Source organism: Nomascus leucogenys, chromosome 2 (assembly GCF_006542625.1).
Source record: "Nomascus leucogenys isolate Asia chromosome 2, Asia_NLE_v1, whole genome shotgun sequence".
NCBI lineage: Eukaryota > Metazoa > Chordata > Mammalia > Primates > Hylobatidae > Nomascus > Nomascus leucogenys.
Genome location: NC_044382.1, coordinates 69,589,400 through 69,731,694, shown reverse-complemented (window position 1 = coordinate 69,731,694; position 142,295 = coordinate 69,589,400). Strand labels below are relative to the sequence as shown.

Genomic DNA, 142,295 nt, shown 5'->3' with positions numbered 1-142,295 from the left:
GTGACCAAAATAGACACCCCTTTATCAACTAACGCAGACCCAAAGTTAAGGAAACAAAGTTACCTATAGGTCGAGGGTTCAGAGCTCTCCTGCCTGGCAAATTTCTAAATTCCTACAGTGAAACGCTCCAACAAGAGGAGCTGTCAGCTCTGATTTGAAGAGGATCAGCCTTCCAAACATTCTCTTCTGATAAGCGATTATAGTCTATGGCCATCCCGCCCTGAACATGCCCAATCTTGTCTGATAAACTACTATGTACCATAGGCCAGTTTCCACAGCCTACAGAGGCTGTGCAGAAACTGACCTTGTGTCCTACAGCTTCCCCTTTGATGTAAAGAGCCAATTCCACCTCATTTTAATGCTAAAACCCTTCCCCAAGGTGAAAATGGGATGTACGTCACATACATGTTTATCCATGATACACAAGCTTGGCTCCCCTCATAAATATGCATAACTTTCCCCCCAAATCTGCTGAATATGTATGACCCTGGCCCTGGGAGGCATAAAACTCAACCCATCCTTCCTTCCTCTCTTGGAAGAGAAAGCATCTTCAGTCCATGATGGAGACTCTCTCTTCCCAGTGTGTCAGCCAGTATCACCAATAAAGCGCTCTTTCTACTTTTTAGCCGTCCTGTCAGAGGTGTTTGAACCAGCCCAACTCTGCCTTGAATAAGGGCTGAGTAAAATAAAGCTGAGACCTACTGGGCTGCTTTCCCAGGAGGTTGTCATTCTCAGTCACAGGATGAGATAGGAGTTCAGCACAAGATCCAGGTCATAAAGACCTTGCTGATAAAACAGGTTGCAATAGAGAAGCCGGCTAAAACCCACCGAAACCAAGATGGCGACAAGAGTGACCTCTAGTCGTCCTCACTGCTACACTCCTACCAGTGCTATGACAATTTACAAATGCCGTGGCAACATCAGGAAGCTATCCTATATGGTCTAAAAGGGGAGTCATTAATAATCCAGCCCTTGTTTAGCATATACTCAAGAAATAACCATAAAAATGGGCCACCAGCAGCCCTTGGGGCTGCTCTGTCTATGAAGTAACCATTCTTTATTCCTTTATTTACTTTCTTAATGAATTTGCTTTCACTTGGCTCTATGGACTCGCCCTGAATTCTTTCTTGTGCGAGATCCAAGAACACTCTCTTGGGGTCTGGATCTGGACACCTTTCCAGTAACAATCCTGGTGGTCTTTTGGATGACATCACTCGGAATGCCAGCCAGCTGTCCCCACAGGGCCGTTTCGCTGTCCCCTCAGCGGGTGTGCCGTTGGGTTTGTCTCCACCTCACTTCGACTTTCTCCTAACTTCTGCCCACTCTCTCCTGGCTCCTTATGTCCCTCTCCCCTTCATGGCCTCTCAACTTCTGCTCCTTCTCCTCACAGACTTTCCCCTCATGTTTCCTGGTCCAGAAGAGGAGCTGAGGGTGTAGGAGGTTTACCGCCCTGTGGAAGGGCAGGATGAAGGCAGCTCCAGGCAGAGGGAGACTGAGTTGTGCCGTAGTCTCAATGAGGAGTCCTGAAGCTGGGAGAGCCCTTTGTAGCTGTCCTGGGTAGGGACGAGGGGTTGGGCCTTTATGACCCTGTGCTTCCCAGTTATGAGATGCGGCTGCCCCAGGAAGGAGGCGTGATGTGGGGCGAGGTGACTTGCTTCATAAAAGCAATTCCAAAGGGGGCTGGCAGCTGGGGGCCATCTGCCAGCTGCATTTCCAGGAGCTGAAGGGCCTTCAGTTCTTCAGTTCTGAAGGAGAACCCCCGTGCCTCCTTCTGTGCCCCAGGACTTTCCCCTCATTCTTGCTTCCCTGGGATTGTGTCTACCAGGAAAGCATCAGCAGGTGAGCTTTGACTCAGGCTCTGCTTTCTAGGGTGATAGGGTTCGGATGTTTGTCCCCTCCAAATCTCATGTTGAAATGTGACCTCTGGCTGGGCATGGTGGCTCATGCCTGTAATTCCAGCACTTTGGGAAGCCAAGGATCACCTTAGGTCAGGAGTTTGACACCAGCCTGGGCAACATGGGGGAAACCCCTTCTCTACTAAAAATATAATATTTAGCCAGGTGTAGTGGTGCATGCCTGTAATCCCACCTACTCAGGAGGCTGAGGCAGGAGAATTGCTTGAGCCCCAGAGGCAGAGGTTGCAGTGAGCCGAGATCACGCCATTGCGCTCCAGCCAGGGTGACAGAGCAAGACTCTGTCTCAAAAAACAAACAAACAAACAAACAAACAAACAAACAGACAAAAACAAACCCAGAAATGTGATCTCTAATGTTGGAGGTGGGTCTGGGAGGTGTGTGGGTCATGGGGGTGGATCCCTCATGAATGTCTTGGTGCTGTCCTTGTGGTAATGAATGAGTTCTCACTCTACCAGTTCCCGTGAGAGCTGCTTGTTTAAAAAGTGCCTGGAGGCCGGGCGCGGTGGCTCACGCTTGTAATCCCAGCACTTTGGGAGGCTGAGGCGGGCGGATCATGAGGTCAGGAGATTGAGACCACGGTGAAACCCCGTCTCTAATAAAAAATACAAAAAATTAGCCGGGCGTGGTGGCGGGCGCCTGTAGTCCCAGCTACTCGGAGAGGCTGAGGCAGGAGAATGGCGTGAACCCCGGGAGGCGGAGCTTGCAGTGAGCCGAGATTGCGCTACTGCACTCCAGCCTGGGCAACAGAGCGAGACTCCGTCTCAAAAAAAAAAAAAGTGCCTGGAACCTCTTCCTCTCTCACCATATAACATGCCTGCTTCCCCTTGACCTTCTGCCATGATTGTAAGCTTCCTGAGGCTCTCGTTAGAAACAGATGTGGGTGCCATGCTTATACAGCCTGCAGAACTGTGAGCCAAATAAACCTATTTTATTTTTCTTTTTTGTATTTTTTTTTTTTAAGTAGAGATGGGGTTTCATCATGTTTTCCAGGCTGGTCTTGAATCCTGACCTCAAGTGATTCACCCGCCTCAGCCTCCCAAAGTACGGGGATTACAGATGTGAGCCACCTCACCTGTCCTATTTTCTTTATACATAACTCAGCCTTAGGTATTCCTTTCTAGCAATGCAAAGCCGACTGATATGGAATCTGGGTTAAGACACCCACTAAACCACCCATCCTGGTTGGGAAGGAGATCTTTGTATCAAGATATACCATCGGATCTTGGCTAGCCTGTGACATAACTTCTCTTAGGTCAGGTGACTGACTCTCAACCAGTCACCTCTGGACAGATATCAGGCACCTGGGCTGGTCTCTTCTTTTTTCAGCAGGAGACTGTGAGCATGACAAGCCCCAGGACTGGCCTGTCCAGTAGAATGGGTGCCTACTATTTGATGGGCCTTGACTGGGCATGGGGAACAGGGAGGGCAGGATGACTTAGACATGGTTTCTGTTTAGGGAGCCCCAGTCCAGTGGAGTCAACCGTCTTTTCTTCTCATAGCCCATGCAGGGGAATCCTAATTAGAGTCAAACACCCCTGACTGTTCCCACTCATCCCTGCAGTCTCAGGGGGGTGAAGTCTGAGTGCTCGAAACCCATTATGATGGTCAATGATTGGTTTGGGTCTGGACATGAGATTCAGCTTGGTCAATGGCTCCAAGGGGAAGTCTCCAAGCTAAGACCTGGGAAAGGAATTCCTCACCAATGAAACAGCACATGAGAGGAAATGCCTCATTTTGCTGAACTGTGTGGGACTGTCTGCAAAGACTGCAAGTGCAGTATGACTAGTGGTGGGGGGACCTGGTGGACATGGTGAGGACAGCATCTTTGATGATGTCACCTGAACCACAGAACAAACCCACCCCACAACATCTCTGTCTCTGGGCTTGCCGTTATGTGATATGACTAACATTCCTATTGTGCGACAGCTATGAAGGAGGTCTCTGAAGCCTGATTGCCTGCTGTGTGACCTTGGGCAGATGCTTAACCTCTCTTGCCTTGGTTTCTTCATCTGGAAAGTGGACATGAAATAAGACCCATCTCATAAGGCTGCTAGGAGGTGTAAACATGTTTATATATGTGAAGGGCTTATAACAGTGTCTGGCACACAGGAAATGGTGTACAAGTGTTGGCTGTTATTGAGTTCCCCTTTAAAAATAGATCTTAGGTAGACAGAATTGGATTAATCATGAGCCTTGATTCATGACATGCCACTGGTATATTTATTAACATAACGAACACCCATGAGCCCATCACTCAACTCAAGAACTAGAATATTGCCAATAGTGATTACTCCTCCATATGTGCACCTTTCGAACTGGCCCCATGACCACCTCCCTACATTTGCCCCTCAGATAAGCACAGTCCTGAATTCTGTGTTTCTCATTCCCTTGTGTGCGTTTGTATAGTTTTATCACATATAGATGTATATCCAGACAACGTATTGCTTTGTTTTGCTTGCTTTTGAGCCTCACAAAAAGGGTACACGCTACACAGTCTTCTGGGAGCTTTCTGCAAAGATGCTTTTACTTGGGTTTTCTGCTTCTCATGGCTGAAGGCACTCCAATCACATAGCATCTTCTAGAAGGGAGGAAGAAAAGCCTACTTTAAACAGACAGAAACGCAAGTTAGATCTTTTCTTCTTTCCTGTTTCTTGCACTTCATTTGGCTGTGGATCTGTTCTGGGTCTCCCAAGGGTCACTGCAGAAATGCCTTCCTTCTGAATTAGTGTGTGAGGGGGTTCATGTGCTCCTGGCTTGGCTGCCCTGCTGGCACAGGGTCCAGGTATGAGAGACCCTGCTCAGAGCCACAAGCCACACGGAGAGGCCTCGGCCCCTGAGGAATTTTTCTGATGCTTTTGAATCTCCCACTGGGAATCATTTTCCCCTTTCCATCCCAAATATGGGCTGAGGCTCTGGAAGGCGTGGGAGAACTAATTTGACGTGAGTGTAAACACTTCCATGCCAGTGGAAACCTGGCCAGCAGGAATTCCAAGCCATCCAAGAATTCTGCCAACCTAGAGTTGGACTTTGGCTGGGACCCTCTGGTGTAGCTACTTTTAGCTGGGAACATTTTTTTTCCCAGACTCTGGAAGGCCACACTTGAAGGATTACAATTTCCTCAACAAAGACCCCACGGTGACAAGGGGCATTTCTGCATTGAGTTAACCATTTACATGCCTGCCTCCCAAATTTCCCTGTTTTGGGGGGTGGCACCTACCTAATTGCTAAGATCCAAGGCTCAGGAGGCAAAGAAACCTGGCTCTACCTCTGGGTCTACCTCTTATTGAGAGGATAATAATGCCTGCCTCTAGAGATGCGAGGATCAAATGAAATAATAATATGTATAAAAATACTTGCTTATGGTAGTGCTTGTACCAGTCCAAGCAAGGCTGTGCTGCAGTAACAAGCATCCCTGCAAGCTCAGTGGCTAATCACTACATAAGTTTATTTTTCACTCCCATGAAGCTTGCTGTAGGTCCAAGACCACCCTCCAGGGCAGACTTCTTCCAGATGTGATACATAATCCAGAAGATTAAATTCCAGCTCCATCACTTCAACTCAAAGCCTCCATGTTCACTGTGGCAGAGGAAGAAATTAACTAAATAATTGGTCAGAACATTTCTGCTCTCAGTTAACTAGCCAAGACTAGCCACATGGTTCCACCTCACAGCAAGGGTACTGGGATATATAGTTTTCTGTATGTCCAGGAAGGAAAACTGAGACTGATGTTGTGGAGCATTGTAAGGTCAACCACAGTGTTCAATAAACATTAGTTTCCTGCCTTTATTTTCCACCCTCAAAGAGTTTAGAATGTATTTAAGGTGACAAGCATGTATAGATGAAAAGATCAACATATTTTCCTTAATTCCTTAGAAGCATGCCATCGTTTGCACCATACAGAAGGCTTTTTCAGCCTCATTTCCACAGTCCCCTTGGCAGCATTTTCCTTCTGGGAGCCTAGGGAAGGGAAGACAGGGAATACAGTGATGGAGGCCTACTGAATAACTTGACAGGCAAGTGTCAGAACTGGCTGGCTTTTCAGAGAATAGCCAACTGCCCCAAGCCTCCAAGGAGAGTAGAACATGAGGCGGGTACCTCCGGGGCTCCTTGTGGACAGAAAAAACAATGACAACCTCTCCTGTCAATTGAATGTTTACTGTGTGCCAGACATCACGCTAAATGCTTCATGTGTCATCACTGAGGTGGTTATTATTAGCACCCCAATTTAACCAATGAGAAAATTGAGGCTCAGAGAGGAAAACTACCCTGCCAAAGTCATGCAGTGACAACCCAAGGAGGGAGGGTGGAAGGGCGGGGCAGAAGGATTGGGACAGTCACAGTCTCTGGCTTAAGGAGGGGGTCAGGGATGCCTGGGTCCTCTCTCATCCTTTCTGCTCATGCTGTAGCTGAACAGGCAAAGCAGAGGGAGTTGTGTGCAAAGCACCAAATGTGATAATATTCGAGAGGCCCTGCAAAACTCCAGGGTATTCACAGATAAAAAAGCAGGATTTAACTTTTCAGGGTGGAAGCAACTATTTGCACCATTTATTTATTTATTTATTTTGGTTTTGTTTTTTTGAGACTAGGTCTTGCTCTGTTGCCCAAGCTGGAGTGCAGTGGTGCAATCATGCATGGCTTATTGCAACCTCTACCTCCCAGGCTCGAGTGATTTTCCCACTTCAGCCTTCCTAGTAACTGGGACTACTTGTGCACACCACCAAGCCTGGCTAATTTTTTTTTTTTTTGAGACAGACTCTCACTCTGTGGCCCAAGCTGGAGTGCAGTGGCACAATCTCGGCTCACTGCAACCTCTGCCTCCCAGGCGCAAACAATTATCGTGCCTCAGCCTCCCCAGTAGCTGGGACTACAGACGCGCACCACCATGCCCAGCTAATTTTTTGTATTTTAGTAGAGACGGGGTTTCACTCTTGTTGCCCAGGGTGGTCTCGAACTCTTGAGCTCAGGCAATCCTCCCACCTCAGCCTCCCAAAGTTCTGGGATTACAGGTGTGAGTCACCGCGCCCAGCCCTAATTTTTAAACCTTTTTTGTAGGGGGTATGGGGTCTTGCTATGTTACCCAGGCTGGTTTCAAACTCCTGTGCTCAAATGATCCTCCCACCTTAGCTTCCCAAAGTGCTGGGATTACAGGTGTGAGCCACCATGCCCGGCCTCATTTGCACATTTTGGAGAGAAGAGAGTTGAGGAGGAAGGAAAGGATTCTGCAGGTGGAGAGAAGGGTCTCTTCTTCCACGTAGGCTGGCCAAGATCAGGAGCAAAGTCCCTTTTCCTTCTAAGTTGGGAAGTTGAGACCCAGGGCAGGGCGGGTTTTGTCCAGAGCTACACAGCCAGAAAGCGGCAGAAGCAGATGAGGACCTGGGTCTCCTGATGCCTTGTTTCCCCCAACACCGGTCCCCTCCACTGCTGCCTCTGGGACTGAAAGAGAAAGGGAGGTCTATGGGCACAAAGTCAGTAAGCAGCTGCCATGAGCCATGTGTGCAGGCAGCGCTGGCCCAGTGCTGGGGAGTTGCTGCCCCCTCTCCTCCAGGCCAGCCTGGTCTGTCTTTGTAAGCCTGGAGCAGCAGGAAGTGAGTAGGAGTAGTGACACCCCCACTGCACTTGGGTCTCTAAAAGTGTCCCATTTTCCCTAAAGGTGATAGGTAATATATGTTCATGGTGTCTATTAGGATTCTGATAAGATGGCAGAAAAATCAAGATCAAGAGAAGGTGAACAAATTGGAGATAGGTTTTGCTTTGCGTTTACTACCCCACCCTTGCCAAGCAATGCAGCTGGCCTGCCCAGTAGCTCCCAGTCTCACCATCCTGACATTCAAATAGCACCTGCTCCCTAGTATGGATGTGACTTGTTCCCCAATCCCAGAACTTGATTTTGCCAGGAACTGAGAGGTGGAATCTTCACACTTGGATAGGCTGCTTGCAGGTGGAAATGTGGGTGAGCTTTGCATCCCTGGATGTGCACAAGCTGGGGATGGTACAGATGTGGCATGCTGCAGGGGGGTGTCACACAATGCGTAGGATGCTGGCTGTTCTCTCTTTGTCCCTCCAGACCCTGCTCCATGCCTGAGGCAGCTCAGTCTCTTAACCTGCATCTTTCAGAAAATAGGACACTTTTGAAGACCAAAGTGCAGTGGAAGTATCACTACCCCTACTCCCTCCCTGCTGCTCCAGACTTGCAGAGACACACCAGGCTGACCTGGAGGAGAAGGGCCAGCAACTCCCCAGCACTGGGCCAGTGCTGTCTGCATACAGGGCTCATGGAAGCTGCTTGTTTGACTTTCATCTTCCTTGTCCTCTGGCTTTTGCTTGGGTTTGGCCAATAGGAGGCATCGCAGGGAGATGGGAAGGAGGTAGGAGAGAGCAGTGGAGCCATACATTTTCTAGTCCTCTCCCTGCCAGGCCACACTTTGGTGGGTGCAGTCTTTCTCCCCTGAAAAGCTACAGCTCTTATTAAGTGGCCCTCTCACCCATCACCCTCTCTGGGCTTTGATCACTGCTTGGTTCCCTTGTCTTTCAGGTCTAGTGGCTGTAAGGACTTCCCATGGTGCTAGTTCCCCGGATGACCCACCTCCCCTTCTGGTTCCCTTCCCCCGTAAATACCCCCATCATTAAACTCTCCTCAGTTACCCTTGGGAAGGTGCCATCTGTCCATCTGTTTCCTGCTGGGCCCGACTGATACAAACAGGAAGGATGGGACCTTGACCTCCTGGTCCTAGTCTTTCCTAGATGCCATGCTTCCCGGGTCCCCGTGGTCATCTCGCAGTCCCAGCATTTCCGACCACCAAGCCCCTTGGTGTACCAGGCCTGCGCCGAGCTCCCGCCAGCCTTATTTATTTATTGAACAACATGCAAGCGCAGTTTCCTTTTGTGTTTAATGTGTCAGCGTTTCAGTGCATTCGGACTTCAAGGCTTGGATTTTGTTGACAATAATGAGATCACCCAGACAATTATCGTTTGATTCTTCAGTTTGCCAGAGAGGGGAAGATTAAAGAAAAGTTAAGAAGCTTTGGCTGTTTCCTGTTATCCATTTGCTGGGAGGGGTGGGGGTGGGGTTGAGGGGCTGGAAGGAATAGAAAATCTAACTGCTTAAAAATGTCCACATCTGGAGACACCCAGACGGTGTGCATCCAAGCAGGCTTCACACGTGTACAAAGGTGCCCTCGTGGGGTGACCCTTGAGGCAGGTAGAATGTTCCTGTCCCCAGACATTTTCCACGTGAGGCCACAGGGTCTGAAAATCCATCAGTTCCAATATGCCGTCCTCCAATTTAAATCCTCGAGTGAGAGACAGAAGACTGGAATCCCACAATTGCTTATTATTATTATTTTGATAGAACTATTGTTTCAGCACAGCCATGAATTTGTTGACGTGGAATGGCTTCCCTCCTTGGCCCGGGTTTTCTCCTCTGCCGAGCGAGGGGTGATTGAATGAGATGGTTCAACCCTCCCTGAGCCCTGCCTTCTATCCCCCACTGCTCCCCCTCAGTTTGTGTGGCTGATTGAGACCCCAGGGAAAGGCCTGAGGTTGCCGAGGGAAAGGAGGGTGCCAGAGGGAACAGTAGGTGCCAGAGCCTTCTTGACTTCCATTGTATGCTCTGAATGAGTCCCCAGTCCTGGGAGAACAGGTATCTACTGGGGGCTTTCAGAGCACATCCTACAGGGCCCCAGGGAGGGGCAGGTGCCAGGGAGGACAAGGCCAGGCTACAGGGCTCTCCTGCCTTCCTCCATCCCTCCATCTGGGATTCCCTCCTGTGACTGACAGGATACAGTGTTTATGCTCAGAAAGACCCTCCAGAAATGCCTCCACCTCTGGCCATGCCCTCAGCACCCCTTCAACCAACTCATGCCTTTTCTAGAACACCAGGGAGATCTTCTCCCCACCAGGGGCAGCCTTTCCCTAGATCAACTTCTCCCTGTCTCCTTTCTGCCCACCTTTCTAGACATGCTTGCCTTGGTGGTGTTGACTCTGTCCCTTCTCCCCGTGCCTTCCAGCCTCATCCCCTGGCCACCTCTCCCAGGTTGTCACGCTGCCTGTCTATCTGGGTGTTGGCACTTTCAAACCACCTGCTGGGTATGGATGTTGGAAGGTGACCAGCTGGGCATGGTGGCTCATGCCTGTAATCCTAGCACTTTGGGAGGCTGAGGCAGGTGGATTGCCTGAGCTTGGAGTTCGAGACCAGCCTGGGCAACACGGTGAAACCCGATCTCTACTAAAATACAAAAAATTAGCTGGGTGTAGCGGTGTGGGCCTGTAGTCCCAGCTACTCTGGAGACTGAGGCAGGAGAATTGCTTGAATCTGGGAGGTGGAGGTTGCAGTGAGCTGAGATTGCACCACTGCATTCCAGCCTGGCGACAGAGCGAGACTCCTCAGTCTCAAAAAAAAATAAATAAATAAATAAAAAAGGGAAGGTGATCATCATTGGGACAAAGCTGTTTGTTACTGGGGGGGAAAAACAGGAATGATGAAGGGGGTGAAGGGAGAGTCGGAATCGGTTTCTTTGTTTGTTTGTTTGTTTGTTTTGAGACACAGTCTCCCTCTGTCACCTAGGCTGGAGTGCAGAGGCTTGATCTCGGCTCACTGCAACCTTCACCTCCTGGGTTCAAGTAATTCTCCTGCCTCAGCCTCCCGAGTAACTGAGATTACAAGCGTGTGCCAACATGGCTGGCTATTTTTTTTGTATTTTTAGTAGAGACAGGGTTTCACCATGTTGGTCAGGCTGGTCTTGAACTCCTAACCTCAAGTGATCCACCTGCCTTGGTCTCCCAATTGCTGGGCTTATAGCTGTGAACCACCGTGCCCAGCTGGAAGTCGTAATCTTTATGCAAGAAGAATGCTAGACAAATGAGGAAACCAAGGCCCAGTGAGAGGAGAAACCAGTGCCTTCCAGCCTGGCTCAGAGCTGCAGCCCTTCGTTGAGAGCTTGAATTCCCTACAGCAAGCAAGGGCTGCTTACTGAGTTTTTCACAGAGCTTTTTATTTGCATAGTTTTTCTTATTTTTGGTGTTCAAATGTCCGTTCTTTTCTGAAATCCCAGTGATAAGGAATAGTTGCTGATTTCCTTTATAAATGTCCTTTCTTGGCCTAAAGCCCATTTTAAAAATTGGCACTATCATATGAATTCACCAAATCTGACTTTGACTTTCTGTGGTGGTCAATATCTGGGAGCATCTATCTCCTTAGCACACTGAGATGTGCATGGACCAGCATTTGCTAAACTCCTCTCTTGATGGGAGCTCCCAATCTTCCCTGGAATGTGGTACAGGCTTATGGTAGCTCCTGGCCCAGGTCAGAGACTGCAGGTGGACCCAGTACCGCCAAAGCGGGTGGAAGTTTACGTCCAAGCCCAGCCACCCTGGCTCCCAAAGCCTCTTTCAGCCTCACATCACTGCGGGTCAGAAAAAGAAGGACAAGATACTTCCTGCTCAATCAGTGATTATGTGTGGTTTTTCATTTTCATTCATTTCTTGGGTATTGTCTGAATAGTCACAATGAGCAGAATAATTTTTATAACCACCTCCAATAAATCATTCCCACGTTTTAAAAGGTATAGGCCCATAAATCTTTACTCTCCAATTTCAAAAGTAGTAATGACTCCTGGTGCAAAATTGGAAAATGAAGAAAAGGACGAGAATGCCTTTCTCCCATAAGAAAATGACTGATAGCGTTTTGGGTCTTTCCTTTCCATTCTTAGAACCATTTAGAAATGAAGGGCACAGCTGGCTGTTCATAGAGCAGGCGTCAAACACCTTTGCTCTGAGAAAGCAATCGCCCTGGGGACAGGGATTAAGTACCGCTCCTCTCCGTATTCCCTCTCTCTTCAGAATGGCCTGCCCATCCCCCCAACCTCCCAGGACACCGATGTCAGCACAGTAGCAGCTTCCTTGATAAATATTTGTGGAGCTGAGTAAAAAAGCAGCACAGAAGAGCAAATCCCTTGAGAGATGTCGGCCAACTCCCAGGCCTCCAGAACTTAGCTTGACGGACTTTGACAGACAGGGATTTGTTTCATCGTGTTGTTTAGCTCAAACCAGAGCTAAACCTCCTCATCGTCTCAAATGACCTGAAATGGTTTCCCAAGCAACATGGGCAGACCCTGGGGAGTCCAGAAGGCATTCAGGGGCCCTGGACCTCTGGGGCTGAAGATCTGCCTGCCGCTGTCCTGGAGGTCACAGGTTCCAGAAGGGCAGCAGATGCCTGAAGCCGCAGGGCTGCAGGGAGTGAGTGTGCACATGTGTCGGGTGTAGGGGAGGGTTGAGCTAGGAGCAGGGTTCCAGCCTGGGCCTAGGGCATTGTCTGCAGGGGCAGGGAGCAGGAAGTGGCCTTAGGTAGCTGGGGACAGGATGAAGGGGAAGAATGGGGGCCACTCTTCCAAAAGCCGAATGCTTGATCTGGGGTAACTCCCAGGAGTGGGGTCTGGCCACTATTTGTCCAGGGCAAAGTGGCCTGGGGGTCACAGCCAAAGTTTGGCTGGGGGTTCCTCGTAAGAGCAGCCAGTCCCAGAGTGGAAGAGGAGCTGGGGCTGGGACACCATACAGTTCTGGGATCTGGGGCTTTGGGACCTGCAAGGCCTTCCAGTCATCAACAAGGTGGGGAAACTGAGGCCCAGACAGGAGCAAGGACTTTCCCATGCTTCCTTAATGAGTTAATGGCAGAGCTTAATCAGTTAATGGGAACTTAGTGAGGGTGACTGTGGAGACCTGGGTTTGAGTCCCAAGTCCACTTATTAGGGGTGTGTGTGAGCCATGGGGCTTCAGCTTCTCTATCTGAGAAATGGAGATTAAACACAGTCCTGCAAGGTGCTGGCATGGGAGCCAGGGCTAATGTGGGCTAGGGGACGTACCAGCAAGCTGTTTCTAACTGACTCCTCAACCAGAGTCCTGCACACTCTGCCTCACCAGGCTCCATGCTCTTGGTTTGGCCTCCAAGGCTCCCACGGACACCTCTGTTCTTTTCCCTGCTCCTCCATTTGGCTTCTTGGGTCCACTGGCTTTTCCCCTGTCCTTGGTCCTTTGTCTTCCCAGCCGAGGACCAGCCTGGCTCCACACTCTCACTTTGAGTCGTCCCAGTTTCCCTTTCAGAGGACGTGGCTGGGGAAAAGGTCTTTCTTCCAGGTCTGGGCATAGCTGACCTGCTAAGGAGAGAAGCACAGCTTCTTGGGGATCCAGATGACTTGTCACCTGGGTTAATGGCTTTGAATGTCAGGGGAGACTCAACAAGGAAACTGCCATCTCTGCACCCCAACCGGGTGCCCAGCACAGGATAGTCATTTAAGCCTCACAAAAACTTTGTTTTGTTTGACTTTAGAGTTGGACTTCACTCTGTTGCCCAGGCTGGAGTGCAATGGCACTCTCATAGTTTATTGCAGCCTGGACCTCCTGGGCTCAAGGGATCCTCCTGCTTCAGTCTCCTGAGTAGCTGGGATTACAGGTGCATACCACTACGCACAGCTAATTTTGAAATTTTTTGTAGAGACAGAGTCTCGCTATGTTGCCCAGGCTGGTCTTGAACTCCTGGCCTAAAGCAATCCTCTCTCCTCGGCCTCCTAACTGTTGGGAGTGGCATGAGCCACCATGCCATTCAATGTTTGTGTTCCTTATCCCCATTATACTGATGTGGAAACTGAGGCCCAAGTTGCCAGAATCTCTTTCCTTTGGATGTTCTGCATTTATCTAGCCTGAATCCACCAGGCCTGGAGCTAGGACGCTCTCCTGTCTTTCACTTTGATTGGTGGCCTCAGAGGCAGGGCCTGGGTGTCTTCTGGCATGAGGGCTGAGCAGGCATTTGCCTGCCACCAGCTCTAAGGGTCCCAGGAAGAAGGGGACCAAGAGGCTGGGCATTCCTTGCTACAAACTCCAGTGTTCTAAGCACAGGGAGGCCTGGGGCCCAGCAGGGTGAAGGTGCCGTTGCTGAAGGGTTTTACTGCTGTTCCTAAACAGCTCTGCCCTCAAAATGGACAGCCCTCAGTTTCCCTACAGAGCCTGGGTCTGGAGTTTACCCTTTGGGTGTTTCTTACCTCCCTGCCAGGTCTGCAAGGTCAGAGAAAACATAAACTCTTCTTGTCCCACCCTCAAGAAGGCAAGGTCTCTGAGAGCTCTGGGGCTGCCCTCACCTGTGAGCTCCCACGAAGTCTCACCCAGGATCACACGGTGGGTAGAGGCAGAGCAGGGCTCTTACTGGGGTCTTTAGACTGAAACCCGCCTTGTTCCCAGGACACTTTTATGTTCCAAAACATTTTAGGTAAGGAAGTCTCTGTTTGCCCAAGTGACATACTGTGTGTAACCCTGAGAAAACAGAGAAAAGGGCCATGACTGGAGGAACACGGTTGAAAATCTTGCCTCTCTGCTGCTCAGCTCCTCGAGGGCAGGGGCAGGGGTGGGGTCTTCCCATCTTTCCCTCTATCCTTCATATTGTCCAGTGCCAGCCAGGCCACCAGCTGGATTCCATTTGTAGTGCTGTGTTGTGTGGCCCACAGAGTGATTTTTATTTTACTTTTAATTTTTTAATAAGTTTTTTTTTGCATAATTTACATACTGTAAAATGCTCCCTTTTTGGTGTACAGTTGTATGAATTTTGACAGATCACCACCATAATCAATACATTAGATCATTTCCATCACTCCCCAAAATATAACCCCCACCATCTCCCTTTCCAGCAATCCCTGCCCCCATCTCCAACCCCTGTTAGCCACCATCTGTTTTCTGTCCCTATAGTTTTGCCTTTTCTAGAATGTCCTAGAAATGGAATCCTACACTATGGAGACTTTTGAGTCAGAGTGCCTTGACTTAGCAGAATGCATTTGAGATTAGGCATTTTATTTTATTGCATGTCTCTGTGGTTTATTCCTCTTTCTTGCTGATTAGCATTCTGTCATGGACATACCACAATTCATTTATCCATTCCCCAGGCGAAGGACATTCGGTTTGGTGTTTACAGATAAAGCCATTATAAACATTCATAGATAGATTTTTGTGTGAACATAAATTTTTATTTCTCTTGGGTAAATACCTAGGAGTGGAATTGCTGGGTCACATAGTAAGAGTATGTTTAACTTTATATGAAACTGCCAAATGGTTTCCAATGTAATGGTACCATTTTGCATTCCTGCCAGCAAGGTAAGAGAGTTCCAATTGCCCAGCATATTCATTCACCAGCACTTGGTATTGTGAGTTTTTTTAAAAAAAAATGTAGCCATCCTAACAAGTGCACAGCATTAACTTATTGTGGTTTTAATTTGCATTTTCCTAAAGATTAATGTTAGGCATCTATTCATGGGCTCTTGTCCATCTGTATGTCTCATTTGAAGAGTCCAACTGTTTTGCTTATTTTGTTTTTAATTGGGTTTTGAGAGTAATTTATATATTCTGGATACATTACAAAGTGTTTTTAAAAATAAGAATCTGTCACAGCCAAATAAATGGAGCAGTAAAAAAGAATCAGAATCTCTTTAAAATATTTAAAGGGACTCCTAGATATTTCATGTAGACATGGATTTCTGGTTTCATTTGTTTTTAAAAAGGAAGATATGACAAGGCTGAGCTCAGCATCCCACGTGGCCACAATGGCAATGGCTGGTGGTGCTTGCACCTTTGCAGGGCTGTGTTCTCCAGTCTCTTTACGTACCAGCCTGGCTCCTGTGGGCATTTGCGTTTGAGACCCCCCCGAATAACACATTCTTTGTTTGACCCGTGATGTGTGTTGTCTGCATATAGAGCGCCCCCTGGGGCTGAGTTCAAGTTTTGCACTGCTTTTCTTCCCATCTTCCCAATTGCCCCTTAATGGGGACTGAATCCCTCAAGCCCACTTATTCAAATAACCGTAAGATCACTCTTTCTGCTCCTTGGTTCCTTGATGTTCCCACCTGTCCACCATACTGTGCCATTTGCATGGTAGTTTATGTGGGTAGCATCCCTTAATGTTGTGCAGTGTGCAACCCTCACTGCCAAACATGCTGGTCCTCTTTGTTCTTCCCTAGCCCAGGGCTCTGGTGTTTGCTGTTTGCTCACCAGGTAGGAAGATGCTATGACACAGAGACCAGAACCTGATGTTGTCTCAAGACAAGCTCCCCTCTTGGCTTTTGGTTTTAAAAGTATAATTTCACTGCAAGGATTTTACTGGACCAGTGGTTCTCAAACTTGAGCATGCACCAGAATCCCTTGGAAGGTTTGCTGAAACACAGATTACTGAGTTCCACTCCCAGAGTATCTGGTTCAGTAGGTCTTAAGAGGGGGTAAAAATGAATGTGCATTTGAAACAAATTTCCAGGTGGTGCAGGAGCTGCTGGTCCAGGACCACACTTTGAGGATTACTATATTAGATTATCCTGGCAGGGAGAGGGAGGAGGAGAGAGACTGAGTGGAGGAGGTTGACTTTGGGAGAGGAGGCGATGAGAGGAAAATTAAAGTCCCTGAGGGTGTGAATTCTATAATCCTTAAAGTAGTAGGACAGTACCTGGGAAGAGGGGGGTGGTGATCCCTCCAAAGGAAACAGCTACACCTAGAGTGGCTGGACTGAGTTTCTAGGCCTTGGCAAAGATCCTATGCTCAGGTGTGGCTGGAGGCATCATAGCTGCAGCCTCTGAGGGACCCTGTAGTGTTGTCCAGCTCTGCTGTGGGGTGGGGACCCATCAACAGTGACCAGTTAGGCTGCTGGGAGGGTGCTTGGAGTCATATTTCTTTAGTCTTATTATTTACTATTTATTAAAAATATTTTCCAAGCTTTATTGAGGTATACTTGGCAAGTTAAAATTGTATATATTTGCAGTGTACAATGTGATATTTTTGAAATACATACACATTATGAAATATTACCAACATCAAGCTAATTAACATGACCATCACCTTACATAGTTGTGTGTGTGGGGGGGGAATATTTAAGATCTATTCTCTTAGTAAATTTGAAGTATACAGTATGACTTTAACTATAGTCACCATACTGTACCTTAGATATCCACAACTTATTCATTCTTCGTAGCTGAAACTTTGATCCCTTTGACCATTTCCCACAGCCCTAGCACTGACAACCACTATTCTGTTCAATCTTCTATGAGTTCAGCTTTTTAAGATTCCACATATAAGTGAGATCATACAGTATTTGTCTTTCTGTTTGACTTTTTCACTTAACATTATGTCCTCCAGGTTCACCCATGTTGTCACAAGTGACTGGATTTCCTTTTACTCTAAGACTGGATAGTATTCCACTGTATGTGTGCAACACACACACGTGCACACACACACACACACACAATTTTCTTTATCCATTCATCCATTGATGTACTCTTAGGTTGGTTCCCTATCTTGGCTATTGTGAATATTGCTGCAGTGAACTTGAGAGTCTATTTGAGATACTGATTTCACATCCTCCAGATATATACCTGGAAGTGGATTGCTGAATCATATGGTTGTTCTAGTTTTAACATTTTGAGGAACATCCATAATGTTTTCCATAATGGCTGTACCAATTTATATTCCCAACAACAGTGTATGAGGGTTCATTTTCCTCTACATTCTTTCAAATACTTACCTTTTGTCTTTTTGACTATGGCAATTCTAATAGGTGTGAGGTGATCTTATTGTGATTTTGATTTACATTTCCCACATTAGTGATATTGAGCATTCTTTAATATACCTGTTGGCCACTCGTGTGTCTTCTTTTGAGAAATGTCTACTTAGGTCATTTGTCCTTTTAAAAATTGGGTTGTTTTCTTGCTATTGAGTTGCTTGAGTTCCTTATATATTTTTGAAATTAATCCATTATCAGACATATTGTTTGCAAATATTTTCTCCTATCCCATAGATTGTCTCTTAACTCCTATTCCATAGGTTGTTTCCTTTGCTATGCAGAAGCTTTTTAGTTTGATGTAATTCCATTTGTCTATTTTTGCTTTTGTTGCCTGTGCTTTTGAGGCCATATCCAAAAAATCATTGCCTTGATCAATGTCAAGAAGCTTTTTCACTGTGTTTTCTTCTAGTAGTTTTATTGTTTCAAGCTTTGCGTTTAAGTCTTTACTCCATCTTGAGTTGATTTCTGTATATGATGTGAGATAAAGGTCCAATTCCATTGTTCTGCCTTTGAATATCTAATTTTCCCAACATCATTTATTGAAGAGATTGTCCTTCCCCCATTTGTGTTCTTGGCACCTTAGTCAAAGATCAATTGACTGTAAATGTGTGGACTTATTCTGGGGCTCTCTATTCTACTCCACTGGTCTACGTGTCTGTTTATATGCCAGTATCAGGCTGTTTGATTACTATAGCTTTGTCCTATATTTTAAAATCAAGTAGTGTGATGCATCCAGCTTTGTTCTTCTTGCTCAAGATTGTTTTGTCTGTTTAGGATGTATTGTGGTTCCATATGAATTTTAGAATTATTTTTTCTATTACTGTAAAAAATACCATTGGGAATTTTGAAGGCATTGCATTGAATCTACAGTTTAATTTGGGTAGGGCTATAGTTTGAATGTGTTCCCCCAGAAACATATGTTGTAAACTTAATCCCCAATGTGACACTGTTGGCAGATGGGGCCTAATTGGAGGTGTTTAGGTCATGAGGTCTCAACCCTCCTGAATGAATTAATACCTATTGTAAAAAGATTTGAGGCTGTGAACTAGATCTTTTGTTCTTTTTTACCCTCTCTTTGACTTTACACCATGGATGACACAGCAAGAAGGACCTCACCAGATGACAGCCCCTCAATCTTGGATTTCCTAGACTCCAGAGCTGTGAGACATAAATTTCTTTTCTTTGTAAATAACCCAGTCTCTGGTATCCTGTTATTACATGCACAAAGCAGACTAACACAGGCAGTATGGATATTTTAATAATATTAATTTTTCAAATCCAGGAACATGAGATATCTTTCCATTTATTTGTGTCTTCTTCAATTTCTTTCATCAGTGTGTTACAGTTCTCAATGTACAGATCTTTCACTTCCTTGGTTAAATTTATTCCTGAATTTTTTTTGATGCTGTTGTACATGGGATTGTATTCTTAATTTATTTTTCAGATATTTTGTTGTTAGTGTAGAGAAATCCCACTGATTAAATTTTTTTAAGAGATGGGGTCTTGCTGTGTTTCCCAGGCTGGCCTCAAACTCCTAGGCTCAAGTTATCCCATTGCCTCAGCCTCTCAAATAGCTGGGACTACAAGTGAACACCATCATGCTTGGAATCCACTGATTTTTGTATGCTCATTTTGTATCCTGCAACTTCACTGAATTCTTTTATTAGTTTTAACAGTTTTGTAGTGGAGTCTTTGGGGTTTTCTGTATTTAAGATGTTGTCAGCTGGGTGTGATGGCTCACACCTGTAATTCCAGCACTTTGGGAAACTGAGGCAGGCAGTCAGATCGCTTGAGCTCAGGAGTTTACCAGCCTGGGCAACATGGCAAAACCCCATCTCTACAAAAAAATTAGCCAGGTGTGGTGATGTACCTCTGTAGTCACAGCTACTTGGGAGGCTGAGGTGGGAGGATGGCTTGAGCCTGGGAGGCAGATCATGCCATGGCACTCTGGCTTGGGTGACAGAGCCAGATCTTGTCTCCAAAAAAGAAAAGAAAAGAAAAAAAGATGTTGTCATCTGCAAACAGTGACATTTTCCTTCTTCCTTTCTGATTGGGATGGATTTCATTTCTTTTTATAGCCTAATTGTTCTGGTTAGAACTTCCCAGTGCTATATTAAATAGAAACAGTAATAGTGGGCATCCCTGTCTTGTTTCTGATATTAGAGGAAAAGCTTTCAACTTTTCATCATTGAGTACCATGTTACTTGTGGGCTTGTCATACATGGCCTTAATTATGTTGAGGTACATTCCTTCTATATGTATTTGTTGAGCATTTTTAATCATAAAAGGATGCTGAATTTTGTAAATTGTTTTTATGCCATCTATTGAGATGATCATGTAATTTTTATCATTCATTTTGTTAATGTGGTGTATCACATTTATTGATTTGCATGTTAAACTATTCTTACATTCCAGGGATACATCTCACTGGATTATGGTGTATAATCCTGTGCTCTTGGTGTATAATTCATGTGCTGTTGAATTCTGTTTGCTAGTATTTTGTTGAAAATTTTTTCTGTTCATTAGGGTTAATGACCTATAATTTTCTTTTCTGTATTGACCTTATTTGGCTTTGGTGTCAAGGTGATGCTGGCCTTGCAAAATTAGTTTGGAAGTGTTCCTTCCCCTTCAGTATTTTGGAAGAGTTTCAGAAGGATTAGCATTAAATCTTTAAAAAATATTTAGTGAAATTCACCAGTAAAGCCATCAGGTCTTAGGCTTTTTTTTTTTTTTTTTTTTTGTTGGGAATTTTTTGATTACTGATTCAATATCATTAGTCATTATCAATCTATTCAGGTTTTCTATTTCTTCATAATTCAGTCTTGGAAGTTTTTATGCTTCTAGGAATTTATCTATTTCTTCCAGGTTGCCTAGTTTGTTGGTGTATAATTTTTATAGCAGTCTCTTATAATCCTTTGCATATCAGTGGTATCAATCATAATGTCTCCTTTTTTGTTTATAATTTTATTTATTTTAAATTATCTTTATTTTCTTATTCTAGCTAAAGATTTGTCAATTTTTTTTCAAAAAAACTAAGCATTCATTTCATCATTCTTTTCTACTATTTATTTAGCTATTTCATCAATTTTTGCTCTGATTTTTATTATTTCCTTTTTTTCTGTTAGCTGCTTTTGCTGCATCTCTTAAGTTTTGGAATGCAATGTTTCTATTTTCATTTCTCTCTCTCTTTTTTTTTTTGACAGGATCTCACTCTGGTCACCCAGGCTGGAGTGCAGGGGCACAATCTCAGCTCACTGCAGTCTCAAACTCCTGGCTCAAGGGATCCTCCCACCTTAGTAGCTTGGATGACAGGCACACATCACCATGCCCAACTAATTTTTTTAATTTTTTTTAGAGACAGGGTCTCACTATGTAGCCCAGGTAGGTCTCAAGCTCCTGGACTCAAGTGAGCCTCTTGCCTTGGCCTCCCAAAGCACTGGGATTACAGGTGTGAGCCATATGCCTGGCCTCAAGATATATTTTATTTGCATTCTGATTTCTCTTTTTATCCATTGGTTGTTCAAAAGTGTGTTGTTTAATTTCCATGTACTTGTGAATTTTTCAATTTTCCTCTTGTTATTGATTTGTAGTTTCATAGCATTGTGGTTAGAGAATATATTGGACATAATTTTGATTTTGTTAGGTTTGTGAAGACTTGTTTTGTGGTCTAACATATGATCTATCCTGGAGAATGTTCCGTGTGTGCTAGAAAAGAATGTATATTTTGTGACTGTTGAATGGATTGTTCTGTATATGTTTGTTAGGTCCACTTAGTCTATAGTATTGTTCAATCTTGCTTATCCTTATTGATTTTCTCTCAGATAATCTATCCATTGTTAGAAGTGGGGTATTGAAGACCCCCGCTATTATTGTATTGCTCTCTATTTCTTCCTTCAGTTCTGTTAATATTTGCTTTATATATTTAGGTGCTCCAATGTTGAGTGCATATATAGTCATAATTGTTATATACTTTGGATGCATTGACCTTGTTATCATTATATAATGACCTTCTTTGTCTTTCATGACAGTTTTTGATTGAAAGTCCATTTTGTGTGAAATAAGAGTAGCCACCCCTACTCTCTTTTGGTTACCATTTGTTTGGAATATCTTTTTTCATCCTTTCACTTTCAGCCTATGTGTGAAGCCATAGCCAACTCACTTAAAATGAGTCTCTTGTAGGTAGTATATAGCTGAATATTATTTTTAAAATCCATTAAACCATTCTATGTTTTTTGATTGAACAATTTAATCCATTAACATTTCAAGTAATTATTGATAGGTAAAGGCTTATTATTGCCATTTTGTTAATTATTTTCTGTTTTGTAGTTTATTTGTTTCTTTCTTTTTTCTCTTTCATTTTTTGTGATTTAAGGATTTTAATAGTGGTGTGCTTAATTCCTTTCTGTTTCCTTTTTGTGTATCTACTATGAGTTTTCTTTTTGGTTATCACGAAACTTACATAAAACGTCTTACATTATAACATCCTAATTTAAGCCATTAACAATTTAACTTCTACAACATTCAAAAACCCTATACTTTAACTTCTCCTCCCCCCACATTTTATGTTACTAATGTCACAATTTACATCTTTTATATATTGTGTATGCATTAACAAATTATTGTAGTGGTAGTTATTTTTAATACTTTGTCATTTTATTTTTATATTAGAATTAAAAGTGATTTACACATTACTATTAAATAATTAGAGTATTCTGAATTTGATTATATTCTTATCTATATAGTGAGTTTTATATTTTCCACATATCTTCTTGTTGTTAGTTAGTGTCTTTTAATTTCAACTTGAAGAACTCCCATTAGTACTTCTTGTAAGCCAGGTCTAGCTGATGAACACCCATAGATTTTGCTTGTCCAGTAGTCTATTTCTCTCCTAATTTTTGGAGAACAGCTCTGCTGGGTATAGTATTTTTGGTTGCCAGTTTTTTTTTTTCTTTCAGCACTTTGAATATATTATCAAACTCTCTCATGGCCTATGAGGTTTCTGTTGAGAAATCTACTCATCATCTTATCAATGTTCCTTTGTATGTGATGAGTCATTTTTTTTTGCTTCTTTCAAAATTGTCTTTGACTTTTGAGAATTTGAATTTAACATGTCTTGGTGAAGATCTCTTAATATTTAATCTATTTGTAGTTCTTTGAGCTTCATGACTCTGAATATTCATTTCTCTCTTCAGATTTGGAAAATTTTCTGTAAGTATGTTTTTAAATAAGCTTTCTGTTTCTTTCTCTTTCTCTGCTCTCTCAGGGGTCCTGTAATGTGAATATTAGTTTGTTTGATTTCTCATTAGTCCCGTATACTTTCTTTACTGCTTTCCATTCTCTTTTCTTTCTATTCCTCTGACTAATCTCAAATGACTTGTCTTTGAGCTTGCTGATTTTTTTTCTTCTGTGTGGTTAAATTGGCTGTTTAAGCCTTCTATGAAATCTTTCGGTTCAGTCATGTGTTCTTCAGTTCCATAATTTCTGTTTGGTTCTTTATTATGGTTTATATCTCCTTTTTGAGCTTCTAATTTTGTTTACATATTATTTTCCTTATATCATTTAATGGTCTATCTGAGCTCTTTCGTAGCTCACTGTGCTTCTTTAAGAAAATTATTTTGAACTCTTTGCTAGGCAGTTCATAGATCTCCATTTCTTTAAGATCAGTGACTGGTGCCTTGTTGGATTCCTTTAGTGGTATCTTATTTTCTTAATTATTCATGTTCCTTATAGCCTTGCATTGGCATCTGCAGATTTGAAGAAGTAGGCCCCTCTTCTAGTCTTCTTGGATGGATTTGGCAAGAAAAGTCCTTCATCAGTCAGCCATTCAGAAACTCTGGGAAGCCTATCTGGTAATGTCCATGGGCAGGTTTGCTGCTAGAGTTTGAGGACTAGGCATGGTCCCTGGTCCCTGGGCTGGCAGGTGGGGCTGGTGCCTGGGTCTATGGGGCAGGCCTGGTGCCAAGGTCCACAGGAGCCAATCTGGCACTGGGGCAGACCTTGAGCTGGAGTCCACTGGCACCAGCTGTGGTGCTGGGATGGGCTAGGTCCTGTATCTACAGGGGCTGGCCTGGCACCAAGGTCCCCTGGAAAGGACTGTAGCACTTGGGTTCAGAGGGATGGGCCTGGATACTGGGTCTGTAGGGGTGAGCCCACAGGGGCAGGCCTGGAGGCTGGGTCCACAAGAGCTTGCCTGGTGCCTGGCCTATAGGGCCAGCTTGGTGCTGGGGCAGGCCTGGAGCCTGGTGTTAGGGCATGCCTGGAGCTTGGGGTCTGGCCTGGGGTCACAGGGGCTGACCTGGTGTCATGGTTCGCCAGGGCAGACCTGGTATTGGGGTCTATAGTGAAGTCAAGTCTGTGCTGTGCTGCCCAGACTTAGGGGAGGGGTGAAGCTGTCCTTTCTACCTTTCTTAAAGTGTTTTTTCTTATTTTAGCGCTCCATCCAGGTAGTGTAACGTTTCACCTGGATTTCTTAGCTTTTGTGAAGATATTTTTGTGCATGGATGGTTGTTCAAATGGATGTTTCTGGAAGGGAATGGGTGCTGAAATCCTAGTCTCCCTTCATGCTGACATCACTCTCCAACCTTAGTTTGACTTAGAAAAATACAATAATGACTTTAAAACACACACACACACCTAAGGTGATGGAGTAAAATTCATGCCTGCCATACATGATTTAATTTTAAGCATTTCTGTCTTCACAACTGCAGTTTAGCCAACAACAAAATAATTCTGTCTTTCTTGAGCATGGAGAAACTGATGATGGAAAGAAGTCAGTTAAGGATGAAATTGGTTTGTGGATTATCTGCAAAGCAGAATAATCAAGAGTTGGTTAAAATTACTGCTAGCTCTCCCCATCATTGAAATTTATAAACAACAACAACAGCAACAGCAACAACAACAACAACATTAACAATAGTGTTAAAAGCATTAGCCAGGTGCTGAGGATCTACTGTGTTAGATACGGAGTGCAAGGATCTCCAATTACTTTATTTAGTTGAATTGCCGGAAAGCCCGCTAAGGTAGGAACTTATTATTCCCACTTTATAAATAGGAGAAACTGAGGTTAAATAACTTTTTTTGAAAGCACAGACCAGATCTTACTCTGCTTACATGGGGGATTATACAACTGCAACAGCATAATCTCTCAAGTCAACCTGCACAGAAAAGACTGCATCATAGGCAAGATACAGGGTGATGTCAAATGGCCAGGGATAGAGGAGAAATGGACTTTGGGAGGGTCTGGATATAGAGAGCCAACTCTGGCCTTGGAGTCTGTTTCTGTCTGCACATCAGCTGCATCTTTCTTTCCTTTCAGACATAGCTCACTTGCCTGTGATCCATTTTGGATAGTCCCAGCACAGCTTTATAGGAATAGGCCCCAATCCGAACTTCCAAGGAGGAAGGATCTGATTGGCTCAGCTTGGGTAACATGTCTGCCCTTGGTCCAGGTGGCTGTTTCCAGGGAGGGTGGAGTAGGGAACTATAAATAAGGCTGTGGGGGAGGGGGACGGAGGTCAAGCCCCGAGTAGAAGGTGTATTCTCTGAGCAGACACCACCCTGTTGTGTAAGGCAACCTGAGGCTCTGAGAAATAATTTGTCTAAGATCACCCAGCTCACGATGGACCCAGAATGGAACCACTTGCTGAGGTTTTTGAGTCAGGCAGACCTGGGTCTCAACCTTGGCCATACTGTGTAACCTTGGGCAAGTCCTTGAGCCCCCAAAACCTTAGTTTTCTCTATTCTAAAATCTAGAAAATATAAACTGCCGCATAGGATTGTTGTGTAGTGTAGATAATGTCCACTCAGCTCCCCACACGTAATAGACTCTAGTGTTAGCATCAGGCATCTCTAGGTTATGGGATGGTAGCTTGTTGGGCTTTTCTTTCCCACAATAGCTATATTGACCATAATTTCAAAATAAGAGAGAACGAATAAGTGTTCATTCCTTTTGTCTTGTGCTTCTTGCATCTTGAGTCTATTATTAACCTCTGTGTGACCCCCCAGCAGCTATTTGAATGCCACAGGGCCTCAATTTTCCCATCTGTAAAATGGGCACTGTCATTCCCCACTCCCAATCATCTCCAGTGGCAGGGGAGAAGTTCTGGTGGGCCCAGGGATATAAAAGAAGACACCTCAAGGGAAACAATAGTTTATTGCAACAGTTAAGCAAGAAAAGAAAAAGCCTGCATAGGGTTGAAAACTGGTTGGCTCTTTCTCTCATAGAGGTCCAGTATTGCCAGACATTCTGATTTTTTTTTTTTTTGAGACAGAGTCTCGCTCTGTTGCCCAGGCTGGAGTGCAGTGGCATAATCTCGGCTCACTGCAAGCTCCATCACCTAGGTTCAAGCAATTCTCCTGCCTCAGCCTCCCGAGTAGCTGAGATTACAGGCATGCACCACTATCCCCAGCTAACTTTTGTATTTTTTTTAGTAGAGATGGGATTTCACCATGTTGGCCAGGCTGGTCTCAAACTCTTGACTTCAAGTGTCACCCGCCCCAGCCTCCCAAAGTGCTGGGATTACAGGTGTGAGCCATCATGCCTGGCTACATTCTGATTTTTGAAAAGAAATTAGAAAGTATTTTATTTCTTTAAGAAATATTCAAGTATCTGATTTTTTTTCCAATCTTTTAAAGTATTTGAATATTCAAATTGGTATTTAAATTAAAAATCATCATGGGGGCAAATAAGGCATTCCCTGGGGCTACCATTTGACAACTCTTCAAAGGAAGGCAGGGAAATTTGGGGTCCTGCTTTGAAAGCTGTTCCCCACTCAAGCTCTGGTCCAAGCCTCTGACCAGGCTACAGATGACCTCCACCGTCCCTCCCGGAAGCCTCCTCCCTGCCTGGTGCCAGGGATGACTTCAGCTGGAAGACAAAGGGGCCTTCATGTTCAAAGGCCGGCAAGACGGTTCATCCTCTATCCTCCACAAACAAACAGGGCGGCTTTGATCTGGGTGGGGGTGGAGGCAGCAGCTCCAATTAGGAGATCAGCCCGTGTCTGGGCTAAAGAATGTTTGTAATAAAATAAAAGATCTAAGTGGCTGTAATGAAGGGTAATAGAAAAATGGTGTCACTCGGGATTCTCTCTGAGTTGCTCCATTTGAAGTGGATTAACTGACTGGTACAGGAGAGGGGACTAGGGGCCAGTCCCCAGAGCCTCTCCAAGCCTTCATCCTCACCTCTGCTCTGGGGTTGAGTGGGCACTACTGGGCGCACTCAGGAAGGCAGCTAGGAGAGACAGCATGACCCTATTTTCTTTTCTTTCTCTTCTTTCTTTTCTTTCTTTCTTTCTTTCTTTCTTTCTTTCTTTCTTTTCTTTCATTCTTTCTCTTTCTTTCTTTCTTTTTCTTTCTTTCTTCCTTCCTTCCTTCCTTCCTTCTTTTTCTTTCTTTCTTTCTTCCTTCCTTCCTTCCTTCTTTCTTTTCTTTCTTTCTTCCTTCCTTCCTTCCTTCCTTCTTCTTCCTTCCTTTCTTTCTTTCTTTCTTTCTTTCTTTCTTTCTTCTTTCTTCTTTTTCTTTCTCTTTCTTTCTTTCTCTATCTTGCTGTCTCTGTTTCTCTTTCTTTCTCTTTCTCTCTTTCTTCTTTCTTCTTTCTTTCTCTTTCTCACTGTCTCTCTCTTTCTTCTTTCTTTCTTTCCTTTTGTTTCTTTCTTTTCCTTCCTTCCTTCCTTCCTTCCTTCCTTCCTTCCTTCCTTCCTTCCTTCTTTGCTTCCTTCCTTCGTTCCTTTCTTTTTTTCTGAGACAAGTTCTCTCTGTTTCACCCAGACTTGCATGTAGTAGTGTGATCATGGCTCACTGCCACCTCAACCTCCCGGGCTCAAGCGATCCTCCCACGTCAGCCGCTCAAGTAGCTGGGACCAGGCATGCGTCATCATGCCCAACCAATTTTTAATTTTTTTGTAGAGATGGGGTCCTGCTATTTCGCCTAGGCTGGTCTTGCATTCCTGGGCTCAAGCGATCCACCCACCTTGCCTCTGGAGGTGTTGGGATTACAGGCACGAGCCACCATGCCTGGCCAGATCCTCTTTTCTGAAGCATGAGCCTCCTCACCTTTGCAGACACAGCCACTTCCACCCTCCTTCACTTGACACATTTAAATCAAGGTGGTTCCCAGTGACTTTCCTTTGGGGAAAGATGTTCCTGCTGTTCCTGGCTTTTGTTCTCATCCTGCTGTGAGGTTGCTTCACTCTTGGAGCCTACCACGTGGAGTTTAGTCTTGCATTACAGCAGGGCTTGGGCGATTTCCTGCTATGACCTCTTTTTCTTTGAGGGCAGGAACCCTTGTGGATTGAGGATGGCACAGTTCTTCCTCAGCTTTTACATCCACTGGACTCAGTGTGGAGGAAGCTTGCAGGAAAGACTTTGAGTTAAAGTCAGTGGTTTGATATGCAAACTTACAAAAAAGGAAGCACAGAGGTGGTATCTCCAACATGCCAACTGCTTTATGTTCATCATCAGGACTGACACATATGGTTGCTCAGATTGTGCACTGCACAATTGCCAGGTATGCCTTCTACAGCCTAGGGAATGATTCCTTTCATCATTCCATTTATCTTCATGATAATGCTGCGAGGCAGTCATTTGGCTTTCAAATAAGGAAACTGAGGCTCTGAGGGGCTGAATGATATCCCCCCAAAAAGATGACTGAGCTAGGAATATGGAGCCTTCTGGACCCCCTGCAGCTCTCGTGTCACCACATCAGGCTGCAACGCTGAGTATGTATTTAGTGCTGAAATGCACAGTGCATGTGTACACTAACCCCTTATACATCCCGATGAGGTGGTGAAAGTCATTATTATCTCCGTGTTACAGATGAGGAAGCGGAGGCAGAGTGGACTGGAAGGAACTTGACCAAGGATGCTGAGTAAACAGAGCTGTGAATATTTGATTTCAAGCAGTTGGGCTCCTGAAGCTGGTGATGTTAACCCTAAGCTACCTTGTCATCATTATAATAGTAATACTTCATTTCTAGCTACTCAGTCTGATATGTTTTTCTTCCTTTTAAATTGGCAATTGCATTCACTGGAGAAAGCCTGGGGAGACAACATTTATTCTGTCCCAGACCATATTTGTCCCTTCCAAGTGGACAAATAATAAGTCCACTAATTATTGTCCTGCTGAGGGACAAAGAAGAAGCCCCTCTAGGACTTACTGGGGTGTAGGAACTTCCCCCTTCTTGGTACCCTGGTACCCCAATCATCCAGCACCCCTCTCCCCAGGAGCCACCTGCAGAAGAGTCCTTTCTGTTCTAGAGGCAGCAGGAGCCATCCCCACTCTCTCTCCCACCCTGTGAGAGGGTCATGCTTCCAGGGAAACTGCCTGAGCACACACACACTGTCTGGTTTTATCTACCATATATAGAATTGAGGGCAGGCCTTCCTTGACATGGAATTCTTTTATTTTTAATTTTTTGTTTCTAATTATTAGCTCCAGTTAATTTGGTATGACATAACATCCATTGCTTCTAAATTACCAGTGAGTAGATATAGTTGGGACATTAGCCTCATTCTTATCTAATCAGTGACATGAGAAGCAACATTTTAAAGACAATAAGGGACTAGTTATGATGGCTCACGCCTGTAATCCCAGCACTTTGGGAGGTTGAGGCGGGAGGATCACTTGAGCCCAGGAATTTGAGATCAACCTGGGCAACATGGGCAACATGGCAAAACCCTGTCTCTACAAAAAATTTAAAAATTAGCTGGGCATGGTGACACTCACCTGTGATCTGAGCTGTTCAGGAAGCTGAGGCAGGAGGATCACTTGAGCCCAGGAATTTGAGGCTGCAGTGAGCTATGATCATGCCACTGCACTCTAGCCTGGGCAACAGAGCCAGACCCTGTCTCAGGAAAAAAAAAAAAAAAAGACAATAGAGAGAATCCCGAGGAAGCAACCATCTTCCATCCTCCTAGTGGCTGGAAGAGGGAGACGATCCAAGGAATGGCAGTTCTGGATTTGTGACTCTGATTTAGCTCTTGAAACAGGAGGTCACCGAGCCTGGGAGGTTGAACCAGTTCTTGGCTGAGCAAGGACAATCAAATCAGGAGGTCTCCCTGGAGGCACCTTTGGAGACATACATGTGTTTTTCTGGCCACAGACTTTTAAAATCCATCTTGCTTTTGAATTAGGTTCATGAAGTCATACCTCTGCCTCACTGAAGCACCACACACATGGCCGTGTTCACATCTGAGTAGGACCCAAGGCACATCGATGAGGACCCTTGTCCTTTCCAGCTTTCTGGGGTGGTTGAGCTTCCTTTGTCAGGAAACGTCAGCTGGCATCCATCGGCCAGGGCTCTCTAGGTCTGTGAAGCACCTGTGTGCTCTCAGGAGCTCCTAGCCAATGACCGAGAGCAATACGGTGCTAGGGCTGCCTCCTATACTGTGGTGTAGGAGGCAGTGTGTGGGGGAATGAGAGGCCTCTTTTCTTAGTGTTGTTTTTCAGAGCTCGGGCTCCAGATCAGATAGACCTGGGTTGAAATCCTGTTTTCAGCCTCAACATACTGTGAGAATTTGGGCAATTCATGTGGCTTCTGTGGGCCCCAGTTTTCTCATCTATAAAACGGGGATAGTGGTGAGGACTGACCTGTGCAGGGTCAATGTCATGAGTCAACACGACAATGTATATAAAAAACTTAGCAGTCTGACACCCTGTAAACTCACAGTGAATGCCACCTATGAGCATTGATATTAGAAGTGTATTTATTTATTTATTTTTTTATTTATTTTTGGGACATAGTCTTGCTCTGTTGCCCAGGCTGGAGTGCAGTGGCACAATCTTGGCTCACTGCAAGCTCCACCTCCCAGGTTCACGCCATTCTCCTGCCTCAGCTTCCCAAGTAGCTGGGACTACAGGCGCCCGCCACCACGCCCAGCTAATTTTTTTGTATTTTTAGTAGAGACGGGGTTTCACCGTGTTAGCCAGGATGGTCTCGATCTCCTGACCTCGTGATCCGCCCACCTCGGCCTCCCAAAGTGCTGAGATTACAGGCATGAGCCACTGCTCCCGGCTGATATTAGAAGTATTATAGATGAGGCATGTTATATGCATTCAACTCAACTATACATGCCTGACCAAAGCAGAAAAAAGAAGCAAAAAAGACATTCACACACACACACGTGTGTGTGCACACACAATATGGCAGCCATGAAAGTGCACCCCTTAAATCTCCCTTTAGGAAAAACTTTGCCATTCCTCTACAAGAAGTGCAGTTGGCAGACAGCCTTCAACTTCAGCATCTTCAGGGTCTGCCTTGACTTTCAAGCTGAGGCCATGGACTTCTCAGGAACTCCTAGCCAATGGCTGAGAACGTGAGTGCTAGGGCCAAAAGTGATATTCTTCTTGCCAGTGTGGTGTTCCTCGGATGGGCAGTTGTTGATTTGGAGCTCCCTTTGAAGTTGGCCAAGTCTTTGTCAACTTTGGATGGCAGTCGGAGGCTCCTCCTGCCTGATCCTGCATCCTCCCTCTTGTATCTTTCTCAGGCATTACCCCCAAGAAACTGCACTCCTAACTCCATCTCAGCATCTGCTTTCCAGTCTGTCTCATACCACTGACAAAGAGGTGAGACAGAGATGGGAATGACAGAGAGGAGAAGGAGAGAGAGAGAACAATTTACTTATTATTATTATTATTTTTCAAGTTCCAGTTGTTTAATGGCATGGGCTTAAGAGAGATAACAATTTAAATGGGATGGGCAGAGACAAGTATGTACTCCAGAGGGAATGTGACGACAGAGAGGAGCCTCAGTCCTCATTCTCCTGTGAGGATGGCTCCTGTCTGAGTGTGGTTCTCATGCATAATGTCACATGGCCTCTGTATTAGTCAGAGTTCCCCAGTAGGATATGTACATAGAAAGAGATTTATTATTATAAGGAATTGCCTCATGCAGTTATAGAGGCTAAGTCCGTATATCTGCAGTTGGCAGGCTGGAGACCCAGGAGAGCTGAAGGTTTAGTTCTAGTCCAAGTCTGAAGACCTGAGAACCAGAAGAGTCAATGGCATAAGTTTCAGTCTGAACCCTGCAGGCTAGAGACACAGGAAGAATGGATGCTTCCGTCCAAGTCTGAGATGGGAGAAGACACATGTCCCAGCTCAAGCAGTCAGGCAAGAGGAATTCCCTCTTAGCCTTTTTTCTCTTCAGGTCTTCAATGGATTGGATGAGGACCATCCACACTGCGGAGGGTGATCTACTTGACTCAGTCTACTGATTCAAATCTTAATCTCCTCCAGAAACCCTCTCACAAACACACCCGGAATAGTGTTTAGTCAAATGTCTAAGCACTCCATGGGTCAGTCAAGTTGACACACAAAATTTGCCACCCCAGCTTCCCACAGAAGCCAACTCCCTCAAGAAGAGATGAAGATTCGGCTCTATGTTGGTGGTGTGGCATTGTGTACATAGAACGATGGTAGGCCACTCTCTGAGTCCCTGTGGGGATTTTCTAGAGTAAATCAGACCTTGATTCATGTTCACTGTCCTTGCTAATGAGTCCTTAGCATCCCCCAGACTGCAACCCCTACAGCCATTAGATGTTATGCTCACTTTCACCCCATCCCTCAGACTCAGACCTTCACATCCAATCCCAGGGTTTTGGTCATGTGTAGTTCCAGCAGTCTGCATCTCACAGTTGACACCCCCTCACCTCCTGCCTCCCCAAGGCCACTCTCTCCCCGTCGCACCCAGGCTGCCAAGGTGACTTTCAAAACACTCTTCTTTCATAGTAGACCCATAAGATGTTGGAACTGGCAGGGACTTTAGAGACAGTGCATCCTCTCTGATCTTCCTTGCAGGATTACAGCTGGGAAACTGAGTTCCAAAGGCAGGAAGAGACTTGCCTGGGGAGGCTGCTCTGGTCCTCAGGCCCTGGTCTTCATGTGGGTTCCCAGGGGTGGTGGAAATGGTGGGGTGGTGAGAGAGGGCTGGGATCATGATGGATGGAGAGGATGTGAGTAGAGTGATTGGGAGGAATGGGGATGGGAGGGGGACTTGTGGGTGTGTGGCAGGTGTGTGTGCAATGTGCACACGTCTGCATGTGAGCATGTGTGGCTCCTACCAAATGACCCCAGGTGATGGAATCTGGAATGGATGGGGACAGGGAGTGGGGCAGGAGCCCAGCAGTGTCAGCTAGTTAATAGATAAAACCCATTCTTCGGGATTCTCATTAGGGTGCTGAGGTCTCCATCCACTTCAGACTCAACTGTATCCATGCAGACCTCACTGAGGGCTTCCAGCAGGCTGTTCTGCTTCCAGCATTCCTGGGAGGAGTGGGCGTGGGTTTTAATTCTTGCCCAGAGCCCTGCTGACAGGTGGTGCTCTGTCTGGAGGCAAACCTGGGGCCCAGCTTGGTGGAACCATTTTCAGCAGTGTGCCCCAGTGAGTGCTTGGCCTTTCAGAGCATAATTTCTCTCATGTGCACAAGAAGGGGTGGGTCAGGATGGAGGCGGTTTCCAAACACCAGTCTTCCATGCCAACATCTGCCCCCTGGCCTTGGCAAAAACCAGAACAATAAGGACAATGCCGTAAGTTGTTCATGAAACTAAATGCATCCAGTCTAATGGATTATCCTTTATACTGAGATGACGTCCTTCCTTTTTTGATATTCAAATGCCCTTTGAAAATCAAATGATAGAAACTCTGTGTGTGTGTGTGCACGTGTGCGCATTTGTATGCTTGTGAATAAAGGCAGGCTAATGAAAGAAAGGCAGTGCTTATCATAGTGTGGTCTGAGAGTGCCTGGAGGTCCCCAAGACACTTTCAGGGGGTTTAGAAAGTCAAAACTGTTTTCATAATAGTACTAAGATGTTATTTGCCCTTTTTACCATGTTGACATTTGCACTGGTGGTGCAAGAGCAACCGCCAGTAACCTGCTAGTCTGGTAGCACGCATCAGGCTGGGATGTTCTTGCAGTAAAACAAAAAAGCAAAAAAGAGACAATGTTGCTTAAGAATGTCCTTGAAGCAGAAAAATTTATTAACTTCTTCATTTTTCAACCCTTGAGTACAAGACATTTTAATATTCTGTAAAACCAAGTGAAGGTGTGCATGAAACATTTACCCTGCATACTGAAGTATAATAGTTGTCTTAAGGAAAAGTACTTGTGCAATTGAGTTGTTAGCTGACCTAGCTGAACATCATTTTTACTTGAAAAAGGAAGACTAACAGAAGAATTATGGTTATTCAGACTCAAGTATTGGTAGACATTTTCTTGAAAATGAATAAAGTGTGCCTGTCACTTCAAGGAAAATAATGGACCATATTTGTCACCAATGATAAAATACAAGCTTTCAAGATAATGAAGATAAATGCCTGGAACAGAGTGGCTGTCCAATAGTCTGTCTTTCCCCTCTTTCTCCTACTCCTATTTCCTCCTCTTCTTTTTTTTTTTTTTTTTTTTTTGACAACGTCTGACTCTATCACCTAGGCTGGAGTGCACTGGCGCCACCTCAGCTCACTGAAACCTCCGCCTCCCAGGCTCAAGCCATCCTCCCACCTCAGCCTCCTGAATAGCTGGGACTACAGGCACACACCACCACACCAGTTTATTTTTGTATTTTTTTTTTTTGTACAGACGAAGTTTTGTCACATTTCCCAGGTTGGTCTTGACTTCCCTCTCTTCTTGGTAGAGGTTAGCTCCTTGGCCCTGGCTGGCAAAGTATCTGAAAATTGAGCATGAGATGGGGTAGGAGGTATTGGTTTGGGCACAGAGTAAGCTGCTGTTAAGAACAGTCCCCCAAATACGGCAAGTTCAACAAGATGGAAGATTATTGCTCTCATGGAAAACTCCAAGCAAGGAAGGGGTCTGGGAATGGAAGGCAGTTTGACTCCATGAAGAGGATCAGAAATTCAAGTGACTTCCGTCTTGTGCTCTGCCCTCTCCATGGTGGAAGCTGGATCTCTGTGCTGTGTCTATGTTTCAGTCTGCAAGAAGGCAGGGAGAAGATGGGAAGGGCTAGCTCACATCGCTTCTGCTCACATGCCATTCACATATGGTCACATGTAACTGCCTGGGAGGCTGGAAAGTAGTGTAATTTCTAGCAATGTGGCTATTCTATGACTAAAAAGAATAAAGGGAGAATGGATACTGGGGGATGGATGAGTTTCTGCCACAATATGAGTGGGGTAGGATCAGAAGAGAAAAATGTGGGAATAGCAGAAATGTGGCACCTATGAGCTCACAACTTCAAAGAGATGCTCAGGTGAAATCCCAGAGAGGCCCACCTAGACTCAGCACCCTGGTGCTGCTACCTCTTCTTACCTCATCAGTCTGTGCATGGTATGTCGGCCATGTGTCTTTGTGTTTCCTCCAAACATCTGAATGTGGTGGATCTAGAAGGCACTTTAGAGATCCCCTTTTATTCTATAAAAGGAGAGGCAGAGCCCCAGAGACAGAAGACTCATGACCAATGACACACAGCAAGTCAGAGTTGGGATTGGGACTAGACCCAACCTTTCCCACTCCCCAGGCCCATAGCTCTCTTGCCATAGCCCACAATATCTCTTTGATGATGCACCAGGCCCATTCCCTTCTGATACATCATATGGCTCCTTCCTTGAACTGACCACCTGATTCCTTATCCTCTGTTACCTTGAAAAGCATGAATATACGTTAAATAGGAAAGGAATGAAGCAAACATGTATCACACAGTTGAAAAGAAGAATAGGCATAGGCATGTAGTGCAAGAAAGGTTATTCAGGGAAGAGGCATTTCCATCCCTTTTTATTCATACACCACCCAAGAGTCTTTTGAATGCAGGTGCAAAAATCCCACTGAAAACTGCTTACAAAATTAAGGAGGATTTATTGGCTTATATAGTCTCCAATTCCATATTTTTAGAATGGGTCACTTTTAACACCCTACTCCTGATATCAATTTCTACATCACTTGAGATGTCTTGTTGACAAGCAGCAGCAATGGGCTCTGACTAAACTGAGACTTTTGGGCATTTATTGGAATAATCCTGGGGTGGTCTCTATGAAAGGACTGAAGAAAGGGCTGAAGAACGAGATCTGGAACTTATATCTCAGAGGATATCAGCAGCAGAAGAGTCTGCTACCTTCCAACCCTGAGTCTGTATGCAGAGGCCAAGTGTGGGCAAAGGAATTCTGGTTGCATGCCTACCCTATCTGATACCAGAAGAAAATGGGGTAAACATGGAGAGCTATGACAGATAAAAACAATCAACATTATACCTTTAATTTCCCCTATAAATGCATACTGTCATTATCCACAATTTGCTTATTAGATTTGTATTTTTTCTCAAGTTTTAACTTATAGAAATATGTATAATTCTTATTGATGGCATCTTTCTAATGGGAGGCAGTACATGTAATAGAACTTCTTGGCTCAATACTTACTAACTACATAACTTGGGCAAGTTACTCAACTTCTCTGAGACTTGATTTCTTCATTTTTAAGATGGGGATAAGAATTCCCCTACATCTTTGTAGGGTGTTTGAGATCATTAAGATAACTAATGCATGAAAGGATTTTAAAGTAGAGTGGTGACCATTTTTATCATTTAAATTTTCGTCTCTCTCTACTGTCTTTGGCTGGATTCCCAGAAGCAGACTCTTAGAGAAGGAAATGTATAAGGGATGAGAAAGTGGGGCAGGGAATGGAAGCAGATCAGGCAAGGATCCGATATCAAGCAAAGTCCCACAGAGGGTAATTTTGGCTCAATTCCACATGTGAGTTTTGGAGACATACGAGTCACAACTCAGATTTGCATGAGCAGGGAACAAGGGAGCTGGGGTATTGATACCCCCATGTTGCCAATCACTGGTTGCAGTGTCTGGCAAGCTGTAGAAAGCATTCTGACAATGAGATGCAAGTGTTGGTTGTTGGGAGTCAAAGCACACTGGGGATCAGGAAAAGGAGCAGAGGAGGTATGGATGAAGCATGCTACCTGTCCTCAGTGGCGCTCATTTACACAATAGACTTGAAGGAGGTTTTAACAAAGGGGCCAGGGTTAGAGAAAACATGAAGGTGAGACTCAGCAGCCTGTCCCATCTGGGTCAGAGGTCACTCACTCTGACTCCAGGACTTTTTTCTTGGAGCTGCCAATTTGCAAAATATTTCCAAATAGTAGGCTTAGCAAACTTGGAAAGGCAGGATGCTCAGCTCAAAAGCTGACAGCAATTGTTTAAAATATGGGGTTGAGCAATCAGGGATTGTCACCTGGAAGCCTTTTGCACCATGGCATTTTGCCAGCAGGCCCTGTGCTGGATCAGGCTGCACACACTGGCTCAGGCTCACAGCAGTGCAAAGAAATGAGTGGTTGTTTCCACGGCCCACATTTTGAGGGTTTAGAGGCAGGCTCAGATTTCACAGTTGGCAAGAGGTCCCTCTGCTCAGGTATTCTCCCCGTACTTCCTGATTACCTGTAAGACCTCAGGCATTGACCTCAGCACTGGGGAAAACCTCACGTCTCACAAGACCACAGATAACTCTAGCTCCTGCGCTGCATCAAGAAGGACAGGCAGATCAAGCATGTTGGAGGCATTGAGAAAAGAAATATCACTTTCCACCTGATCAGGAAAGGTCTCAGAGAAGGGGTGGCTTTTGAGTTGTCCTTGAAAAGAACAATCAAAGCATCTTATTTAGCCAATAGTCTAAAAGTTATATATTTAATATTTATTGTAAGAACATTCACATGGCATTTACTACATGCCAGGAAAAGTTGGAGAGCTCTACACATATCAACTCAGTTCCTATTTGTAGGGAATGTGAAGCTTACTGGGGATGTTTGTAGGGATCTTGGCTGCCCAGTGTGGGACCCCTGTCCCCTTTAAGTGTCTAACACATGTTCTCCTTCTCTTTGATGGCCATGGCATGGCTGGCCAATGGGATGCTTCCCTCTCCAAAGGAGCAGGGAGAGCTGGAGATACCCTCCTTGCAAACAGCAGCTTGAGGCTCCAGCGCCTGGTGCACAGGTAACAAGCGGTGGTCTCTTTCTCCACCTCAACTATGCCTGTGGCCTCTTCTGGCCCTGGCCACACCTGCCTGACTTTCCCTGCTTTCCGTTCATTTTTTTCTCAGTTTGATTTTACAGCCACCTTGGAGTCCCTTTTCTTTTAGGGTTCATGAGCATTGGATTCTGTTTTAGCACCCAGAACCTTGATTGGTTCAGAAGAGGAAGCTGGGAGATGAGGCCAGATGGAAACAAGACCAAGGAAGGTCTCAATTGCCAGATGAATCATTTGTGACTTTAGCCTTTGGTCTAGTGGTTCTTAAGCAGGGACATGCTTTAGGATCATCTGATACTTTGGATAGCTATTACCACAATAATGCTGCATAAAAAGTGACCTCCCACCCCAACCAGGGCATACAACAACAAAAATTTATTTTTCTCACTACAGGTTTGCAAATCACCTGGGGTGACTCTGATGAACTTGATTAGTATTGGCTGAACTTGGGCCAGGGTATGGGATGGGTTCAAGCCTGTTCTGTATGCCTGTAATTTGGGGATTTAGGTTGAAAGGGTAGTGTCCATCTGCAGCAAACTCATGGTGAAGAGCTGGAGTGCAAGAGATAGGAGTGGAAATGTGCAGTGCCTCTTCAGACCTTGGCTTGGAACTGGCACAGCATCACTTCTACCCATATTCAACTGAGCAGAATGCATCACACAGTCAAGTCCAACATCAGTGGTGTGGGGTAGTCCGGTCTGCTCACAGTGAATCATGATACAGGGAGACAAGGAAGAATTGTGGACTAATAATTTAATCTATTACACAGGTTGTGTTTTTTCACAACCTGATATCCTGATTCCAACCCTCTGAGTGGAATTTTTTTTCTTTTTTAATTTTTTAGAGACAGGGTCTTGCTTTGTCACCCAGGCTGGAGTACAGTAGTGTGATCACAGCTCACTGCAGCCTCAAACTCCTGGGCTCAAGTGATCCTCCTGCTTTAGCCTCCTGAATACATGAGACTACAGGCATGCGCCACCATGACCAGCTAATTTTTATTTTTATTTTGTGTATAGCTGTAGTCTTGCAATGTTGTCCAGGCTGGTCTTGAACTCCTGGTCTCAAGTGATCCGCCCGCCTTGGCCTCTCAGGCATGAGCCCCTGTTCCCAGCTGGAATATCTGTATTTTGAAGAAGCTGCCCTGGTGATTCTGATGTGCACTCTCACAGGGTAAGTACCAAGTACCGCTATGGACAATGAGAAGCCATTGAAGGCTTTTGAGCAGAAGAATGACATGAGCAGTTCTGGGCTTGGAAAATAACCTTGGGAAATAGGTGGCGGTGGAGGCTGGCAGATCTGTTAGTTAGCAAACTTGCAAATGACCCAGAAGTGATGATGAGGACTTGAACCCGGTGTTCCGGGCACCTATTGCTGTGTAAGAAACCAGCACAAGACTCCGTGGCTCAAAACAATACCTGTTTTTTTGGTTTGTTTTTTTCTTTTTTTGAGATGGAGTCTCACTCTGTTGCCCAGGCTGGAGTGCAGTGGCACGATTTCGTCTCACTGCAACCTCCACCTCCCAGGTTCAAGCAATTCTCTTGCCTCAGCCTCCTGAGTAGCTGGGATTACAGGCACGTGCCACCACACCTGGCTAATTTTTGTATTTTTAGTAGAGATAGGGTTTCACTACGTTGACCAGGCTGGTCTCGAACTCCTGACCTCATGATCCGCCCACCTCAGCCTCCCAAAGTGCTGGGATTACAGGCATGAGCCACCGTGCCCAGCCAAAACAGTACCTGTTTTATGAGCTCTTGTGACTCTGGGCTTGACTGGGCTCAGTAGGGTAGTTCTGCTCCATGGGACTGCAGTCAATGGGGACCCATTTGGGCCAGACATCCTGTATGGTGCACACCCATGGCTAGCAGCTGTGGCTGGCTGTCTGCTGGAAGCTCAACTGAGGCTGTTGACTGACACACATACATGACCTCTCCATGTGGCTTGAACTTCCAGCACAGAAGCTGGGTCCTGAGAGAGAATGTTCCAGAAGTGTGCATTCCAAGAGGGAGAAAACAAGAGTTGCTTGTCCTTTTAAAGCCCAGGGCCAGCACGAGCATGGCATTGCTCTACCACATTCTGCTAGTTCAGTGGCCACAGGGCCAGCCCAGAGGCAAGGGCTTCATGGGGAGAGTGATGAATAATGTATGCCCACCTTTAATCACACCTGGACAGTAGCAGTGCTGAGGGAGGGATGCAGACTCAAGAGAGGTTTAGGGAGAGTGGACAGGACTTGGCATCTCATTGTTCATGGAAGGAAGAACTGGGGATGCCAAGAAGGTGTTGCCCTGAGCATCTGTCAGGATGATCACTTCAATCCCTAGAGCCAGCCATGGGTTCTGACATGGGACAGCCTCTCTGCTAGGCATTGCATGTGTTCTCTGGAAGGGAAAGATGATTGGCACCTTTGCCCAGGACACTCACAACCCTACTAGCATCGCATCCTAGTCAGATGAGCCAGGCTTCTCATAGAGCACTAATGGAAGCAGGCTCAGGACAGGTAAGTTTTGATAGCAGACGAGATGGAAAAAGAAAAATACTGGATGCTCCTGGGAGTTAAGAGCTGCAGAAGCCAGGATGGGATGTGGTATGCACAGGTCAGGGAGATGGACAGAGACTGGCCTCTGATTACCCTGAAGCATTAAGTTCTTGCAGATGTTATCAGAGACTGAACTACTCCCCTGCCAGGGTGGCACAGGCCTCCCCCCAGTGGTGTCAGCTGATCCAGGTGGGAGTCGGGATGGCAGCATCATGTCATGATGTCACTCCATCCTTGGCCCAGGGCCATCTGGTGAAGGATATCCTATAGTTCCGCTCAATGGGAGGGAATCCAAAAATCACCTTACCGAACATCATTAAGGCCAAGCCTTTAAGGGCAATCCTCAGGCAGTGTATGATATATATTTTTATTTCTTTTTTCACGAAAGTATTTTTTTTTCCTCCAGCTCCCTGGCTAAGCTGGCTTTCCTTCAGATCTGGGGCTTCTGGTTTCGAGGTCACCTGTGTTTCCGGGCCAAAGATGGTTGTTAACTTGTTCCTCGGATTGTTCAGTTTCTCATTCCTGTGCTTTGACCAAGAGGCCAAGTCCATCCATTTAAAGTCATCTCCAAAGACTGGGCTTGGTTCCGGACATGGTGGGACTGGCTCAGGCAGGAGGCTGACTCAGCCGTGGGAAACATTAATGCCTGCCCATGGTCATTCTCTTCCTTCTGAATGCCAGGCTTCTGGGGATTAGATGTAAGGAAACTTATAGAGGCGTCCCAGGGCCACCACTTATAAATCATGTGACCTTGGGCAAGCTATTCCATAAAATATGAGACTTGCTACCTCCATCCATAATGTTAGACTAAGACCTCTCAGGCAGACCCTGAGTTCTATGCATTGGACAGACCCTGAATTCTGTTATGAGGACAATGCACCTTCCTCAAGTAAGATAATGTCCCACATCCCTCTTCCTTTGGGCGACTTGATTCTTCCCATCCAGACTGTGGTTGGGGTGTGGTCACCAATCAACTCCATCTGACCGCAGGATTGGGCAAAAGACTCAATCCTGTGGACTAATCAAACTCCCACAGTGATTGGTCCAGGAATAGACACATGACCCAAGTTCCACCAATCAGATTCCTTCCCTAGGACTTTTTTCACCTGAGCTGGGGAAGAATTATCTTTCCACTCTCAAAGCAAGGTTGTTAGGCTCTAAGACTGAAGCTGCTCTTGATCTCTTCTCCCAACACCTGGTTTACGTGAGCCCATAAGTTTCCCTTCTTCCTGGACTAGTTTCAGTTGGGTTCTGACAGTGTACCTTACAATCAAAAAGTCCTGAAGAAAGTGTTACTTTTTGATGCTATTGTAATAATGATAATGAGAGCCGCTTTATTATATGCCTCTGGTTTGCCAGGTTCTGTGCCAAGAGCTTCCATATATTATCTCATGGCTTACCTCAACCTGTAGTTATTTGTGTGCCTGGTGGCACTCCCCGACTGCACCTAATCTCCTGGAGGTTGATTTCATCTCAACATTGCCCAGGGCACCCCGCTTGGTGCCTGTCCTGCACCTGATGCATGGCAGCCTGACAGCCCCTTGGGGGTCACCTTGGAGGGCCACACAGAGACACGCAGTCTGTCACCACACGTGTTCCACAGGTCACATGGAGTTGGCCTTCTGGCCAGAGGTTGGCTGGGGACTGATCTTCATGGGGTGGCTACATAAAAGTGGGAGCCCCCCCCACTCCTGCCCCTCCTGCAGACCCCAGCCTCAGCCCCTTCTTTCCTAAGCAGGCTTTCCTATTATTATTTTAACAGCTAGCTCCAGATTTTTTTCTGGATACTGCGTAGAGGGTATGGGGAATAAGAAACTTGCTGCTCCTGCTAAGCCACCCGGGGTGAAGGTGAGACCTCCCTAGGGCTCCAGCTGGCTTGTGGAGGAAGAAGTAACATCTATGCTGGGACTGACAGGTGGGCAAGAGTCAGGAGTTGGGAGAGCAGAGAGGGGAACCGCACGGAGAGGACCCAGGCTCAGGAGGCTGCGTGGGCACCTGAGGAACTGGCCAGATGGTGGAGCTCAGGGAGGCCTGGGGTGCGAGATGAGGAGGAGCCTAGACGTCCCAGCACTGGCTTTCATTATTCTAGCACATCTCAGGATTTTCTAAGAACAGAAAACCTGGCATTTATATTGGCAAGGAAAAATGTTTGAAATCTAAATTATTTTCATCTGAAGCTAGAAATATCCAGAATGGGCCAGGTGCGATGGCTTATGCCTATAATCCCAGCACTTTGGGAGGCAGAGGTGGGTGGATCACCTGAGGTCAAGAGTTCGAGAGCAACCTGGCCAACATGGTGAAACCCCGTCTCTGCTAAAATACAAAAATTAGCCAGGCGTGGTGGCGGGTGCCTGTAATCCCAGCTACTTGGGAGGCTAAGACAAGAGAATCTCTTGAACCCAGGGGGCAGAGGTTGCAGTGAGCCGAGATCGTGCAACTGCACTCCAGCCTGGGTGACAGAGCCAGACTCTGTCTCAAAAAAAAAAAAAAAAAGGAAAAAGAAATATCCAGAATGTTACATGCGCACTCAAGCACTGAATTGAATGAAGTACTGGTTTTGATGGTAACTACAGCTTTCCATTGTTTAAAACCCTTTCAGGCTGGACGTGGTGGCTCATGCCCATAATCCCAATGCTTTGGGAGGCTGAGGTGAGAGGATCATCTGAGCCAGGAGTTCAAGACCAGCTGGGGCAATGTAGCAAGACCCCATGTCTACGAACTTACAAAAAAATTAGCTAAGTATGGTGGTGCATGCCTGTAGTCCCAGTTACTCCGGAGGCTAAGGCAAGAGGGTTGCTTCAGCCTGGGAGGCTGTAGTGAGCTATGATCGTGCCATTGCACTCCAGCCTGTGTGACAGAGTGAGGCCCTGTCTCAATAAATAAATAAATAAATAAATAAAACCTTTCAAAATATCTTATTGCCGTTTAGTTTCCATTTTCCAGGTTTTTAATGAGGCTAAGGAGCTTTTCAAAGGTTCACTCTTCCTCCCTAGCCATTTGGGCTGTGTAGTTCAAGAGGACCCATAGCATCCTTTTAAAAAGAAGAAGGTTAAGGCGCTGGGGGAGGAGCAGGGAGCACAGGAGGAAGGAGCTCCCAGGCCCCGTTTTCAGCCCCTCCTTCCTCTCCTGTTTTCTTTTTTGAGGCCTACTCCATTCTCTTAGGGCCTGACCCTGACCTGCCAACCCCAGATAAGGTGTTGTGACTAGGCTCTCCTTCCCCCAGGGTTCCCTCTGGGGAGACCCAAGGCAATGGATGGAGAAGCATTGGCCCCACCCCATCTCCTCACCCCACTCAAGGGAACAGTGTCTGAGGACAGGCGGCAGCAGGTAGCATGGCCCCACCTCACTTCACATTGCAGGGAGCTCTGTCACTTTGCTCCTGTGTTGCAAATGCCACTGGAAAGGCCAGTGCTGTGCTGCCCAGTGAGGTCTTCAAGGTGTTGGCCGGATGCTTGAAGAAAGTGGAAGCCATGGAAGGTTGTATGCAGGAGAGGGGCATGGCCCCTTCTGAGCACGTTTCCACTGGTGGGAGGCCATAGAGAGAATGATAAAGAAGGAGAATGAGGCCACGTGGATGACAGCTAACCCCTGCTGAGAGCCCATTCTAAGCCATGCACTGTATGCTATTTACAGGCAAAAGAAGTGAGCATGAGTAGGTGGTCAAGGTCGCCAGCTGCCAAGTGGCAAAGTCAGAGCCATCACATTTCACCTGAGATTCCTCCCCAGTTGTTTCAGGCATGTTTGATTTGTTTCCTAGCAGTAACTTTGCAAGGAGGGTCCTACTGTCCCCATTCACAGATGGGAAAACTGAGGGCAAATGGTAGAGCCAAGTAATGAATGTGTTCTGCTTGGTCTTTACTTCTCTTGGATACTCAAGGAAGACAGCAGGTCTGGGCAAAGAAGGAAGGTGTTTCTTCACCAGAAGCAAAATTTGTGTTGGAAAAGGGATCTTAGAAAAGCCCCAGCCTTGACATTCCTGGGCTCAGCCTCAGGGCTTTATACATACTTTGATGAACACTTAATAAGTTGCAATTTTTCTGTTCTACCACAGGGTCAGCGCCTACAGTTGTACAGGTTATGCACTGCACAACTCACGGAGTTCCATGGCCTAAACCTGAGGGACCCATCTTGCAGTCCCTGAGATGGTGTGGAGTGGCGTCCACATATGAGGGCTTCGCTGACAAGTAGTGGGGTTTGAATCTAGTCTTTGTTACTGGATTGAGGAGCTTTTTCTATTCTCCTTGATCCCATTTCCTCATCTGTAAAGTGGAGATGGTATCATCATCTCTTCTCCCTCAGGGACTGTCAGGATAGCAGGAGAGAACACACGGCATATGGCCCTTTACACAGGGCCTGGTGCTAGTGGGGTAGAGTTCAGTTTCTCATACTTCTGTTTCCCTGAGTGGACTCGAGGGCAGGCAGAGGCCCTGTGTAACTCATTCCTGCATCCCCCGCGCCCAGGGCTGTCCTTGCACATGGGAGGGACTAGGCACCCATTTGCTCAGGGACCAGAGAAATCATGCTGGAGGCAGCGAGGGGATTTGGGGAACACCGGGGCAGCAGGCCCCAGTCCGGCATCCCCACCCCTCCTTTCCCCTCTTGGAGACAGCCTGGTCTGGGTTATTTCCCTTCCCAACACTTCCCTGCCTCCAGGGCACATTTTCTCTGGGTGAGTCCACCCAGGCAGAGGGCAAAGCCGGCAGGGGCAGGCACAGGCTGGATTCCTGCAGAGGCGCGCATTTCATTTGGCCTGCACCATGGCTTCACGTTTTTAAAATTAGTTGCCGATATTTTACAATTTGGAGATTTCACCTAGAAACCTGGATTTTCAGCTATTCTTGAAAAATCAAAAGATCTAGCAGCCCTGGGCCTGCAGCTGGCAGCTGGTGTGCAGCAGCCACTGTTCCTTTGTGTTGGGTGTATGCTGCTCAGTTTGCCACCAGATCCACCTGGTCCAAGTCCCCCTCCCTTATGACTCCTGCCCTTCCCCTGGTGAACCTGCAACCTCTGGGTCTATGGAGCGCCCAGGCCATCCCATTGACCTCACAGGTCTTGGTTTGGCAAATCATGACCATGCCAGGGTCTTTGCCTGTGGAATGAGAATCTGTGGGGGTGCCCTCCAAATGTGCCAACCAATGCTCACGATCAAGCCTCCAGTGTAACGATCTGCCCACTTTCTCCTCCTCCCCCTGCCTCCGTGAGCCAGTAAAGCTGCTGCCCTGTTTTGGGACACAAACATACACACGTTATTAGAACCTCAGATCAAAGGCGGCGTCCTACAGCCTGCCTCTCAATGGTCCCTTTGTGCAGGCGGAAGCCTGCGAGAGAGTTAGAATCCAGGGAGAACAGGAGGGGCTGGAGGGGGGGCTCAACACAAAGATACTTGTCACCCGGAGAAGTCCGCAGAAATGATGTTAAAAGAGGCGCCAGGTGGAAGATGTATCCCGGCTCGCTGCTGGAAGATGCAAATGGAGAATTCTTAGTTCTGCAGAAGAGAAGAAAACACCCCTGTCCCTTGTGGTTTCAGAGGAAGGGGGCGACTGTGGCTGCCCACCCCCTCCACCAGCAGCAGCCTCCGTCTGCCTTCCTGCCCTCACCAGGGGTGGATGTGATACTGGCAAGGGCTTCTTGGAACAAAAAGGTGACAGTAACCTTGTCTGGGCACAGAGTCAGAAGAAACAAAATGATGTGGGAGGGGTCCTGGGGAAGGCCAGGGGAAGCCGTGGGGGCAGCGTCACCTCTGGCCAGATGGGCCTGTGTGTTCAGTCCTTCAGGTCTACAGCAAAGCATTTCAAAAGCCCCTACTGTGTGCCAGCCACAGTGTGATTCGAGGCAGGAGCAGAGAGGATTAACTCGGGGTCAGGACCTCAGCGGAGGCAGAGAGGGCGACGCTGTTCTAACCAGGGCATCAGAGAGAGCTAGCATCTGCTGAGGTCCCCTCGGCTGGATGCCCTAAGCGTTTTACACACATTGTCTCATTTATCTCTAGGGTTGGTTTGAACAAAGAAGTGCTTTGAGAGTTCAGATGTGGAGCCAGGAACCCTGCCTGCCATGGGATGCAGGGAGAGGGGATGGTGAGCAGGTATGGAAGAGGGGGTTCTCTAGGAGGGGAACAGAAGCCAAGAGGCCGCTGAGGTGCTGGGATGCGCAGGAGGCAGGTGGAATTCACAGGTGTCTGTGGCCTGCGACACTTGCCAACCTTTCATCTTTGCAAGGCCCTGGGGCCCTCTCCTTGGCCCTCTTCTGTTCTCTGTCCACAGTCATTCCCCAGAGCATCACATCCAGTGTTGGGCTTTCAATTCCATCTGCATGCTTATGATGCCTGGGCACATATCTGCAGCCTGCAGCTTGCTTCTGTACTCTAGGCTCATAGATCCAACTGGCCACTTGATTGCACTGCCAGGACACTCAACGGTTGTCTCAAAATAACGTGCCAAACGGAGCTCCCCTTCTTCCTTGCCTGGCAGACCAGCTCCACCCGCAGGCTTCCTCATCGCAGTTCACGGCAGCTCCATCCTTGGAATTGCTTAGGCCGCACATCTTGGTGGCTTCCTTAGTTTCTCTGTTTCTCTCCCACTCCGCATCCAATACATTTGCTAATGCTGTTGCCTCTAATTTCAAAATACATTCAGCGTCCAACTTCTTTTACCTCCTCCACTGCCATCACCTGGTCTAAGTCGCCATCATCTCAGGCCTGGCGCCCCACCATAGCCCTGTGACCCACACTTATTCTCAACACAGCAGCCCAGTTACTCTGGTTACTACTGTCTCTTTTTTTTGAGACACGGTCTCACTCTGTTGCCCAGGCTTGAGTGCAGTGGTGCAGTCTCAGCTCACTGCAACCTCCGCCTCCTGGGCTCAAGCAATCCTCCCACCTCAGCCTCCCTAGTAGCTTGGAATACAGACATGCATCACCATACCTGGCTACTTTTTAAAATTATTTTTTGTAGAGACAGGGTTTTGTCATGTTACCCAGGCTGGCCTCAATCTTCTGGCTGCAAGGGATCAACCCACCTCAGCTTCCCAAAGTGCTGGGATTACAGGCACGAGCCACTATGCCCAGCCACAACTCTCTTCTAGTAACTCCTGTCTTTCTCCAGGAAAGCTGAAGTTTTTGATGAGACCTGTAAGGGTCTCATGATCTGTCCCTGTCACCTCCAACCTCATCTTCTCCCCACTACTCCCAAACTGCGGTCTCTCTGCTCCAGAGCCAGGGACCTCTTTGCTGTTTCCAAAACATTCCTGGCCTATCCTTACCTCAGGCCCTTTGCACATGCTGTTCGCTCTGTTTCTTCCTCATTTTCAAGTCTTTGCACAAAGCTTATCCTCTCTGACCTGTCTATCTAAAATCATTAGCTCCTGCCCTGGTATTTTTTTCTTTCTCTTTATCACTTGAATTTTTTTCTCCCATAGACACACCACATATTTCACTGACTTATGTATTTATTGTCTGTCTTCCTCCATGAGAATATAAACTTCATGAGGACAAGCATTTTTGTCTTTTTTGTGGACACAAGAGCCTGGTGTAAATTAGGCCCCCAACAAATCTTCATTGAATGACATGATAAATAAAAGAGAAACACCCACCTTTATTTCTTGGTTGCCTCCTCCCTGACTTTGGCCTCTCCATCTCCTCCCCAGCACTGCTGCTTACACGAGGCAAGGGCAAGCTATGTAACCTTGGTTGCTTCTGAGAAGGCTTAACTTTCTAGAGCCTCCAAGTGTGTGTAGTCTATACACCAGCACCATCAGCCTCACCTGGGAGCTGGTGAGAAATGACTCTCAGGCTCCACTCACACTGCATCTCAACAAGATCCCAATGAATTCATATGCACATTAAATTCCAGGGAGACCTCCTCTAGGCTATTTGACCCTAGCTCAAGAAAGGGGGATTAAGAGTCTTACAGGGAGGCATCCAAGGTCAGCACATACAGTTAGTCAGGGACCAGTCTGTCTGTGTCTCTTTCTCCATGGGGTTTACTATCATTGCTTTCCCCTAATGGTTCTTACTCCTGCTTCTTCCTGCTTATTTTTCAGCCCACAGCGACCCCAAGAAGCGGCTCCAACCCCTGGGACTATGGAGCTCTCCAGCTGTAGAGACCACCAGTAAGTGGACTGCAGGCCCCTGGCCTCTCCATTCAGATTCTGCAAAGAGATCCTGGTGAGTTGGGACAATGTGTCAGGCATCCAATCAGCTCTGGTTAAGGGGTGAAAGAGTCAGGTGTTACCAACATGGTGGCGAGGGCCACCTTGAAGCTGTATTCTGTGCCATGGAAGAAGGAGGAGGAGGAGGAAGCTAAGCTGAAAGGGAAGGCAGGTGATACAGGAAAATTAACTATGAGCTTTGCTATAGTGACCACTTTTCCTTCACTCCTTGAGCTGTGGCCTTAAGAACTGTGTACCAATGGGAGGCACTTGCATAGTAAGTGTTCAATTGCTGAACACTTATAGAGGGCTGTAAGTGGACAAATATGTCCAAAAACACATGAAATACACACCATCACACTTGCAGACAGTCTCCTTCAGGGAACCTTTACACACTGGCTCTCCCCTCACTGAGCTTTCCTTCCTATCACCCTCCCAGTCTAGGCTCCTGGAGTCAGTAGTTGGAATCTCAGATGGGAAGAAACCTTAAAAGTCATCTGGTCCAGTATTTTCCAAAGCATGTTCCATGAACTTGTTTTCCAGAAATGGTTTCCTGGTCTGGTGAGTTTAAGAAACCCTGCTTATGACGATGCTCTCCTCTTAGAGAATCACAGAGCTTGGCTACTCAATGAAAGCTCTGACAAGTCCTGCAGGAAAAAAACTTGTCTTCTTTTGGCTAAGCTAAGGCTGCCCAAAGTTTCTCATGGAGTCCTTTCTTTTACATAATAATAGCATCTCACAAACCAGTGGTCAGGGGAACCCATTATGGGAAATGCTAATCTTCTGGACCCTTCCTTCTATTTTACAGGTGGAGAGGCTGTGTGGTGGTCAGGTTGGCCTCATGTAACTGAAAAACAAAGGCTTAAAAAGATAGGGGCTTCTTTTGCTCTTTTGTTAACAAAGTCTGGGAATAGTCAAAGACTGGTGTTGTGACTAGAAAGGCTTCTGATATGGTTTGGCTCTGTGTTCCCACCCAAATCTCACCTTGAGTTGTAATGATCCCCATGTGTCAAGGGCAGGATCAGGTGGAGGTAATTGAATCATGAGGGCAGTTAACCCCATGCTGTTCTTGTGATAGTGAGTTCTCACAGGATCTGATGGTTTTATAAGGGGCTTTACCCCCTTTGCTCGGCATCTCTCTCTCCTGCTGCTATGTGAAGAAGGATGTGTTTGCTTCCCCTTCTGTCATGATTGTAAGTTTCCTGACGCCTCCCCAACCATGCAGAACTGTGAGTCAATTAAACCTCTTTCCTTTATAAATTGCCCAGTTCCAGTATGTTCTTGTAACAGCCTGAGAATGGATTAATATAGCTTCTCTGCCCAGTGTGAAGAAGAGCAGAGAGGCAGGGCTGGGAGGAGAACAAGGCGCCTGCCAAGGAGATGGTGAGGCTGGGCTGGCTTTCTCTCTCCTCCAGGTTCACCTGGGAAGCCTGTGCTCTAAACTTGCTCAAACATTCTGAACCCAGGAGGAGTTGGTGGCACAAAAATTCAATTCAATTCAACCAACATCCAGACTGTACTCAAGCAGCAGTCTTTTGGCCCAGTCATCTCCAACCTCATCTTCTCCCCTCTACTCCCAAACCATGCTCTCTCTGCTCCATAGCCAGAGGCCTCTTTACTGTTACCAAAACATCCATGGCAGTCCCCAATTCAGGGCCTTTGCATGTGCTGTTCCCTCTGCCTTTAGTACCCAAACAGAGTGGCTTGGAGACCCCAGCCCTAGTTCTTGGGGAAGCCCAGCCTCCTCCGTCTCATATCCAAGGCCTGATGCCTCCTGGCTGCCTCTGGCTCCCATCTTTTCTCCTGCAGGATATCTCCACTCTGAAGATTGCTGTTGGCCCCATTAATTATCTGTAGGAGTCATCTTTCTGATTCCTTAATTTTGTCCTGTGCCACTAAGCCAGGGAAATGGCTAGGATTTTGCTGAGGGCTTGGAGTAGCAAAGGAAGAAGAGAGCACTGCCAATCGCATGTTAGAGCTCACTGTCCCAAAAGTGAATTGGCCAGTCCCCACCTTACTGGCTGTGCCTTCTTAGGCCCCATTATCACTCTCTTCTCATGCTGTTTCCTTTGAGACCTTTCTTTTCCCTTCCCTCCAAAATGCCTGATATTTTCTCATGCAGAGTAGTCTAACTTTCCCCTCCTCACCCAAACTAGGCTTCCAGGCCCCTTAGCAATGCCAAAACTCACCAGGGAACTATAAAATAAAGCAACTCCAGGGATCCAGGAGGAATCAGTGGAGACTTGGGAACTGATTTTCTTCTTCATATATCCCAGATCGTATTTTTGGCAGTACTCCCTCCTTATTGACCACAACATGCTCCTGGCTGAGGCTGGGCAGAGAGAGTTTGTCTCCTTCCACAGCAGGTGTGATGGCACCTGCTATAGGCAGTGCTGTGTTCGGCATTGCATTCAGAGATGCAAGTAAGGCAAGAACCCTGGCCTTAAGGAGCCCCGGCTCCAGGAGTGAAACTTAGCCTCATCCACAAAAAATAAGTGGAGATGGGAGGGGGCAGGGAAACCTTGGCGAATCAGAGCAGAGAAGAGCCCTTCAGGTTGGAAGGTCAAGGAGGGCTTCCTTTAGGAAGTGGCATTTGAAGGGGCCAGATCAGATGGCTTAACTTCGGGGACAAGCATTGGGGCAGCCAACTCAGGTGATGTAGTTTTTTTTTTTTTTAAATCTCCCAGCTCTGTGTCTGACAGATTTCACCTAAACCAGCCTTGTTAAATCTCAAGCCCCATGAAACCCGTTTCTGTTATAATCTCTGTCTCTTATCTCTTCCTTGCCTTCCTTTCCCATTCTCCTCCCCCAAAGGATAGGAAATCTTCAAAGAAAAAGATGTGTCACTGTAAGTATACAGCCCAAGAAATGGGCCAGATAAATTATTAAAACACATAAAAAGACAGTGAGTTATGGGGTGGGAAGCCCTCAGAGGCTGAATGGCCACCCCAGGTGGACAGCATGCTGGTGGCCCCTGGAGACCCCCTTCTCAGAACGCTGGACAGGCTAACATTTTGCTACAAGGCCCACCCCTTGGGTTCTCACCCCAGATCCGGGTAGGGGTGTCATGATTCCAATAGCAGTGAAGTCCCACACGCCTGCTGGGCTGGGAGGCACCAGGGTGAAGGTGGAGGGGGGCTTTGTGTCTGGGCTGGACATTTGGGATTTACTCCCCGCAAGACTCAAACTGCTAACTGCAGTTTTAGTTCTTGCTTTTATCTCTTTTTGAACTGTAAAAAGAATTCCCAAGGGGAAGAGGGGTTACTTTTTTCTCATGGAAGAAGAAAGCCAGGACCGGTTTAAGAAAGTAACCAACTTTCTAAGCACTGTGAGAAAGGATGCTCCAAGTTTTGCTTTGATTTAAAGGCACCCTGGTACCAGTAGGGAGGGGTGAGAAAGGCAAACAGGAACTCCAGACGAATTCCATTGCCTTTTGAGGGGTCTGAAAGAGGGTGCCCACTCCAACACAGATGCTCAAACCCCTGCCTCCCTCCTACACCTGACCCCTGCAGTTCTGCCCCACTTTTTCATGTTCCTACAGCTCAGGGGTTCTTACTTCAGCATTACCCACATTTGATGCTGGATCATTTGTTCTGGTGGGGTGGGGGGGCTGCCTTATGCATTGTGGGATGTGTAGCAGCAACCCTGGCCTCTACCCACTAGATGCCTCCAGGCATTACCAAGTATCCCCCAGAGGGCAAAACTATTTGCTGCCAGGTCCTTATGGGATGGAAAGAAAGAAAAATGGCCTGTTACCCCTGGTGTAACTTACCACACTGTTTACTCATTCATTGAGTTTATTGTTTCTTGTCTATCTTCCCCCTAGGTGAGTGGGAGTTCGATGAGAGTGGCAGTTGTCTATTTTGTTCACTGATGTATCTTAAGTGCCTAAAACAATGGTTGTCACATAGCTGGCCCTTCATATTTGTTTCCAGATGGGAGACTCTCTTTCTATTGGTGGGACATTAGTTTTGCACTGTGTTGGGACAACCTGATGCAGTGAAAACAAGCCTGGGCAATGAAATCAACAAATTGGAGTTCAGTTCCTAATTGGGTCATGGATGAACTGTGTGACCTCGGGCAAGTGAGTTCACCTCTCTGAGTTGAATAGGTTCCCTCCTTTCTAGAACAAGTATGAGTCTGCATCAGAGAGTGGTCGTGAGGGCTACACATGATGGAGGACGAGGACTGGCACATCAGAAGTAGTGAATGAAGAATTGTAACATAAAAATGACAACAGTAATATATTTTTGTGGTTTCAGCACTCTTCAAATGAAACCACCCAGCCAACAGGGTTTTAATGTAGCTGCTTATAACATTAGCCTTCGTTTCCACCAAAAAGGGTGTGTAAAAAAGGAAGCTTGGAAGATGAAAGTAAGACCCTTGGATGAAGAGATTTATGACTCTGGGGGGCTGTGAATTCCTAATGTCCTTTTGAGACATGTAGATCTTCCGGAGCGATGCTGCCCAATGCAGTAGCCACTAGCCAAGTGCAAATGATCACTTGCAATATGGCTAGTCTTTGAGATGTGTTTTAAGTGTAAAATATACACTGAATTTTAAAGACTTAGCACAATACAAAGAAGGTAAAATATCTCATTATATCTTCAAATTATACTATTTTGGATATACGGTGTTCCCTTGGTATCTTTGGGGACTGGTTCCAGGATCCTAGAGGATACCCAAATCCCCAGATGTCAAGTCCCTTATATAAAATGTCCTGTAGTATTTGCATATAACCTACACACATCCTTCTGAATACTTTAAATCATCTCCAGATTCCTTGTAATTCCTAATACAATGTAAATGTTATGTAAATAGTTGTTATACTGCATTAAAAAGTTTTTTATTCTTTATTTTTGTTGTATTATTCTTTTTGCATATTTTCAGTCCACAGATGGTTGACGCCACAGATGTGGAACCTGTGAATAGGGATGGCTGACTGTATTGAGTTAAGCGAAGTATATTATTAATATTTCATCTATTTCTTTTTACTTCTAAAAGATGCGGCAACGAGAAAATTTAAAATTACAAATGTGGCCCACATTATATTTCTATTGGGCAGTGCTGCTCTAGAGAGTCGGCAAAAAGGGCAGAATGGAGCCTCCATTATACAGATCACAAAACTGAGCACAGGGAATTCACTCCAAAGGTCGGGGCTGGTCTCACTCTGAGCTCCGAGTTTTCTTTTCCCACGCCCGAGCTGCCTGGTACCAGGACGAGCGTAACATGGACCCACAGTGTCCCCAGAAGGGGGCAGGCGTTCTGAGAGCCACAAAGGTGGGGTGGAATCCCTTGATGTCGACCGCCACCCTCCCCCCCACCCCGCGCGACCTCCCCGCAGAGACCTCCCCAGACAAAACAAACAAACCCTTGGGTCTGGCGAACTGCAGCGGGGAGCGGAAACCAAGGAAGATCAAAGACCCAGCGGTTACCCCCTTCCGGGCCGCGCAGTTTGGCAGCGCGCCCCGACCCGGGCGGGCACCCACGGGCCCCCGGACGAGGAGATCCGAGAGATTGGCTGATAACGGGGCGCTTTGGACATTTGTCGCTGCCTGGAGAGGGCTGGGCCCACACTGGCCCGGGGTGCGCTGGGGGCTCCTCCTGGACTCCCCAAATAAGAAACTAGAGGAGTGCGGTGGTGGGGGGTGGGGCACGGGGCGGGTATACTGAACACTTTCTGCAGAAGGTAGGTCGTGGGAAGACTGGGAAAAGGCAGCGCTGCTGAAGCGTGGACCTGAGCAGCTAAGGTCTCCGCTCCCGTCCTCAGTTTCCCCACCTGTAAATTGGAGCCGCCGAGTCCCGCCCTGCCCGTTTAGAGGGAATCTGGAGCGGAGGGAAGTGACAGTACAGTTAGCGATGGCCGGGGTGTTCTGTCCCAATACGCCTCCTGGACAAGCCGCCCCGCGGGGTGCTCAGCCCCGGCGCCCGGCCCCCGGCCCCAGACCGCGGCGGGGAGCACGGCCTGTGTCCGGCCCCTCCCGTCAGCGCCCCGCCCCCTTCCCCGCCCATTCCCCGCCTCCGGCCCCGCCCCCTCCGCAACCAGCCTCGCCTTTGATGCGCCGCACCGGCCAATGGGCGTGCTGGGAGGCGCGGGCCGCGGCTGCGGGCTGGGGGCTCGGCGCTCCCGGGCGTCAGTCGGGCCGCGGCGACGGCGGCAGGAGCGCGTCCCGGCGCCGCCTCGGGCTCCGCTCGGCTCGGGGGCTGCTCCGGGAGGAGGAGAGCCAGGGGAGGCGCCAGGCCTGCGGGCCGGGCGCATGGCTTAGGGACGCTCCCGGCCGCCGCAGCCCCAGCATGGGGAAACTTCACTCCAAGCCGGGTCAGTGCCCCCGCCCGCGCGCTCGCCCCGGGCCCCGCCGCCCTCGCCGCCGCGGTCGCTAACTCTCTCCCTTCCTTTCTTTCCTTCTCCCGCCGCCGCTGCCGCCGCCGCCGCCGCCGCCTCGCGACGTGCCTGCAGCCGCCGTGTGCAAGCGCAGGGAGAGCCCGGAAGGTAGGGGCGCGCGGGGCGCAGACCTCGGGGATGGACGCGGGGGACACCGCGGCCGCGGCAGAACGGCCCAGCCCGCCAGGTCTTATGACCAGGGCCACCCCCAAGCCCCAGTTCCGGCCACCGGCCCCCTAAGCCCGCTCACAGAGCAGCCTTCGCGCCTCCTCTTCTGTCCCTCCTGCCCGCTCCCCGCGGTCCTGCGCTCCCACCGCTGACCCTCAACCCCTCCCCCTCCCGCGTCCCTGCCCTCGGCTCTCACAGCACCCTCTCTTCAGACCCCCAAGCGCCTCCCCGCAAGACCCTGCCCCCTCTTCCTGCCCCCCGGCGCCTTCTCTCGATATCCTGGCTCCTGCACCTACTGCGGCCCCTCTCCTGACCCCCAGCCCTCTCCTCCGCAGTCCTGGCCGCCAGCACTCCCTGGTCTGATCTCCAAACCCGTCCTCCTGGGGTACTGCTCACCCCTCTTGCTCCCTTCTGGCTCCTCGCTCCTAGGGCTTCGCTGAACCCCCCTTTACTTACCCGCGTCCCTCTCTTGGCTCCTGCCCCAGCCCGCGAACCCCCTCCTGGCCCCCGTGCCGTGGCCCTTCGCCTCCCACCGCGCCTCCTTCTTCCCTCCGCGGGGTTAACTTTTGGCACCTGGAGCCAGACTCAGGGGCTTCATGTCGTCCCCGCCCCAGGTGACAGCTTCGCCGTGAGCGCTGCCTGGGCTCGGAAGGGCATCGAGGAGTGGATCGGGAGACAGCGCTGCCCGGGCGGTGTCTCGGGACCCCGACAGCTGCGGTTGGCGGGCACCATAGGCCGAAGCACCCGGGTATGATTCCCCACCCTGCCCCACCTCCTGGCCTCCTTTCAGCCTCAGAGATGGGTCCCCAAACCCATGCACCCCAACTTTGAGCACTTTCCTGCACAGCTCCTGGGTCTAAAAATCTCTTCTCAGCTGCCCCCTGCCCCACCAACGCAACCCTCTGCCCGCATGCCTTGGAGAACCTCGAAGTGCCCAGCTGGAGGCAGAGGGCTGCCTGGGGGAAACGTCCTAGGTGGGGAGGTGGTGAAGGTCCAGTTGATGGGGAATCGTGTCTGTACCAGAGGGATTTGGGAGCCTGCTCTGACTTCTACCTTGTTTCTGCCACCAGCATTCAAAGGTGGAGGTGGAGGAGGAGCTAGAGAGAAGGGGGTATTAGAGGTGTCTGGGTGGAGGGCAGAGCTGTGCTGGCCCCAAGATCTGAATATGTTCTGATTGTCTGTGGCATTCATCAGTGCCACCTGTACAGGAACCCCAGTAGAGCAGGCGGCCCTCTGGGTGGCAGATCTAGGGGGACTGAGACCTGGAAGACCCCTTACTTGGCATATGAGATAGAGGGCCTCATTCCACTGTAGCCTGGGCACAGCCTTGTGCCTTCACCCCGTGTGTCCCCGAGGCTGGAGTTCCTGGAGGAGCACTAAGTGTGATGGGAATGAGTGAGTCCAGCCCCAGCTCCTGGCCTGGGACTTGGCGTTCACAGATGTCCTGTGAGCTCCGGAACTCTGCACGGGGCTTTCAGGCGGTCTGCGTGGAACTCGCGCAAGCCTAGGATCAAAGGATGAATCAACTTTTTGATGTGACATTTAATTTTTTTTTTTTTTTTTTTTTTTTAACTTAGAGGGGGAATAGACTGAGTCTCAGGTCTGGTTAGTTCTTTGGTCTTATCCATGGGCTGGGGAGAGGCCAGTGGAGACTTCAGATGTGTGTGTATTTGGGTGGTGGGACCTGGCAGCTCGCTTGCAGTGCTGGTGTCAGGAGGTGGACCTGTGGATAAAGTCAGTTCCTGTGTGTGGATTAAATAACCTCTGGGCCTGGGAGAAGCTCCCCTGTCCTGCTCCACCGCCACTGCTTAGCTGGGGGCTTCTCTGTCTTCCGTTGGCCAGGTCGGACTTGGAGCTGCTGTCCCCTAGTAAAGGTCAAATCTTGGTGGGCGGGGGGCACTGCAGTTGGGGCCCTTTAAAAACAGAACTACAAACCTCCCCTTCTTCCCCTGCCCTTTCTAGTTTTTGATCTACTTATTTATTTAAAGGCCAACGAAAATGGTCTAATTTAGCTGTATGAACAAATGCATTTGCAGCTCCAGACAGAGGCCAACTGAGTGGATTTCCATTAATCAAGTTTTGGGTTTTCTCAGCCTGTTTATTTTTACAAAGTATTCCTGCAGAATGACATTTATTTGCAGTCCCTCCTTTTTCTTTTTCTTTTTTTCTTTTCTTTTTTTTTTTTCTAAACTGCCAGGCAGCTTGCTCCATGCTAGAGGGAAAACTTGAAATACAGCGAGGGCTTACTTCAATTGACTTTTATCTTCAAAGCCATAACAAATGTTACCCGCATGTTTTTGGTGGGTCTCCTTGGCATCCAGTCTGGGAGGATGGGAGGGAGGAGGAAAGAGGGAGAGGAAAACAAAAGTCTGTCGTTTTTAATTAAATAGTAGTGTTCCCAGCGAGAGGAATGCAGGCCAGTAAAAGTTGCCATTGGGGGAAGTGAGGGAGGGTGGGGAGGGGGCCCCAGCTTAAGTCTGTGGCTTTGGTGAAGTCACGGAATTCTGTTGCCTGGTTTCTTCCCTCAGCAGAGGACAGCATGGGATGGTGCCTGTCCCCCTCCCTCCCTCGCCCCCTCTCTCAGAGAAACGCTGAGAGGTCATTAATGTTTGTTCAAAGTACTTTTGAAGATGTGAGGCGCAGAGCCGTTGGCGTGACATGTGTCAGGTGGTTGGAGGGTGGGCCCCAGCCATCAAAGATGTTAAGCAGGGGGCTGGCCTCTGTCTCCTTGGGGGTTGTTCTTGCTGCTGGGGACCCAGACGCCTGGGTTTTCACCAACCTTGGCCCCAGATGGCCCAGCCAGTGTGTCTGCAGAGGTAGGGATAAGGAGTCAGAACTTCACGGGGAGCCCAGGATGTGGAACAGCACTCCAGGCATCCTCCAGGTGATTTCAGGTGGTACCTGGGGGAACATTTTAAATCTTAATAATTATCTATTTTTTTTTTTTACCAGAAAAAAAATAGCTAGGACATCAAACCCATGATTTTGCAGATATTATTGCTTAGGATGAAGCTAAGTTAAAAAAGAGTCTAATGTGAAGTGAATTCAGAGAAAAATATTAAGTACAAGTGGTCAAAATTGTGAATGTGGGAACGGAATGCCCAAAGTTTGGGAAGCACTGAGATATTGAACAGGACAGCAGTGGGCAACCCTCAGGCTAGTTCATTTCCCTGATTCCCTCTGGTGCCGAAGGGATAGCTGGTAGGTTCTTCCATGATATCATCAGGATGTAGGAGGGCGTGGGCTCCAAAGTCTGCTGGTTTCCAAGGGCTGGCAGAGGTCCTCCCACCAATCTCAGGCCTGTTTTGGGGCTAGTCTGCCTCTAGTCCTTTACGTGGCCTGTCAACTAAGTGGCTGGAGACACAGTGGCTCATCCAACTAGTATTATTGTTATTGCAATGATAACTAGTATTTATTAAGTGCCTATATGTATCAAGCACTTTGCTTACATTGTCTTAATCCTCCCCATAACCTTGTAGTGTTGACAGCCCGCTGGTGTGGACTGTGTGTTTTTCCCTTTCTGGAGCACTTTCTAGGAGAAGCCATTTGTAGAGAAGCCCTGTGCCAGGGCATCCGCCTGGAGGGTGCTACATACAAAACTCCCAGAGAGGGGGTGTTTCGAGATGAGCCAGTCATGGGGCAGGCAGAAGCAGGAGTGGCGCCTGTTTGCCCTCTTCCTTTCTGATGGTGTCTGAGGGGCTTGGGAAATGTCCCAGATGAGTCCAAGTTGCATGCAAGGTCCTGAGATATGAAAGGGTGACCATACTGGCGTTAAACTAAGCCTGCCCTCTTAAATACAGAAATAAATGAGGTCAGGCTCTGTCCTAGTTATTTGTCACCTGTGCAAACCATTTTACCGTTGTATACCTTAATTAGCTCATCTGCAAAATGGGTGTAGTAATATTTTCATCCCTGGCGGGTTGTGATGGGATTATAACTGTTGAACCTGGGAAGGAAGGGAACCTACTGGGAGATTCACTGAAGACATTTGTAGGGTTGGAGATGGGGGCCTACAAACAGGGAGTGATAGGGCTGGGGTAAGAGCGCCAGAGGCTCTCTGCCTCCCCTACTCTCATGGCAGGCTCACTTGGAGGGATGCAGGCCAAGGGTTGGGCTTTTGCCCTTTCCATGGGGACATGAGCAAGTCCAAGGGAATATGGATTCATAGGAGAAAAGGAATGAGAAATGGGAGGCACACGAGTACTGTGGAAGAGGAGCAATAAACTGATCAGCACACACGCCAAAGAACACTGTGTTAAACAGAATTAGAAAGCAAAATAAGCATCATAAACTCAGAGAAACGGAGGATGCTGGAAACATGAAGCAGCAACAGGCAGTTAGAGAAGAAAACCAATTGGAAACACTGGGTGTGGAAAATAGAATGGACAAGTGAAAAAGCTTAATAGATTGATCAAATAGTGCAATGGACTCAGGTATCAGGTGGGAAACACTTGGTGAAGACCTGTGTGCCTCAGTATACGCTCACAGGCCGATTGTGAATATGTACAACCAGATGTAAAACAATCTCCTCCCCACGGCCCTGGTTGGCCCTTTTGTTCTTTTACAGCAGAGCTGCCTGAAAAAATAGGCTGAGAGCCGTGGTGCAGGCAAGCCCGCCTCTGGATCAAAGGCGGCTGCCAGGCAGTTTGGTAATTTGACTGGGGGCACCTAGTGCATTTTGATATTTGGAGAAGATGAGGAGGGTGCAGGCTCACTTGGAGCCCATGGGGACGTGTGGGGTTGGGTGATGAGATTGGAGGCTGGCCCAGCTGTTGCCCGAGTGCCAGATTCCAAGGGAATTACCCTTGAATGATACCAGTTGGCACAATTAAAAGGCCCCATGTCTTTGCCATATGGAAAGTGTTAGGCTTCTTTACGTGGTTTCAAAGCTATGTGCTGGGAGGTGGGCTTGACATTTGAGGTAGAGCATAAATTAAATATTTGGTGTTTCAGGATTAAAAGATAATTTGCTTTAAGGCTGGAGAAGGACTCAGGGTGGAGGTGTTTGTGTCTTGTTCACTGGCATTTTCGAGTTCTCCAGGGAGGGTCCCCTCTGCTCACAGGTACCAGGGCCAGCTGCCTGGCCCAGCCTGGGCACTGTCTTTCCTCCTGGGGGATGGGAAGCAGAGGCTGGGAGAGCTTGGGCTGGGCAGAGTGCCAGGGAGTGGGGGGACCTTCTGGTTTTCCATAGGTACCTCAGGATGGGTGGGTGACGGCCATGGGTGTCATCTTCTTAGCGCTTTAATGGGTCTTTGTGATGTGGTCTCCGGTAGAGGCTTCGAGGAGTGTCTTGTCCTCACTTTGAGACTTTTCTTCTTGGGGAAGGAGGCTAGATGCCCCTGAGCCAGACTGTACATGCCTTCTGTTCTCTAGAGCCCAAGAGCACCCTCTTCATTCACATTTTTATAGGAAACCTGGGGGAAATCAAGTCCAGGAGGCACCTGCTGTGGGTCCTGCAAGGTCCTAGAACTCAGGGGACGTTTCCTCTGCTCGCGCAGTGGGGATGTTGGAAGGTGGGGATGGATGGATCGATAGACAGTGTTGTTGTTTGTACCAGGAAGCTCAGGTACACTCTGGGATCAAACTGTCCCTGCGAGGGCATGAAACATCAAGGCTGAACTGTCAGCAGCAAAAAAATGAAGAAAGAAATGAAGATAGATTAGGTCACCCTCCCTGTCTCCTTTTTCCCCAGCTCCTCTTCCCTGGTCAGCTTCTTTCCTTTAATTCCTGCTTCCAAATTCCGTCTTTTCCCAGGTCCTCCTGTCTGGAGTGGAAGGGTGGAACCAGGCCTTTTCTTTTAGGCACTCAGCTTAATGAATTAATATAAGTTATTATCAATAATTCTTTGTTTATTATTATTATTTTTTAGAGACATAGTTTCAATCTGCCACCCAGGCTGGGGTGCAGTGGCATCATAGCTCACTGTGGCCTCACAGTGATCCTCCTGCCTCAGCCTCCTGAGTAGCTGGGACTACAGGTGCACGCCACTGTGTCCAGCTAATTTATTTTTATTTTTTGTAGAGATCGGGTCTTGCTTTGTTGCCCAGGCTGGATTGAACTCCTGGCCTCAAACCATCCTCCCACATCAGCCTCCCACAGTGCTAGGATTACACATGTGAGCCACCACACTTGGCCTTGTTATTAATTATGAATTAATAAGTCCCTAACTGGGCCAGGCTCTGGAGATACAGTGGAGAGTAAGAGAGAGGTGGTTCCTGCCCTCCTGTGGCATCCAGTCTGATGAAGGAGGCAAAGCAGCAGTGAGCACCCAGGCCCACTCCTAGGACCACACAGAGGCACTCTGGGAGGGAGGGGGCAGGATGGGCCGCTGAGGCTGAGGAAAGAGGAGGAAGGAGTTGGAGGTGGGGGGAAGAACTGACCGAGGCCCCAGGCTCAAGCTGTCCTTTAAGATGGTGTGGGGGGTTGCCGGGAGGCTTCTGTGTGGAATCAAGCAGGTAATCAAGAAGGGAACGTGGCCTCCAAGTGGCTCTGCAGCCTGTGGGAACTGGAAGTCGTTCCTGGCACTGTCTGTGGAAAGCCTCGCGCGTTGGTGGCTCTTGGCACATCTGAGTTACCTGTCTGTCCCTCTGGACAGGTAACGTCGGGTGGAGCAGGGCGGGCAGTCAGCGTGCTGCCCCTATGTCATGGACAGGTCCTTGGGGGCGCAACCTGGCCTACTGGGGTTGGTGGCCCTGCTGTTGTGTTGGGGGAGGAGGTCAGCTGCAGGGCTGGAAGCTCAGCTGTCAGGGCTACAGGGGACCTGTGGGATGGGATTGCTGCTCAAGAAGGAGGCTCTTCAGGGGCCAAGGAACAAGAGGGAGTGACCAGCGAACCCCAGAGACAGCTAATCATGTCCAGAGCTGCAGCGCACCTGTGCCTATGGAAAGAGGGTCCCCCATGTGGGCTGAGCAGGGCTGTCCGAGACAGGATGTGCAGCCCCCCTGGTACTGGTGAGCCAGGTGCCCTGTAATCCTCCTAGCTCGGGGGTCCTGCAGCCTCACCCCATGGCTGTGAATCGCAAGATGCTTGGATTTAGACGCTTTTGGACTTTCCACATCACTTGTTGGATTCCAAACCAGGCACTTCTGGCTGCCTCCCTGCCTTCCCTCTCTCTTGCCCACTCACACGTGTTCTTTTTGCCGCTCTTGTCTCTCACAGACGTTCTTTCTCTTCCTCACCCTCCCCACGTCCCTTCCCCCCCCACTCCCACCCCCGAGGAAGGAAAAAATTCAGTCTCTCACAAACAAAATATCTGCCATTCCATCGGAGGGAGAACTGAGGCAGGAGCCCAGAATATCCTGGAAGGAATGCCAGCGAGAGTTGAAGGCCTCAGTTGTTTAATCTGGAAGGAGGACTTTGATGTCACCCTGCTCCGTTTATCCTGGGAAGCTTCCCGCTGCTTCATGGCTTCGACTCTCCGCGTGAAGGATGGCTGAGCTCCTCCAGGGGCTGGAGGCAAGCCTGAGCAGCTCCGAAGGGCAGCCTGGTGATGCTGCGCTCCTGCCAAGCCCAGGTGGGGTGGAGAACCTTCTCTAAACAAGCACTTCCAGAGACATAAGTAATTCTTTGATAGCTTCCTGGGAAGGCAGAAGGGAGCTGTTTAGCCGTGTGGGCACCAGTCATGGGGCTCTGGGAGGAAAGCCTCAGGTCTCCGCACTGAAGTCATCCCCAGCCTCAGAGCGGTGGCGGCTTGGCCCACCGGGGTGGGTCCTGGATGTGTTTGTTTAGAGGGCTCTGAGGCATGGGTCTGAGCTTCGCTTTCCTACTTGTTAAGTCACATGGGCTATGGCGTGTGTGTGTGGCCTTGTGTGTGGCTGACGCCTTTCAGAGGACGCCAGCGTACTGAGAGGGCTTCACATTGGTGTGGCCTCAGCCAAAGGCTCCCTGCCTGGGCTTCAGATTCTCCAGCTGAGAAGTAGAATAAAATCATAATAATTTAGCACTCTATCTATTGAGTGCATTCATTCATGCATCTGCAGTAGGGTTTTTTTTTTTTTTTTAAATTTAGAGACAGGGACTCACTATGTTGCCCAGGCTGGTCTTAAACTCCTGGCCTCAAATGATCCTCTTGCCTTGGCCTCTCAAAGTGCTGGGATTGCAGGCATGAACCATTGTGCCCAGCCTTATATATATATTTTTTAACTTTTATTTTAGGTTCAGGGTACATGTACAGGTTTGTTATATAGGTAAATTGTGTGTCATGGGAGTTTCACGTGCAGGTTATTTCATCTCCCAGGTAATAAGCACAGTACCCAACAGGTAGTTTTAGATCTTCAGCCTCCTCCCACCCTGCACCCTCCAGTAGGCCCTCATGTCTCTTGCAGTGGGCATTGAGTACCTGCTTTAGGCCAGGGACACCTGTGCTTGGTACCTAGAGTGAAGGCCTTGATTTCATGGAACTTACCATCTCATAGGAAAACAGAAATATTTTCATAAACAAGTTGTGCAATTTAAGTTGTGATATGTGCCTCCAAAAAGTACTGGATGTTTTGAGAACACGTACCAGGGATCAGAACTCATCCGGGGTGTTATTCATTCCACAAATATTTGACTGCTTTATCTATCCCACGTGCTGTACTTAGGGTGTTGTGGAAATTGTGAGGACTAGGACATAGTTCCTGCCTCTGTGAAAGTGGAACTAAGCTCTCCCCATGGCCTTTCATCGATTTTTCTTCTCTTATTGCATTGGTTAGAATCTCATTGCATTGGTTAGAATCTCATTCTCTGTTTAATAACTACCAAGTATGATACTTTTTGTTTAAGAAAGCTTCCTTCAACTCCTGGCTTTCTGAGCTTTGTAAAATCAGGAATAATTATTGAATTTTGTCACATGCTGTTGGGATGCAGATGGAATGGATCATTCTTTGCTAATGTGGTGTGTGATTTGTATGCTTGATTTACATTGCTGGATTTCCTAGTGCAACCTTCTTGGCCCTCCGAAATTCTTTGTCATGATAGATTATTCTTTTAAACGTGACTGCATTTGATAGGCTAATATTTTACTTTGGATCTTTGCATGAAGTACTCAGTGCAAGTTAACTGTTAAAGTTATAAAACCATAAGGGAAGCACAGGGCTGTGGAGGTTGGGGAGGGTTTTTTGAAGGAGGTGGGCATGTGAGTAGGGATTTGAAGAATGGTAAGACTGAGATATCAGGGGTTAGAAACTTAAGGACCTACAGGGGCCAGAGAGGTCATATCAATGAATGCCACAGGCTCAGTGGGAGACATCTGAGAGGGGTGGGAACCAGGGTGCCCCCTGGGGAACACACACCCTGCCGCAAGGAGGCAGTGCCACTCAACCCCAGCCAATCACTGCCATGTGGGAATATGGCCCTGGTGTTGCCACATGGGCTGATCATTAAGAAAATCCAGCTGTCTGGATTTTTATGTGAAACTTTTCCAATTTAAAAAATTATCGTTAACCAATTAAAATTTTTAGAAAACACTTTCTTTGGGTGACTCAGACGACTGGATTTGGCCTGTAGTACCCTGGCTTGTGTTTGCTGATTTAGACCTTTAAGATTCTGATGGTGGTGGTGGTAGAGAAGCAGTATGTTAGCGATAAAAGGACACACAAGTGAGTATCATATGCACTAAACATTGTGCCTAATACTTTCCATTCATTCTCTTGTAGAATCCTCACAACTGCCTTAGGTATTATTCCGCTATTGCATAGATGAGGATGCAGGCCCAGCAAGTTAGAGTCACTAGCCTAGCCAGGGAGAGCTGGATGCAGGCTGCATCCAAGGCAGAGTGCAGGCCAAGCAAAGGCTCATTGCCAGGAAGCTGTGCACAGTATATTTCAGTCTGGTGAGAGAGCAATGTGGGAGGCACAGGAAGGGTAAGTAAAGATGTGGGCTGGGATGGGAGGCCGAGGTTGGTGGATCACCTGAGGTCAGGAGTTCGAGACCAGCCTGGCCAACATGACAAAACCCCGTCTCTACTAAAAATACAAAAAAAAAAAAAAAAAAGTAAAAGAAAAAGAAAAAAAAATAGCCGGGCATGGTGGCGGGCGCCTGTAATCCCAGCTACTTGGGAGGCTGAGGCAGGAGAATTCCTTGAACCCGGGAGATGGAGGTTGCAGTGAGCCAAGATCGTGCCATTGCACTCCAGCCTTGGTGACAAGAGTGAAACTCTGTCTCAAACAAACAAACAAACAAACAACAAAACAAAGATGTGGGCTTGGAGACTTTATGCTGAAGACCAGCATGTGCCCATAGAAGGTGCCAGAGGTGTGCTTAGAACTTGCAGAATCAGACTTCCTGGGTCTGAGTCCCAGCTGCACTTCTCCCCAGCTCAGTGGCCTTGGGCCAAGTGATGGCTTATCTCTGATTCTCAGTTTTCACATCTGTGGAATGGGTAGAGTAATGGTTCCTACCTCGTTGGGTTGTTTTAAGGGTAGAAATGGGTTCATTTCAGCAAGTTAAAGAATAAAGGAGATGTCACCCCTTCTTTCACAGCTTGCCAGTGTTGTTTGCTAGTGATCACCTGGATGTGTGCTAAGTGTGGTACCAGTGTGCTAAGTGCAGTGAAGGAAAAGGATGGGGAAGGAGAATAAGGGAGGATTCTACTTTGGATTAGGGAGCGATGCGTAAGTCGTTAAGACCCAAAGAATAAGTAGGAAATAGCTAGGTGGGGAAAGGTTTATTCAAAGTATTCCAGGCAGAAGGCACGGGATGTGCAAAGGGCAGGAGGCATGCAGGGTTGGTGCACAGAGAAAGTCTTCAGCCTCCTTCTCAGTGTCTGACTTGGAACCACATTCCAGTCTTTGAGGTGTTAGGGCAGAACTATGTGGTGCAGCAGCAGGGAGTGGGCAGTGCCTGCTGGGCTGGGTGGTACCACTGTATGTTGCATCCCGTCATGAGGCCTTGTCTCCTTGCCGCAAGTCTTCCATGAAGTGTTACTGGTGTCTGTGGACTCTAGCTTTCTGGTCAGGTTGGAAGAGGTAGGGAGGAGAACCTCTCAGTCACAAGAAATAGTGTCACCCTGGAGTGGATTGGCTGGCCTGCTGGGCTGCCCAAGCCTTCTGGCCTTGAGCATAGAGCTGGGGCCCTGGGGAGGGGAGAGGCAGAGCATAAAAGGACCCTGTTAGCAGGATGGGGCTGTCTTCCCTCAGGCCACAGCCTCCCTAATAGGCTCAGGCCGGAGGATGTTTTTCTAACTTCAGAAGGCTGCGTGGGCTGGTGGGCCCCTCACTCAGAGGCCTCGGCTTGCGGTGGCTCCACTGAGTGGGTTTGGGGGTGCTGGTGTGTGGTGTCATGCCCATTCCATGCCTGGTTTCCAGAGGGAGCCTTGTTCCAGGACAGTTTTTGACCCTGACTTTGTTGTTTTGCCCTTCTTTCCCCCTTCAAAGGCAAAAAGATGATTGAAGAGAACTACTATAATCCAGGAACAAAGTTGCCTTTTCAGCGGGCACTGGGGACTTTCTCTGCTTGCTCCCTGCCCTGGAAAGTCCAAAGGCACCCACTGCCTCAGCTGGTCCTGGGCACGTGCCTGCTTTCTCAGTGGCTTCAGGCTCAGTGTGCCCGTGAGCTGCCCACTGTGTGCATAGCCCCGTGCTGAGTCTGGGAGCAGCAGCCCGAGGTGGTAACAGCGTAGCTGCTGCTTGCTGTGTGTCTGCTGTGTGCCAGGCTCTGGGCCAAGCACTGTTCATAGTGCTGGGTTCTCAGAGCACTGTTATGAGGCCGCTGTTATTATTATGCCCATCTTACCCGTAGGGAAACTGAGGCTTTAAAGAAGTCAACCATCTTGCCCAAGGTCACTTGACTTGGAAGTGGAATCTTGCTTCAGCAAGATTCAAATTCAGATCACTCTGTGTGATTTTAGAGCCATCTTAAATCAGTTTAGGTGAGTTTTTTTGTTTTTTCAACTGTGTGTCTCAGCCCCATTCATAGTTCATGACATCAATTTAGTGACCAAAATGAAATAGAATAAAAATATGAGAAAACATTATATATAGTAAGGGTAAATATTGTTTTGTATAATTTTTTGTTCTAGTTAAAAAAAATGTATACACACACTTCCCACACACCTATACCCAAACCCATACATATATATCTATATCTATCTATCTGTCTATCTACAGCAGAGGCACATTGTAAAATATAATTCTTACTATAGGTCATAATCAGAGTATTAGAAAAACGCTGGTGTGGGTCACTGGTGCAGGCCCTGAGCCTGAATGCCTGGTTTTGAGCCCTGGCTCTACTTCTCACTAGCAGTGTGACCTAGGGCAACTTTCCTGACCTCTCTGTGCTTTCCGAGCTATTTGGTTTGTTGACTTTTGGGCCTGGGTCAGTGCTCCCAGGGATGCTGTGGGTGCTTGCTGCTGGCTCACTCCCTTTGCTTAGGGAATGAAGAGGATGAGCAGTCCCATGGAGGGGCCCCATGGCTTCTCCCCTGAGAAGCCAACAGCAGCAGCTTCATCCCAAGAGAAAGACAGACATGGCTGAGTTGTCAGGGGTTGGACACAATGCTATGCTGGGAACCCTGAGCCTGGGGGTGCCTCCAGCTTAGCTATGAGGTATCTATTATGACCTCTCCTGCCTTCTGCTTCCTCCTCTCAAAAATGCATTAAAGGAAAGGAGAAGGCTTTGTTTCTACTGCTGTAAAAAAAAAAAAAAGTCCAAAAATTAGTGATGTGATCACTTTATGACTTGCTTAAGAGTATGCACTTTGGACTGAGCCTGGGAGGGTCAACTTGTCTGTGGCTCCATGTGGCACAGTTAGGGTGGCTCTAACAGCAAGGGTCTGACTGCAGCAGCTCCAAATGAGTGACATGTCTGGGGCTTCAGTTCTCTTCTAGTTGGCCTCACCTCATGGGTAGCTTGGGCTTCCTCACAGTATGGCAGTCTCAGGGTAATCAGATTTGCATGGTGGCTGTCTTTCCCAAGAGTATAGAAACAAAAACTGCCAGGACTTTGTAAGGTTTAGGTCTGGAATTAGCAACAACACATTCTCTTCATTAAAGCAAGTCACAGGTCCAGCCCAGATTTAGGGGAAGGAACTACACAGGAGCATAAATACTGGGAAGTGGGATTCACTGGGGGCCATCCACACAGTCTACCAGAGAATAGGTGGTCTCTTGCAGAGAGAGTGGAGTTATAGAAAAGGACTGAGACGTGTCCCTTGGGTTTAGGATCCTGGCGGTCACAGTTGGGTCTGGCAGGAACTGTCTTGGTGAAGTGACAGCAGAGGTGAGACTTGGGTGGCTCACGAAGGGACTAAGAGATATGTGCAGGGGAGTAGAAGCACATACTTACAAGAACATTCATGGCTGCATTTGGAAGAATGAAAAGTTTTTGACAACTCAAACATCCATCACTAGGGTACAAGGTAACAGTGGTGTGGACTTCTCATTGAGCTCTCTGCAACTGGTCAAAGCCCAGCGAGTAAGGGCCTCTCTTGCTGACAGGAAAGAGACCCTGAAATGCTGCTGAATGAGCAAAGCAAGTGCAAAACATTCATAGGCCGTGGTCCTGTTTCTTACAGTGTGAAAAAGTCTATTCAGGCCTGTGTCACTATGTATCTGCAGGTGCATAGAGAAAGATCTGGAAGAGTACACTGTCAAGGACTATTTCCCTGAGGAGTGGAGAATTTCGCTTTTCATTTTGTACATTTTTAGGTTGTTTGACTTAAAAAAATGAGCATGTGCTACTTTTTGTATTTTTCAAAAAGGTGGTGTATTTTAAAAGTGAATGACAGACGAGGAAACAACATGTGTAGGCAACTGTATGGAGAAGCTTTATCAGAAGGAGTGGAGAGAGAAGACAACAGCCAGAGGGTGTGGGGTTGGGGAGGACTCGGTGCGGCCGAGGACCACCTACGTCTGAACCTCTTGGGTGCTGTTCAAAATGTAGAGTCCTTGGGGTTTCCTAAGCCTGAGTCAGAACCTTTCTGTACTGGGCAACAGCTGGGCCAACTGGACCCTGAAGGAAAGGTGACAGGATGGTGCAGGAGGTGGAGAGGGATGAGGAGGAGGGCACTCCCCATTTGTAGCATAGCGGGACCTAATGAGCCACCCTACAGAGAAGCCAGCGCAGGCCCTCACTCATGACAAGCTCTCGCTCCATGGTTCTCTCTCCTCTTGCCACATCCCCATAACTGTGGCTGCTGAAACTTGCAAGCGGATTTAGAGCTTCCCTGGCAGTCATTGATACCTACCTCTCTTGAAAGGGCTGCTAGGTCCCCCCTGTAGAATGGGAAGAAGAAGGGGCTGTGGAAGCAACCTCTAGACTGTGCTGACCAGTAGAACTTTCTGATGATGGAAATGTTCTGTGTCTGCATTGTCCCCTCTGGGAACCTGTGGCTTAGAATGTGACCGCTGGGACTCAGAGACTGCCTTTTAAGGTATATTTTATTTGAGTGAATTTAAATGTGAACTTAAATAGCCCCATGAGGCTAGTGGCTACCGCATTGGACAGCACAGCCCTGGACTCATGGAGAAGATCCTGTGTGTCAGGCTAAACTCCATCCTCAGTGGGCACAGCCCTGGACCCATGGAGAAGACCCTGTGTGTCAGGCTAAACTCCATCCTCAATGGGCACAGCCCTGGATGCATGGAGAAGACCCTGTGTGTCAGGCTAAACTCCATCCTCAATGGGCACAGCCCTGGATGCATGGAGAAGAACCTGTGTGTAAGGCTAAACTCCATCCTCGGTGGGCAGGGAGGCATCAAAGGAGTGCAAAGGAGTGATTCACAGCAGGTGGTTGTGGAAAGAAAGCTCTCCCCAACAGGAAGCACTGGTTAACCCTCTTTGGGGCCTGTCCAGAGCCTGCTCCTTGTAACATAGCTTTGTTCAGGCTTGGTTAGCCCTGGCTGGCCGCAGCCATGGCCATGGTGGGGAATGATCATGGTCTTCCTTCTAGATGGTTGGATCAGAGCACCTTCTTGTGATGTCACAAATCGGGGCCTTTCTAGCCTTCTTAACCTTGGAGGTTCTGCTCAGCAGCTGCTACTGGGGTCTAGTCCTCTTGGCTCTGGGTCTGGGGCATTGGAAGGTAAACTCCCTGCTGAGTTGGAGGCAGCAGCATTGAGTGGGTGGCTGTTTTCCAGCCAGGATTTACCCAGGGCTTTATGGCTTGCAAAGCCTTCCTCACAGGGCTTTGTCAGGCATTTAATATTCACAGAAACGTGGCCAGGATCAAAATTATTATTATGGGGAAACTGAGGCCAGACTGTAAAGTCCACAGGTCAGGTTCTTTGTGGCTCACTCTTGTATCCCTGGGCCTTTTGCACTGATTGGCACATGGCAGATCCTCAAGAACATTTTCCAGGTGGATGAGGCTCAGAGGGGCCATGCAGCTTGGCCAGAGGGCACACAGCTGCAGAGGAGCAGGGATTCTGTTCTGTTCTGTCCAAGTCCCCACCTCTTTTATGGAGCCAGGCTGTTCTGTGCCTTTGAAGAGAGCCTCTGCCCTTCAGAAAGGGTCCTCACCTTTTTCCTTTCTGTAAATTAAGTCGTACGCATGGTTAAAAAAAAAGAGAAAAGAAAATCCAAAATAGTACTAAAGGTATGCAGTACACAGGAAGCCTCCTCCCACCTCCACCTCCCAGCTTCCCCATTTGGAGGTATCTGCTGTAGTGGGCTCCTCAAGATACTTCTAGTCATGCTCTGTTTGTGCATGCTTATCCCTTCACAGACAGCAGAAGCTGTCTTCGCCAACAAGACCAGGAAGCATTGGTATTTGTAGGTTAATTGAAAAATTCATTTAAGGTGGAGAACCATAAAAAAGTGATATAGAGGCCGGGTGCAGTGGCTCATGCCTGTAATCCCAGCACTTTGGGAGGCCAAGGTGGGCGGATCACAAGGTCAAGAGATCGAGACCATCCTGGCTAACATGGTGAAACCCCGTCTCTACTAAAAATACAAAAAATTACCTAGGTGTGGTGGCGAGCGCCTGTAGTCCCAGCTACTCAGGAGGCCGAGGCAGGAGAATGGTGTGAACCCGGGAGGCGGAGCTTGCAGTGAGCTGAGATTGCAGCACTGCACTCTAGTCTGGGCAACAGAGTGAGACTCCTCTCAAAAAAAAAAAAAAAAAAAAAGTGATATATAGGCCAGGTGCAGTGGCTCATGCTTGTAATTACAGCACTTTGGGAGGCCAGAGTGGGAGGATTGCTTGAGCCCAGGAGTTTGAGACCAGCCTGGGCAATGTAGCGAGACCCCATCTCTTGAAACAACAACAGTAACAACAAAAAACTAGCCAGGTTTGTGATGTGTGCCTGTAGTCCCAGCTACTTAGGAGGCTGAGGCAGGAGGATGGCTTGGGCCCAGGAGTTCGAGGCTGCAGTGAGCCATGTTCACACCACTGCACTTCAGCCTGAGTGACAGAGCGAGACCATGTCTCTCAACAACAACTACAATGAAAAGTGATACAGACTTATAAATATTTTCTTTTGACTTAAGATTCATGTATACATCTGTCTCCGCACCTTGCTTTCTTAATACATAACTTTTTAAACTTATCTTGGAAATCATTTCATATCAGAATGTATAATCTTATTGTTCTTCATGGCTATCAAGCCTTCTGTTATAAGGATAGACCATCATTGCATTGATTTCTTACTGCTGGGCATTTAGATCATTTGTGGGCTTCTGCCTGTGGTCGGCTTTAGAGCAACAGTGTGCATTTCTGCTTCCACCCCTCCCCCTGTGCCCCCGACGCACACTGCACATCCTGATACAATCACCAGGTGTGGCTCTGCTATTTTTCTGGCAAAGCTGGAGTTTTTCCCTCTGGCTGGTGTCTACAAAATCGAGGAGGAAAACAGCTTCAGGGGGAGCTTGTGGGTTAAGTAGGTGCGACCTTTCTCTGTGGATCCGTTGGGACCTTTTGGATTTCAAGCCCGTGTCAACTGTTTCATACAGTCAAGTTCTTGGCTTGTGTAACCAGGGAGTGGACTTCAGTTACAGCTGGATCCTCCAGCCCAAACTGTGTCCCAGGACAGCAATCTGTGTCTTCATCTCTGCTTTGTTTTAGATTGGCTTCATCCTTAGGCACACCCTTCCCAGGTAATGGCAACTTGGCTCCCAGTAGTCCAGACTTCCAGCTTCAGTTGTTAGAGAAGAAAGTTCCAGCAAAAACCCAGGCAGAGCTCCCATTGTTTTGACTTGAGTCGCATCCCAGAACCCATCCCTGTGCCTCTGACAGTCCTGGGTCACATGCCTGTCCTGGAGTGGAGGCTGGGATCACCCCCTTCCCTGCATCCCTTGAACCTCTCTAATGAGAAACTGACTTGAGAGGAGAAGGCGGTAGAAAGCACACTGTGTGGGTGGAGCCAACAGCTGTGGACAGCCTCGTCCTTGGAATCAGAATCACTGAACAAGGCTCTGGTCAGCAGCTGGCAAGGCTGGGTAAGGACAGGGCAGCTAGGTGGCTGACCATTGATCCACCCATTGCCATTGGATCTTGGAAGAGCCTAGGTGGTTTGCCACCTCCTCCATGCAGCCCACCTGGGTTACAGCCTTCCTTTCAAGCTTCTGACCTCTCTATGATGATCATAGGTTGATGATTTTTAAACCTCAAGGAGTGAGTAACAAGACCCTTTTGGGAATCTACCAAATCTCTTGTGTCTCTCTCCTTAGATAAATGCTCTTACATCTGTCATTCCAATTTCAGGGCACCCATGGCCCCAGGTTAGGAACTCCCGTTTTAGTTTTTATGGTCTTTTATTATTTTTTTTTTAAGACTTAATTGCATTACTTCACTCCTTTTTCCCTATGTGATCTCCCAGTTTGAGGGGTGCATAGAGCTTAGGACCAGGCTTCAGACTTGGGTTTATAGTGAACTGTGTTGACGCTGGGCCTTAGTTTTCTCACCTATAAAAAGAGGAACAGAATGCCCACCTTTGGAGTTGTTTCAAAGATTAAATGATGAAGTAATGCATATGGCCATTGAAGTGTTAGCATGCAGTGAGCACCCAGCAGACGTACTCAGTAGCCTTTTAAGGCCTCTGGATCTGCTGCTGTGTTCTGGAAGATTCCCAGTAAACCCATCTCCATTTCTTTGGGGCTGAAAATAGCACCTGGAAGGGGCGTGATTGCCGTTTGTCGGAAGAAGATGTTGAGAGGGGACATCACATTTGATTGCTCAGGAGTTCCCCTGAGACGATTGCTCTCCATTTATAGATGGGAAAACCCAGCTCTAGGGAGGTTTTAGGGGCTTCTCTACGTGTCTTGAAGTTAGTTTGGTTTAGCTGTGAGTGCCTTTTACACTCTGATCTCGGGACACCCGTCACTTACTTTATAAGCTGTACCTCCTCCTTGGCCAAGGACAGGCCACAGGTGACAGCTCCCTTGTGTGTTATGGCCCTTTGGCAGAGTCCCCGATCTCAAATGAGTTCTTTCCGGCCCCAAATCCCAGCCATGGCTCCGCTACCTGCCTGGCTGGACACCAGGTCTGGGGTGGTGGGTATTGTTCCGGTAGAAATATGAACTGGTGGTTTGCTTTGAGTATATTAAGACACAGAGTCCCTGTGGTTAACAGCAAATTAATCACAGTGTTAAGGAGGGCCTGTCTCGGGTAGACATGACTTCATGAGCTTGTCATAAAGCTGGCCTCTGCCATATTTCACTCCCCAAGATTTTTGACTTTCAGAAAAGGAACCGCAGATAGAGTTACCAAGTTTTACAGAAATATTTTTACTGGGCAGAAGATTGCTTTATGGCGAGAGCCAGTTATTTCAGGAGACAAGCAAAGAGCCCTTTATTCTCACGTTCTGTGGGAGGAAAATATGATGCCAGAAAGCCCGCTTCTTGGATGGGCCCCTTGAGAGGGTGGGCTGCATTTTTGGAGTTGGGAGTGGGTGACATGAGTTGGCTTGCGGAGGCCTGGGGGGCCCCTGAGCACCTGCCTACCTTTTCTTAACCATCTCTGGGGATTTGGGGCTTATTTTGCAAGCACACGGAAGCCTAAGGGTGTTGAACAGGGAAGAGAGGTGGTTAGCACTGGGCTTGAAACCAGGACCGCATATCAGAGAGGGGAAGAAACTGAGAGTGGTAGGCCAGCCTATGGGGGGCCCCAGCTGGAGACACAGGAAGTCCAGGTTAGAGCTGGTGCTGCCATTTCCCGGCCATGTGATTCTGTCATTTCTTGTTGTAAACTGGGGATAACAGCAGGACCTGCCTCGTGGGCTTTCAGGAGGATTAAGTGAGAGCACCTGTGTCAAGCGCTTCCTCATTTATTCAGTCCGTAATGTCTATGGTGATCATTGGCAGCGAGAGAGAGGGGTCTTCCTTCATCCACATTCCTGAATCTACTCATCCCACAGCTTCCTTTGCTTGTGCCTTTGAGTGCAATGGGGCCGGCGCACTGGGAGGTTTGAAATCTGGGCCTCCTTAGCAGGTTGGAGATTTATGGGCCTCATTCTTTGAGCTCCAGTCAGCACCCCTGTACATAGAAGGGACTGTTCTCTCTTGGAAATTAAGGGGAAACAGATTGGCTTGAAATTCTGCCCCCGGAGGATGGGTCTGACCTTTGTGTATTAGGACTGGGTGCTTCTCTCCCTCAACATGGAAGAAGGATGCATGCTAGAAGTTTTGTCTGTGTCTGGAGCGCCGTGTGCCTGATAAGGAGATGGCCTCCTTGCTCCTGTCTTGCTTCTGACCATAATCCCTTTAAGTTGGGCGGTCAGAGAAGGTTGATTTATCTCCTTCTCTTCCCTGCCTTCCTTTCATTATTTAGAATGTGAGGGAGAGTTTATCTGGTTCTCTGGGAGATCTATCGTCTCAGCTTTGGAACAGCATCCAGGTTTACAGAATGGAGTCTGGTGCCCAGCGCCTTCTGATAAATATTTTGGGAAGTCAGATTCCGCTGACATTATGGTCTATGGGTTGGGCAGTGGATGCTTTCCCATGACTGGGTGATTGAACTTGGACTCTCCTCATACCATGCCCTGTGCACCAGCTTCATGCTACAGCATTTTAGTGCCCAGAATTCTGGCCTCTTTTCCTGCTTCCAAGGTTCTGCTTGTGCAGTTTTGTCCATCAGAAATGCACTTATTTCTTCTGTGTTCCCTGCAAATACATACACGCCTGCTTTATCCTTGGCTCTCTGCTTCCTTCTTCCCTTTCATGCTGCCTCCAAGTTCACTCACACCCTCCCTGAAGCCCTCCCTGAAGCTGCCCTCCTTGTTCTTAAAAGCTTCCACATGGCTTTGCTAACATCTCCTTTGTTCTGCCCTGGGTTGGCCAAGTCAAATAGGTAGACCCTGGGCAAGATCCATGGTCTGTCAAGCCTCAATTTCCTTACCAATAAAATGGGATGATAATAATAGAACCCATATCTCAGGATGAGTATGAAGATTAAGAGAATGGGTGAGAAGCCCCAGAGCCTGGTGTGCGGTAGGGTTGGTAATTATTTCACTCCTCAACTCCCACTTAGATTGTAGGCTGCTTGAGGGCAGAGGCCAGTTCTTACTCCTTGTTGTATCTTGTGAGCTTTTTAGTATGGTGTCTTGTCTGTAGGAGGTCCAAGAACTTATTAAGTGGAACCCTCTGGTTAGGAGTGATGGGGTTCCTTGGATGGAGGAAGTCCTGCATAGGTGGATTTTCAGGAGTTTTGGGGAAGATGCGGCACATTGCTTTAGCAGAGTGGTTGGAGCTGGGGGGCACTGCCTACCATGGCAGCCTCTATCCTAATGCAGCCACTGAGTGCTTGAAATAGGGCGGGTCTGGATTGGGAGTGCTCAGGGGATTTCAAAATCTTAACGTAGAAAAGGAAAAAGGATGTCAACTTTTTTATTAATAATTTTAAAAATCACATATAACAATAATATTTTGAAATGTCGGTATTTTGGATATATTGGCTTAAATAACATTGTTAAAATTAATGTCACCTGTTTCTTTGTTTCTTAATGTGTTTATTAGAACATTTAAAATTACATGTGTGGCTTGTATTCTGTTCCTGTCACACAGCACTGGCCTTGAGTCCATGGGGATGATGTTGACCCCATGGAGGCAGAAATTGGTTCTTGGGGGGCAAAGGAGTCTTAGTCTTTTTAAGTATAAAACACAGATATACATCCAGTATATAAACAGATCCACAGAATACCTGTGGTATTAAAATGTTATGGTCTACACAGGCTCTGTATGAAGAGGGAAGATAATGGGAACTGAGATACACTGTACTGGCCCCAGAGATAGTCAGGCCCGATTCAGATGCTGGCCCTGCCACTTACTAGCTGTGTGACCTTTGGGCGAGTGCCTTAACCTCTCTGTGCCTCTGTTTCTTCATCCATAAAGTGAGAGTGAAAATGGTGCTTAGCCCATGAAGCTGTTGTGTAGATCAGATGAGAATGCCTGTGAAACACTTAGCTCCATAGCTAGCCACAGAAAGCAGGTGATACATAGGACAGTTATTATTCACGCGCTATGTGACAAGCTCGGCCAGCCTTTGGAGGCAGAACGGAGTAGGACTTCCACTCCCAGGATCTATGGAGTGACCATGTCTATTAGCCTTGGTTTTTCCATCTGGGAAATGTGTTGCCGGGAGTGCTGTAACATCTGTGCAGCACCTTGTGCTGAGGGTGGAATGTGGCTGGCAGGTATTGGAGTTATGCAGCCCCCACCCCAGCCATAGCAGCCCTGCGCCAGGCACAGGGAGGCTTCCGCACTGAGGGCTGGCTGGTGGTAGCCTTCACTGGGCTCATGGCAGACCCTCCTGGGTGTGCGACTGTCCCGCTGTCAGGGCCAGGCTGTGCTGGACATCTCCTCCCTGGGGCTGCCTTCGAAGGGAGAGCTGAGAGGAAAGTGGAGGGGAAGGAGGGGCTGCCCATGGCCTGCTCAACACAGACAGTTGGATTAAAGGTCCCTTTCAAGGCCTTGGAAATTGTCAGTGACATGGGCTCTGGCCTAGGGGGCTGCAGGTGGCAGCCCTCCAATAACAAACCCAAATTCTGTCTTTGGAGATCACCATTTGAGAGACACAGAGGCCAGGTCTCTGCCTCCTGTGGGGAGACGTGATCCGGAGAGGGGCAGGTCAGCAATGCAGCCAGGATGAGGACCAGCAGCCGGCCACACAGCCTGGTGGAACCAGGGTTTGTGCACATGGAGGCTTTGGGGGTTGGTAGGGACCTTGGGAGTTTCAAGTGCTCCGAAGACCTGGGTGCCCTCCACTCACTGCCGCTCACACACCCAAACAGCCTGTCGGAAGCAGCCTTCCCCACCAACTCTTGGGACCCATCTGCGCTCCCAACCTCCCAGTCCCAGTAAAGGGCTCTCCGTTCATCTGTTGCTCAGAGTGGCATCCTGGGGGGTCATTCCTAACTCCTCCCCTTCCTTCCCTGCAGAACTGCCAGATGGACACCTTTCGTCGTCAATCTATGACTCTGTGAATCTCAGATTTGCCCACTGCTCACCATGGTCCCCATCCTCTTCTAAGCCATCATCCTGTTGCTCCTGGAGGACTCCAACAGCCTCTGAATTTCTTCTCCCTGCTTCAGCCGGGCTGACTTTGCAGAACCCAATGGGATCCACTCCCTCTCCTACTTGAATCTCTACTGCGGCTTCCCACAGTCCTTAGAGGAACATCTAAATTCCTTCCTATGGTCCATAAGGCTGAGCACAACCTGCCCCTTTCCTGCTTCTCATCCCCGGCCACCCTTCCCCTCACTCTGTCCCAGCCGCCCTGCTCCCTTTTGGAACACACCCATCACATGCCCACCTCGGGGCCTTTGCACGCTCTGTTCCTGCAGCTGAAGATGCTTCCCAGTACTCTCCCTTGTTCTCCCCAGCTCACCCTCCAGGATGGAGCTCTCACATGTGCCTCGGAGCAGCTTTCACTGTGGTTCCCTCTCCTAACATCCTGTTCCTTCTGCCTCCTTGGAATGCTCACCACTGTTGGTCATTTGTGACTTATTCATGTGGCAGTTGAGTAACTGCTCACCTCCCACAGGAACAGCAAGGAGTTGTGGATATTGTTATTAACCTGTGGTGGCATGGGGCAGGGTATTGTCACCCTTCTGGTGGCAGGGGGCAGGATATTGTCATTAACTCCTGGGGCTCCATGGTCTTGCACAGGGCCTGACACATATAGGCATCTGTTAATTCTTAGAGAATGAAATTGTTTTGCTGTGTGCTTTGGACAAGTTCTTTCAATCTCTGAGCTTCAGCTATCCTGTCTAAACTAGAGGGTGGGGTTAGTTGCTTCCATCTTGGATTTTTTTGGGGAATGAACCCTGTGTGTTACGTGGGCCTGGCTTGATGGCTGGGGGTGGTGGAGTTGTCTGCTCTGCCCTGTCTTTTGTGCTCTAACTCAGGGGAGTGGCAGATTGGTGGGGAGGGGTTCAGGGGATCTGCTGTGGGACTCTGGGAATCAGAGAAATCCTCTCTGCACCAGTTTGCCCATCTCCAAAAATGAGTGCTCACCACCCCTATGGTTCATCTTCTTACCCAGCTTAGGTGCAGCACAGTGTCTGGGCTTGAGCTTGTCCCTGAGTCCGACAGAGACAGATCCAAAGCCAGTTTCTTTCAAGCCCAGGAGATGTGGAGGTTAGAAAGAGTGCTGACCAAAGTCAGTCTCTGGAGCCCACGGAATCATGAGGTCGGAAGGGGTGCTGACCTGCCCCGTGCAGAAGAGGGTGGGAGAGTGGGCTCTGGAATCAGATGAATTTGAGTTCTGGGCCTGCTGCCTAGCAGTTGTGCAAAGGTAGGCAACTTTCCTGATGTTTCTGAGGCCTCAGTCTCCCCATCTGTAAAGCGAAACTAGTAGTTGAACCTTCCTCCTGGAGTTGGTGTGTGAATCGGTGAACCTGTGTGGCCTGGAGGTGCTCAGTAAGGCTGCTCTTATGACTAATTATCATTCCCTCCAAGAAGAAAGTCCTTTCTGGAAGTCTTTTCCCCGCCATGGGAAGGTCTTTGTTATTTCTTTCTTTGCTGGAACCTGCACCTCTACCTTCAGCACCACCCAATCTCAATCCCTGTGGTGCCCCCCTGCACCCTGTCTGGTCTCCAGGTGGCTCAGTGACTCCAGCTGGAGGGTTGCTATGGAGACCTCCTGATGCTGAAGTTGCCCTGTGGGCGGGTGGACATTCCCTGTTCCTCCTCCCCACATCAGGTTAAAGCGAGGCTCTTTGGAGCTTCTGGGCTTTTCTTCATCCCCTTGACCTGCCCTGCAGTGTGAAGCCGGGTGCTGCGGGGGAAAGAGCCAGCAAGTGCTTTCTAGGGTCAGATCAGAGTTCTGCTGGTCTCTGCCCCTCAGGACCTCCCCTTCTGGGTTCTGCATCTTGGCTCAGAGCTGGGAGAGGGTCCCACCCTGACAGCCCTTTAGAATCTGAGACCCTTTGCAGATGTACCGCTTCCTGAGGGCTAGGAGGAGGGTCGCACCCTCTCTGAGCTTAGCCACTTGGATCTTCTGAATTTATCTGGCAGCTGTTCCTAAAACTGTCTCTTGTGTATTAGAATAGCTTGGGGAAAATTGAATAACCTGGGTTCAGCTCCTGGTGATACTGATTCAGTTAGGTGTCTGAGAACTCTCACGGAAACGGGTTGGGCTGGCCTCAGCCACAGGGGCTGAGAGGGGAGCGGGGGCGGGGTGAGGGTGCTGAGCTGGCACAAACAACAGCTGTTGACTATATATGTCTGGGGTGCAGCCCAGCAGTCTCTTTTTAACACACACATATATGACATATATGTATGTATATATAATGCATGTGTGCCTATATATACATAGAAATTTTAAAATTTTATGTCTTTTCAGTACTTTTTGAAATAGTCTCATTCCCATTTTGCAGATGGTAAAACTGAGGCTCCAAGTGGCAGAATGCCTTCTTCCTAGTCACATGGATATTGGGTGATAGAACTTGATGCTGGATCCAAATGCAGGACTGCCTATGTTCATTCTACCTCACCACTACCTCTTTTGGGACTCAATTTTCTCTCCTGTCAAATGGGTATACCTCTCTTGTCTTGCTCAACCTCCTAGGTACACAGGCCTTGGACAGTGGGGGCTAAGGATTGGAAATGTGGGTGTGAGTCAGAACTGGGGGCTGAGGTGTCCTGGGAGGGCCTGTTTAGTTTGGTTGACATTTTCAAAGGATGCTGGGCCTCACTGGTGTCCTGGCTGAGTCGACACAGCCGTCTTCCCCCAGGGACTAAATTTAGGATTCCTTGGGACTTGCCTGGGCCTCATTATGTTTTTGGAAACTCTCCATTTTGCTCCTCCTGCTGCTGGTGGCCGAGGCCCAGGCGTGGCCGAATGGCAGTGCAGCTTGGTCTCGCCTTGGATTGATCTTATTGGAGTTCATGAGCAGCCGGCCTCGCAGGCCTGGCCTCCAGCGGGCAGGAGGAGCTGTGCCTGGGGCGTGCCAGGAGCCAGGGGGTCCCCTCTCCACATCCTTGCCTCGTTGTCGTCCTAGGCAGAGGCCCTCTGAGGGAGGCGCTTGGGTTTTCTTTGGCACTTGGTGAGCAAATGGCTCCCTCTCCCTTTTCTTCTGAGCCCTGTAAAAATAAAAAGTTAAAAGACCCTAAAGTTTGAACAGTAAAACCAAATACATGAAACCAAGCTGTTTCCATGTGGGGGCCATGGTCTGTGAACACCCAAGTTTGAAACTTCCTCTCCTTGGAATTTATGGAAGCCTTGGAAACTTTTTCCTTTTCCCTTTAAACATCAGAATTGGCTCAGGGCATTCTTTAAAAGCATAACCCTGGTGCTTCTCACAGCTTGATTTAATACAGCTTGAATACAATAGTAACTTCTGAACCCGGCTGTCTTCTGAGAGAGCTGGAAAGTTGTTTCATGACACCAGTAAGTAGGTGTTTTTTTTTTTTTTTTTTCCTTCAGCCAAGAAGTATATTCTAAGATTTATTAGATTCTCTACTGCCCTCCCCCTAGTAACCCAGATTTTCGCTGGAAGGAAAGGAAACTTGCTCAGATCAAGTTCTTTAACTAGGGGCTGAGAGATAGGGAAGCCAGTCTTCTGGGGTAATGTTGGCACTAAAAGATTCACCAGTGCCCAGAGGCTGGCTGGTTTTATAGGCGGGTGGTTCACAAGTGTTTGCTTCATAGGCCAGAGCCGGCTTAGGGCCTGGCTTTCAGAACGTCAGCACGAGGGTAATTGTATTTTGGGGGAGAAAGAACAAATGGGGTTGTCTGTGTTCCTGGGAGAAGGGATTTGAAAAGCCCCTTTGACAGGTGATCTTGTGGCAATATCCCCCCCAGAAATAACATGGGCCTCCCTTTCCAGGGCTCCTTCCCAGGGCCGTGGGGACAGACTTGCTCTTGAACTCAGGAGCTCGAACACTGAGAAGTGGGTTATGTGCTTTTTCATTTTCCATCTGGACTTAGCAGAGGGCTTGGTGGAGGCTCTGGCCAGTGATCTGTACACATGCTTTTTGGCTCTCACAGCATAAAAATATTTAATTAATTGCCAAACTTTAAAAATGGAGACATATCACATAAAAATCCAGATAGGAGAAAATGGAAAACGGGAAAACACCAGGCCTAAATTCTGGCGTGGCCACCATTTGTTGCATCGTTTGGAGCAGGGATTCTCCATGGTAGCACAGGACATTTGGCGATATCTGGGTACATCCCTCATTGTCATGGCTGGGTTGGGGGTGCTGCTGGCCTCTAGTGGGTGGAGGTCAGGGATACTGCCAACCATCCTGCAGTGCACAGGACGTCCCCCTGCAACAAAGAATGACCTTGGTCCCAAATGTAAACAGTGCCAAGGTGGAGAAACCCTGCCGTAGGGGAGCATCTGGGCTGCAGAGCCCACCAAGCCTCCTACCTGGGCTCAAGAATATTCTAGAAGATTCTGAGTTCCCAGAATTGATTGCTACCTTCTTGGCTTATTCCTGCCTTTTGTTGGGACTATATGCTAATTTGCCTTTACTCACCTGAGGGTCCCACCCAGGCCCTGAACAGGCCCTGGACAGATGGAGGCTTGGTGGCGGGCAGATGTGGGTATTGCCTTCGCAAGCCTCAGAGCAGAGCTGGGAGGAGCAGCTATACTCACCCCCACGTCCAATTACGTGAAGACATTCAGTCACTCCCTCTCCTCTCCTCCTCCAGATAGCAAAGAAGTTGCAACCCCTAGTGATGGTAATTCCTGGTTTAAATAATTGATAATGAATGACTTATAAGATTATCCATCCATAGCCAGATTGCTGTGATCAAATGGTGATTGTTCAGAAGTGGAAGCAGTGCCTTTTGTTATGTTTCTGATTATCCTTGGTGGAGAGAGCTGGGTTAGAGGACAGGATTTGGGGTGTAAGCCTCCTGAGTATCCTGAAAATGCACCAGAATTTGGCTTAAGAGCTGCTGCAGGAAACTTGGGGAGATTGTGGGTATGCCTGTGGCTTTTACGGTGGTGATGATTTCATGGGTGTACCCTTATCCCCAAATTCCTTGAGTTGTATACATTAAATAAGTATAGCTTTTTACAAGTCAATCATGTCTCAATAAAGTGCTTTTTTTTAAAGAATGACTTATAAAAACTCATTTTGGGAAAAAAAGAAAGTTGTTTACCAAGTATACTCTGTCCACCCACCCAGTGACCCACTGGGAAGGTATTCCTACCATCCCCATCAACAGGCGAGGGCATGAAGTCAAGCAGCATGTGACTCCCTGCAGTCAGTGATGAGAGGCCCCTGCTGGGCCCTGTGAGACTGCACTGATGGATGGCCTGAGTCCCTGCCTTCAGGAGGTGCCCATTGTGCTGGGGAGGCCACCATACCTGGCTGGCCCTATGCAAGGCAGAAAGTGATTTGTGGGAAATGATACAAATTCAGAGCAGGTTGGGTTGGAGGAAGGAATAGGGTCTTAAGTTAAAACCAAGCTCTGCCTCTACCAGTTTCATGACCTTGGCCAAGTCACTACACCTCCTGACCCTGTGGCCCTCACTTGTTGATGGCGATAGTAGGAATACCTTCCCAGCGGAGGGTTGTTGGGTGGGTGGGTAGAGTATATTTGGTAAATAACCTTCTTTTTTCCCTAAATGAGTTTTCATATGTCATTCTTTATTTTAAAAATTCACTTTATTGAGATATGATTGACTTGTACAAAGTTATACTTAATATATACAACTTGATGGGTTTGGGAATAAGCGTACACTCATGAAAACATCACTACCATCAAGGCCATAAACATGTCTATAATCTACCCAAGTTTCCTCCTGCCCTCTTTATTATTATTATTTGTGTGAAAGAGATAGAGAAAGAACACTTAAGATCTGCCCTGTTAGAAAATTTTAAATATAAAATAGAGTACTGTTAGCTATAGGCACAATGCTGTGCAGTAGATCTCCAGAACCTGTTTATCTTACATAACTGAAACTTTGTACCCCTTGGCCATTACCCCTTTCCATTTCCTCCTTTCCCTAGCCTCTGGCAACCACCGTTCCACTATGCTTCTTTGAGTTTGCCCATTTTAGATTCCACATATAAATGAGATCACGCAGTATTTGTCTTTGTAAGCCATTCTTAATCAAGGTAGGCATAGCTAAGCACCCAGGGATCTTAAAGTTGACCTTTATGTAGAGGCATTCAGGTGGGAGGCATTGTATGTAGGAGGTGGTGACTGATCTGATTTAGCAGATGGATTTTTTCCTGTATTGCTTTTGCCTTGAGCTTCTTACTCCAGTGAGAACTTATTTTCTTGACCCATGTATTCTTCTTTCTTTCCACTTGTGTTCTTGATCCATGTATTCTTCTTTCTTTCCACTTGTGTTTCAGGTGGGGCAACTCTGGTTGTTGTAATAAAGACACCTTGACATTGAAGTTTAGAGTTTTGTTTATCACTCGTGGACCAGTCCAAAACAGGTATCTTGGTTGGAAAATGAGTGATTTAGTGGTCCAGGCTCCTTCCATTTTGTGGCTTGATCATCTGTGAGAGCCTCTGAGTTCTCTGCTTCTACCTGGTGAAAGGGGAATAGGAGAGTGGAAGAACTCTTCCCACTGCTTAAGATCCCTGACTGTGAATCATTCTGTACCACTTCTGCTCATGTTCCATTGGTGAGAACTAATCACATGGCCCCACCCTGATGAAAGAGGTGCTGGGAAATGTAGTCCCATCTGGGCAGCTACCTTCTGCTGACAACTCTACACTGTGGAGGAGGAAGCAGGAATATTTGGGGGCAGGTAGCCATCTCTGCCATAGTACCAGCTTGAGTTGTTGTTCCCTTTGCAGGTGCCCTTGGTACCTGAGCCTCCTTTTCTGCTGGCTTCTGCTTCTTCAGCTGGCCATGTCCAGCTCCATGTTCCAGAAGATTCTGCCTCTTTTACTGTGTGGAGTGATGTTCCCCTGGGGATCTACTAGTGCTCTGCTGAGAGACTCACACCCAGGTTCTGATCAGATACCCACACTGTGTACATTTCTCATATTGCAGTGTCTGTCAGTCAGCGTCTGAGAAATATGTGAGAGCAGCATTCCATCTTCTATGATTCTGCAGGTGATCAGGAGGCCTTCTGCAGCCTGTAGTTCTCCTGGGTAGCTTAGTAGCTGGCTGGCCTGGATGCAAGACCACTGGCTATGTCTCAGTCACTGCCTTATCTTATCCGGGACTGCTTTTGTCTCTGGGAATGCAAATGTCACTATGATCACCTGGAGAAGTCACTTGACATCCATGAGCCTCACCTTTAAAAAGAAAGAAAAACATTTAAATAAAGCCTCAGCCACATATCACATGGGCTGTTATGAGGGTCTAATAAGGCCATCATCGTGCATGTGTTCCTGCTACACATGCGCTCTCTCAGTCCCACGGGCTGCCCGCTATACACGTACTCTAACCTGCTACACATGCACTGTCTTAGTCCTGTGGGCTACCCGCTATACATGCACTCTAACCTGCTACACATGCACTCTCTCAGTCCCATGGGCTACGCACTACCACTCTAACCCGCCACACATGCACTGTCTTAGTCCTGCGGGCTACCCGCTATACACACACTCTAACCCGCCACACATGCACTGTCTTAGTCCCGTGGGCTACCTGCTACACACACACTCTAACCCGCCACACATGCACTCTCTCAGTCCCACGGGCTACCCGCTACCACTCTAACCCGCCACACATGCACTGTCTTAGTCCCACGGGCTACCCGCTATACACGCACTCTAACCCACCACACACGCACTGTCTTAGTCCCGCGAGCTACCTGCTACACACGCACTCTGACCTGCCACACATGCACTGTCTTGGTCCCACAGACTACTTGCTACATATGCACTCTATTGGTCCCATGGGTACCTGCTACACACGCACCCTAACCTGCTGCACACATGCACTCTCTCAGTCCCACGGGCTACCAGCTACACACGCACTGTCTTGGTCCCACCGGCTAGTCACTACACATGCACTCTAACCCACTAAGCATGCACCCCAACCCGCTATACATGCACTCTCTCAGTCCCGTGGACTATGTCTTCCTTCGTTGGCCTCTCCAGGTGGGCTTTCTGTTTTTAGTTTTGATTTGAGAATGAATTCTATTTCTGTAAAGGACCTTAGGGAGTGTTGTCATGACACCATGATGGATCCCCTTGATGGACTGGCCATTCTGGCCTCCCACTGTGTGCTCACCCCTTCCCACACATGCCAGGGCCTTCCCAAGGAGAGGCAAGGGCCCAGTGCTTAGAGCGGTGCCTTAGCAAAGGCAAAGTCTGCATCTTTGGGAGGCCCTTAATGCAACTGGCATAATAGCAGGTACACGCAGGGAATGCAGTACACACACTCAGTGAATGCAAGAGAAAGCACTTGAGAGAATAAGAGCACTCAAACCCTTGCCAAAGGGTTCCCTGGCCAGAGAAGCTTGGGAAACGGGTGGCAGCACCAGTTGAATGAGCATTACTCTGTCATTTTTGGCAGAAATTGCAACCTGGTGAGCTGAATCTAGCTCCCAGGAATGTTTTGTTTGACCCTTTCAATTTTGAAACAATTTGAGCCAACATTTAAAAATGAGGAATTTCACTCAGAACTCCAGATTTCTGACTTCTTTTTAAAAATTGGAAAAGCTAATATCATTGGCATCAACCTCTTAGCCTGGCAACATTCAAGTGGAGCTGAATGTGGCTGTGCTCTTGGACAGGGCCTGTGTCCCCCAGAGCCCCTGCAGCGCCCACCAACCCTGTTTCTCATTTTTCTCTCTGTTTTTTTCATCATTGCCTTTGCACATTGGTTTTCTTATAGAACTATATTGCTTTTAATAAATGTTTCTGTTTCTCTCATAGGAAGCAATTGCTATCAAAGATGGAAGAGAAAAGATGAACCAAAATGGTTGTTTTCTGAAAAATTAGAGCATATTTCTTCATGGAGATGAAGAGTGTTTCCATATGCCTCTTATGCAAATATTAAACCTGCCCCCATTTAACTTATTTAAATAACTTAGCTCCTTAGCTCCTATGGGATTGGGGCTTGCGGTATCTGCCCTGTACTGATGTATTGCTTACCAGGGACAATATTTCCTAAATATATTATCCCACTGGAGATTCTGGGGAAAAAAAGGTTCTTTGCAAAATTAGTGTTGTGAAACAATTGCCACAACTACCCATTAAATAAGTTCCTTAACTGCAGGAATTCTCAGAGCCTTCATTGTCCTAATGTGCCTTGTGAATCTGGAATATGGAGTTTTCATATTACTCAGGATTCCTTCAGTTTAGGGACCAGTTTCCCAAGCTTCTCTGGCCAGGGAGCCCTTTGGCAAACAGTGCTGCAGGGTTTGAGTGCTCTCATTCTCTCGGGTGCTTTCCCTTGCACTCACTCAGCATGTCTATTGCATTCCTGCCTGTACCTGCTATCATGTCAGAGGCATCGAGGGCTTCCCAAAGATGCAGACTTTCCGTTTGCTAAGGCTTTGCCTTCTGCCAGTTCCTATTGCTGTGTGGGACCCTTGCCACTTACTCAGAGGCACCTTGGATGGAGAGAACTGGCTAAACAGCAAGTGTCTGCTATCTGTGGTGGGTTTGAGGCCCTGAGTACTTTTGGGGCTTCCGCAGAGCTGGCGATTTATTTTTCTGATCCAGGATGATGAGGTGCTGTCTTGTAGCAGGTCTCAGTGGCTGTTAGCTTACAGAGGAGTGGGATCTGGGGAGGGCAGAATTGTGTGTGTAGGCATGAGTGCCCTTTATTGCTGTTAGCCTTGATTTGGAAAGGGCAGGGTGGTTCAGGAGGCAGAGAGCATGTTGCTGATTGCTCAGAGCAAAGGATTTTGTGTCCACGATCTGAATGTTGCAAGGATTGGTTGTTTGGGGCTGCTGGGGTGGAAGGGATTGCCTTGTTGATCTCTGGAAGCTGTGTGTAGTTCTTGCCCAGTAATGTGTTTGTCTCTTTGCCCAGCCATCGTAAGGCAGCTCATGGACCAGATGCCAGCCTTGATCTGCTGAGCTCTCTGGGATGTTTCTGAGAAGGCCAGAGTGCGTTGCCCACCCAAGGATGTCTCACCTAATTAGTCCATTAGAGTCAGTGGGCCTCAGATCATGAATCTGGAGCTGTCTGCTAATTATGCCTTGAACATGGTTTTAGTTAGATGATTAAGGACTCTCGCAGGGCTGTCCTCCCTACAACAGTCCCTCAGGGCTGTGCCTAGAGCCCCAGCCAAAATGAGATTCAAAATGCCCTGAGAGAGAGCTGCCCCCTCCCACATATCCTAAAGTGGACCCACCCAGGGGAATCTGGATCTTGCAGGTGCCCATTTTCAGACTGAGGTATTTGCAAAGAATGTGGTTGCCTCATACCTTCCAGACATCCCTGTGTATGTGCAGGGAGAGGAACATTGCCATTCAGTGGTCATCCCACACATTCATTCTGGAATGGAACCTTGGGGCACTCTCGTGACACAGCAGGGATTCTGGGGTTCCAAGGCTGCTACCTTTGTTTTGATGTTCATCCACGAATTATCTGTGGTTCTGCTGGGAATACACCATTTGTTTACTCAATGCATATGATGCAGACCTATCCCAGGCCTGCTGCCCAGTGTGCATTGGGGTAAAAATGCATTGTTGTGGCCAGGTGCAGTGGCTCACGCCTGTAATCCTAGCACTTTGGGAGGCTGAGGTGGGTGGATCACGAGGTCAGGAGTTTGAGACTAGCCTGGCCAACATGGTGAAACCCTGACTACTAAAAATACAAAACTTAGCCAGGTGTGGTGGTGGGCACCTGTAATCCCAGCTACTCGGGAGGCTGAGGCAGGAGAATCGCTTGAACCCTGGAGGCAGAGGTTGCAGTGAGCCGAGATTGCGCCACTGCACTCCAGCCTGGCGACAGCGCGAGACTCCATCCCGGGAAAAAAAAATGCATCGTTGCTCCATTTCAGGATGTGTGCTGCTACCGACTTGGGTGTTAGGCAGAGGGGGCTGCGTGTAGGAGGTGAGAGGTTAGGTGGCTTAAAGTGGCTGCAACTTGTTTCCCTCCCACTGAGAGGTCGAGTTTACTCCCCACTTGGAATCTAGGTGTCCCCTGTAACTGCTTTAACCAACAGAGGCCATGGGAGGGACGCCTAAGAAAGCCTGGCAGCTTTTGCTTTTGTGCTTTCGAGAGCCCCAAGCTGCCCTATGAGAGGTCCAGCTACCTTGCTGGAGAAACCACTTGGAGAGGTCACGTGGAGAGTGAGGCTCTGAGACAGAACATGGCAAGAGAGAGGCCCAGTTCTCCCAATGTCCCAGTTAGTGTCCCAGCTGAGCCCAGCCTTCCAGCCACCCCTGCCAAGGCGTCAGACATGAGCCATTTGGGGTATTCCAGACCAGACAAACTCCTGATGACAGCAGCCCCAGCCTTCCTCCCCCTGCAACCACACAAGACTCAGGAGCTACCAGCACGACTGCCCAGCTGAGGCCAGTCTGCCCAAAGCATCAGGAGAGATAGTAAAATGATGGTTTTAAGTCACTAAGTTCAGGAGCGGTTTTTTTTACACAATGATGGAGAGCGGACACAGAGGTGAAGCTTCATGTCAGGCTGGCATGGAAGAAAGATGCCGTGTCCCCTGGCACATGGTAGAGCATTGCCTTTTAAGTATATAAAAGAGGAGAACAGATCAATAAAGGGTTCCATTTAAGGGACACGACACAGGTGTGATGGAGCAAATAGAGTTGTGACTCCCGATGTGGCTTGATCCCTTCATGGGTATTGTCAAGAATTCTAGAATTTGAATCCTGATCTAAACACAGTAACTTTTTGACAATCCCTCATTTAAAGCAAACCCTTTGATTTAAATGTCTTTCTCACTCACTCTCTTAATTCTCAGGCAGTTATTTTCCTGTGTCAAAAGAGAACAGGCAATGCAGCTGGCCTATCAGTTAGCTGTTGCTATGTTGCAAACCACTCTAAGACTTAGTTATTCCTCCCACATCTGCGGGTAGGTGGGAGCTGTATAGACCTGGGCTGGGTTGATCTGGGCTGGGCTTGCTCATGCTTCAAGACAGTTGGCCACAGCTTCCTGGTCTAGATCAGAATTGGCTGGGACCATTGGCCTCTCCTTCTCGTGTATGTCCTATCCCTCCAGCAGGCAAGGCCAGGCGTTTCTCACTGCAGGGACAGGGTCTGAGAGAGGAAGTGGACTCCCCAGTGCCTTATCAAGTTTCTGTATCACATTCACTACCATCCCGTCTGCTAGAGCAAGTCACATGGCTAAGCCCAGTCTCAGTGTGGGAGGGCTCCCCCAAAAGGGTGTGGAATCAGGGAGGCATGAACAAATTAGTACATGAATGTAATCAGCCTATCCCAGTTTGGTTGAAGGGTCTTTTCCCAGCCCATAGATCCTAGAATTGGGCAAAGTCCTACCTTTGCCACTTTCCAAATGTGTAACTTTGGGGCATTATTTAACTGTGCCTCAGTTTTCTCATCTGTAAAATGGGTATGATAATAGAAGGGATGTCGCAAGGGTTTGAAAAGGAGATAAATGTAAAGCATGTGGCACAGTGTCTGGCACAGAGTAGCCCTTGGTAAATGTTAGCAATTATTAAAATTCCAGCCAGCTCATAAGCAACCCAAGGCCATAGGCACATGGAGAATTGAGAGCGACTGGGGCTGTTTGGTTTCTTTCCCTTGACTTCCATGGATAAACAAGGGTCTCTTTCATTTAGGCTGTCCCCTGCTGAGCCCTCTCTGAGTGTGGACAGCAGCTTCTTGACGCCCCTACACTTATCCTATAGCACCTGTGTATCTGAGGGCTCTGGGCTGTCGTCTGTAGATCGTAATGAGGCCCAAGAGCCCAAACTGAGGTCCGAGATGGCGGCCTGTGCCGAAGGCACCTGCTGCCGAGCCCAGGCATGGCATTCTCCCTTGCTGTCCTCAGGAGTCCGAGTGCTGCCAGATTTGGGGTATGCTGCTTTGGAGGACAGAGAGGATTCTTTTTTGTTAATTTTTCTGTAAAACTTATTCTTTCATGGGATTTCCTTCCAGTCCCTGGAGAAGGACACAAAGGAGGTGGATGGGGAAACCTGTCATTAGATTCCAATTTTGAACATGTAGTACCTGCCACTGTCCAGGTGCAGAGGAACCAAGGGGGATGGCTAAAGTCCCTCACGGGTGCTTGTACTGATTACATGGCTGGGGCAGGAACTGGAGATGCTGGCACTTTCCAATTCCTGGGCTCAAGGGCTGGCAGGGACTTGGTGGGAGCAGAGGAGAAGGCGCCCGGCAGCTGGGCTCTGTCAGCCGCATGGAGATGTGAACCCTGCCGGCCAAGGAATTCAGGGCCTGAGTCTGAGAGGCTGCTTTGGACGTGCATCCTGGGCCTTGGAAGAATCTGAGTGCCCTGGGCAGCAGGCCTGATGGGGGACGTGGGGCCCGGATGCCGGGAACTGAAAGCTGGCCTGACTTCTGAGGCCGTGGAGCTGGCTCTCCAGAGGCCTTGCTGCCTCCAAGATCCAGCTGCCAAGCGTTTACCCAGGCAGGGCCTTCCCCACGCCCCAAGTCATTCCCACCCCAGCCCTCAGAGTCTTGCATTCCTCCTCTCTGTACCTCCTCCTCCTGGGCTGGACACTGTGGTCTGTGACACTGTGGTCTTGTTTCCATTGGGAATTTGGTAATAGTAATAACTGATAGCAGTGGGAAGGACCGTGATAACAGCTAGCATTGAACGAGTTACCCCTGGGTGTCACAGACGTGCTGATCGCTGTATGTTTGTCATTTCATCGAGTCTGTGCCCCGTTTAACGAACGTACTCAGTAAAGCTCCCTCTTCACAAGGGTTCTGTTCCTGTCCACTGTTGGTGTTTATTGGATGTGGTGCTTACGGCATGCTAGGCATCGCTCTAAGGTTTACAAGGCAGGGATTATTCTCATCTTCATGTTCCAGACAAGAATATAAGGTTCAGGGAGGTCTTAGATTCACCCTCCACCCAGGGTGGAGCTGAAAGTTTGACCCTGGTGGTCAGACTGACCCTCAGCCCTGCCACCTCCACACCAGGTCCATTTCCCTGGCCTTTGACATTTCAGAGGGCAAATTCCCATCAAAGTTTTTCCATTTTCACCTCGTTCTTCTGTGAACAGAGCAAAACTTGCAGTCACTTGAAGATACCAGCGAGTGGTATCTGGTTAGTCAAGGTGGTGGCCCACTGGTGAGTGGATGGGGGACTTCTTCAAAGAGTTTCCCTGTTTGAGAAAGCGTGGATCACTGAGTCACAGAGGCGTCTCCTTGTTTGGGCGGGGGGTGGGTGGCTGTCTCCCTACCTCCCCTCCCATCTCCAGCCAGGGCTCAGTTAGCTCTGCTTATTACCTGAGGACCACCGTGAGCCACGTGTCTGGGATCTAGGTTGAGGGAGGTGCTGGGGCTGAAGGGTTAATAATAGGCCCTATCTTCTGCTCTGACTTTTGAGACCACAGAGGTTTCCTAGGATGTCATAGGCCATAGCAACCCACAGGCAGCTTTTGGTGGGGAATGGGAGCACACCCACCTTCCGGTTCCCAGTAGATATAGAAGACGCCTTCGTGGCCTTGCAATTAGAGAGAAAAGTTCAACCCATCAAGACTGACTCCCTTGTGAAATGGGAATCCTCTTCTGTGCATCCTGTACAGAAGGCCTCCCAGCCTCTGCTTGGATACCTCCTGTGACAGGAAGCTCACTCCCTTGATTGTCCTTTGTTGGAGAACTCTAGCTCCTGGAATGATAGAGAATTTGGGCCCTACCTGTCATTAGTCCTGCTCTGCCTTCAAGAAATATGGAGAATTGTCCTTCTTCCTCTGGTGAGGGAGTCATTCTCTCCCTGTGTGAAGGCAGGAAGCTGGCTTCTTCCATCCCATCTCTCAGGTCGTCGTGGGTTCCCTCCTTCCTTGAGGTCCTACCCCTTCACCATTATGCCATCAGCTCCACGACTCCAAAGCTGTGTGGATATAAAGTACTCACATGTATTAAAATAGGGCTTGGTACATGCTGGGTGTATCAATATTAGCTGTAATCATGCAGTCATCTTTCTGGTCGTCCCTATACCAGGGTCTCTCAAACTTGAATGTGAATATGAATTGTGTGGGGATGATGCAAAAATGCAGATTCTGATTTTGTAGGGTAGATGGGGCCTGAGACTCTGCATTTCTGACCACTTCCTAGACTATGTCGAGACTGCTAGCCCTCAGTCCACAATTTGAATAGCAAGGCTGGTGTAGCTATGTCTTTCTTTATATATGAAATTTTGTTTCCAGGTGGCACCTAACCTAGTAGAAAGTAGTAGAATCATCACCTCCCAAAATACAGATGTAATACTTCTATTAACGTAGCCCAACATTGTATTACTTCGGGGGGAAAAGCATTATCTAGGCTTTCCAGGTAACTTTTGTTCTCTGGCTTCTATGTCTGACATGGAAAAATTGCTCTGCAGTTGGCATATATCTTGATGGATCTGAAAGAAGGTGTGGGTCACTAAGGAGAGATGCTTTACCTCTGGACTTCCCTCTGCTCCTACAGCTGGGATGTATCATGGACCTAAGTCCAGAGTTGAGTCAGTAAATGGAATCTCAAAGAGTCCCCTAGAGCAGGGATCCCAAAACCCTGGGCCAAGGGTGGGTACAGGTCTGTGGCCCATTAGGAACTGGGTGGCACTACAGGAGGTGAGCGTCTGTGTCAAAATCAGCAGTGGTATTAGATTCTCACAGGAGTGCAAACCCTATCATGAACTGTGCATACAAGGGATCCAGGTTGCGTGCTCCTTATGGAAATCTATCAAATGCCTCATGATCTGAGGTGGAACAGTTTCATCCCGAAACCATCTGCCTACCCCTCTCCCTCTGCCCCCATCCGTGGAAAAATTGTCTTCCATAAAACCGGTCCCTGGTGCCAAAAAGGTTGGGGACCACTGCCCTAGCGCAAATGTCCTTAGGGCAGGTGTGGCTGATTCGGGTGGACAGCAAATGAAATGGGAATGGCTGGTGCCCTCGTACTGATGGGATTCCTTAATGTCCAGGCCACATTCATACATGGAAAGGAAAACGTACACCCTTCAGTATTTTGTTTATTGCTCAGTTCATTCAACTTACATATCTAATAGAGGAACCAGTATTTCTTAAAGATTTAAATGCTGATTTCAAGTCAACTTAAATAACTGGGACTGAGACTACAAGTTTAGAATGACAGATCACATACCCTACCCTAACGGTAGTTATCAGCTTGTCTGCCCTTGCAAGTAAGCCCATGCCAAAGTTATGCTGTTGATGCTATAGCTTTAATCCATTGTTTTGCCATTGTTTCTGCGTCTGACCCCACTGGGCTGAGATCTGCTCTTGGCTGAAATGAAGCAGCAGCTCAGCAGGGTGGCTAGAGCTCAGCCTCGTGCACCCAGGTAGGCTGGGTTGAAATCCCAGGGCTGCCACTTTTTAGCTACTTGGTCAAGTTTCTTTTCTTCTTCTTCTTTTTTTTTTTTGACAAAGTCTTGCTCTGTTGCCCAGGCTGGAGAGCAGTGGTGTGATCTCCGCTCACTGCAACCTCCACCTCCTGGGTTCAAGAGAGTTCTCCCACCTCAGCTTCCCGATTAGCTGGGATTACCAGCGCCCGCCATCATGCCCGGCTAATTTTTGTATTTTTGGTGAAGATGGGGTTTCACCATGTTGGCCAGGCTGGTCTCAAACTCCTGACCTCAAGGGATCCACCTGCCTCAGCCTCCCAAAGTGCTGGGATTACAGGTGTGAGCCACCACGCCTGGCCTCAAATTTCTTAACTACTGTCTGCCTCAGTTTCCTTGTTTGTAGAATGGGGAAGTAGCAATGTCTACCTCATGGTCGTTGTGACGATTAAATGAGTTATAAACATGGGGCGCTTGGGAGGGCATCTGGCACATGGTCAGTGCGGCACACCATTTGGTCTTCCTATTTTGCTGTGACCAAACTGTGCCTAAAGGAAACCTAATGTCTTCTCCGACCCCAGCGCTCAGATCTTCCTTGTTGCCCGGGTGACTCTTGGTGAGCCTTGGGCCTGGCTGCTTCTCCCAAGATGGTTTAAACTCAAGCCCCTGTTCTTTAGACTAAGTTCCCCTTTTTAAGACTATTTCTCATAGAACATTTCAGACAGACACGAAAGTAGAGAGAATACGGAAATGAGTTTCCTCACACCAGTCCCTCAGACGCAAGCACCAGTCGAGTTTCTTGACTTCCTTTTTAAGCATTAAACTTCACTGGTGGTGAAAAAGAGCTTTTTAAGCCCACGCCTTCCTCATAGATTTTGTTTGGTTTTGCTTTTGTATAGCCCAGCATGCCCCGAGGTGCTGCACGGTGGAAGCTCTGGGCAGCCGGCACTTGCAGCCCACTCTAGTCAGCCTGGTCGGGGGCACCATTAAGACAGGGCTGTGCCTTGCTAGTTCCGACCTATAATTACTGGAGCTGCCCCAAGGGTTCATCCCTCCAGAGGTGGTGGCCCAAGTCTGGGTAGTTCACGCTCCCCTATAAAGGCAGTGGGCAAATGGATCATGTTGGAGGCCTTTGCTGAATGCTTTCTTTTTTTCTCTTCTCCTCTTCTCTTCTCTCTTCTCTTCTCTTCTCTTCTCTTCTCTTCTCTTCTCTTCTCTCTTCTCTTCTCTTTTTTTTTCTTTTCTCTTTTTGAGACAGGGTCTTGCTCTGTTGCCCAGGCTGGAGTGCAGTGGCACCATCCCAGCTGACTGCAGCCTCCCACTCCTGAGCTCAAGCAATCCTCCTGCCTCAGCCTCCTGAGTAGCTGGGACTGCAGGTGCACGCCACCATGCCAGGCTAATTTTTAAATTTTTTGTAGAGACAGGTCTTGCTGTGATTCCCAGGCTGGTCTTGAACTCCTGGGCTCAAGTGATCCTCCTGCCTTGGCCTCCCAAAGTGCTGGGATTACAGGAATGAGCCACTGCGCCTGGCCCTGAATGCTCTTTTGACCTTGATACCATAGGTGACCTCTCCTGCCAATCCAGCTTTCCCATTTTTGGAGGAGGCCCAACCTTTTCCAGAACTCTTGGGCTCAACCTCATCTCCCCATACTGATACTTTTGTGTTTGTTCAGATAATATTAGAACACATCAGATTCTCATGTAAGTCTGGCCTATGCCTGATGGAGGAAGAAAAAAATCCCCACATATGTTCACACCCTCCTATATGTTAAAACCAACGAATGCTAAAGATGTTTAGAAACAGTCATCCTTCTTTTTCTCGGGATGGTCATCCTTCTTTTACATTACAAGTGTGTCTTTATGTACTTTATATTCACCTTCATTTTTATTTATTTAACAAGCATTTATATGGTGCTTCTAGGGAACCAGGTATTGTTCCAAGCGCTTTACAAATGTGACCTAATTTAATGCTCCCAGCAACTCCACAAGGCAGATATTATTATTTACCCATCATACAGAGGAGGAAACTAAGGTACAAAGAAGTTTATTAGTTTGCCCAGCATCACACAACCTGTAGGTGACAGAGCCAGGACCCAAGCCTCAGGCCATGTGGGGGCATGGTCTGGGCCCCACACCACCTGGCACTGCCATTTGCTCCTTTACTGCCATTATGAGTTCGTGGCCATTAGGATTAAGCCTTTTTTTTTTTTTTTTTTTTTTTTTGAGATGGAGTCTCACTTTGTTGCCCAGGCTGGGGTGCAGTGGCACAATCTCGGCTCACTGCAACCTCTGCCTCCAAGGTTCAAGTGATTCTTCTGCCTCAGCTTCCTGAGTAGCTGGTAGCCGGGATTACAGGCGCCTGCCACCATGCCTAGCTATTTTTTTTTTTTTTTTTTTTTTTAGTACAGACGGAGTTTAACCTTGTTGGCCAGGCTGGTCTCGAACTCCTGACCTCAAGTGATCTGCCTGCCTCAGCCTCCCAAAATGCTGGTATTACAGGTGTGAGCCACTGCGCCCGGCCAGAATGAAGCCTCTTTGTAAATTAACCTGATAATTCTTTTTTGAGGTACTGATTGTTAGGCTGAGGCTGATGGGGTCCTTCCTGGTGTTCTATGCAGGTAGATATTTGCTGTTTGTTCCTCAGCTTGTGAGCTGCACTTCTCTCTCCATCTGTAGCCACTGTGGCTCCCCTGGGGGCAGGGTGTCTGGCGCTGGGAGGGTTGGGTGCTGGGTTGATGCAGAGTTGAAGGAAGCATTCACATCCACACTTTTCTTTCCTTCTCCTCAAAATACTTTTGTCTCCTGAGACAGACGGTACTGAGGATGGATCGTTGGCTTTGCAAGTGGGCAGTGGCCCTTCTGGGTGGCCTGAAGACAGCAGAGGAGGAACAGAGCCTGGGGCCTGGCTGAACTGGCCCTCTCCTGAGCCTGTGGAGTCATGGTCTATTGCAGCAATAAAGCCTTTGGAGATACCCTCTTGCCATGCTTCCTCTTTTTGTGCAGATGGGGAAACTGAGGCAGACCACCTGGCTCCCAGGCTAGCATTTTTCCCTGCCATAACCATTTGTTTCCCCGTGAGCTAGACTGAGAAGCTACGGCAAGACTTCAGAGGGTTTTGAGTTGATTGAAGCAGGGAGCCAGTGAAGGCTGTGGAGTCAGGGAGGGGTCCTGTGAAAATAAAACGAGGATGTGCCACCTGGGCTGGGGTGCGAGCCAGGGAGTTGGTGTGGCAATGCGTTCTCCAGGTAATTGACCTCAGGCTATATGCCTGGCTGAACCAAGAAACCAGGTGGGGTGGCTGCCTGGGGATAGGCAGGAAAGCTGTGTGGGCGGGGGCCAAGGAACCCAAGGGACCCTGTCTGCTTGTGTGTGGAACAACCTGGGCTGTGTGTGGGATGTGATGGCCTTGGTCTCAGATTGGAGAGGCCCATTGCACCTGCCCCATTTGCATTCTGGGCAGTGACTTGGCTGCCGCTGAGGACAGAGCTGGCTAAGGCTGCAGGGAGACGCCAGGCCTGTGTTTTGAGCAGGGGCCAGGGCTGGATGCTGGAATAGGCAGCCGGCTCAGGTCCAGTCCACATTGGCCTCGGATCAATGAAAGCTGTCCCAAGGCCAGCGCATTGCCGCTGCCACTGCCTGGGGGCTGCTGGGCTGGGCGGGGCCTTCTGAGGCCACTGTCCCCGAGTCACTGGCTCTGAGAACATCACCAGCATGTCCTGGGCCCACTGGGGGCGGGTCCTAGCCCTGCCCCATGCCCTCCCCACTCCATGATTCATAGTTTCACTTGTCCCTGCCTGGCATCACAGCCAGGATGGTTTTATCGATGCACAGAGAAAATACAGAGCCTGCAGAGAGGAGGAAGAGAGGGTTAGCGGTGTCCTTTTTTGTCTGCTATTTTATGTGTCGTTTTCCAGGCACCATGCCAGCTCTGTAAGGGCCTTCAGTAATGAGGGAGAAATGTACGGACCCTGTCCTCAACGAGTTTAGCCGGCTGGGGAGCCTGCGAGCCACAAGCAGTTGTCTCGCAGAGCGCCGAAGGCTGCAAGGAGGACGCAGAGTGGGGCCCGCACAGAGCCCGGGGCTCCAGGGATGGCTTCTCTGAGGCTGGAAGAATGAATTAGGAGGCAGCGAGAAGCAGCGAGTAGGGGAGCATCCTGCACAGAGGGTGGTGATGGGGAGGGGGAGAGGGGCAGAATTGAAGGCATGGGCTGTGGGGGAGGGCTAGCGCAGAGAGGGGTGGAGACAGGCAGGGGTCGGTTGTAGGGACGGCGTCCCTGGTCCCTTTACGCAGGGCAGTTCCAGTCTCTCCCAACCTGGGTATGAACAGCACTCTCTTTGTCTCTCTAAAGTGTCCTGGTTAGGGCACTAGCATTATATGGGCAGTCCAGGTATAAGTATCTATGTTTATCTCACAAATAGGGAATCCAAGGCTCATGGAGAGTTTGTTGTGCAAGGGCTTGGAACGAGGATGGGACCGAGTGGGGCCGGGAACCGTGCCCGCTTGACTGGAGAGCTCAGGCTCTCCCATCGCCCCACACCACCCTCCTTAGTAAAATTAAACATGTTCTCTGAGTATAGACTCTGCCCTGTCTCATGCCCAGGTGGCAAGGGTGAGGAGGAGCGAGTGAGCAGGACTCACTCACTGGCTTACGAGGAGAATAAGCTCACACTGGCTTAAGCCAAAAGGGGAGATTTTGTGGTTCACGTCATTGAAAAATGTAGGGGAGGTACTAGCTTCAGGCACCATTTGATCCAGGGGCTCAAATGATGTTGTCAGGACCCCTTTTCTTTTGTATCTCCTCGTGGCTCTGTTTTCCTGGGTATTAGCTTTTTTCATAGCTAGAATTTCTCTGTGAGGTGGTAAAGTGCTCTCAGCAGGGTCAGGCTCTCAGCTCACATCTCACCAATGTCAACAGAGAGAAAGAAGATGTCCTGGGGTTGCCTCTCCTTGGCCTAGCTTGCGTTGTGTGCCCGGCCCTGACCAGTCCCCATGGCTGGCATGGTGCGAAGCTCTTACCGGGCAGGCCTGGGTCACGTGCCCTCCCTCTTGGTTATGGGGAGAAATCAGCCTGCCCACACCATGTGGGTGAGAGGAGTGGAGGGGCAGGGTTTCCAGGTAAAATCTAGGCCACACAGTTAAATTTGAATTTCAGATAAATAGCACTTCATTTTTTTGTGTTTTAAGTCTATCCCAAATACTGCATGGCACATACTTATGCTACACAATGATCTGTTATCTGATATTCAAACTTAACTGAATGTCCTATGTTTTTATTTGTGAGGTCTAGAAAGCCGCCAAGGAAAATCAAAGTGTTCCCAGAAGAAGGAGGAAGGGGGGCTGGAGACCAGGGGCTTCCGAATTGCAGATGCCCACTGCAGGAGCCAGATGAGGGACAAAGAGCTTCCCACAGCCTCGGCTTCCTCCCGAACTTACAGTCTGTGAAGCCAGCCTGAAACGTGCTGGCTGAATGAGAGAGCTTCCTGGGGCACGAGGTGCTTAGAACAAGCTTCTTGCACTTGAATTAGGCTCTGAAAGATGGGGAGGGGGTTTCCTGAAGTGGGGCTGGGATGGGGTGGGGTGGGGTGGGAAGAAAATGTCCATTTCTATTTTTCTGCCTCTCAGGCCTGAGCCCTGGCATCAGGGTCCCTGGCCCCTCACGTAGCTGGATTGGCCACAGTGTGACCATTGCCTTTCTGGGCTGGACTGATGTTCCATCTGCTTTGTCTGAGACCAAGCAGCTTGCAATTCATTGGCCTGTCTACTCCCTGTGAATTCACCAAGTGGGTCAGGATTCCTCAAACTACCCATGTAGTTCAGGGGAGAGCCCTGTGAGGTCAGGGACTGCAGAAATAGAGCCTGAGGTGAGGGTCACGTGCGAGTGATTCACTCAGGACACTGTCCCAGGGCAGGGCAGGCCAGTGAGGCCGTGGAGGAAGCAGGACAGACAAGAGGAAGAAGCCAAGCACAGGTGCCATTTCAGACAAAGTCTTGGCTTCAGTCTGACCCTCTGGGGGAGCTCTGGGGTATAAATTATGCTTCTGAGTTTGTCCTGATAGGAGGTATGGGCTTTCATTCTCCTGCACCAGGCTCAGGGCCACCTGGGGTGGGGACACGGCAGTTCTCTGAATCTGCAGACATAGCCCTAGGGCAGGCCTCTGAAGAGGGCCCCCAGGTGTGAGCTGCTGGGAGGGAGCACATAGGGAAGGGAGGGGAGCACACAGACCCGGGGGGATCTGCACGTGCACACGGTGCCCTGGGGAGGTGGACTGCAATCAAAGGGTCTAGAGAAGTAAGGAGACCCCCGATCTGTGAGCACCTCGTGGGAGTCCTGCTGCAGGTGGTCTGGAAAGCCTTGAGAAGTCCACACAGCATTCCCCAAACATCCTGGGCCCCCATGCCTGGACCCACTACGTTTTCCTTTGAAATATTTGGTTGCCCGAGACGGTGCTTGTGGAGAAACCGTCCAAGGGTGGGCTTGTTGGTCTGGGTGCTCCAGCCCTTGGCAGTCAGGGCATGTGGGGGCTCTTGTCCTGTGCCTCTGCTCCCCGAGGGAACTCATCACTGGTTCTTTGCTGCCAGCTGTGGGTCCTCTGTATTCGGATCCTGGCTCTGCTCCTCTTTGGCTTTGTGACCCTGGGCAAGTCCTGTCCCTTTTTGAACCCTTAGTTTCCCCATCTGGACTCTCAGAAGTTCCTAAACTAAAATTCACAAAAGGACTTGTAGGGGGGAGGTTCATGAGCCCCCTGGAATTCAATGTGCAATTTTCTTTGCATGGCATTTTTCTAGGGGGACATTCTCAGAGGGGCTGGGTCCTTCTTGCAGGTCAGAACCTCTAAACAAAGGCTCTGGCCTGGCCTGATGCTGGTGGTCCTGGTGGAAATGTGGGACTCAGACAGCAGAGGCCTCTCTTCCAGATCCAGGAACACCCAGGGGCATGTTCTGAGAGCCCTGGCCTTCCTCTTGGGAGTGCTCCATTTCTCCCAGCCTTACCACCCTCTTGCCTCCCCTATGACTCTCAGTCTCCCCATCTGTAAAAACAGCAATAGCTCACACGTGGACCTCCTGGGATTGTTGGGTGAAGTACAGGTGTGATGGGTGAGGTACAGGTGTGATGGGTGGAGTCACTGCCATGAAGACCTTCTTATCCCCAGGCCCAAGAGTGGCCTCAAGCCTTCCATGCTGACCAGACCTCAGTGGCTTCCAGGTGACCACCCTGTGGTGACACGGGCCCCTGATGTGGGCTGTTGACTGGACCTGCAGGGGCAGGCAGTGGCCTTCTAGATCCCCATACTTTTTGCTTTGAGATCATTGGTTGCCTGAGAATGGCAACAGCAAAATTTGGTGTGTGCTGGTTGGGATGGGCAGGAGAGAGTGCCACCCTGCTCCCCCGAGCCCCCAGTGACTGCCTGGCTTGCATGCTCAGCTGGTCTTGTGCCATTTCTGGAATCAAAGCGCTGTCTGCATTACACAGCCCCTGGCTTCCTATGCATGTACAGCGAGAGCAGTGAGAAGCAGGCAGGGGTCTGGCTGTGACCTCTTTGTGGCCTGGGTGCACTGTGTGGCTGTGGAAGGGATCAATGGGGTCTGGGTGGCCCAAAGTCCGGAGTCTCCACCTTGCCTCCCAGCTGGAATCAGGAGCCACCCATTTCACCAGAAAGCTGTAGGTCTTGCCACTGCTAGGGCCAAGACCCTTTTACCAGACTTCTGAGTGTGAGTCTTTCTAGAACCAACTTGGGTGCCCATTTTTGTATGTTTTAGCATTTTTTTTTCCTTCAAAACACTTTGTTGTAATTTCTGATTGTAGAAGTAATCATGTGTGTTCATGGAAGACCATTGGGTGACCTGGAATCCAGCACTGGGCACCATTTCTGGGAGCATTTTGGTGCCCGTCTCTGCAGACGTGTGCCTCCTACTACAGTGCATGGAAACACGTGCAGATAATGTTAGGAAATGTAATCACATTTTCTCTGCTCTTTGGCAACTGCTTTTTTCTTTCAAGAAAATGCAGGGCATGTTTTTCTGAGTCAGTAAATATAGAGCTGCATTTGGTGGTTCAACACATGCTGGTCGAGTGCCTCCGCCGTCAGGCGTTGATACATAATGTGTCAGATGGTGGGAATGCCCCAGAGATAAATAAAGAAGGGAGTGTGGGAGAGGGGGCTGCAGTTTTTTAAATAAAGAGATTTGGGAAGACCTCACCTAGGTGACAAGGTGATAATGAGCCCAAACCTGAAGGAGGGGCAGGAGGGAGGGGCTATCCAGAGGAAGAGCCTTCCGGGTACAGGGAACAGCGCATGTGAAGACCCTGAGTGGGGAATGAGCTGAACCTGCTGGAGAAACAGCAAGGACGCCTGTGTGACCGCGGGTGAGCAAGTGAACGGGGAGGAACAGAAGGGGTGAGGGAGGTGATAGGGCAGACAAATTGGGTGGGGCTTTGATGGGCTTTGGTGGGACTTTGGGGAATTGGGTAGGGGTTGGGGTGGCAACGAGAGCAGAGAATAGAAAATGTTTGTCATTGATCAAGAGGACTGTGGCCTGGAACGCGTGGCAGAAGTGGAGGAGGTGGCAATGATTGGTTTCAGGGCGTGTTTTGAGGGAGAGCCAACAGGATGTGTGGATGCCTCCGGGGTGTCTGGCCAGAGTGAAGGAAGCAGGGAGCTGCCCTGTGTGTACACAGGGAAGGCACTGGGGAGGACAGGTTTGGGGGCCGCCAGGCATCCGGTTTGGACATATGAAGTTTGAGGTGCCTGTTGAGCAACTCGGTGACATCAAACAGGAGGTAGAGCCACATCATTTGTTTTAATGGAAAAACCGCTTTGAAAAGTTATTTTTTTTCAGTATAAAAGGGTTGAATGTTCTTGGTTTAAAAAGAGAGAATATAAATATAAAATTCAAATCACCCAGAAAATCGGACAGCTGAAGGAGACAGCGCCCCAGTTCCCATTTCTGAAGTGGAGTGTGGCCTTCTCGAAAGGTTCTGGAAAACGCACCTTTTTATTAACAGGAGGGGACTCGGCTGTTCCTCAGCAGCTTCCTATCTGACAGCACTGTGGACCCTGGGCCCTCATTCCCAAATGGCCCCTCTCACCTTCTCGGCTTTTCCACACCCACCTTTGGTGTGATCATCGTGCACTGCTGCGTGGCAGGCGGGTGGGATCGGTGCCCTCATTTTATAGATGTGGCCACTGAGACTTTTGATCACAGCCCTGGCAGCATGTGGACTGCTGAGTTTCAGAATGAGCCAAGTCCTCTGGAAGCCGCCAGTGTGACCCTCTTGATTATGTCCTCATCTGGTGGTTGGGGATGGTGGGAAGTCGAAATCCACAGTGGCTCGGGAGGAGGCAAAAGACTTCACTGGCAGTAGAGGGAGGAGGGCGCTCCAGGTGAAGGGGACAGGATGGCCCAGGGCTGGGAGGCTCCGAGTGGGCGGTCTGGCCTGTGAGAGGGATGGTGACAAGTTTCTTAGAGCTATTTTGGGGACAAGGGGACAGAAGGGGCCAGGAGATGAGAATGGGAGGTCCAGGGCTGATGAGATCAGAGTGGGTAGGAGCATGGCTTCTGCAAGATGGTTTCTCCAGGGCACTGCAGGGCCGCATGGGTGGACTCTGTGTGTGTGTGTGTGCGCACGCACGCGTGCACGCACACCTGTGCTCATAGACACCCTTGTCCTGTCCATAAAATGAGGCCTCAGGGTATAGGAATCAAGAGGCTCTTACTTCATCTATTTTGTTTAGGTTCAGAAAAGCAAGAAGCTCAAGCCCTTCATTCCTGAGGCTGAGCAAGAAATTCCAGGCTTCTTGGGTCCACATGCCCCTTCCCCAGGCAGGAGCACACATCCTTTCCCCACAGTGAGGTGGCCTATGGCTGTGGGACACCCTTCCTTGGGGCCAGATGACAGTGCTGCCTGTCATAAGCAGCCTGGCTCAGGGCCACCCTGTCAGCAGGTCACACGCGCTAGACCCTGGCAGCAGACCGGGGGCCTGTCCCAGGGCCAGGAACTGCTGGCAGATGCCGCCCCAGCTGCTTGGTGATCAGAGGCACACCACAGGCCCTCGGGCCTCTCCTCTTATCAGCACTCGGCTGTGTGGCATGGCGGGCCAGTGGCCTGGCTAGTCAGCAGTGTGGCAGGTGGTGGCATGGTGGGGCCAGTGGTGTGATGTGCAGTGGTGTGGCAGGCAGTGGCGGGGCAGGATCAGTGGTGTGGTGGGGTCAGTGGTGTGGTGGGCAGTGGCTTAGAGAGGTCAGTGGTGGGTGGGAAGGCTGTGTGTGTGTGGTCAGCAGTGGGTGGGAGGGCAGAGACTCCGACGAGCGCTGAGTGTACTCTCTCTGCTCTCTGCAGCTGGCCAGAAGTGGGGTCGCCTGAGGCCTTCTGGGGTGATGAGGCAGTGCTGGGCTGGGCTTTGATCCGCTGTGGCATCCCTGACAAAAAGAGAGCATGTGAGGGAAGAGAATGAAAGACCAGGGCCCAGAGGGAGAAGGAGGTGACAGCTGTGACTTGGGACATGCTATTTGAGCCAGGCTACTCACCAAGCACTGTACACATACTCTCCATTCCTCTCACAACTGCCCTGCCAGGTGGTTGCTGTCATTTCCACTTTCAGCTGGGGAAACTGAGGCACAGTCAGACTCATTTGTACAAAGTCACACAGTATAAAGCAGAAGAACCAAGGCTCAAACCCAGACCTGACTGACAGCTCGAGTGAGTCACTTAACCTCTCTAAGCCTCAGTTTCCTCATGGCCAAAGTGGGGGTCATCGCAGAGCCCAGTTTCTAGGGCTGCTGGGAGCATTTGGTCGGTGATGCCCCTAATGTGCTTCATGGAACACTTGGCAGACGTCACACACTGACTAAGTCTGGTTATCATCATCACTGAGTCCTTTATATTCATGACCTCAGTTACCCCCAGGCCCCAACACGCCCATCAGATCCCAGTTTCCACTGTAGAAATGCCTTTGAACACTGTCTAGTCGGAAAATTGTGGTCAGACAAGCAGCAAAGTCTCCCCGCTCCGTGCCCTGCCTGGCTCTGGACAATTGGCCCCACATTGGGTCATCTCTTAAGGGCTCTGAAATGCCAGCAGTTTGAGATCAGGGAGCATTCTGGGTGATGTCAAGATTTACTCTTTTCTTTTGTTGGTTTTGGTGTTTTGGTTTTTTTTTTCCCCCATTAGTCATTTTTTCTCCATGCTCAGAAAGCACATTGAAGCCATGAGTCTTCAAGGAGGGTGGCCAGGCGGGAAGGTTGGTGGCCTCTCCTGGTGCCCACCTTGCCGGGTGTCTCTCCCCACCCACCCTCTTCCTACTTGTTGAAACCAGCCTGACCACTGTGGGGGCCAGGGGGTAGGTTCTTTAAATCATGTCTTTCCGAAAGCATGGTTCAATGGTTGATGTCCTATTGAGGGGTTGGAGGGGTAAGTGGTGGGTATCTTATATTTTAATGATTCTGAATTTGTTCAATATGAATTGTCCTTAAAAAAACGAAACAAAACAAACAAAAACAACAAAAAACACCTAACCTGGGCAACATAGCGAGACTCTGTCTCTACAAAAAGTTTTAAAAAATTAGCTGGGCATGGTGGCCTGTGTTGGTGGGAGTCGCAGATACTCAGGAGAGTCACTTGAGCCCAGGAGTTGGAGGCTGCAGTGAGCTGTGATCACGTGACTGCACTCCATCCTGAGGGACAGAGTGAGACCCCCATCTAAGAACCAAACCAAGCCCCCCAACACCTGTGATTTTATTGATCTTATTGCTTGATGGCAAGACAAGGTTAAAAAGAGAGAGCCAATTTAAAGAGAAGCATTTAAGTACTCATGGTAGCCCAGGGACATGGCTCTGGAGGAAGGTGCGACCGTGGCATGTGGATGCCTGCGACTTGCTGGGGTGACAGCCCAGGAGGTGGCCTTTGCTGGCCCTTTGGTGACTGAGGCTGGCTGAGGTTCAGGATTGGGCAACCCATCTCTAGGGATTATGTGCACCCTGTCTCAGGCCGGAGAGCTGGAGGAAGGGAGTATGGTGGTTTCAGAGTCAGGCCCCGGGTCTGAAGTCCTTCCTGCCAGCCCTGCCGTCCCACTCCTTACTGGCTGTCCACCTTCCCTGTGCAAACTCTCAAGCCCAGGAAGCAGGCTCAGGCTGGGGTCCCCATGATGTGGGGAGCTGAAGGCTGGGAATCTACAGTTAGGAGCACGTCGATTGCATCTTGGGCAGATAAAAATAGTCCAGGAGAAATCTGAGGAATTTTAATTGCTGCTCAATGTCTTTGGCGTCTTGAAGGCCTGGTCCTTGCAGACCAAACACAAAGGGCCTGGTCTGTGTGTGCAGCTCCAGGAGCCTGTCTTCCCTCCCGCCTCAGCCTCCGCAGCTCTGAGTGGAGTCTGCAGGTGAGGTTCCTGCAGGGGCTCGCGATACAGCAGGGCGGCAGGAGCTCGCTCCACTGTCTCCCAAGCTTGCCTGGGAATCCTGGATTTAGCTTTGAGGAGGCTGTGGATTGCTTCTGGGAGCTGTGAGAGTCAGAGCTTTTAGTTGCAAGTAACGGAAACCCGACCTGAATTGCTGGAAGCAGCAAGGGCCGTTTAGTGGCTTCTGTGACCGTCCTATCGGTAGGAAGGGCGGGTGAGGGTGGGCCTGCCCCAGGGTTCACCAAACAGACACTTTTTCGAGTGCCTGCATGGTACCAGGCACTGTTCGAGGGCAAAACAGACCCAGAGTCCTGCCCACAGGCAGCCTTCTTCTGGAGAAGGCTGGGCCTGAGGCTGGTCCCAGCACTGGCCTCTGTCTCTGTGTGAGCTGCCTCCTCGAGCGAGCTGTCTCTGAGAAGCTGCTGATGAGATGAAATGCAGCCTTGGCACCAGAGAAGAGCTCGTTCCCATCAGCTCCCAAGGGAGGGGTCCCAGGGGAGGGTTCCAGTGGGCTTGGCTGCATCCAGGGGACAGGCCTGGTGGGCAGAGCCAGGAGCCACCACCAGGTGACCTGTGGCTGTGGTGGGCTCAGGGGTCTTCAGGGGAGTGGCTGAGGACTCTGCCCTATATTTTGGCTCCTTTGGAAAGAGATGCCATTTATCTTTGGAAGCAGCATGTTGAGGCCTGGGTTCTGATGAGCCAGGCAGGGAGGGGCGAGTCTGTTTTCCTCTCCTGGGGAGAAGGATGCCCCCAGCCTCTCCTGTCCCTGGGTCCAGGCCTCCAGGAGCCCTCCCCAACGGCTGCCTGCCATGCCCTCTTTCCGTCTCTCTGCCCTTTGATGAGGATTATTTTTGTATCACTGGCCTGCATGTTGTATAGTGTTGGGATGGGCTGGGTAATTTCCTAGCACTTTCAGCCTGCCGAGCTTGTAGGCAGAGTGGGCTCTGGAGGCCCAGGAAAGCCCTGGGGGCCTGGGAATGAGAGGGAGGCTGTGTGGGCAGAGATAACAGGTCCGCAGGGGAGAGGTATATGTGAGAAACATAGAACTTGAGGCCCAGAAGATGGACAGCCCCGGTTTTCCTCTCGTTTCATGGGTATAGCCCTAGAGAAGAGATCTGCCCATTGCTGGGGTGTGGGCTGGAACCCCAGAAGGTCTGTGCTCTAGGGAACTGTGAGCATCATCTTGTCTGGCCTCCCTATTCTAGAGACGAGGGGGCCGAGGCCTGGAGGGGTCTACCCAACTCTGTTACTTTCCATGAAACCTTGGACCTGTTACTTAATCTCCCAGCTTTTGTTTTCTTTTGTAAAGTGGGTTATTATCTGTGGTTTTACTAAATTGGGTTTTAATTACCCAAGTAATATACTCATCAGTTAAACATGAGAACACTTCTGATAAGACTGGGGTTTATGACCCCCCACACCCTCTGCCTCTGTCTGCCCTCCCCTCTCTGGAGGTCACCGTGGCTGTCGTCTTCTGCATGTTCACCCACACCACACGGGGACAATCTCATGGCATACATAGGTTTGGTGCTCTCTTCTGTGTACAGGTAGCAGCACAGTCTGCGTGTCTTCCTGTGATGGCTCTTTTGCCCGTCCTGTGGTCTGGCCCTCTGCCTGGGAGATCTGCAGGTCTGTCTTGTTCTTTTGGAGTCCCTCTCATGTGGTGCTCCTCTGCGGAGATCCAGCCCACATGCCTTTGAGGGCATTCAGGGTGTTTCTGATTGCGGGTTAACAGGAAGTGCGTTGCCCTAAACATCACTGGATTTGAATGTGCCTCCTGGACACACATGTGAGCATCATCCCAGGGTGGACATTGAGGCACTGACTCGCCAGGCATTAGGATGGAATGTGAGAATGTTCCCGAGCCTGTGTCGGGAAGAGGAGAGAAACTGATGTTAGTGCTTCCAGCTTCACATCAGACACCATCCTAGGCATGTTGTCTACGTTTTCTCATTGACTGCTCTTTGACATCAAAATCCTCATTTTACAGAAGAGGAAAATGGAGACCAGAGAAGTTAAGTAATGTGTCTGCTGCCACTCGGCTGTCGAGGGTGGGACTGGGCCCAGAGCCCAGGCGCCCCGACTGCCAGGTCGATCTGGACACTGGGGAGTGGAGCATCCCTGTCCTGCCTCCCGAGAGCGGACAAGAGGAAGGCAAGAGCTTGCTCTCAGCAAGGCCTTGAGAGCGCCTGGCCGGGCTGCGGCCTCAGTGTGCTGGGAAGAGAGAGCTCGCCAGGAATTTCCTGGGGCAGCTCCAGGGTAGGCTGCTTGGATCTAAGGGTTACAGGGTGGCCTGGGCCCTGCCCCCCTCCTCTTTCCCCGGCACGTCCCAACCCTGTACATTCTTGGAATCTGTGAGTTGTGCCGTGTTCTGTGGGCACCGGGAGTTTGCTTTGAAACCCGTGGCACCAACATCTGTTAGCTCTTACAGAACAGAAAGATTGACAAAGCACTGCTGGGGCAGGCGGTGGAGGAAGATGTTATATTCAGGAGTAGGAAGTCTCAAAGACAGAGGAAAAACCCCAACCAAACTCCAGCTCGCTCCCCAAGGCTGCTTTGATGTGGTTTTCCCATCCCTGGAGGCCTTATAAGGTATCGTGCCTGGATTCTGGGCTCTGGACTGGTGCTGGCTGCACACCCTGTGCCCAGAGGAGCTGGCCTCTCTTCCTGGGGCCCAGTGTAGAGCAGAGGAGGGGCTCCCAGGGCCAGCTGATGGGGCACCACTGGGACTTAGGAAGGTGGCACATCTGGGCATGTGGCCTGAGAGGCCACCAAGCCAGGCCACTGGACAGGAGCAGCCCAGCCCCAGGTCAGGTGGAGCAGGGGCCCTGGAGACCCAGGAAGGTCTTCGATCAGAACTTGCAGCAGAGGCTAAGGCCCACTGTCCTGGAGGCCAGAGGGGAGGTGCCTGGGATCACAGAGTGACAACTAAGTAGAAAAAATAAGTGCAGGAGGGTCACCACTGCAGCCAAGCCCCACATGTGGGTTTCCCAGGTTCAGTGGTGAACGGTGTGGACTCAGGCTCTGGCACTTACTGGCTGTGTGACCTTGGGCAAGTCACTTAACCTCTCTGTGCCTCAGTCGTCTCATCTGTAAAACAGGATAATCATGGCAGTCCTTTGGAATACCTGAAGCGATTGACATGAGGGCGAAATGCAGTTCCCTGAAAACAGTGTCCTGGGCAGGATGGGGCATGTTTCCAGGTGTCTGTGAGGGCACCTGGGGTCTGGCGAGTCTCTCGGCTTGTCCCAGCAGTGTTCTGGTCGCCATACAATAACAATAGCAGGAGTAATAAACAGTAACTACTGACCTGATGAACCCCACACATGCTTTCAGCTGCCCTGCTAAGCGCTTCACATGCAATGACTTCCTCACTCCTCACAGCCCCACCCCCTCCAGATATCCTGATTGCTGTCGCCCCTGTTTACGAATGGGGAGACTGAGGTGCACTAGAGATAAAGTTCCTTCCCCCAGGTGGCGCAACATGTGTGAAGCAGAGCTGGGATTTGAACCAAGGTCTGACCCCTTCCAGTTCCATGCCCTCTGCACAGGGGCTTCCAGTGGCGCCATCGAAGGTCTGAGTGTGTCTCCTGGCAACACCTGCCTTCCCAAAGGATGGTGCCAAGTGCTTGGCCCTGGCCCTGACATGTGGGGCTGCCAGCCAGGGCTCAGCTTGAGGGCAGGGCCAAGTCCCCAGGTTGTGGGGAGGAGCAGGGGAGCTTTGAGTCCTGCTAGGCAGATGGGAGCCCTTGACCACTCACCCACTGGAGCTGCTGGCTGGGCTATTTTTCTTGCACTCCTTTAGGTGTGATCCTTGGTCCCTGGTAGGTGCCAGGACTCCTGGCCATCTCTGCTCCCATGCCCACAGGAGCCCTGGTTGCATGAGTAGGAGCCCGGGCTGAGGCACCTGAAGGAGCTGGCTCAAGTCCCCCCTCCACCCCTTGCTGGCAGGTGATCCAGAGGGGGTCGCAGCCTCTTGGAGCCTCCTAGCCACTTAGACGCAGGGCTGTGGGGAGGCCATTCTCCGGAGCCTCCCGTGAAGATCTCATTGGTCAGTACCTCATACACTGTGAGCACTTGGTAGATGACAGGTGACTGTCATTAGAACTGTTTCCGGTCTCATATGGTACTTCAGGGTTGAGGCCACTTTCTTTGTAGAAAATAACAGTAATGATTATACCTCTCACTTTACAATTTGCAAATCATCTTAATGAGCGTCTATTTCTTGAAAGATGGAAAGACCAGGGCTGTTGTGATGATTCAGGGGGCTAATAAATACATGCTTACACAGTTGGCCCTCCTTATCCGTGGGCTCTGTATTTATTGATTCAGCCAACCATAGATAGAAAATATTTGGAAACAAAAAAGCATCCGTACTGAACACATACAGACTTTTCTCGTCCTTATTCCCTAAGCAATACAGTGTAATAACCATCTCCATAGCATTTACACTGTGTTAGGTATTGTAAGTAATCTAGAGGTGATTTAAAGTATAGGGCAGGATGTTTGTAGTTTATATGCAAATACTACACCATTTAGATAAGGGACTTGAGCATCTACAGATTTTGTTAGCCTCAGGGAGTTTTGGAACCAGTCGCCCACAGGTACTGAGGAATGACTATAAAGTGCCTAGCATGGTGCCTGACACATGGAAAATGCACAGTAAGTGTCAGCTGTTTGATTATTATTATGGTTGATGACTGTACCCGTTTTACAAATAAGTAGACTGAGGTCCAAAGGCAAGGCAGGAGGTACAGCCAGGATGTGATCCTGTGTTTGGCTCAACATCCCAAATGGCTTCTGGCCTAGAGACTCAAAGCTCTAGGAGCATGCACATTGCACGCCACAGACCCTGGGCCATTTGGCTCAGTGGGGGAGATGAATTTTTTTTTTTTTTTTTTTTTTTTTGAGACGGAGTCTCGCACTGTCACCCGGGCTGGAGTGCAGTGGCACAATCTCAGCTCACTGCAGCCTCCACCTCCCAGGTTCAAGCGATTCTTCTGCCTCAGCCCCCCAAGCAGTTGGGATTACAGGCACCTGCCACTACGCCTGGCTAATTTTTTGTATTTTTAGTAGAGATGGGGTTTCATTATGTTGGCCAGGTTGCCTGACCTCGTGATCCATCTGCCTCAGCCTCCTGAAGTGCTAGGATTACAGGCGTGAGCCACTGTGCTCACCCGGGGAGATGAATTTTTACAAAGTTGAGCATTGGCACAGCACAGTGCATCCATGGACCATAGCTCCGAGGAGCTTTCCAGTGTTCTCCAGAGCAGGGTACTGTTGAGTGGTGAGAGGCCTACGCCAGAACTTGCCAGAACTCTGCTTTCTGAGTGTGTCAGAGAGCTTGGTCCTCCGAGCAGGGAGTGCTGAAGCTGTCATCGGTGGTGACTGGGGTGCCTTGAGCACACGCGGTCATCATCATAGGGTCCCACACAGCTGCCTTGTTGGTGGCAATGTCTGGAGTCTTTAAACTCTTCCAAGTGTGCCAGTAAAAAGACACGAGTACTCAGACGTCTCATTGATGCTGTCACCTGGCTGCAGTGCAGTCAGGGTGGCAGGTGCAGAGCCCCCCTCTGCAGAAGACCTCAGCATGAAGAGGTGTGCAGATTCTCTTGAAGACTGTCACCTGTTCCCTCGAGGAAGCTCTGCCTACCAGCCTTTCAGGGGGTGGCGGCACCCGTCTCTCTCCTGCATGAAAGATGGGCTTTAATTGGCTGCTGGGGCATCCCAGCCATCTAATGATGCCACCTGTGTGCATCCCTTTCCTGTCATCATCTCCCAGCTCCCCTGTCAACTCGGGCTCTGTTAACACAAACAGCCAGTTTACAAGCCCAGGAAATGTTCGATGATTATAATAATTGGCAGAGGAGGAGAGGGAAGCCATCCTGACTCGAGGAATAAAGTAGCCTGGTTTTGAAGTAAATGGGACACCGGAGTCTGAATGGCCACATTTTAACAGCTTTTAAGAAAGAGTGTGTAATGCCCTAGAAAGATTTGAAAGAAGAAAGAGAACAGCCACAAAATGTTAGCTGTTTGTCTTTAAAACAAAAAACAAAAAAAAGCAAGAGGCTTACCTCCAGCTGCGTCCAGTTGATGAGATCAGCAATACAAAGCCGTGTTTTTTCTTTTATTCATCAAGATGAGGACTGGTTTTTTTTTAAGCATCATCTGAGGTGTAGAATTTTTTTTTCCCCCAAGGAGAGGGTTGGGTTTTGTTTTTGTTTTTGTTTTTGTTTTTTTTCTCTTTGATTTTCACAAAGAGAAGTTGGTGACAGCTGCTGAGTTTGGGCTTTTTTATTGCTTGTCATTTTGTGTTTTGAGAAGCGCTACCGTAGCATCATCATCCCCCAAACCCTTGTCTGTCCTCCCATAACCGGAGTATTTCCTAAAGTGGGTTTCTTGGGACACGCATCTCATGTGATGCTTTTGAAAATGAAGCTCCATGGTCTAAATAAGTTTGGAGAATGCAAAATATGCCAGCACTTGGAGATTCAGTGTTTAGAACCATAGTAAAAGTCCTGATAAGTCCTGCTGTAAGAGATCTTGTTTAACTTTGTTTAAAAGAATCTTCTTTGATCATAGAACTCTTCTGGCAGAATACCAATAAATACAGAAGACAGTTTGACAAGGTATGGTCTAGTTTCTTCCATATTTGGAGTTATCCTGCTAGGGTGGGTCAGACAGATGGGGCCTTTGTTGACATCCTAGAAATTTCCCAGCCTGTGGACCAGCAACACTCCCCTCGCTAACTTGACACCTCCTGGTCAGGTTGGTTGGGATGAGATCCCAGATATCCTTAACTCACTGGTGGGGAACAGGCAGGGTGCGTGTAAGGAATCAGGCTGGTTTCCGGAAGGCATGTGTGTTGGTGAAATATGGGAGGCATGACGGAAGACCCGGTGGAGCCATAGCCTGCAGGGGCCTGAATGTTGTGCTGATGCGTGTGGGTTTATGTTAAAGGCAGGAGGGACCCACCTTGGCGCTTAACTTTTCAGGTGCAATAGGATCTGCCTCAGTTGACCTGAATTCCGATCAGAAGAATCAGCCCAGGGTCCTCATGGCGCCGCTTTTAACGTCCCAGCACTGGCCTCCCCCTAACCCCTGCTCAATGCCTCTGCTTTGTCTTCTTCTAGGAGCTCGTGGGCGACGTGTTGAGAGACACGCTCAGCGAGGAAGAGGAGGACGACTTTCGGCTGGAAGGTATTCGGAGTCCATTCCTCTCTTCCCAGAAGCAGCGAGTGGGGGAAGCAGGTGTCTACCTGGCCATGTGCCCTGTGTACTCCAGAAAATCTGCAGATGGAGGGCACAACAGGGACCTTGTGACTCTGGGTGGGGGTAGACTGGAGGGTGGGATGGAGGAGAGGAGTAAGAGAGGTGTGGCACTTCATAGGTCCAAGCCCAGGTGGGGGTCCGGTCACCTAGGTCCACGTCCTGGCCCTGCAGTAGATTAGCTGGGGGACCTCAGACAGGTTGTTGAAACTCTGCTGCTCCTCTGGGGGATGATAAGAGTAGCTGCTCAGAGTGATGTGTGAAGTGTGATCAGGCAGTGTTGGGCATGGAATAAGCATTATACACAGTGTCTATTCTGTTTCCTCCGTCATGTTACTCTCTTGGTGCATGAGTGTGCACACACACACACAGCCAGCCTCTCACCTCTCTCCTCTGTTGTCCTTCTTCCTTTCTTGAGACGGGGTCTTGCTCTGTCACCCAGGCTGGAGTGCAGTAGGTAATCATAGCTCACTGCAGCCTCGACCTAGGCTCAAGTGATCCTCTCGCCTCAGCCTCTCAAGTAGCTAGGACTACAGTTGCACGCCACCATGCCAAGCTAATTTTTAAATTTTTGTGTAGAGATGGGGTCTCACCATGTTGCCCAGACTGGTCTTGAACTTCTGGCCTCGAGTGACCTTCCCACCTTGGCCTCCCAAAGTGCTGGGGTTACAGGCGTGAGCCACCACACCTGGCCGCTGCTTGCTTTCTTCATGATGAAGCGCCGTGCTGTAGAGAGAATCAGGACGCTTAAGTAGAGGGTCTGCTGGCTGCTGATGTGCTGTTTGACTTTGGGTAGGCCACCCCACCTTTCTGAGCCTCAGTTTCCACATCTATAGAATGGGAACAAGGGCCTTTGCCCTGCTTGGCTCCCAGAGTTGGTGCCAGGAACGGATGACAGCGTGAAGCGGAGTGTTTGCTGAATGGGAGATTTTAAATTCAGAAACAGGGAAAGAAATCACCAAACGGGGGCTGCCTTATAAGAGTAAGGAAGGACCTCTCTGCTGAGACCAGGGCAGACAGCTGGCTGGAGAGCTGGCGGACCATGATGCAAGGGTCTGCAGAGGGGGATCCAGGCCTGTGGGGGTCCGAAGGGCCACAAGGGGAGAGCAGACAGTTCTGGGAAGTTCTCAAGGGGAGCATGGGCCAGACCTGAGGACTGTGGCCACATCTGACCTGAGAGCTGTTATAAATATAGAATCTCAGCTCCAGCCCAGGCCTGCTGAATGCGATCTGCATTTTAACAAGCTCCCCAGGTGACTTGCATGAACATTGTACTCGGAGAAGCGCTGTTTGAAGATAACTCACTCCGTTGCCTAGAAGTTGGAGGCAGGCTGGAAAGCCAGGTTCTAGCAAACTTTGCTCAAATGTAAGCAGGCCCCAGATCAAGGGGGAGGAGTCCCATGAACAGAAAGCTTTGTGTGTGCATACAGTCTGATATCTTTTATGTGAAAAAAAAGGCACCAGACCATCCTCAGGAGTTTCTTAGGGTACCCCGTATGCATATGACTGTGTGGATAGAGGCCTAGACAGATGATAACCATAGCTCTTTCCAAACATGGGGGGAGACTTAAGTCTGTGTTATCTGCATTTCATGGTTAAACATTTATAAGAATAGTTGGGCATGGTGGCTCAAGCCTATAATCTCAGCACTTTGGGAGGCTGAGGCTGGAGGATTGCTTGAGCTCACTAGTTCAAGACCAGCCTGGGCAACATAGACCCTCTCTCTATTATCAATAATTCTAAAATATTTAAAAAAAAATAAAAAAACACAATTATGTATTCCTTATGAAATTAAAAACGAATGTCACTATTTAAAGGTGAAAACCGTAAATAAGGCAGTAGGAGTGGAGCTGCTGTGGTTTGAGTCGGGTGGGCATCTGGACCTGTCCGTGTGGCCCTTAAGACCCCATGAGGGACCCTGGGCCCAGTGACCATCTGTGGTCCTCTGGCATCCTTGGTCCTGTGGTCTGAGGCCGCCCACCCCAGGGTGGGGAATATGGTGTGGATGGTAGGCCACCGCATGGCTACGTCTGGTGAGAGCAGGTGCTACTCAGTTCTGGCCACAAAAAACCAGCTGCCTGCTCTGGACCTGGGGCTGGGGGGGTCCCTCTGTGCTACTGACTAAGGGAAAACAAGCCGAGTCCTGAATCTCTTCTTTGTCTTCCTGTTGGCCAAGTTCATTGCCTCTTGGCGGGCTAGAGAGCTGTTTAAGAGAGAAAAAAGGCCATCTGAGGCGTGAAGATAAAAAGAAGTCTTTTAGCCATCCCAGGAGAGGATGGCTTTAGCTCCCGCGTTGTTATGTAAAGCCGGCCCTAATCCAGCGTCTTAACTGCCTTAACTGGCCAGCTGGGAGCGGGAGGGATGGGAGATTAAGGCTGGGCTTGGTGCGAGGGCCAGGGCTGCAGAGCTCCTTTTGAACTGGGGAAAGAACAAAGTAAACATCAAAAGTCCCAAGCTCTGAGAGCTGGCTGGGCGTGGCAGGGCTGGTGAGGTGAGGCTTTCGTGGGGAGAAGGGGAGAGGGACCCCTCCTCAGCTGACCCAGCTGAGGTCCGAGGACCGGGGAGGGGTGACCCCGTGCTCACCTTCAGCGCACACCCGGCCTCCCTGCCTCCACAGCTGGGCAGGACTCCAGGTAGTCGCAGCCTGCGGCTTGGGCCCCACGGGGAGAATGGGTGCCAGGCCGCGTTCCCCTGAATGGCCTCCAGGAGTCAGTGTGTCTGAGGGTGCTGCAGCCACTGCTTCATCCCCCTCTCCCATCTCCCTCTCTCCAGGTCCCCCCTGCCTCTCACCTGGTGAACCCTGCCCCTGCCCAGCTTCTTGGCTATCTCTGTGTCTCATCCCTGGGCCTTTGCTGGTTGTCCCTCCGCATCCTCAAGTGCCTAGTTTCTATCTCTCCACTCTCCGGCATCTTCTCTAGGAAGCCTGCTCTGCAGGGCGTGGTCCAGCCTGCAGGGTCCGGTCTAGCCTGCAGGGTCCCTGCTCCCTAAAGGAGATGCTCAGAGCCACTGAAGTCAGGCAGCCCCTCCTCCTCGGGACCAGGCCCAGGCCTCCCGGCTTCCAGGGCAGGCCTTGCTTTGGCCCTGCCGCCCCCTCCCCACTGGCCTGGCGTGTGGATGTGGCAGCCCGTGGGGTGGTCTCTGCTTCCTCAGCCCAAGGGTGGATGTGCCTGGAGTTGGTGGTTCTGCCCAGCAGGGAGCAGTGTTAAGATTGAGGCCTGGCAGGGGCTGAGCAGCACTCTGGGAGCTCGGGGCCTGTTCAGCTCTGCAATGGTCCCTAACTTTGCCTTCCTCATCTCTCCTCCCTGCATTCTGACTTTCTATGAATTCGCAGCTCAGACCCCATTCCAGCCTGGCTTACCCACACTCACTGTGTGACCTTGGGCGAGTCACTTCCCTGTGGCTCAATTTCCTCACTGGGTTCCTTATAGCACTTCTTCACCAGGGTTATTGTGAAGACAGCAAGGTGATGAATGTAGGTCCCAAGGGTGGCCCTGGTACAAAGTAAGTGCCCGGCACACTTGAGCTGCCATGATTCTTGTTTCCTGGGTTCAGTTTTCTTGAAGAGGTGCCAGCCCATGTTTATAATCATTTACCTAGCCCAGATCAAAAAGGACCTCTTTGCAAAGCTTCTTTAATCCTATTAGAATCTCCAAAGGCCTCCCCATACTCCCGGTGCCTGGAGTAGGGTCTGGCATGCTGTATGTGCTCAATAAATAAACACTCACTGAAAAAGGAAAGTCAACACCCTGTAGTCACTGAAAGCAGGTGACCCCTCCCTCTGCCTCACTGAAGGCAGGTGACCCCTCCCTCCAGCCTCTCAGGCAGGTCCTGTATACACCTGTGTTGGGGCCTGGGCCAGTCCATCCAGGCTCCCAGGGGTCAGATGTTGGGCAAAGGGACTTGGGAGGCCTGTAGCCCTTTCATCTGTAGTTGGAAAACTGAAGCCCGGAGAGGGAAGTGACCTGGCCAAGGTCACACAGCAGACTGAGAACAGAATCTGGCCCCTCACTCCTCACCATTCAGTATGTGCTGGGCATTTGCTGCAGCCAGGGGCTCTACTGGGCCCTGGGTTCACAGGCATGAGCAAGGTAGGCAGGCCCAGCAGTCACGACATTCACAGGAGGGAGGCAGGGATGAATACATAAATCTGCAAAGGAGCATGGAAGTTTCTGGTAGTGGTTCTCTGCTAAGAGGTAAAACCCAAGGAGAGGTAGAGTGAGGAGGCTTTTCTGAGAAGGTGATGTTTCATCTGAGATGCAGATGCCAGGAAGGAGCCAGCCATGGAAGAATGTAGGGGGAGAGCAGCTAGGAGTGAGCAGAACCCCAGAGTGGAGGGAACTTGGTGTTTGGGGGAGAACAGAAAGGCCGATCAGGAATGAGAGTGGGGCGGTTGGCAAGTGTGGGACCATGCACTTAGGTTGTGTGGTTCTGCCCAGATGGTTGGGTGGGTGACTGCTGGATTCTGACCTCTGTTTTAAGAAGCGAATTCTGGCTTCTGGGAGGGACTGCCCATGGGCAGGGAGGAAGGGGGCAATGAAACCAGGAGGTGATTGCAGGGTTGCAGGCGAGAGGAGATGGTGCTGGCCTAGCCTGGGAGCTTGGGGCTGGGGAGAGGTCCACGGGGCTGGAGGTTGGAGCTGGTGAGGAGGGTGTTGAGGGAACGACAGAGATCAGGGTTGCATCTTAGACTTTTGGTTTCAGGAACTAAGGATTTGGCGGTGTCACTTCTGAGGTGGAGGTTTTGGCGGGTGACCATCAAGCCTCCCGTTTTTGGACCAGCTGGGTTCAAGATGCCCATTTAACATCCAAGGAGAGGTGCCGAGGAGGCCGTGGGATACCTGGTGATTGGACCTTGGGGTTCAGGGAGCAGTTGGGCAAGAAACAGAGAGAGAGCGGGTCAAGACTTCTCAGGAAGTAGCCACGGACATTGCCTGGGACTCCCGGGCAAGGCTCCTCAATACACAGGGCTGGCGGTGGCTTCCCAGGAAGGCTGGGAGGAAGAGGAGTTCATGGGAGGGCAGCGGGGACCCCCAGATGGAGGGGCAGGTGCCTATGCCCCGCCGGCTCCTCTCCCTCAGTTCAGAGCCTGTCCTGTCGGGGGGTGTCAGCGGCCTTGACTCTCCACTCCCCTGCAGTCCCCCCAGAAGCTGAGTTGCAGCGGTGACAGAGAACAAGCGGACTTTGTTACCTTGGCAGTTTCTCTCAAGTCTGCTCCTCATAAAAGCTCAGCTGGAACAGTGGAAATTCTGACTTGTGTCAGATACCGGAGAGGCTTTAATAGTTTCAAGTAGCTCGGGGTTAGATTGTAAAAGCCGAATTTCATCACATGTTTTAACTTGGGTAGGGACGGGGCGGCGGGGGCGGCGAGAGTGGAAGGGACGTGATATTTTTAGCCCACAGAAGGCTTTTTCTCCCCTTTTCCCCTCTCTCTCCCCCGGGGCTTCCCTCTCCCTCCATGAACAGATGTTTCGTCTCAATCCTGTTCAGATCTCAAAGCCGAGTGGCCACCAGCCTTATGCTCTGATGAGGAAAAAAAGGCCAGAATGTTATTTGTTGAGAAGGGTTTCCTCCCCACCCCCGTTTTCTCCTTTTTTGTTTCCCCTCAGTTACAATTGGTCCATAAGCAAAATCTAGTGGCAGTAAAATGCAGCTGGGAGGCAGGATGGTGGAGAAGAAGGCCCTGGTGGCATTTCTGGTCTCAGGAAGGGGCAGGCACCCACTGGTGAAAAAGCTGGAAATTGCCCTAGAGGGACTGCCCTGGGTGAGTGAATTACTGCTGTGGTGCTGATGCTGGTGGTTTTTCCTAAAAAGCAGGATCTCAGAGAGATGGATTTGTTAAGTCAGGATTCTTTCGGTTCTTTTGGAAACTCACTTAAACTTTTGGCTCATGAAATTGAAAAATCCTAGGGTAGATCTTGCCTAAAAAGGCCTGTTTGGATTCTGGAGCTAAAACCATGTCATGGACACATGCACGTGCACACACACACGCACACACATGCATGTATACTCACACATTCACACACGTGTCTCTCTCGCTGCCCCTCTCTGTCCCTCTCCATCATCTCTCCCTCTGTCCCCCGGTAGCTCCTCCCCCACAGGTGGCAAGGGTGGCAGTTCCCAGCTCTGGGCACTCCCATCCTATGAGCACAGCCCTCTCAGGTGGAAGAAAGTTCCTAGGTCACAGGGGTTCTTGCACATGTTGGACTCACTTTACTGACCACTTTACTGGTCACTTGACCAGGGTAGATCTAGGTTTTGTGGGACCTGAAGCTTTCTGGGGCTAAACCAAAATAAATATCTCACCAACTCAGTCTCTCCTTAGCTCATGTCCAGAAATGCCTGTATTTCCCCCAGTATCACCTCACACAGGCACAGGATGTCAGAATTGTTAGATGACAATCTTAATAGATTGAGGATAAAATGCCTAATTTGGAAAATGTTACAAATACAAACACATATGACCGCATAAACACCTTGCAAAGACCCATTCTGGCTTGGAAAGGGCCTGTGTAGGTGAGGGGGCCCAGAAGCCTAGCCTAGCTTCATTAGCTTCTCCATAAACTCTCCTTTCATACTGACCTAGGACCAGCCACGTGGCCTTCAGGACGAAACAAGCCGGGTCGGGTGGGGGTACTGAGTGCAGTGTGACCGTGGAGTGGGATCAGTCTCCATAAACTAGATAGACTGAGAGTGGGGGATGAGTGGCTCTGCGGAGGAAAGCCAGATGCTATTATCAGAAGGAGGAGAAGGATTGCTGGACAGGCAGGAACAGGTGTCAGCTATTGTGGTCTGACAGAGTGGAGAGGCCAGTGGTTGAAGAGTTGGGAAACTGGGATTTAGTTCTCTTTGTTCCACAACTTCTGGGTTCAAATCCTGGTTCTGCTACTTACCGTTGTTTCATTTTGATGATGCTGATGATGATGCAGCACCTGTAGTGTGATAGACACTGCGCTATAGACGTATATATCTCAGGGTATAGATACTGGGCTGATGGAAGATTCAGATGATTAAATGAGTGATGTAATAATGGTATAATAAGGCTCACTGAGCAGGGAAGCCTCACCTAGCCCTGAGGGTGTGACAGCATGCTGCTTAGAGGAAGGGAGGCTTAAACTGAAGACCTGAAGGATGAGTGGGAATTGCAGAGCTGGAAAGAGTGTCCTTGGCAGGGATAACAGCGTGAGAGCATGGCAGGCTCAGAAAAGGGAAAGCAGTTCCACAGAGAGACGGGACTGAGAGGCGGCAGCAGCCGGGTCGTGGAAGCCTTTGGACCCCTCCTTAGGGGAAAGGGGGCCACTGTAGGGGTTTAAGCAGGGAAACAGCATAATCAGTTTTGGTTTTTAAGCTCAGTTTCCTCTTTTGTACGATGCCAACAGTAGCACACCCTGCACAGTGTTAAGAGGACTTAATGGAATAATGTGTGGTACTACTAACTTCACCAGCCTCTCCGTGCAGCCCACCAAAGTATGTGGCTGTGTTTACAAACAGAGGTGGGATCGCTAGGACCCTCATTCCCTAAGGAGAGCCTGATACAGAAACTGCAAGAAACCATTTGGCCTGGAATGCACATATGATATCTTTCTCTTTTTACTGGCAGCAGATTTACCCGCCTAATTATATTTGGCAGAGGCTAATATTAAAATTCATCTGCATTCCCTCGAACAGCTGCTGTCAGAAGGTTGCGGACTCAAACATCTTGGCAAGCAACCCTGAGACTAAAATATTTGCAGCAGATAATCTGTACGTGGACAATTGAGAAAGGACTGTGGATATGTCAGGGCGAGCATCCAGACTCTAGCAAGGAAGTTCTGGCTTGTGTTAAATCTTACATTGTATTCACTGAGAAGAACTTGCCAGGTAACTAGGCTAAGAAAGGGGTCTGCCATACATTTGAAGCGTTAGTAATTTCTGGTCTTTAGTGGGGCTGATTTAGTCATAACTGTGTTTCAAATTTATCTCTTCTTTCCAAGTTTCATATGCACTAGGCCTTTCTGGATTGTGTTAAGATAAGCTGGCATTTACTGGTATCATCCCAGGTTTGGATTTTTACCTAAATTTCAACTCCCCACCTCCCCATGGCACTTCCCAGTCTCCATCAAGCAGAAGGTATGGCATATTTGTTATGTAGCCAAGCTTTTATGCCTACCTGAAGAATGTGCTACAGTTCAGCAGGCCTGGCGGAATCTCTGCCCTGTGCAAGTATGGGAAGTGCTAGGCATTGGGCAACCTGGGAGCAGAAGCCTAGAAGGCGCCAGATCTCAAGAAACTTGCTTTCTGGCTGTGCAGATGTGGAGGCTCCTGTGAAACAATCAGAAGGTCCCAGATAGGACTGTACAGAATAAAGTGCTAGACTGAATGGCAGGAGACAGCACGCTGCTAGCTCCGGATGCATTCATGCAAACTAGAAAAAAGCTGCCCCTCCTCAAGACACCTTTCTGCCATCTGTCCAAAGGATGTCATAAGCAATACACATATCTAGGGTATTGGTCATGTGAGTGGCACCACCTGAGGTTGTACAGTGCACAGCCTGCTTCTTGGAGCCGGTCTCCTAGTGACCTCAAGTGACCCCGGACCAAGGGGAGGAGCCCCGATGAGCTCACCCCGTTGGACTGTTGAGGAGGGCAGGTCTGTTTTATTTCACAGGCCTTCTTCTCTTGCTGTTTGGGTGGCACCAGCTGTCAGCAGCTTGGGCTGGGTGGGCTGTGCCATCCTGCTCCCTGGGTCACTGCCATTTGCCAGGGTAAACAGTCCCGAGTGACTGTGGCTCTCACAGCATGCGGTCCCCAAGGAGCCTCCCACTGGGCCCATGGGGAGGCGGGAGGGGTGTCTAGACCCACAATCAAAGTTGTCATCATTCGGGTATTTCCTCACTCTCTTCTTTCCCTCTCTCTTCCTCCCCACCCCTCCCTTTTTTTAAACTGGGGGAGGGGAGAGGGAAGAGACTGTCTTTGATCTCAGCGGAGGAAAAAAGTCTGTTCTGTTCAGGCTTTTGGCTAACACAACAAACAGTGTTTAAAATTTAACTTTGCTTAATTAATTAGTAATTCTGTTTAATGCTGTCTGATCTCCCTCCAAAAGGTATTTTGAAGCTTGAGAAGGGAACATCAAAGGGAGCCGGGTGAAGATGGTCAAGTAATGCATTTAATCTGGCAGTTGCTGAGGGTGGAGAGCTGCCAGGCTGGGAGCTAATGGGGAGAGAACCGTCATTTGGTAAACACAGCAAGCTGACTCCTCGTGGCTGTGGTGTGAGGAGGGACAGGGAGCAGTTTCCAAAGAGAAGGAGCTCCACAAACCATTACCAACCCCCCAGATTCATATGGGCTGACAATAGGCCTTAAGAAAGCAGCGTTGACATTTTCTTCCTTCCACGGCCACTGTATGGTTGGGCAGGTTGTGTACCGCACAAGGGTTTCCAGCCAAGCAGGCAAGTAATAGGTGAAATTGTCTGTGCCCTGCTCATCAAGCACATATCCTGGTGGAAGTGGAGGGTGGCACACATCTAAAGCAGCAGTCGATCCACAGACTTTTTCATGAAGGGCCAGATAGTATGTATTTTAGACTTTGTGGGCTCTGTTGCAACAGTTCAACTCTGCTGTCATAGAGTGAAAGAAGCCATGGACAATGCAAATGAGCATGGCTGTGTCCCAATAAAACTTTATTTACAAAAACAGGAGGTGGGCCAGGTTTGGCTCAGCAAGTGTAGTTTGCCACCTCCTGCTCTAAGTCACCCAAAAGTGCTTCTTAGGCAAGTGAAAGGCCTTTTTTCCCCACCTGGTCCCCTGCTTTCCTTTTTTCTTCCAAATGAGCAGTGTCTCCTGTAGTTCCTCGGACTTTCAATTGAAGAGTGATCAGTATGATCAGCACCCCCTGAAATTAGGCCCCCAAAAGATAATTTCCCAAGGGGAAAAATCGCTGGGCTAAACAGGAATCAGAGGCAGAGAATGGACTCAGACTCTGGTGCCAAAGCTGATCTCAACAGAAATATCATCATTGCAATCCCCCTTGGCGTGGCCTGGGCGGCCTGCAGCGAGCACCAGTCCCCCTCTCCCGCCTCCAGTGGGCTTGCGCTCACTGATGGGTGGAGGGTGGTTTCTTCTGCACAGGACTGGCTGGGGGCCGTGGTGGCTCAACTTAGTTTAGTTTCAGAGGGCTCATATGGGGATGAGGCCTGGCACCTGCCCCGGCATTGGGGTCTGCGTGGCCGGTTCTCTGCCACCTCTTCTAGCTACTGGTTAGGGGACAATAAGAGGGTGAACGACCTTCTTTGGTGGGGATAGAGAGTGCTAACTGTCCTTGTTCCTGACCCCCACAGCCCCAGGGCAGGATGGATCACAGGCCCCATGCTGGGAGGGGCCCCTGGTGGGTTCACTGACCGTCGGCTGACCTGTGGATGTCCGGGTGGCTTTCTGAGCTGGGATGGGATGAGGGAGCCACTGGTGAAGAGAAGACAATCCGGGCCACACTGGTCTTTGGGGAAGACAGATGAGGGGTCGAGGGGCATGTTTTCCAGCCCCTTCAGGTGAGGAGAAAGGAAGGAAAGGGGAGGTCCTGAGGGAAGACAGGCTGTCCGTGCATGGCAGGGGAAGAGTGCTCCAGAGGACGAGAGAGCAGGGACAGAGGTTCCTTTTCTTTGGATTTTATCAAGTGGAACATGAAAGGCAACACTGAACCTGAAGGTGGTTTTCTGATAACTTCCCTTTGAACTTGAAGTTTGGTTTCGACAAGCCTGGCCAGCTTGCATCTCCAGCCAGGACCTCTGCAGAGAGAGGCAGCAGCTTTGAAGATGGATCTGGGCTTTGTTTTTCTTTCTTCTTTTTCTTTCTCTTCTTTCCCCCTGCCTGGGAGGGGTGAGTAGAGGATGCTGCAGGCCATGATATTACTCTGGTTTCTCCAGTGGGGCAGTTTGGGGTCAAGCAGTATCGTTGGGATCTGGGCTGTCAGCTGGCAGACATCCTTGGCAAAGCCAGCATTTGTTGAGCACTTACTGTGTGCTGGCCACTGTGCTCAGTAAGCACTTTCCTCATTGCCCTTTCCCAACAGCCCTGTGAAGATGAGGCCATCATATTCCCATTTTACAGACAAGGGGACTGAGGTCCAGAGGAGTCAAGGGCCTTGTCCAAAGCTGCCCTCACAGGCTGTATGTATTTGATATAATGCTTTTGTGTCCATTTGCATTCCTGAAGCCTCAGTTTTGAGAAAACTTAGCTGCTAACTGACCTGTTCCAGGAGTCAGTGGGGTGGGGCTATCAGTCCCCTGACTGTTACTACTCATAGCCAGACCTAGTGCGCTGGGGGTCTTAGCCCGTTATGATCAGAGCTTGTTGCATCCACACAAGGATCCTCTGGGGAAGGGGTTGGTAGCTTCCTCATTTTACAGTTGGGGAAACTGAGACATCTAGAGAAGGTATGTGATCCACCCAGGGTCACACGGTGCCAGAGAACAGAACCCACCTGGAGATGACCACTGCCCTGGCTGGCTGGCCTCCATTAGACAGAGAGAGGCAGGCTGAGAGAAGCACCAAGTCTCCCGAATTGAGCCATGAAAGGCATGGGGGGGCAGCCTAGTGGACTGATTGTGAGCATGATTCAGGCTACCTGGGTTCAAATACCAGTTCTGTCATTTACTAGCGAGGCACTTATCCTCTCCAAGCCTCAGTTTCCCCATCTGGAAAATGGAGCTAATCGTAATAACTGCCTCACAGGGCTTCATGAGGATGGAGTTGGTAAACAGCAAGTGCTTAGTCATTGCTGCCTCATCTTTATGTACAGTGGTGCCAAGGCGCAAGGACACCAGGGGAAGTGCCTTAGTTAACTGCAGAGGAGAGAGCTCCCAGCCCGCATGACCGGAGCAGAGCAGGAGAGCTGGGGCCCAGGCCCACTGGCCTGGCCCAGGGACTGCCCTTGGGTTCTTGCTTGCAAAGCTGGGGTGTGTGAGTGTGGTGGGAGTGTGGGATCGGAGAGACACAAATGCCCCATCTAGTTTCCTGGCCTAGCAGCCTCATTTCTCCAGGCCGCTGACTTCTCAAGAAAGTCCTGCCTTGCCTTCCTCTCTGACTGGGGAGTCTCAGCTCCTCACATGACCCCCTGGCCAACCTTGGGTCAGGGTGGAGGGGCCAGGGTCCCTTCCCGGAGTAGGAGCTAGGCTGTTTCTTCACCTTTAAAACAGGACAACAAATTTACTACCCCAGGGCAACAGAAGGAATCAGATGAGAGGAGCTGTGAGTGTGGCCTGGAAAAGATGTCTCCGGCAAACCCCAGCCCCCCTATCAGACAGAGACAAAATGGCAGAAGGGACTAAAGGAGGCTTATGGGACATTCCAAGAATTGATGGCACTTTGTAGTCTGGATCCTAGATCGAGGACAATGATGCTACCCTGAGCTGGCATCCTCAGGAAAATAGTGTCAGTAGGTCCTGGGATTTCACACTCACCCTCCCACAGTTCCTGGCAGGCCACACACAGGACCGCGACCTTTGGCAGAGAGGGGAGGACCTGCGGTGAGCAGAGGCCAAATGCAAGGTTCAGGATGAGCGTGCTCCCTGAAGATGCCTTTTGTGTATGTGTGAGTGTGTGTGCATGTGTGAGTGTGCATATGTGTGCGAGCAGGTGTGATGCATGAGTGTACATATGTGTGCATGTGTGCTTGTGCATACATGTATGTGGATGAGTGCGTGTGTGTACATCTTTGCCAACCCAGTTGAACTCTGTTTCTGGCACTCCTTCTGGCCATCCACCAAGGTGCCGTAGGCTGTGCTCAGGTGGGTGGCACCTTTGAGGAGGCCAAAATGTCAACACAGAAGGCAGTGAGACTGCAGAAAATGACCATGGTCCCTAAGCTCCCTCGCTGGGCTCCAGAAGCACCCCTCCACTCTCATCCATCTGCCCTCTGGCCTGACACTGCTCTGGGTGGCTGTGTGCCTCCATAGGGCAGAAGTTATAGGCTAGTGGGGGCCTGAGGGGGCCCCCCACAGTGCAAGTGGGTGCACCACTTTTTTTTTTTTTTTTTTTTTTTTTTTTTTTTTCATAGGACTAGTGGTGGGTCTTAGGTTTGTCGGCTTTTGCACCCACAGGATTGGGAAGGGTTGGTAGCTTCTCATTTCGTTGGGAACTGAACATTGGGGAAGGTCTCCCCAGGCAGTACCAGGTGCCAGAGTAGTGTGATGTTGACCCCAGCAAATGGGCAGGGCAGGAGCAGGCCCAGCCCCCTGGCGAGAATGTCCAGGCCAGGCCTGGAGGACAAAGGTGCAGTGAGCGTGGCCGCCCAGTGTCTGGACCCTGCTCCTCATGCTCCCTCGCCTGCCTGCCCAACAGTGGCCCTGCCTCCTGAGAAGACTGACGGGCTGGGCAGTGGAGATGAGAAGAAGATGGAGAGAGTGAGCGAACCCTGCCCAGGCTCCAAGAAGCAGCTGAAGTTTGAAGTAAGTTTCCTTTTGGTGCTGGGTCCTGGGGAGATGAGGTGGGTTTCCTCAGCTTGGGGCTTTGGGAGGAGGGAAGCTGAGGCCCTTCCAGACAGGAAGGCCCCTCCCCTGCATGAACAGCACCCTCTGTGGGAGGTTCCTTCTGCCACATCTGGGGCCGTCCTGGCTCAGGGCAGACCCCAGGGACTCACCGCTGCCCACCCCCTCAGCCCAGCCCCAGCCCCTCCATGCGGGGTGTGCCCAGCAGCCTGGGAGAGGGCACGAGAGTAGACAAGGGAGGCAGGACTCTGGCCCTGCTGTTGCTGTCACCTCTCTGGACCTCAGTTTCCTCGGTGAAACCTTCCCTTCCAACTCTTGAGGCTGTTCTGGGGGTGTCTGTGGGGGCTCTCAGGTGGGATGGATGAACAGGAGGCATGGGCAGGACCCTGACGCTCTCTGGGCCTCAGTTTCCCCATGTGGGCAACACCAAGGATGTGCCTCCCTGTGGCTCTATGCAGTGCTTGGAGGAGGGAGTAGCGGCTGTGGGCAGAGGTTGGTGAGGCTCTGAGCGTAGGGGTAGGAGTTGGGAGAGGGATGCACAGGGGAGTCTTTGAGAAGGGGACAGTTGAGTGCCCCAGACCCAGTGCCTGCACAGTCTGTTCCCCACCGCCTGATAGTGTAGCACGCTCCTATGCATGCAGCACAGTGCCCAGTGCTGAGAGCCAGGCCCAGGCCTGCTGCATGGAGCTTCCCCACTGCTCTGCCCTCCTTGCTCCCTCCCTCCTTCCCTCTGTTTGCCTTCCTGAGACCACCAGGGCATAGCTCTAGAGTCAGCAGGCCTGGGTTCAAATCCTGGCTATACACTTAGTAGCTCTGTGACTTTGGGGCAAGTTCCCTAAAGTCTCAGTGGCCTCACGTGCCTCGCCTGTAAGGTGGGGATAATGGTGATGTCTGCCGCATTGGGCTGTTGTCAGCATCATGAGTTTGTGCACCTAAAGGTCTAAAGTGCTTAAGAGGGTGTCCCTCTTTCTGACCAATGCTGATTGGCACCGGCTAGTTGCCAGGGTACCCAGCTTAGACTGGGTGTGGTTCCTGCCATCAAGGAGTGCACAGTGTGACCAGGGGACAGTTGAGTGCCCCAAACCCAGTGGCTGCCCAGTCAGTGATGAGATGAGATCTGGGAGCCCGGAGTGGGGTCAGGCCGAGGGGTGTGGGGTAATGGACACTTGGCATTTCCAGGCTCTGTGCAGTGCCTGGAGGAGGGAACAGCAGCTGTGGATAGAGACTGGGGAGGTGGGTGAGGCTCTGAGCATAGGGGTAGGAGTTGGGAGAGGGGTGCACAGGGGAGCCTTTGGGGTGATAAGGGCCTTTCAGGCAGAGGGAGCTGCAGGAGCAAAGGCTTGGAGGCTGAAGTGCCGGCGTGCTGCATGGAGAGAGTGAGCGGCGTGATGTGGCCTGTGCTGGATGGTGGGGCGTGGGGGAGATGCCCTGTGTGCAGGGTCCCTGGTGACCGATCTTACCCCCTTTCCAGTGTCATCTCCCTGCCATGCCCCACCATCCTGCACAGGTCACACCTCACAGCTTGTTCTCCCCACACAGCACACCAGCACTCCAGCCTCCAAGAGGCTTGAAGGCTCGCCTGAGGAGGACAGGTAGTGTCTAGTAGGAGTTAGGGCTGCCAGCTTCTTCCTGGAGCCCAGCCCCGCCCTAAGCCCACCTGGGTCCTTGTAGGGTCTTTTGGGGAGCTTGGCAAATCCCAGGGCTGAACTCAGTGGCAGAAGGAAGACCGGGCCCAGGCATCCTGCCTCCCTGGAAGCCCAAGTGTGCTTGCTTCTGGAGGGGCAGGCTTGGGACTGAGCTGTGGTCCACGGGCAGGACTCAACTGAGAAGCCCGGGTGGGGTGTGGGAGAGGCCTAGGAGACCTGCATGTGACAGGTGGGGCAAGTGGCCAGTTACTCAACTCATGTTTCTGAAGCTCAGACCCAAGCTGTCTTGGAAACAGGTAACTGCTGTGTGTGTGTGTGTGGGTACACAGGTATGTGAGTATGGGGTGTGCACGTATAGGGATATACCTGTGTAGGTGTGCATGTGTGTAGGTACGTGTGTAGGGGTATGTGTGTGTGTGTGTGTAGGGGTATGTACGTAGGCACGTGTGTCATGCCACATGAAACAGTGCCTCAGAGAGCAATGAGGGCCATTGGCACGTATCAAACGGGCGTGGCTGAAGCAAGGTTGGCTTTGAACTCAGCGTGGGCGCCGGAGAATTGCTGGAGGGAAACGGCTTAGAGCTGCAGCAGCCAGGGCCAGGACGCCGTGCTGGGGCTCACTCCACTAGCATTTGCAGGCAGGTGCCTTTCCCTCTCTGGGGAGCTGAGCCTTCCTCCTGCCAGGCCAGCCAGGTGCCATCTTCCTGATCGTGGAAGGAGAGGTGGAGTTTGGCATGCCATGGAATAGAATGGTCTTGTTTCCATAGAATCTTATGGATCTGAAAGGCCATTTGTGGAGCCCTTTCTTGCTGAACAGCATGCTTCCTAGAACTGTCCGTCTGACACTCAGCCAGCCTCTGCACACAGCCCTCCGGTGACCAGCTCACCACTTTGCGGCTCACATTCCCTGGGGTCAGACACTTCAGGTTGCTGAAAATGATAATAATGAAATGATTGTTTCATTGATTATTGATTGAAATAATTATTTCAATGACTTTTAATCATTACAGCAAAAATAACAGCTACTGCCATTGATTGAGCTTTTCCATGTGCCAGACAGTGCTCCAAGCATGGGTGTAAATGACACCAGCATTTATCCTCCACTTCCTGTTTCCAATTCCCCTAAGCAGACCTGACCACGTGGCACTGGGAGCAGGCGGTGTGTAGGGGAGGCGATCCTGGGGCGCAGGTGCGAGGAAGGAGGGAAGCCAGTGAAGGCTGGGTTCATTTGTGGGCTCTGCCTGCTGGAGAGCCTCCTAGGAGCCGTGTAGCATGCACTCAGATTTGTCCCAGGGAGGGGTGAGGAGGCCTGGCATTTCCACTGCCTCCTGTCCCTCCCTTGTTCCGTTGCCTCTGGGCATTCCTTCCTGGGCTCTTCAGGGCTGCCCTGAGACAGAAAGGCATACATGAGGCAGGAGGTCGGGAACTGTCCCCACCACAGCTGCAGGGAAACAGCTGGGCTGAGGGCATGTGGGTGGGGCATTTAATCTTCCCAGCAACCTCGTGGGAGAGAGGCTGTCATTTTCCATAATGCATACAAAGAGAAACTGAGGCACAGCAGAGGGCAGTGACATGCCCAGGGTCACACAGTTGTGGAGGGCCCTGCAGGGGCTGGGGCCTGGGGCTGACCGACACCCGAGCCCCTCATGCTCATGCTCTCCTACCCCGGCATCCTGCTGGGGCTCCCAAATTGCCACTCCTTTGCCTTCTAGTTGCTTCTTGCCCTTGGTCCAAGTTCAGCTTTTCTGAGGCCCCAGTGCCTCTTCTCAGACTCCCCTGTGTTTCCTTTGTCTTTGAAGACCCACAGACCACCAGGCACCCCTGCAGGCATCCCTCCCCAGGCCAAACCTCCCCTGCCTGGGCTCTGGCTGCCCTTCTGAGCCAGTTCTGTCTTGGCCAAGGTGCTCCCTGTCCACTGAAGGTCTGGGGAGGGCAGAGGACAGGTGGCTGCCCCTTGGCCTGGCCTCTAGGCCCAGGCTTCCACCACCCAATCAGTGTTGCCACAGATAGGGGACCAGCCCCGCCCATCTCTCTGCATCCAGGAGCTCCAGTGCGACGTGTCCGTGGAGGAGGACAGCCGGCAGGAGTGGACCTTCACCCTGTATGACTTTGACAACAACGGCAAGGTCACCCGAGAGGTGAGTGCACCTGCCTGGCCTCTTGCCATGTATCATGCCTGCAGGCACAGGGCCTGAGCACAGCACCCCGCCACTGCCACTTCTCACCCCTGCATCGGTCCTGCCCCTCAGCGAAGGCTATAACAGCCAGGGAGTTGCTGGGAGCTCCTGCGAGATCTGGAAGGGCGTCCCAGAGCTGCTGGCAAGTGGGAAGAGAGGACAGGGAGGGAAGGCAGCTCCCCTGCTCTCAGCCCAGGCACTGTCCCTCCTGGGAAAGAAGAGGGGTGGCAGGTGCAGAGCCCCAGGGCCTCTCTGGAGAAGGCCCCAAGGCCCCAACCAAGTCCTGTCCTGCTTCCCTGTCTCCACAGTCCCAGAGCTCTAGGGGTGGGGCTGGCACCACCACAGGCCACCTCCCTCGCTCAGCCATGCTGCCCAGGAGCTTGGGGATGGGGGCACAAAGAGGCCACACTGCACCTTGTTTTTAGGGTACAGGAATGAGCACCTCCAGTGCTAAGGGCCCTGCCAGCGGCTCTGCAGTCACAGCCTCATCCCAAACCTCTTCTTCCTTATCCCTCTGCAGGCCAGTCTCACTCGCTCAGGGCCCTCCTCCTGCAGCTCTCTCCTTCCTGCCTGTGTCTTTGCATATTGAGCACCAACTGTGTGCATCTATTGGGTGCTAGGTACTAGGCACAAGGACACAGAAGGGAACAAAACAAACATGTTCCTCGCCCTGGAGCTTTGACCTTCTGACAAGAGGCAGATCCAAACAATTGTAGGATAACTGTGAGCGGTGATGTGTTCAGTGAAGGAAATAAGCAGGTGCTGTGACAGAGACTGGCTGGAATGTCCAGGGGAGGCCTCCTGGAGGAGGTGGCAAGGGAGCTGAGCCATGTAGCATGCACAGCCTTGGGGGAGTCCTGGGCAGGCAGAGGCCAGGGGCTCAGGGTGTTTCAGGAACTGAAGGAGGTGGCTGTGGTGGCTGATCAGCAGAAGAGACACAGATGTGGCTGGGGATCCAGCAGGGCCAGACTTCTGGGGCCTTGGAGGCCCTGGCAGGCAACCTGGATTTGATTTCAGGTCCTGAGGACACTGCTGGAGGGTTGGCATCCTTCCTTCTGCTTTCTCATTCCTTTTCCTCCCCTGTCCCTCTCTGACGACCTGTCCCTCCCCGAGAGGACCCCATCTTCAGGCACGAGACCTGTTACAGATCTGAGGTTACATGCACCTGCGCGGCGGTCGCAGGTTAGCACGTCTGGGCTCTACCTGCTTCTTGTCCAGCATGTGGGGACCTCGTGTTCCCAGAGAGACATTGAAGCTTTGCTGTCTGGTCTCCTCATCCTGGGTCAGGGTGAGTGTTTTCTTCTCTGTGGATAGTGCAGGAGAAGTTCACCTTTATGCTGCCATATGTGAGTTCTGGGTTAACAAGGTCACCTCCTCCTCAGGCTATGGTTTAGGGGCTGTTTCAACAGGTTGGAGGAAGAAGTTGTTTTAAGCACCCAGGACTCTTTGACATGTAAGTGACAGAATACATGCTCCAACTGCTGTATTCAAAAAAAAAAAAAGAGAAGTAGATTGGCTCATGTAACTGAAATTTGGTCTGGGGTCTGACTTCGGGGATGGCTTGACCCACAGGCTCGGTGGCTTCAGGACAAGGTGTTCATCACTGCTTTGTTTCCTCAGTCTATTTCCTCTATTCCTCAGCTCTAATTCCCTTCTTGTGAGGCAGACTCTCCCCTTGGCAGTAGCAAGATGATTGCTGACAGCTTCAACCTGCGTTGTCCTTCACTGCTTTGGTAATGAGAGGAAGGGAGAGAGGGTGTCCAAGGAAGGTGGCCCAGCCTGGCCCTGGAGAAAGTGTTCACTGGGTCATGTCTTCCTCCCACCAAGGAGCCAGGGAGTGGTTTTGAGTGGAGGGAGGACCGGTCTGGTGTTTCCCTGGTCTATTTTTAGCCCGACGCCACCCCTCAAATTTGGCTGTAAATACAGTTCCCTTCCACGCCTTCTGAGTGCCAGGGCAGATGGGCTCCCACCTCACGGCATCTGCAGCCCAGAGCTGGGGTGTGGGCCAGCTTTCCAATCAGAAAGAAGACCTGCTCCTCCTTCAGGCGTTCGTTCATGCAGGAAATACTGAGCACACCGATTCCTGCGTGTCTGCCCTGTGTAGTCAGTGAGATTGATTTTCAAGCTAGAATTGCCAAAGCACATAGGCTCTGAGACCCTCGGTCTGCTGGGACCACCCCCACCCTGATCACACACCAGGGCTCTAGGTCCTCTAAGGTATCAGAAGTTTGGGGGATGAAGTGAGTGGCCATCAGCTGCCTCATCTGTATAATGAGCTGCCCTTCATGGGCTGCCCAAGATAGAGAGAGTGAGCAAACAGGGCCTTATGGAGAAGCCAGAGGGAAGGAAAGGAGGGACAAGGAGAGTCCTCTGCAGGCCTCGTCGGAAGAAGTGGGATCGCTGAGCAAGGCAGCTAGGGAGTGCCTGGAGCCTGGGTCTCAAACTTGTGGCCCCCACAATTTCAATCTGGCCCCCAGATGTTCTGGTCTGGTTCCCCAAAGGGTTTTGTTAAAAATCAGTTGCCAAGATCAGCGATTCTGAAGATTTAACAGAAGATCCTGGATTTCTGGCTTTTCTGTGTGACCCCCTCCCACCTGCATTGTCAAAGGACAAGTTAACTGAGCTGAGCGGCCGCGCCTCCCAGGACAGGGTCAGCGCCTTTGTCGGCCCCCACTACTCTGGGCCACCCACCCACATGCCTGCCTGGCTGGGGCTGCGCTGGCGTTGCCTCAGCTGCTTCAGCCTGCAGGACTTACAGGCAGGAGGTGAAGGATTGCTGGGCAGGTAACTGACCATGGATGGGTCTGCTTCATGGAGAAAAAATGTCTTCTCCAGAGGTTTCCAATGCCATTTAAAGCAGGACATTGCCCTGCACTCCAACACCAGACAAGTGACCGCAGCAGATACCCAGATAGAAGGGGCCTAGTGAGGAGAATCAGTGCCCTCCATCCCCAGTCAGAAGGGTTTTGAGACACCTGGAAGACATTGTATGGACACACCTGTTCTGGTTGAGGGGTACCTGAGGCTCAGAGAGGAGATGAGATTTGGTCAAGTTCTCACAAATTAGTTTATCTTTTAGGGATAGTCTCAGCCAGCTCAAGCTGCCGTAATAAAATACCACAGACTGGGTGGTTTAGCAGAAATTTATTCCTCACAGTTCTGGAGGCTGGAAGTCCAAGACCAAGGGGACACCTGCTTCAGTTCCTGGTGAGGGCTTGCTTCCTGGCTTGCAGACGGCCACCTTCTCACTGTGCCCTCACGTGCTGGCGAGACCTCTTCTGGTGTCTCTTCCTTTTTTTTTTTTTAACAAGAGATGGGATCTTGCACTGTTGCCCAGGCTGGAGTGCAGTGGTGTGCTCATGGCTCACTGCAGCCTCGAACTCCTAGGCTCAAGTGATCCTCCCACCTCAGCCTCCCAAGTAGCTGGGACTACAGGTGTGTACCACCACACATGGCTTTTTTTTTTTTTTTTTTTTTTTTGTAGAGAATGTTATGTTGCCCAGGCTGGTCTTGAACTTCTGGGCTGAAGTGATCCTCCCACTTCGGCCTCCCAAAGTGCTGGGATTCCAGGTGTGAGCCATATCCCTAGCTGTCCTCTTCTTTTAAGGGCCCTGATCCTATCATGGTCCCGCCTTCATGACCTCGTTTAACCTTAGTTATCTCCTTACTCCAAATACAATCACATTGGGGGGTTAGGGCTTCAACCTATGGATTTGCAAGTGAGTGGGGAGCCACAATTCAGCCCATAGCAGGGACACATCTCCCTTTCCATTTTCCGTTTCGACCCCGAAGCAGATGCTGTTGATGCCCCGACTCCATTTTCCCTGGGCCCACCTCAAAGTTCACCTGCTGCCATGGTGGATGGTGCCCACTGTAAGAGCTTTCTCAATTACGAGGAGCTGGCTTGGCCCCTGCAGGGAAGCCCAAAAGCACAAGGGAGGGTGAGGCACAGTGGCTCGTGACTCACATCTGTAATCCCAGCACTTAGGGAGGCTGAGGCTGGAGGATTGCTTGAGACTGGGAGTTTGAGGCTGCAGTGAGCCATGATCACACCCCTGCACTCCAGCCTGGGTGATAGAGTGAGACCCCCATCTCAAACAAACAAACAAAAATCCAAAGTACAGGGAATGTAGCATCCTTGGGGAGCTCTCAGGCAGTGAGGAATGAGAGTCCATTTCTAAACTCTCCCTCTATCTGGATGAGGCTGTTCCAAGGTGGGCTCCACACTCTCCCTCCAGGGCCCTGGTGCGACTGAGTCCCAGTTGCCCCTGGCTGTAACCTGCCCTTTTCCTTTTCTCTTATGGGATTTTCCTCTTCTCTCTCCCTGCTCCCTCACTTCTGCTTCCTAGGATCTCCTCCCAAATGAACCTCAGACATCCAGGTTTCTGCCTTAGGTCTGCTTTGGGGCAGCCAGAGGGGTTCAGGCCAGCAGCGTCCACCAGGCCCTCTGGTTTCTGTTTTCAAGACCCTGTGACTGAAACCCCGCATGGGTCTCCACTTCCCTCCCATTCAGGACATCACCAGCTTGCTGCACACCATCTATGAGGTGGTGGACTCCTCTGTCAACCACTCCCCGACATCCAGCAAGATGCTGCGGGTAAAGCTCACCGTGGCCCCCGATGGCAGCCAGAGCAAGAGGAGTGTCCTTGTCAATCAGGCTGGTGAGGGCTGCAGGGCTGAGCCTGGGAAACAGTGTCCTCCCATCTCTCAGGAAGGACCAGAGCCTTCCTGGGAGGGCTGGAAGGGAACCTGTGGGCTTTCTGGGGCAGCTGCTTTATGGACAGGTGGGGTTCAAATGGGTCCTTGAAGGGGTAGGAGGAAGGGTGGGAAGGGGAGGGAAGGGATTCCGGGTGAGAGGCCTCATATAGGCAGAGCCATGCAGACTAGAGTAAAGGCTGGTGTTACGGGCAGCATGGCGTCTGCAAGCCTTGAGGCCAGCTGGAAGGAGGTGAGGCTGGAGGGGGAGTCTGGGGGAGGAGGTGAGGCTAGATGGGGATGTGTCCAGGGCAGGTAGCCTTGAGACCCCTTTATTTAGCCCCAGCTCAGGGAACCCTCCCACAGTAGCCTTGCAAAGCAGCTGCATGCCAGGCAGCCCTGGGGAGGGTGGGAGTAGGCGGCTTACCTGGTGTCTCCTGTGCTTCTCGGGCCGGACTCAGACCTGCAAAGCACAAGGCCCCGAGCAGAGACGAAACCCACTGAGGAGCTGCGGAGCTGGGAGAAGAAGCAGCGAGCCCCGCTCAGGTATGTGGGCATGGTGCACATGAGCATATGTTGAGCACCAGCTGTGTACCTGCATCTGAAGGATTCAGAACAGGAAGTTTTGCTCTGGTCTGTGTTCTCTTCAGGGAGCCAACACTTGATGCACAGACTCATAAATCAAATGAAAATCTTAACAAATAACTACATGTAGTCCACTTCCTTTTATGGAACACATCTTGGGCAGACAGGACTGGAGGCCAGCATTTTTTGGGCTTTGGAAAGGTGCTCTCAGCAGTGCATCAGGCTCTGACACGTTGCTGTTTCTCCTGGGAGATGATTGGATATTCACACTAAGTGAGATAAAGACCGTAAACACCTTCCCATCCCTTTAGGGTGGGCCTGGCTGCCACGTGGGTTATGAAAACTCTTAGTTTTCAGGCTTTTTGGATTTCAGAATGGTGGATAAGGAATTATGAGGCTGTAGTTACCTTTCACCTGTTACTTCTTCAGCTGCAAGGCAGGAAGGGAGGAAAGGAAAGAGAGATTGTTTAAAGAAAGGGATTGAGTAAACAACAGTAACACGGCAGGCATAAGGCTGTGTTAACCTCTAGTGTGCAAATGGTAAGGGAATGACCAGAGCTGGATTAGTACTCGCTTAGGGGAAAGAAAAAACAGTTCAAGCAGGGTCACAGCCAGGTGTGGGGATAGGGCCGAGAATCAGAGGGACCCAGGCTGGCTGGAGATCCTGGGGGAAGGTGGTACTGTGTTGTGTGGGAAGGAAGCCAGGATGGGAGCAGATCGAAGAGGTTCTTGGAGGAGAGGGCTAGGGAGCCCCGAGCCCTGCAGGGGAAAAAGAAAGCCTCTGGCAGCATCTCTCCCCACCCCTCCATACACACTGTGTAAGTCACATGTGTGTGCACACACTCACCCACTGGTGAGGCCCATCCTGGGCCATAGGGCAGGTCATGGGGTCTGCCAGGCCCAACTCCAACAGTTTAAGGGACTTCTGCTGCCCGCACCCCCTGGGGAACCAGGCCAGGGGTTGGGCCGCCTACCTGCAGCAGGCACATATGGCTTGAAGCCTGGCGCTGGGGCATTCTTTTGAACCTGTTCAGAGCAAAACCCCATCCACTCCTCCCAGAAGCTGCGGGGAGGTCGGGCTGTGGGCTGTGGTCTATGGTCTGTCTCTCCATCGGCAAGGAGGGAAATGGAGGCACAGTTTGTATAGAGGACTGTTCCTCCCCACCCTCTCCGAAGGCCAAGAAGGAAATGAATGAAGGATCCAGAGTTCGTTCTGGGGGCTTCCCAGTAGCCTATGCGCTTGCCCCCACCTGGTGGTTGGTGTTACCCCACTCACTTGCCTCCCCTGCCGTAGGTTCCAGGGTGACAGCCGCCTGGAGCAGTCTGGCTGCTACCACCATTGCGTAGATGAGAACATCGAGAGGAGAAACCACTACTTAGATCTCGCCGGGATAGAAAACTACACGTCCCAGTTTGGGCCTGGTAAGGGACTCGAGCACCCTGCAATGGGCGATGAGGGCAGGGCGTGGCTGGACGGGCCAGGCGGGCCATGCGGGTGGTGTTCACTGCTACCCCAGGCTTCGGTAAGACAGCTATTACGGGACAGGTCAAAGACTTCTTGGAGAAAGTGACGTTAAAAATGGTTTCAAAATTAAAGTAATACATGCACGAAATTGAACAAAATCAAATAGTATCTAAAGGCTTAGCACCCAATGACAAACAACAGTTCTGTGCCCCATCCCAGCCCACCCAAGCCCTGTTCCCGGGGCAACCACTTTGACCTCTCCTGGCTGTTTCTTCCAGCAAGAACCTCGGTTTCCCTAAGTACAGCGCTGCTGTGTCTTTATCAGCCTTGACATATGTTGACCTCTTGCTCAATTTCACTCCCACAACTCCCTTCTCCCCTTTATCTTCATATGTTTAATTCCTCTATGAGTTACTTCTGTATGTTTTTAGCAATATACTTAGAGTTCTTTCTTGCCCCAGTGACCTTAGACAGTTTTCGGGGCCTCTGCTGCCATCTGTCTTTCTCGGCTCCCTCTCGGAGAGTATTTTTGAAGACCTACCAAAGAACCAGTTCTTCCCACTTAGCAGATGGGAAAGTTCCATTTCAGAGAGTTTTCCTGCAAGGCAGTGAGGGGCAGTCGGGGCGTTGGGGGGTAGCTCTGGTTTTGGAGAACTGGGGGTGGGGGTGATGTCTGGGGTACAGCGCAAACCCCAGCACACAGTAGGTGCTCATTAAATGTCTGTTGAATTGGTTCCTAGGCTCCCTTTCCGTGGCCCAGAAGTCAGAACTGCCCCCCCGCACCTCCAATCCCACTCGATCTCGCTCCCATGAACCGGAAGCCATCCACGTCCCACACCGAAAGCCCCAAGGCGTGGACCCAGGCTCCTTCCACTTCCTTGACACCCCAATCGCCAAGGTCTCGGAGCTCCAGCAACGGCTCCGGGGCACCCAGGATGGGAGCAAGCACTTTGTGAGGTCCCCCAAGGCCCAGGGCAAGAGTGTGGGTGTGGGCCACATGGCCAGAGGGGCAAGAAACAAGCCCCCTCTGGGACCCACCATCCCTGTGGTGTCCCCCTCCGCCCACCTGGCTGCCAGCCCGGCCCTCCTCCCCTCCCTAGCCCCCCTCGGGCACAAGAAGCACAAGCACCGAGCCAAGGAGAGCCAGCAGGGCTGCCGGGGCCTGCAGGCACCACTGGCCTCAGGCGGCCCCGTCCTGGGGCGGGAGCACCTGCGGGAGCTGCCCGCCGTGGTGGTGTACGAGAGCCAGGCCGGGCAGCCGGTCCAGAGACATGAGCACCACCACCACCATGAACATCACCACCATTACCACCACTTCTACCAGACATAGAGCCCCTCCCCAGGGCCCCACCCTGCCATATGAAGGACCCCACCCCCGACACCCCAAGGCATTATTATTCTATTAATTATTGTTATTATGACGATTATTGTTATTAATAATTATTGTTACTCCACTAATATTTAGCTAGCCTTCATGTAGAATATCTATGGAAACACAGAACTAAACTTTTATTTATATGTTGTGGGGACTGCATAACTAGCCCAGGAAATTACTCTGGTTCGGCGTGGCCTGTAATGGGCAGAGGCTCCCTCAGGGCTTGGGATCTGCAGCATCTGCGTGGATCAGCCCACACCCTTCCCAGAGCCAGGGAGCCCTCAGCCCCAACTCTGCCCCACCCCAGCCTCTTCCAGGAGAGCACCCTTACCTGGCCCGGCTTCCAGAGACCCTCGAAATCTCCGAGAAGATAAACAGCTGCTACCTCTTAGTATTATTCTGATTTTATTTTGCCCTTAACTGATTGTAATGTGCTACAAGGGATTTCAGTGGACTGCAGAGTGCGAACGTCTTGCTGTTGTGTTTTTATGTCCCAACCTAGAAACCTTAGCTGTCTTTTCTGGAGTTGTCTTTCATGCTTTTCCAGTGGGATCAAGCCCTTTTCCCCAAAGCAGTCCCATCTCTTCTGCCATGCACAACATGAAAATCCACTTCTCTTCCTTCTCCTTCTTCTCCTCTCTACTTTACAGTGATACACACAGGTATTTAAGGACTATCCCTGAGACCATTCTTCTCATTTTGGAAACTGCTAGGGAGGGAACCAACCACTTAAACAAGCGTGGTTTTCCAAGATCCAGGCAATTGTGTGATGTTGGTTGTGGTGGAGGATGTGGCAGATATATATGTACCTACACGGTTCTCTAACAGAACTTTCTGTATCTATAGATAGACGCCATCTGTCCATTTCTATGTATCTTTCTATAAATATACACTCTCAGGTATCTTTTCTGGTGTGTATAAATCAGTGGTTTGCTTCTCTGGACGCTTCTGGAACCCAGATGTGACTCTGCTTGTCTCCTTTTGGGGCTGGACAGCTCTCAGATGCTTTCATCAGAGGTCCATTCTCGGCTTTTGGGGTCTGATGGATTTTGGAGAGAACTGCTGGGGTACAGAAGCTTGGAGGGAAAAGGGGACTGTGGCCAGAGTTGGGACCCTGGAGCAGCATCCTCTGCAGAGAAGGATTTTGTCTGGCCAGAGCCTGGAGAAACCTGAAAAAGAACCAGTCAGCTAGCCAGGGTCTCAGAGAAAAGCAGATTACACACTCAAATTGGGTAATTTGAGCAGAGCTTAATAAAGGCAGTATTTACACAGTGTGGGCTAAGCCTCCCATGAGAGTGCAGAACCCTGGGGATAGCAGTGTGGGGCGCTATTCCCACCCCTGGGCCCAAGTGGGGAAGGAGTTATCTTTAGCAGACAGAGGATTGCTGGAGGAGTGAGAGGGGCACCTGAAGGAGCTGTGACCTTTGCTTAAAGGATGCAGCCAGTCATGGGGACCCTCCAGGGAAATTAATATCCTGACCTGCTTTCCTGCCCCCACCCCCCTCAATCCATTGGCTGAGGCCGCTGGAAGCCACCGGGCCAAGGGGGCTTGTTGATGTGGGTCACACGGGCATGTTCCCAGGTCAGAGAGGAGAGTGGAGAGTGAATCTAGAGGGACACAAGAGGGAGAAGTGACTCCAGCTACTTTCCTTTCTGCCGTTTTGTCTCCCAGCTGGCATCCTCTTTTCCAGAGCCTCGAGTTTGGGTTTAATGTAGTTAGTAAGGAGTTACTTCCAAAGGTAGTGGGCTTAGTTGTAACCGTATTCTTAATTTTATTAATGACTGATGTGCCTGGGATTGGATTAATACATTAATCCTTAGGACAGCCCCATGAAGCAGCTTGGTGGCAGCTCAGGAAGCATGTCTAAGGCTCAGAAGTTCATAACTCCCTTGAGGCCGCACAGAGGGCAGAGCTGGAATTCTGGTCTCCCACTTGATCCCTTCACCACTGGTGCAGAGCTTAATCACGGCCATGGGTGCTGCCCTTGTTTTGGGTTGTGGGTTTCTGTTCAGTGAGAACTCAACTCAATCCAAAGTGAATGAAACCAAGTTGGAAGGCAGGGAGGGTACTGGCTTTGAGATGACAGGGTCCAGGATGTGAATGCAGCTGAGGCGGGTTCTTGTCCCTCCCTCTTGTCCCTCGGATTGATACTTGTACTCAACTACATGCTTTTGTCAGGGAGCCCTGGCTGCTAGCCTTCTGGGTCCCCTAACTGTAAGGAAAAGGACCTTCCGTTAGTGTAAAGCCCAAGACAGGATTCTGATTGGCTGGGCTTCGATCTGGTACCCATATCTGGACCAATCATGACATCCCAGATGGGGTCACATGGCCAACCTGCCCCAAGGGGGTGGGGTCTGTACCGGAAGACAGGAGGGGAGGGGTGCAGATCGGACAGGAAGTAATGGCACCCCAGGCCCCGAATTGCTGCAACCCTGGAGGCCAGCCGGGAGTTGAGACTACTGGTTTTAGAGCAGTTCCTCTGCCTCCCTAAGCTCCACACCTGTCAGGATTCTGTTACTTCTTGGTAACTGGGACTTGCCCAACTTTAAAAACATTATTTAAAAAAATAGTAATGTGCACATGTAAAAGATTCAAATAGTACATATATAAGGTGTACAGTAAAAAGTAAACTTCCCCCCATCCCAGGCCTGCCAGCATCCCTGATGCCAACTTTCTGGGTGTGGCCTAGGGCCCCTCAGTGTAATGTAGGGGTTGTGAGCACAGACTTTGGCGCCAGCTTGCTAGGTTCGAATCCTGACTCCCTCTTTGTAGCTCTGTGCTTCAACTGAAATACTGTGCCTCAGTTTCTCCTTTATAAAGGCAGGGATCATGAGAGTGCCTGTCCCTTGTGAGCACTATGAAAGTGTTAGCTGTTCTTTACCAGAATAAATGCATTTCTGTATCTCCCCATATGCATTTTGTTAATTGTTACAGTATTTCAAACACAAAGTTTGAAACAGAAAATTGAGTAACATTAACCGTCAAATTACCGCCCAGAATTTACAAATGCTGACATTTTGCAATATTTGTTTCGGATCTATTTTTACGGGGGGGGGAACCCTGCAGTTACCGCTTAATCCTTTTCCCACCCCACCCTTTTATTTTTACACAAGGAGCATAGTGTTCATACTTATGCTATTTTTTTCAGTAACTGAATATATTTGGAGATCTCCCTCCGTAGGTCATAGAACTCTGCCCCCTTCTCTCTAACAGCTGCTCAGCCTTCTGTGACTAGAGGTGCTGTCACCAGCTTGCCCCATCCCCTCCTGGTGGTCATAAGGGTCATCTCTCATCCCAGGCTTTGGCGAACACTGTGCTGAGAGTCCTTGCACACAGCTCTCCTGGTGCCCACGGGCAGGAGCACAGGCGACAGAAAGTTTCCACGTGGAACTGTAGAGTTCAAGAGAAAGTGTGATTTCAATTTTGATGCGATTGTACATGACCTCTAAAAGAGGTTATACTGGCCGGGCATGGTGGCTCATGCCTGTAATCCCAACACTTTGGGAGACTGAGGTGGGTGGATCACCTGAGGTCAGGAGTTCAAGACCAACCTGGGCAACATGGTGAAACCCCGTTTCTACTAAAAATACAAAAAATTAGCTGGGCATGGTGGGTGCGTGCCTGTAATCTCAGCTACTCGGGAGGCCGAGGCACGAGAATCGCTTGAACCTGGGAGGCAGAGATTGGAGTGAGCTAAGATTGCACCCTTCTACTCCAGCCTGGGCGACAGAGTGAGACTCCATCTCAAATAAATAAAGAGGTTATACTGAATAATGAGGAATCAAAGGAAGAAGAAAGAGAGAGGAAGGAAGGTTGGAAGGAAAGAAGGAGGGAAAATTAGAAGGG

The 142,295-nt window shown here is 49.7% G+C and overlaps 1 protein-coding gene across 1 annotated transcript; it reads left to right on the top strand.

Annotated features, from left to right (window-relative positions):
• The first annotated feature begins 54,210 nt into the window (after positions 1-54,210).
• NKD1 (NKD inhibitor of WNT signaling pathway 1) lies at positions 54,211-141,357 on the top strand. Its single transcript, XM_003263039.4, has 10 exons — positions 54,211-54,453; positions 54,592-54,624; positions 55,299-55,432; positions 112,914-112,980; positions 126,360-126,466; positions 130,194-130,289; positions 134,842-134,989; positions 135,485-135,569; positions 136,903-137,030; positions 137,814-141,357. Exons 1-10 carry the CDS (start codon positions 54,429-54,431, stop codon positions 138,401-138,403), a joined length of 1,413 nt encoding a protein of 470 aa, XP_003263087.1. The 5' UTR covers positions 54,211-54,428; the 3' UTR covers positions 138,404-141,357.
• Positions 141,358-142,295: the final 938 nt, after the last annotated feature.

What these genes read in the sequence shown, in the direction of transcription:
- NKD1 (XM_003263039.4), top strand. Translation starts at nt 54,429, where the DNA reads ATGGGGAAACTTCACTCCAAGCCGG. An exon ending in CCATAGGCCGAAGCACCCGG is followed by an intron (nt 55,433 to 112,913) that starts GTATGATTCCCC and finishes GTCTTCTTCTAG; the next exon opens with GAGCTCGTGGGCGACGTGTT. An exon ending in AGAAGCAGCTGAAGTTTGAA is followed by an intron (nt 126,467 to 130,193) that starts GTAAGTTTCCTT and finishes CTCTGCATCCAG; the next exon opens with GAGCTCCAGTGCGACGTGTC.